General features: G+C 45.2%; 1 protein-coding gene across 3 annotated transcripts; it reads left to right on the top strand.

The window, feature by feature from the left end:
- Window positions 1-18,366: 18,366 nt before the first annotated feature.
- On the top strand, window positions 18,367-118,051 carry LOC147440809 (F-box family protein). Of its 3 annotated transcripts, XM_086482641.1 has the most exons (7): window positions 18,373-18,523; window positions 33,981-34,192; window positions 34,546-34,704; window positions 79,454-79,873; window positions 80,482-80,663; window positions 80,844-80,962; window positions 117,386-118,051. In XM_086482641.1, exons 3-7 carry the CDS (start codon window positions 34,575-34,577, stop codon window positions 117,669-117,671), a joined length of 1,137 nt encoding a protein of 378 aa, XP_086338767.1. In that variant the 5' UTR covers window positions 18,373-18,523; window positions 33,981-34,192; window positions 34,546-34,574; the 3' UTR covers window positions 117,672-118,051. The 3 variants fall into 3 exon arrangements, with proteins under 3 accessions (XP_086338765.1, XP_086338768.1, XP_086338767.1); XM_086482639.1 differs by lacking the exon at window positions 33,981-34,192 and having other exon boundaries at window positions 18,367-18,523; XM_086482642.1 differs by lacking the exon at window positions 33,981-34,192 and having other exon boundaries at window positions 18,367-18,523; window positions 80,482-80,624.
- Window positions 118,052-144,179: the final 26,128 nt, after the last annotated feature.

Raw genomic sequence — 144,179 nt, forward strand, 5'->3', positions numbered from 1 at the left:
TACTATGGCTATGCAAAAAGCATCCCAACTTTCTGGCAACGTAACTAGCAAGAACATTGCTTTAACCGAATTGTCAAAATTGACTTCCTGTGCAGAAAGCTGACTAAAAATGGTGTTGAACTCATTGAGATCGTTGCACATGGGTGTGCCCTCATCCATCTTCAAATCAACTAACTTTTTCGGCCAATAAACTTGTGATGTTGCAGTTTGCTTCTCATACATGTCACATAACTTCTTCCACAGCTCGTAGCTAGGCTTTTCCATGTTCACATTGAAATACACATTCTTTGACAAAGTCAGCATGATGGTGGACTTGGCAAGCTCATCCAACTCCTACCAATCATACTCATCCATATCCTCAGGCTTTATTCCCTTCATCTTTATCGGCCGGATCTGCTTCTTCTATAAGAAGACATTGTAAATTTGTTCCTTCCAAAATGGAAAGTTAGTGCCATCTAACTTCTCAATGTTGAACAAAGAGTTCTCCAATGATGAAGCCATCACTCGACAAGGAACAAAAAAGTTGATAGATCCATTGCACTAAAGAAGATGATAGAAAACTTGAAATTTTTTGGTAGAGTCTCCCCTACAAGCCTGAATTTTGAACCCAAAACAAATGTGCACAATGATTGAAATGGTGATCAAAGTGGCTAAATTGGCAAGATAGAATCTCGAAGAACTATCACTGTCAGTGTCTCCAACTCTAGAAGAGTGTCTCTAACCAGCTAAACACTGTCAAACACATACGCATAAAGATGTCAGCAATGCCAACAATGGCTGGTCAACAGACGCACACCAATACTGCACTAACCGCATAAACATACATCCTATGTCAATGCCAAAACTATGGGGATGTCGGGGGCTTGCTCCAAAACCTATATCATCCAAAGTATCTCCACATTTGAGAATCCCCCAGCTGAATAAAACCTTACCACGACCCTGAACAATAGGCTTTGCATATTTCCATCACAATACATAAACCGCATAAGATCTTACATCAACCACAGAAACTCTTTTCTATAACCGCTACAACGGTTTGTCTGATTTAAGAGACCCTCAAGATCTTGCATCAAATATGCATGTGACAGAGATTGCACAAAGAACTGCAACGAACACCTGTACGAAGAAGAACCGACTCGAAGGTAGACCACCCCGGTGTCTAAACTAAATATCTCTCAAACTGTAAAAATTTTGTAGAAACTCCCTTCTGCAAAGTTGTAGACCACACAAAAATGGTTGAATTGTGCGGGAATGGACATGAAATGAGCTGTTTTTACAGGCCAAAACAGATCTGTAAAAATCTGCAGCTTGTACTTTACGACCTGCACGAAGTCTGAGTGACGTACCTCAAAGTTGGTGAAGATTTTGAGAAAACTTTCTTCTGCAAAGTTGAAGAGGACAAAACACTGGTCAGAATTGTGGGAATTGGCTTTAATGATGAAGATGTTTTGATAGGCCAAAATAGATTTGCAAAAACGTGTTGCAATTTTTGCTGCTTCTCCGCCTGCTTCCCCGCTGAGCTCCAATGGTGCTACCAATCCGTGAGCTCTAATACTAGTTGAAGTGCGCATGCGGGAGCGTGTGTGTGTGCGCACGTGCAACAATGGAGAAGAGAGAAGAAGAGAGGAGACACAGGTTTGGGTGGACTCCAAACACAATAGTGTTAGGGCTATGAGTCCTTATTGTTTTATGTAGAATGAATGGTCAATGTTAGCTGCCGCCCAACACTTAGGCGCGGCACATTGGGCTTTACCACCCCAACAGCTTGTCACCTGACCTGGCAAGAAAGTTACGTCATTAGCGATGCTTCACCTCACCAGAGAAACCAACCTTAAGAGTGTTCTTGGAGAAGTTTACGTTGCTGACTAGCATTCATCAAAGGTATATATATTTCTCTGTCTCTCTCTCTCTCTCTCTCTCTCTCTCACACACACACACACACACACACACACACACACACACACACACACACACACACACACATTTGGGCTAACTAATCTTTCTTTGTAGCTATAGGTGTTCGACCAGTGTTACTCAAGAGAAGCGCGTTGCACCTGCGTTGTGTAAAGGTGCTGCTAGCTTTTCCAAGTTTCTCTCTCTCTCTCTCTCTCTCTCTCTCTCTCTCTCTCTCTCTCTCTCTCTCTCTCTCTCTCTCACACACACACACACACACACACACACACACACACACACACACACACACACAATGTGGGCGATTTGCATCCAGCCGATTAAAAGCTTCTTGCAACTCTATGTTTTTTGGCTTCTCTCTCTCTCTCTCTCTCTCTCTCTCTCTCTCTCTCTCTCTCTCTCTCTCTCTCTCTCTCTCTCTCTCTCTCTCTCTCTCTCTCTCTCTCTCTCTCTCTCTCTCTCTCTCTCTCGCGTGCGCGCGCGCACATACACACGCACATACACAACCGTTGGCTCTACCAGCTTATCCATGGGTGCTTCATGCCCTGGCCACTTCATGTCCTTGCTTCGGGTGTTGCTAACCATGTGTGTTGTTGTATTTCTTGACCTTTGTGCGAGCACCATCAAGTGAAGCTACCCCTGCCAGGCATAGGGTGTGCATGCCATGCTGCTCATGATGGTTTGCTTTCTAATAAAAAAATTTGTGCATGTGTGGTGCTCGCCATGATATAAGAGGCTATTCGTCATTTATTACACCTATGGTGACTCTCTCTCTCTCTCTCTCTCTCTCTCTCTCTTTCTCTCTCTCTCTCTCTCTCTCTCTCTCTCTCACACACACACACACACACACACACACACACTGCGCTTATGTTTCCGGCTTGGCTATTGATAGAGCTACCTCTGTGCTTCAACTATGGTGACTCTCTCTCTCTCTCTCTCTCTCACACACACACACACACACACACACACACACACATTCTATCCACTAGCTTGGCTGTGAAATTGTGTTGCCTCTACCAACTTTTGAGTGACGACCATCAAGTGAAGCTCGGTGTGCATGCGGGGGAGGAAAGGATGGCGAGGCACCGTGCTTACGGCTGCACATGGCTGTTAGAATGCTGGTTTTTACTAATAACACACGTAGTAGTATAGAGAGAGAGAGAGAGAGAGAGAGAGAGAGAGAGAGAGAGAGAGAGAGAGAGAGAGAGAGAGAGAGAGAGAGAGAGAGAGAGAGAGAGAGAGAGATGCTCGCGATAGTTTGCATATTATTGACAAATATATGCATGCGTAGAGGTTATTCTTCGCTATTTTATTAGCAAAATTTAGTGTGCACCAATGAGTACATCACATTTATTTTTGTATGAATAGCCCCTTTTAGGGGTAATCATGAGGATCCCACAGGTAAGAAAAGAGCGTTGTAAGCGGAAAAAATTTAGAACTCCTACGTTTGACAAGGCACACTTCCTAGACAAATCGACCAAACAAAAGTGCAGAAAATTGCAGAGAATGAGTGTAAAGGCGAGCTTGCTTGGTTAAGAAACTTGATCCAAGGAGGATTCAGAAGGCCCACGTGCTTCTTTTCCAAGATAGAGAACATGTAGGACCTTGTAGATGAGGTGTGACTTCATGCTCTACTTGCAGCTGCCTGCCCAATAGCACTAGACATAGTCGCTCAAAGTCAATACCCCTGCCATGAGTTCTGTCCCATAGCCCCTATGGTCAAATTGAACATAGAAGACGAGGAGAGGGGATGATCCGAGATGAGGAGGAGGTTGCATGAAATTGAGGGCATCTTGCAATGTGAGAGGGAAAACAACAATGCCACTTTTGAAGTGGACGATGCTAGAGAGAGGGGTTGCATAGAGATTCATTGAGTAGCATTGGGTATTTTAGGAGATTGTGTGAATATCATGCATTTAAGAAACTACACTGAAGGTCAACAAAAGTGGTTCTGCATATTGAAGATTGTATTACAAATGCTCAAAGCACTAGACATTTAGAAGTACCTTCCATTATTGGAAGTGCCAATAATTGTGAGGATCAACGACATCCTTGCATTGTTTTTGAAGAAGGAGGATCCTCTAAAATTGAGCATTATTTTCTATCTATTAGTTTCATTTATCCAAATGGAACAATCTTGAAGCATGACTCTATGCTTGCCCTCTACCATAGAAAATGCTTGACCCACAACTTGGGTGGATTAAATTTCATGTGCTCCTTTGTGGCGCATGTGCTTGGAAGGTTGATTGTTTCCTAACGGAGAGGATGGGTGGCATACATATATACCACATACTAAGAATGAGCAAGAGTTTGTTACACAAAAACAATACTACACTTTTAGTTTGCAGGTTAGGAGTGACACCAAAAAGTGCCTTTTTTGTGGAGGACGATTGTTGCAGCAGTACATTGTTGATGCTTACAGTACTATGGAGGAGTCAAGGCTATTATGGTTTGGAAACAATCAGAGATCAATTCGTGCTGAAGTGTATCAAGGCCTTGCGGACATGGTTGCTTCTAGTGACGGTGCACATGGAGTCATGGCTGTTAATGTCGGAAGAAGAATCGTATTGCCTTCATCTTTTATGGGGGGATTTTGGTACATGCATCAACTCTATCAAGATTCCATGGCAATTGTATGCAAGAGAGGAAAGCTTCATCTGTTCATAACTTTCACATGCAACCCATGGTGGAAGGAAATAGAAGATGTGTTATTGCCATAACAGACTGCTTTTGATCGTCCTGATTTGATTACGCGTGTCTTTTATCATAAATTCAAAGATTTGATGGACTTGCTTCTTAAAAGGTCTATCTTTGGGAAGGTTGTTGGATATGTTTGTGTGATAGAATTTCAGAAGAGAGGTCTTCCCCATGCTCATATCTTACTGATTCTTGCATCTGACATTATGATAGAATGGTTTGTGTTGAACATCTAGATAAAAATCTATTTCGTGATTTGTATGATGTTGTGATTCGTTGCAATGTTCATGGTCCTTATGGTGCATTGGATCCAAATGCTCCATGCATGGTAGATCAAAGATGTAGATTCAAATACCCACGCGAGTTTTGTGCAGCTACTTCTGTTGATGGTGATGAATATCCAAGGTATATGCGGCAAGATGATGGTCAATATGTGGTCCAAAAGCAAGAGAAGCTTGATAAATAGATGGATTGTTCCCTATAATCCATTTTTGTCTCTAAGGTATAAAGCTCCCATCCATGTAGAGATATGCTCCACCATATCGGCTATGAAGTATCTCTATAAGTATGGGTACAAAGGACATGATCGGGCCACGATTGTGCTCCAAGATGGAGAAGATGTTCTTGATGAAATCAGGAGTTATTTAAATGCACACTATGTATCTGCATAATTAGAGGCAATTTGGAGATTTTTTAGATTCGCATTGCATGAGGAAAAGCCTGATATATTACGATTGCAAGTGCATCTCCCTCAACAAAATACGATTGCTTTTGAAGACTCTACTGACATATCCAATCTGGTGGATAATGATGATAACAAGACGACAACACTTACAAAGTGGTTTGTGGCAAATCAACAATACTCGGAAGTAAATGATTTATTATATGACGACCAGCAATACTTGAGTGCAGATTCTCTTTGTACACATATTGTAATGGTGGGTTATATCCAGTTGAGTGTGGTGGCTTCCCACCACATTGCTTGCACTTAAAAGAGAATGCTTTGATTATGCTCCTTCACAACGTGGATCCAAGGCGTGGTTTATGCAATGGGACAAGATTGATATGTAAGAAATTTTATCATAGGGTCATTGAGGGATCGACTTTATCATAGGAGGCTCTCAAGGATTACCATTTGAAATGAAGCGCAGACGGTTTCCAATGAGGCTTGTGTCATGGACGCTTGAGAGTCAGTCGTTGCCTGCATCATCACCTATGTCATCGCCTACATCATCGTTAGAAGGCTCTAGAAGAATCTAGAACGTTCTAGAAGAACTAGAAGGATCAAGAAGTTTCTAGAAGCTTGGAGAAGATTCCGGAAGAATCTAGAAGTTTTCGAAAAGCTCTAGAAAGTTGAAGAAGGATCCAGAAGGTTCTAGAAGAACTAGAAGGATCAAGAAGGTTCTAGAAGATTCTAACCTCCTCAAGAAGAAACCTAGAAAGTCCTAACCTCCTCAAGCACTAGTATAAATAGGGGTCTTGGGCCACAAGCCCCTCAGTCTTGCCAACACCAGTTGTGAGGCTCCTATGAGAAAATCCCTCTTCTAGTTCTTATGTTCAAGTCTTGTCCTTGCAATCAAGCCTTGTCTTGTACTCAAGTCATGTAATCCAAGTCTTGTATCTAGCTCTCTTAATACAGTATTAAGTCTTATAATCAATATTAAGCTTATCATCAAGTCCAAGTTCTTGTACATTGTGAGCGCCTCCTCTTGCTCTCTTCTACCTCTATACACGCTCATAACAGTTTGGCAAGACTACCATCTCTTAATCTTTTCAAGCCATCATGGAGCCGACGATGGAAGGTGTCGTCAACGCATTGCAAAGCATCCAAGCTCAGTTACAAAAACTTCGCGAGAGTAACGCTCAACTTCAAGCAGAGAAACCCCTAATCTTGGGATTGGCGTTGCAAAATCTTCAACGTCAAATTCAAGAGCTTCAAGAGACAAGCACAAGCTGCAAGATCTAGCTATTCTCAACAACATAAGAACGAGCCGATGGTCAGCATGCCTGAAAAATTTGATGGCACTAGATCAAAGTTTATAGGTTTTCTCCAACAAGTGCGTCTCTTCATTCGAATGCAAGGAGAGCGTTATCCAGATGATGCCTCTCAAGTAGGCTTTATTGGGACCCTCCTCTCGGGTACGGCTCTCTCCTGGTTTTCTCCCTTACTTGAAAAATAATCTCCTCTTCTTCATGACTTTGAAGCTTTTGTGCGGGATTTCTCTGCAACCTTTGGGGATACTGATAGAGCAAGGGTTGCTGAAACCAAACTTAGAAATCTCCGCCAAGGATCAAGACCTGCATCCGTCTATGCATCCGAATTTCAACAGCTCACTTGTGATCTGACTTGGCATGAGGAATATTTCATTAGCCAATTCCGGTGGGGATTAAAGGATGACGTAAAAGATCTTTTATTGACTATGCCAAAGGTTCACACACTAAGCAAGTTCATCTCTCAAGCAATATAATGTGATAATCGACTATTTGAGAGGAGACAAGAGAGGCGTCTTGGGGCACCAATGCGACCCCAAACAGAAGTGACACATAATGGCTACACACCTCAACAGGGCCATGAATCAAGCATTGAGCCCATGCAAATTGATTCAGCACGATTTCAACCTCTCTCAGCCAAGGAGAAGCAAAGGCGACGCATTAATGGCTTATGTATGTATTGTGGAGAGCAGGGGCACATAGTTCAACAGTGTCCAAGGAAGAAGGTTCATGGTGCAATGGCCTCAACGTGTTCGGAAAACATGGACGTCCAACCCCAATAGAGACCGATCGGTTGGACAAAAGACAAGCAAAAAAGGGTCTCTTTCTTCCCGCTGATTCCACTTCAATTTTTATGCTACCAGCCAAGATCCATATGCCAGGTAGGCACATGGATTGTGAAGCATTACTAGATTTAGGCGCAACAGCGTGCTTCATGGACAAAGAATTTGCAAAAGAACAAGGCATACCACTTGTGGAGAAGTCTAATCCAGCAACTGTAGAAGTCATTGATGGTCGTCCCCTAGCTTCAGGGGATGTTAGGTATGAAATTCGCCCCATAGAAGTAAAATTGCAGGAGCATGTTTTAAGAATAGCGTTTAATATTATACAAAGCCTAAGCAGTCCAATTGTTATTGGGCTACCTTGGCTTGAATTACATAATCCTGACATCGATTGGAGGGCTCAAAGAATTGAACCACAAAAAGTCCAAAAGAAGAAGGGAAGGCATAATAGGCCTATATATCTTGGAGCCAAGGTCTTCATGCATGCAACCAAAAAGTATCCCAACTTTCTTGATATTTGCAACACCAACCGACACGTCGACAACAAAAATCATGGAGGCATTGCCACGTCAATATCAACATTACAATGATGTTTGTGAGAAGAAGAATGCAGACCTCTTACCGGAGCATCGACCCTATTATTGTGCTATAGAGCTTCAGAAGTGAACCCAACCCCCTTTTGGCCCAATATACAAGCTATCTCAAGATGAATTGGTAGAATTACGGAAAAATATTGATGAGAATCTTGCTAAGGGGTTCATACAGCATTCAAAGTCCCCAGCAGGAGCTCCAATACTCTTTGTAAAAAAGAAAGACTAAAATCTCCGAATGTGCGTGGATTATAGGGGCCTAAACAAGATCACCGTCAAGAATCGCTATCCCCTTCCCTTGATCCCAGAGCTTCTTGAGCACCTTGGCAAGGCAAGAATATTTACAAAAATAGATCTTCGTGGTGCTTACAACCTAGTCAGAATCAAGGAAGGTGATGAATGGAAGACAGCCTTTCAGATAAGGTATGGTCACTTTGAATATACCGTCATGCCATTTGGTCTCACAAATGCCCCAACTGTTTTTCAACATTTAATGAACGATATCTTTCGGGAGTATTTGGATTATTTTGTGGTAATATATTTGGATGATATCTTGATATTTTCCAAGGATCAAGAAGAGCATGAGCACCATGTACGATTAGTGCTTGAAAAGCTTCGTGCATCATGGTTATATGCAAAGTTGGAGAAGTGCTCTTTTCATCAATCTAAGGTGGAATTTCTTGGTTATGTAATTTCTGAAAAGGGCATCTCCATGGATCCAAAGAAGGTTCAAACCATCCTTGATTGGGAGACACCTACCTCGGTAAGAGATGTTCAATGTTTCCTCGGATTTGCAAATTTTTATCGTATCTTTATAAAGGGATACTCAAAGGTGGTTACAACACTCACAAGGTTGACAGGCCATAATAAGTTTGTCTGGGACTCAGAGGCCGCGAAAGCATTTCAGACTCTCAAGCAAGCTTTCACAACCGCACCCATTCTAACACTACAACTAAAAAGGGGGTTATCGACTTATATAGCGACGCTTAACATCGCTATACGCATCGATATATGTGTCCCTGTGAAACTGTCGCAAAGAGCATCGATATACGCGTGGAAAGGCTTTTTTAGCAATGCGTATATCGATGCTCGTATAGACGGGTATAGCGACGCGTATATCGACGACCATAACAGTAAAAATTTTTTCTTGGGCAGAGGGCAGGTAGCCTGGCTTGTGCCCAATGAAAAGATGGACACAGGCACCACAGCCAGACTTCCTACCCTCTGCCCAAGAAAGTGAGCAGCACCAAAATCAACCGTGCTCCCGCAAAAATTTCGGCAGAGTTCCCTTCGTTTTTACATAAACTTTTCAAAACAAATATATCATGTATACACCTCCTACATGCTATCCATGTAGGATCTCACATGAGATTTAAAGCCAATGACCATAACGAACTATAACCATAACGAACCATAACCATAACTTAAAAGCATAACCATAACTTAAAACCATAACCGACCAATATAACCACTTTGATCATAACCAGAAACAAAATTAACAATAACCATAAGCATAATCAGAAAGTTAAACATAACCATAAACAAAACCTGGACCATAACTATGTCTATACAAGAATAGGAGAAATAACCATGTCTATACAATGACAATGACAATCACCATAACCATAAGAAAAACAATAACTGTCTGAACAATAATCATAACCATATATATATGTCTATACAAAAGGAGACACGGAAGTGTGTCTGTGTCTCACAAAGCATATATATGAAATTCGGGCCACTGATGACTAGACGTCACAACCTGCACATAGGACAACTCACAAAATTAGTATTCACATATACTTACTTAATTAAATCAACTCACACATATTAACGTCTCACCTCAAGCGATCAGCGAGACTGTAAGGCCGCCCAGTCTACAGGCTCTCCTGAAGCATCAAGATCATTCAATACTTCATAGATACCTTTGCGATATCCATCTGAGTCCTCCTGACGTGTCGAGTCTCGATGCATCGCAAGATTTTGCATTTATACAAAAATCAGAGTAATAAGAATACATGATTCATCGCGTTTTAAAAAACGTCATAGTTAAGATTGGATTAGAAACTCACAAACTCATAGCGGAAGGTGTCGAAGCCTCCGCTGCCAAGATGAGATGTCCCCCTGGTCATCTGTCGTATCTGCGCAGCCTCACGCTGCTGTCTGAACCGCGTGGCCGTTGTTCGCTCATCCTCCCTGATCTGAAGCCACGTCTCGTGTGGGATGCCCGAAGGCTTCGGCGAGCCGATCCTGAAAGCCTTCCGAGCTGCATCTCGTCGATGTTTCACGATGTCCCGTGCAATACCCTTGATCCAGCTCCTCGGAACAACGTCAGAACCCAGAGATGGCTGGTACTCTCTCAGGATGGTCTCCACTATGTAATTGACTTTATCCTTTTCCTACTGATCACAAGACATCAGAAGGCTGGTCGAAAATTGTAGCTCCGCGAGCTGGCGAATCCGCTCTCTCATCTCAGTCCCGACTCTATCCATGTCAACAGAACCATCTGGCCGTACAGTATAGAGCTTGGAGGCACTAGGATCGTGTGCCCCCCAAGGTGTCCGAGATGTGCCAAGAGGTGTGTCGAGAGGTGTGACTGGGTAGGACGGGGGTCGTGAGCGAGGAGGGGTCGAAGCATCTGTGGACCCTCCTCCACAGCAACCACCACCTCCACCTGACGATCGCCGAGATCGGCGAGTGCGCTTGTGCTACGGAGATGAGGACGTACCCGCCTCTGCCCCACCCCTAGGTGTCGAAGCGGCCGTGATGGGAGAAGCACGCGTCGTACCCATAGGCGTTCCCCCCCCCATAGGCGTCCCCCCCCATAGGTGTCCCCCCCTTAGGCGTCGGACCCTCGGGTGTGAAGCCCGGAGGCATAGTACCCGTGCCTCTGGCTACCCAGTACTGAGAAGCCTCTGCCATCTGAGGAGGCGTCATCCGTGTAACAAAGCCCATGAATGCATCTGCACTCATAGAAGCGGGATCTGGAAACTGGTCTGCCATACTAAAGTCCTGCACAAAGAAAGTAAAATAAAGCGTCAGAACACAGTTGTTTAAATTAACTTTAAGCTTAATTTTAAATCAACGTCTTCACACAAACACTTACAGGCCTAGGCCTCGACGAGTGAGGCATCATCGATAAGATCTTGCACTGTTTCATCGTCTATCTCTAATTGCAAACATAACTTTGCTCCAACTCGTTCTGGCAGATTGTCTTCATCCATTGCATCTTCATCTACAAATGTCAATTCTGGCTCGTCTGCGTCATCCCTGGCATAGAAGCCATTTTCCTCTGCCATACCTTCGTCCATCTCATCTAATGTCACAGTAGTATGGACGTCGTCTGACTAAACACACCTTGATCGCAATTGGAAGAATGAATTGCAAGAACTTATGCCAGTCGTGCGATTTCAGTCCTGACAGTTGATCGTCACGGGTGAATGCTGTCTTGGGACATCGCATATATCCTGTTGGCATCTTGAACTTTGAAATCACCCTTTTAACTTGTCGCTCTTCGTTTTTTAGCAATACCCATGGCGCTCTTGGAAGTTTTATTTGGCCTGCTGCATTCGTGACCTACGGGTTGCCATACGCGCTCTTGACATTACCTAAAGACTACCTAATCGTCTACGGATGGATTCAGAAGGCATAGAAGCCATTTCCGAAGTCCGTTTGTGTTTTCCCATAGAAAAACGCAACCGGATTTGACCTACGACTTGTGTATTTGGCGTTTCTTCTTTCCGTTTGACTTACGGCTTGCCATACGCGCTCTTGACATTGTCAAAAGACTACCTAATCGTCTACGGATGGTTTTAGTAGGCATAGAAGCCATTTCCGAAGTCCGTTTGCGTTTTTCCGTAGAAAAACGCAACCGGATTTGACCTACGGCTTGTGTATTTGGCGTTTCTTCTATCCGTTTGACCTACGGCTTGTCATACGCGCTCTTGACATTGCCTAAATACTACCTAATCGTCTACAAATGGTTTCAGAAGGCATAGAAGCCATTTCCGAAGTCCGTTTGCGTTTTTCCGTAGAAAAACGCAACCGGATTTGACCTACGACTTGTGTATTTGGCGTTTCTTCTATCCGTTTGACCAACGGGTTGCCATACGCGCTCTTGACATTGCCTAAAGACTACCTAATCGTCTCGGATGGTTTCAGAAGGCATAGAAGCCATTGTCAAAGTCCATTTGCGTTTTTCCGTAGAAAAACGCAACCGGATTTGACCTACGGCTTGTATATTTGGCGTTTTTTCTATCCGTTTGACATACGGGTTGCCATACACGCTCTTGACATTGCCTAAAGACTACCTAATCGTCTACGCATGGTTTCAGTAGGCATAGAAGCCATTTTCGAAGTCCGTTTGCGTTTTTCCATAGAAAAACGTAATCGTATTTGACCTACGGCTTGTGTATTTGGCGTTTCTTCTATCCGTTTGACCTACGGGTTGCCATACGCGCTCTTGACATTGCCTAAATACTACCGAATCGTCTACGGATGGTTTCAGAAGGCATAGAAGCCATTCCCGAAATCCGTTTGCGTTTATCCATAGAAAAACGCAACTGAATTTGACCTACGGCTTGTGTATTTGGCGTTTCTTCTATCCGTTTGACCTACGGGTTGCCATACGCACTCTTGACATTGCCTAAAGACTACCTAATCGTCTACGGATGGTTTCAGAAGACATAGAAGCCATTTCCGAAGTCCGTTTGCGTTTTTCCGTAGAAAAACGCAACCGGATTTGACCTACGGCTTGTGTATTTGGCGTTTCTTCTATCCGTTTGACCTACGGCTTGCCATACGCGCTCTTGACATTGCCTAAAGACTACTTAATCGTCTACGTATGGTTTCAGAAGGCATAGAAGCCATTTTCGAAGTTCGTTTGTGTTTTTCCATAGAAAAACGTAACCGGATTTGACCTACGTCTTGTGTATTTGGCGTTTCTTCTATCCGTTTGACCTACGGGTTGCCATACGCGCTCTTAACATTGCCTAAAGACTACCTAATCGTCTACGGATGGTTTCAGAAGGCATAGAAGCCATTTCCGAAGTCCGTTTGCATTTTTTTCTTAGAAAAATGCAACCGGATTTTACCTATGGCTTGTGTATTTGGCGTTTCTTCTATCCGTTTAACCTACGGCTTGCCATACGCACTCTTGACATTGCCTAAAGACTACCTAATTGTCTACGGATGGTTTCAGAAGGCATAGAAGCCATTTTCAAAGTCCGTTTGCGTTTTTTCCTAGAAAAACGCAACCGGATTTGACCTACGGCTTGTGTATTTGGCGTTTCTTCTATCCGTTTGACCTACGGCTTGCCATACGCGCTCTTGACATTTCCTAAAGACTACCTAATCGTCTACGGATGGTTTCAGAAGTTATAGAAGCCATTTCCGAAGTCCGTTTGTGTTTTTCTGTAGAAAAATGCAACCGGATTTGACCTACGGCTGGTGTATTTGGCATTTTTTCTATCCGTTTAACCTACGGGTTGCCATACATGCTCTTGACATTTCCTAAAGACTACCTAATCCTCTACGGATGGTTTAAGAAGGCATAGAAGCCATTTCCGAAGTCCGTTTGCATTTTTCCGTAGAAAAACGCAACCGGATTTGACCTACTGCTTGTGTATTTGGCGTTTCTTCTATCCGTTTGACCTACGGGTTGTCATACGTGCTCTTGACATTGCCTAAAGACTACCTAATCGTCTACGAATGGTTTCAGAAGGCATAGAAGCCATTTCCGAAGTCCGTTTGCGTTTTTCCGTAGAAAAACGCAACCGGATTTGACCTACGGCTTGTGTATTTGGCGTTTTTTCTATCCGTTTGACCTACGGGTTGCCATACGTGCTCTTGAAATTGCCTAAACACTACCTAATCCTCTACGGATGGTTTCAGAAGGCATAGAAGCCATTTCCGAAGTTCGTTTGCGTTTTTGAGTAGAAAAACGCAACCGGATTTGACCTACGGCTTGTGTATTTGGCGTTTCTTCTATCCGTTTGACCTACGGGTTGCCATACGCGCTCTTGACATTGCTTAAAGACTACCTAATCGTCTACGGATGGTTTCAGAAGGCATAGAAGCTATTTCCGAAGCTGGTTTGCGTTTTTTCGTAGAAAAACGTAACCGGATTTGACCTACGGCTTGTGTATTTGGCGTTTCTTCTATCCGTGTGACCTACGGGTTGCCATACGCGCTCTTGACATTGCCTAAAGACTACTTAATCGTCTACGTATGATTTCAGAAGGCATAGAAGCCATTTCCGAAGTCCATTTGCGTTTTTCCGTAGAAAAATGCAACCGGATTTGACCTACGTCTTGTGTATTTGGCGTTTCTTCTATCCATTTGACCTACGGGTTGCCATACGCGCTCTTGACATTGCCTAAAGACTACCTAATCGTCTACGGATGGTTTCAGAAGGCATAGAAGCCATTTTCGAAGTTCGTTTGCGTTTTCCCGTAGAAAAACGCAACCGGATTTGACCTACGGCTTGTGTATTTGACGTTAATTCAAACCCATTGACCTACGGCTTGCCATACGCGCTATTGACATTGCTTTAAGACTACCTAATGAACTACGGATGGTTTCATCTAGCTGTTTTAGCTGCTTAGTCCACACCCAACAGTTTAGGATTCCATAATATGTTATTTTGTGATTTTGTTATTCTAACCTAGTATCAGTCTACCACATTGTAACTTTCTGGTTTCATAGGTCACTTTGGCCTTTTGAAGAGTTAACATAACATTTCATTTCTTTTCTTTCTTTAATTTTAATTTTTTACGCAAACCATAACTCTCTCTCTCTCTCTCTCTAGTTTTAATTTCCTACACACATTTTTCTCTCTCTTTAATTTCCTACACGCACACACACTTCTCTCTCTCTCTCTCTCTCTCTCTCTCTCTTTAATTTCCTACCAACACGCTTGGAGGTACTTCAACAACGGCATGATCTTCCATCAGCAGGGCATTTTGGGGTTAATAAGACAATTGAGCTTCTCACCTGTGACTTTTGGTGGCCTCAAATGTGGAAGCTTGTTAAGGAGTATGTAGGCACTTGTGAGACTTGCAATAGATCAAAGGCCCCTCGTCATCTTCCTCATGGGTTACTCCATCCTTTGCCCATTCCAACCAAACCATGGTCATCCATCTCCATGGATTTCATTGTAGAGCTACCCTTGTCACAAGGATTTGACTCCATTTTAGTAGTCGTGGATCGGTTTACAAAAATGGCACACTTCATTCCAACCACTAAAACCATCACCAGCGAAGGTACGGCCAAACTCTTTCTACAACATATCTATCGCTATCACGCATTACCAGATGACATAGTCTCTGATCGAGGCCCACAATTCATCTCTAGCTTTTGGAAAAGCTTATTCAAGCTACTCAGAGTACAAATCAACCTCTCCTCAGCCAATCACGTGATGGACAAACAGAGAGAGTAAATCAAGTTTTGGAACAGTATCTCCACTGTACTATCAACTATCACCAGGATAATTGGGTCGAGCTCCTACCGCTAGCAGAATTCTCCTATAATAACAGTTTTCATGCCTCCACCCGTCACACTCCATTCTTTGCTAATTATGGTCAACATCCCAAACGGGATATCCACAGTGTCACGTCAAGAATCCAGCTGCTATGCATCTTCCACAACAATTATCTGCAATTCACAAAGAACTTACAATTCATATCAAAGAAGCTCAATCCAAGTATAAGGAAAGTGCAGATCTCCATTGCATGTAGCATCCAAAATACAAAGAAGGGGATAAAGTGTGGCTCCTACGACGTGATCTGTGTTCATCTCGTCCCTGTCAAAATCTTGATTATCGAAGGCTTGGCCCGTTTAAAATTATCCATCAAGTCAATCCAGTCACCTATCGACTCCAATTGCCCTCATCCATGAAAATCCATCCGGTCTTTCATGTCTCAATCCTAGAACCTTGTCACACATCTAAAATCCCAGGAAGAGCCCTACAACCACCTCCTCCGGTTGAGATTCAAGGACATGACGAATATGGGGTCAAGAAAGTCCTAGATTCTCGAGTTTCGCGTGGCAGGTTACAGTACTTGGTGCATTGGAAAGGCTTTGATGTTAGTGAACGAACCTGGGAACCAGTACACAATCTACAACATGCATCTCTCAAAGTCCAAGAGTTCCATCAACAACATCCATGGAAGCCCAACTCAAGGAACACCACTGCTTCTCGTGGAACTCGTCGCTATAGGAGGGGGTAATGTCATGGATGCTTGAGAGTCAGTCGTTGCCTGCATCATCGCCTATGTCATCGCCTACATCATCGCTAGAAGGCTCTAGAAGAATCTAGAAGGATCTAGAAGATTCTAGAAGTTCTAAAAGTATCAAGGAGATTCTAGAAGCATGGAGAAGATTCCGGAAGAATCTAGAAGTTTCTGGAAAGCTCTAGAAAGTTGAAGAAGGTTCTAGAAGAACTAGAAGGATCAATAAGTTTCTAGAAACTTGGAGAAGATTCCAGAAGAATCTAGAAGTTTCTGGAAAGCTCTAGAAAGTTGAAGAAGGATCCAGAAGGTTCTAAAAGAACTAGAAGGATCAAGAAGGTTCTAAAAGATTCTAACCTCCTCAAGGAGAACCTAGAAAGTCCTAACCTCCTCAAATAACCTCCTCAAGCACTAGTATAAATAGGGGTCTTGGGCCACAAGCCCCTAAGTCTTGCCAACATCAGTTGTGAGGCTCCTATGAGGAAATCCCTCTTCTAGTTCTTATGTTCAAGTCTTGTCCTTGCAATCAAGCCTTGTCTTGTACTCAAGTCATGTAATCCAAGTCTTGTATCTAGCTCTCTTAATAAAATATTAAGTCTTGTAATCAATATTAAGCTTATCATCAAGTCCAAGTTCTTGTACATTGTGAGCGCCTCCTCTTGCTCTCTTCTACCTCTATACATGCTCATAACAGCTTGCATTCGGAACGACCATCAACAAGGCACAAGGCCAAACACTTGGAGTCTTAGATTTATACTTGGCTACGCCTGTTTTTACTCATGGCTATGTAGTAATGTCACGCGTGCGTTCTTCTAGTGCCATAAAGATTTTGTTAGATGGGAGCCAAATATCGGCAACCAATCCAAACACAGATCTAATGCTTGCACCCCAAACATTGTATACAAAGAAGTGCTTATAGGACACATGTTCAAGGTTTGATAGTATCTTTCATCCATGTATTACTCTTTGTCATTGAATTTTTGTTAATTGAAGTTTTAAATTAATCTATTTTGTGTTATTGTTTATAGATGGCCAGTAGATCTACAGTCGAATACAGAATGGATAGGGTATCTGGATATATAAGAGGTAATTTGTTGAAACTTTACAAAAAAATGAGTCTCACATGCCTTCAATGTTTGAAAGAGTAGAACATAATAATTGTGATGTATGAAGCATAGATCCACCCTTTTGGAGGGAACCTATACCAACATATGATTTTTTCCATATCTTAGAAGACTTTGATGTCATAAGAAACGACTTTTTAATCAATATTTATTATGTCTTGCAATAGCTGTGGATCTTGACAAACATACTGATTCTTGTTTACAAAAAACACTTTTATCTAGCCCATCTCTTGGTACGTCTTTATGAGCCTTTATGACTCATAGGGTACTATCATGTTGCCCTAGAGTTGGATGAGGCAACATGACGGGGTCATGTCTTTGGTAGAGAGATAGGGTACTAACAACCCATAAATGCACTACCTTCCATTGGATTTGAATCAAAGAATTGGAAAGTGAGAATGTTTGTTCTTGATGATACTCCTAGCGGCTTGGACGAATTGTGCGATACATTGGGCCATGGGTGTTATGGGTGCGAACCCGTGTCTATGGCAAGCTTCATTTAAAACCTAAATGATGACTTCTACAATAGATTTGGCTTTTAGAACTATAGCTAGATTAGATGGGGTTTGGTTTGATAATGATCTCTTTTTGGGCTTGGGATTCCTTATATATTTGACAGTTACTCTCTTATGAAGAAGGCTCTTTTTTGTAACATAATTATTGGCTTCTATCTAGAATTAAAAAGCATGTTGCTATCCACTCTTCCCCCCCTTCTCTCTCTCTCTCTCTCTCTCTCTCTCTCTACGCGCGTGCGCGTGTGTGTCGTCCGTCATCTATGTTAACTATGAAAACAACTAATTAAGATAATCTAGGCACATATATTAACTCCAACAGCTCTGCATAAAGGACTGAACTTTCGGTAGTAATAATCATCTGCTCTCAAGGCTCGGCATGAGCATGAGGCGAATTTGTAAAATTTTTGATGGCATATCACTCACAATTGTGAGTTTTGCACAAAAAACCAAAAGATCATTCAAGCGCAATTTAATAATCACTTTCGTAATTGGGAATAGGATTGGGCGGCGACAACTGCCATAAGACTTATACAATTGTTGTCTTGACTTTATTCATCGAGATTCCAAAGCGTTTCCGAGCGAGTACAAGTAAGACACTTCCTCTGGACTTGTAATAGTGAAAGCAAAAGTGGCATTAGTGCGCCTGCGCAGAAGTAACGAGGGAGCTCAAATCAATAGCCGAAGGTAGCCGCTGAGTGAGAGAGAGAGAGAGAGAGAGAGAGAGAGAGAGAGAGAACTTATTTCTATGCTGAAAGAAAGAGCGTGTGCGTGTTTGGCTATGTGCGTATGTTTGCCGGCTCATTGCCTGATGGAGCATGCGTGTGTTACGATTTGTTTCATTTCATTTAGAGAGAGAGAGAGGGAGAGAGGGAGAGAGATTTGTTAACGTGTAAGGAACAATCTCAAGAGACTGACCTTGATTTATTCAGTAGAGAATTGTAGATCATGACTCAAGACTCAAGAGAGAAATTAGCTAATCTGAGAGAGTGAGAGAGAGAGATTTGCGCTGACTGCTTTTGGTAGTTTTTGGGATCAATTGCTTTTGGAACAAATTGCTTTTGGGATTCATTGCTTTAGAAACCAATGGTTTTTGAGTTTAATTGCTTTTGGGGCTCTACTTTTGGCATTCCTTGTAAGAATAAAAGGACCCTTAGGGGCCTCACTTCTCAGAGGATTTGGACGCAGAGTCTGAGAGTCGAGGACCTGCGAGAGTTGTACTTTGATCAAATATTAATATAAAAGAAGTACCGAAAGGGGCGCCAGTCTCTGGGGCCAATCTCTCTGGGCACGGAACTACGTTGGGCTGTCGACCAAATTGAAATGTGATTCTAGACTAGGGGTGTCCAAGTTTGTTACAGTGGTATCGGAGTACGGCTGATTTCTCTTCTACCGAGAAATCCGATCCTTCTTCTCGCGGCACATATGGATTCCGAAAAGAATCAGACCACTCTATCTACTACCTCCGAAGAGGGAGGCTGCTACCTCCGAAGAGGGAGGTTGCTACCTCCGAAGAGGGAGGCGCTACGGATAATTCAAGTGGATTAGCAGAGAATGAGTACGGGCCACCTCGGCCTTCGCAGTATCAACTCATGGAGATGCAGCGTCAACAGCAGGTTGACGAGTGCGCAAAGCAGATGCTTCAGCTTACCAAGGATTCACAGCATGCAAAATTTTTGACCTGGCACTCGATGGATGAAGTGCATACTCTTTGGTAGAAAGCCATTGAGTCACCAATTAAATTGGCAATCATTTACTGAAGATGAACTCGAGGACGTTGTCGAAAAACGACTCAACCAACTATTTGGGTCAAAGGAGAAGCAATTAAAGAAACGTAACAAGGGAATTGACTTCCGTGGTTACTTGGGCCGTTTGAGAAAGCAAGAAAACAGAAGGAGCGTGTACGTTGCAAAGCATTGTCCAGTTCGTCCTCATCTTCTTCTGACAGTTCGGATAACTCATCCTTTTCTGACTCGAGTGATGAGGACAAAAAGGGCAAGAAATGACGAGGAGATTGTATGTTTTATTAAAAAAGGAAGCACTTTTATAGAGCCAATTGCTATGATTTTCTCGATGACAAGGGCAAGAAGGCGAAGAAATTCAAAGAGGGGAGACAAGCATTAAAATTTGAAACCTTGGTGTCGAGATGCTCCTAAGACTTTAGCCTTTATCCAATAGTTTGACATAGCATTTTCTGGAGGCCGCTATACAGAGCACTCCAAGATTAGATGGACAACATCCTTTCTGAAAGGCAATGCACGGACATGGTGGTCCACTCTTTTGTTATGGAAAGAAGCACCGACAGAAGGACCGAAATTCAAGAAACTCTTTATTTCTTCATGGCTCACTCAAGAGTATGACTGAGATGTGAGAACCGATTGGAACCACCTTCGGATGATCAGAGGTGACACTTTGGATGATTACTCTGAAAGATTTTGGGGTACTTTCCTGCCGACCTCTTCTTTCAAGAAGCTCAGTTTTAAGGAGCAGATTGAGAGGTTTTGTTGTGGACTCCCCAACGAAATTCAACACTACTGCCTTGAGAAGAAGTCAGAGTCCATTCAACAATTGATGGGACATGCTAAGCTGGGATCCGCTATGCATTCGGGTAACTTGATTCACCCACTCGACGAACCTTCAACAAGTCAGCACAGAAACAAACGACAGACAGATACATGAACTCGACTGACAGAAAAACAGAAAGATACACGATCTCGAATGACAGAAGACCTGAAAGATGAATATTTCAAAGCAGGAAAGTGTTTTGAATGTGGAGAACAAGGACATATTGCTGCACGGTGCCCAATAAGGCATAAGAATAAGGATGACTGACATAATGGAAATACAGCTGGACGAGGAGATACTCGTTCCAAAATAAATTTTTAATAGAACATTATGGATAAATTAGCATTATTTTGCTGTATGAATTAATGAAATAAGACTTCTTTGAAGAAGATTTTGAATTTTTGGATGAAACCAATGTTGTATGGAAGAACCTGTTATTTGTGAGCATATAAAACGATTATGAATGAGATGATAATGATGGCTTTGGAGCGGTGATAGCTCCCGGATAAACCTGAATTGAAAAAGAGCGAGAAGATATTTGTTCAAGAACAGATGTTGGCTTTTCAAGACAGGAAAGAGAAAGGTAAGGTGAATGGTGGTTCTTAGTTAAGAACCATCCGGCATTAAATGCGAATTGGATGGAGAAGGAGGACCTAGTAGATACTCCTCAGATTTGGAACTTTACGTTGACGCTTTTTGTTTAGCTGTGGCTATTCCAAGAGTTTCCACAAATCAGCGGGTTAAATCTGGTGCAGGCGGGACTGCACAAGAGGGGAGTTACTCTACTCCTTTGTCACAGATTACCTCGATGGAATAAAGTCACTGATTTACCTTTGGGTTTTAGGGATATCGATGTGCTAGCAGTATTTTGCTCAATGAATTTATAAGAGAAGTACTTTGACATAGGATCCCCAAAAATGATTACTCGCACACGGTAGTGCTTGACTGGAATGATTGATCAAATGATTGCAGCATTTCGGTGTTAAAATCTATGGACGCGATCGTGATATGGGACTAGTTAAATCGACATCAGTGAGGTCCGATGCGGATCTAGATGCGATTGCTAGATACGGTGCCAGGAATCACGGTCCTAGATTCTATGTGATGTGATCTGACTGTGATTTGAATGTGATCTGATGTGATGTGACTGTCGTCTTTGTACAAGTGCTGGATTGGTGTCGTCTAGTGCGTCGATACATAGAGTCGGTGTCTACTGAACTGGTTTATGGCCTCTGTCTGATTTTGCAAGTGTAATCGAGGGCGATTACAATTCTTTCAAGAGGGGGATATGTCACAAAGTGCTGAGGTGGCATGACCACCCGGGCTGGACAAATGACACGTCAGATTTTGCACTGACATGATGACATGAAGGCAATACGGAACCCTCAGATTTTGCACTGACATGCTGACGTGGCAGACTGTACGAACAGTCCCGTAAATCGCACTGACAGCTGTACTGAAGTTCTGTAATTTGTGCTGATTGCTTTTAGGATCAGTTGCTTTTTGGGTGCATTGCTTTAGAAACCAATGGCTTTTGAGTTAACTGCTTTTGGGGCTCTACTTTTGGAATCCCTTGTAAGAATAAAAGGACCCTTAGGGGCCTCACTTCTCAGAGCATCTGGATGCAGAGTCCAAGAGCCGAGGACCAGCGGGAGTTGTACTTTGATCAAACATTAATATAAAAGAAGTACCGAAAGGGGTAGCAATCTTTGGGGCCAATCTCTCTGGGCACGGAACTATGCCGGGCCGTGTCGACCAAATCGAACTGTGATTTAAAAGTTGTGAAGTATTTTTAAGTAAATCTCTCTCTTGTGAAGTGGCAGATTCTAGACTTGGGGTGTCCAAGTCTATTACATGGAAAGTGTCTGATCGCAATGGCCTTCCACTAGAAAGGGTGCGAGCAGTGAGGGCGAAGAGGTGCAATCGACGAAAAGGTGCAAGTAATTTTCCGAGTATACCGTACACACACATTGTTGTCGTCGTTTATATGGAAAGTATTAAGCATAACAAATTCAAGTTACCTCATGCTCGTGTGTGTGTGTATACTACCTTTCTTCTGCTTCCATACAACTCCGAGAGAGGGTAGCGGTGAGGGTGAGAGGCTCAAAACCTTCGGGTCTCGGGAAAAATATTGCTCTAATACCACTGTGAAGAACACTCTTACTATGTGTGTTTATTTATAATTGAACTTAGATAAAAACTGAACTAAGAACGAAACTAGAAGATAGGAGATTGAATGTGTGTTGATTGATTGAAATGTGTTACAAGAGTGTTCTTATATAGAAACGGCAGACACGATGAAATGACATGACCATAATACCCTCAAGAGAATGACTCTAGGCCAATAGTCGTATCCTTCTGCTGTAGAGTCGTGACCCTTTGGCATAAAGGTCCAACCATTCACTGAAGAGGCATGGCTATTCACCGAACAGGTGTGACTCTTGGGTGAAGAGACACATCCTTTCGAGAACAGAGGTCTCTGATACTAGAGGTAAATAGTAGGGATAGGCATATGGGTTCCAACTGTAAAACAAGGGAGGCTGTGAGGGAGGTGGTGGCAAAGGAGGCGGTAAAGGTGGTGCAAAAGCAGGTGTTGCAACTATCTATCAGGTGTGATACCATCTGCCGGAAAACTCCCCCAAGAGGAATAGAAGCTCTTGTGGACTGTCAAGAAGAAGCTCTTGCATTGTTTAGTGCAGGAGGATGGAAACATTGAGGCATCAATAGCAAAGAGGCAAAATGGTCGGATCGGTGATCTGAGTGAGTATCATGCTAATTTTTTGCAACGGAAAGAGGCGTATCACTAGTTTTGGTTTTCACCCTCTTAAGGCCGATTCGGAGCTATTGTGGGTTGATTTAAAGGTTCTTCTTTGTCCCAACATGTCCTAGCTTTCTCACATGCCCAAGTTGACATCGCTCATGTCAAGGGGTGTTGATTTTGACTTGAACTCGGTCCAAGATGAAGAAGTATGAGAAGAGGAAGTTTGTGATGGAGCAACAAGTCACGAGGAATGAGAAGATCGGTGATCTGTAGAAGCATGGAGGCTTAACTTTTGAAGCCAAAGGACCAAGCAAGAGCGAAGCTATTGGAGTAAGTCAATGCTCTGATTTGATCATTTATCAGTCACATCTGATTGATGAAGGACGCGAAGCAGATTTGGGATCGACCCATAGCAAATCAGCCCATAGCCTCGTCGAGCTTGTAGATACCATTCAACATCCCTAGCATTTTGCATTTCCAGCCCTTAGCCTCTCAGATCCAAGCATCTACTTCAAGATCCCATCAGCATCTTCGTATCTAGGACCCTTGTATCAACATTTGTGCAATCTAAATCAAATACCTCTCTATCGATAGAGATGATCGGGACCCGATACGGTGTTACTCTTCTTTTCTCTCTATCACTCACAGAACCTTCACTCAAAATATGATTTTCTTATCTTTAGTCTTTGCACATCTCTCATGAAGTAAAAGGAATATCGAGTACCCACTGAGCACTCATCCTCAGCATTCACCCTCAATCACTTCGTTGCACATTACATTGGTATCAGAGCCTTTGGCAGTGTTCGGTATCATCACTTGAGAAAAGAACCTGAAGAACCTCTTATTTTCTCAAAGAATCTTTGTGTCCCAGGCCCGGACTTAGGTTCTTCACATTTATTTTCTCAAAAAATCGTAGCACCCTGTCACAATTGTGACGTATTCTTTGTCTTTGTATTACCTCCATTCTTTTGCAGCAATCGGAAGAAAGCATCATAGTTCCTTCAACAGTTCGACAATATTTATTCATTGGGGATTCACATAGAAGAATCCAAAATTTCTTGAGCAACCACTTTCCTTACATACAATACTGTGTAGTTGTCAATTCCATTTTTGTTTATTTTCTCTTTCTTTGGGGAATTTCGTTTGTTTTGCCTTTTGGAAACACCCCTCTGGAAATCTAACTACCCTGCATTGCATAGCCAGTGTGGAACTATTCAGAGAGTCCAGGCCTGAGGGCTAAAGAGCACTAAGGGTGGACAAGGACTATGGTTAGCCAAAGTGGGGTCATTGGCCAGCCAAAGCGGAATCCTTTGCTACATAGGCTACATTTCAGTTCTGGGTGTGGCTGCAGTGTACAAAGAGGGTCAGATGACCTAGAAGAATGTAATGGCAGAAACTCCTAAATTTTAGGGACTACTATTTTTGGACGGCAAAATGTCTTCGCGTCATTACGTGCAGTTTGACATGGGGATCATTTTGTTACTCTGTGGCCAAGTCAACAGAGATTGCAGGTGAGATATTTTTAGACTAGAGTCTAAAGCGGGAAAATGCACAAATGAGTGACACTTGGCACTCTGAGGCCAGTTTACTACTTAAAGAGAAGGCAAAAACGTGATTTTCAGCTGTGAGCTCGTTTTTGAGTGCTGTCACAGGTGGGAGAGCTTCAATGGAGTGCTTGCTTACCCTTTATGTACAGTGAGGTGCAGGATGTCATGACCTGCACACCTCTCATTGCTCTCTCTCCCCCCTATTCTTTATGGTTACGCCCCTCTAGTGGGCTCATCAGATTGACCATGTACAGTCTTGTGGTTTGATGCTCTATTGCTGAGGCAAGAGCCTCCCTGAACAGGAACAGGAGTAGCTAACTGCTACTCCAAAGCAGGGAAACGAGAGGGTGATAACCTCTCAAGTAAACACACAAAAATCAGCACTGTTTTATTGCTGATTTTGGGCTGTTTTGGGACTGTTTTGTGCTCGGAATCATGCCAGAATCAAGGGGCACGTAGTCCAAGGCATTGGGAACAGTGCAGGGACAGTTGACAGTTGAAAATAGGTCGAAAACAGGTCCTAACCAGAAAATACAGCGGTCTGAAATTTACTGTCTTGCAGCCGTATGGATGCCAGATGCATTGGGAACAGTGCCCAATTGTCAGAGAACACTTTTGGGAAGTGTTGGGGCTCAAAACAAGTGAAAAAACAGAAATTCCAGCGAGCTGTAATTGCTCTTTTTGAGTTGGAATCAGAGGGTTTTTGTCAGTTGAATCAAGTTCCAGTGTTGGGAATTGTTTGGGGTCAATTTTGGAGCCGTTGTGCTGCCAAAATTTATCCAAAACAAGTGTTGTATTGCTGGATACTGATTAGGATTCTCGGAACTCTGATTTTTGCAGGTTTGGAGTTGTTTCGATGCCCTAAATCCTTTCAGATTCAAGGGGCAACTAGCCCAAGGTGCAGGGAACAGTGCAGGGGCTACACGGAGCTGAAAACAGAGAAAAACCAATCAATAACCAGAAATTACAGAGGCTGGTTATGCTTTGTTTTGGTCAATTAAAGGTGGAATCGGGAGACAGTGGTCTCCTTAGGATTCTCTACTTGTAGACTATTTTGGGCAGGGTTCTGCGTTGTTATGTTGCCCAAATTCCTCGAAACAGGATAGGAACTGCGGGATACAGGTTAAGAACTGCGGGATACAGCACTCTTTGTACTTCCTCTTAACTGTAAAAGAATAAAGAAATACCAAAAGGGGTGCCTATTTAGGGGCCAATCTAGTGTCTGACTCGCATACAGATGCATTCTAGCATCTGTATCCCAATTCCCTCTCTTGTGTCATTATAGCACAGGTAGAATAGACGACTAATAATGGGTGAAAGCTAAATCAAGGTTTGAAGTAAAGTCTACCGCCCTTTTTGAAGTTAACAGGCCGGTTACATGGTTCCATCGACGGGATTAAATCACTTTTTCCTCAAAAAAGTGAGCCTTGGTCAGTTTGGGTTAAAGACACAGAGAGAGTTTGGGATGACCTTGAAAACATAGAGAGTTTGAAAGTAGATCGAGTGGATTTACAGGTGAGAAAGGCTACGAGAGTCTTTCTTTGGATACAGGTGAGAAAGGCTACGAGTCTTTCTTTGGATTTACAGGTGAGAAAGGCTACGACAGTTTTTCTTTGGATACAAGTGAGAAAGGCTACGAGTCTTTCTTTGGATACAGGATGGATGGCAACAAGGAAGAGGGTTCCTCTTTAGAGGATAGACAGCCTATTCCAACTGCACATGAAATTGGCGAGAGTTCAGGCTAAGCAGAGAAAGCTTTGCAGGTTGTTACTGCTGTGACCATGTTCAAGCAATTGATGGAGAATCCAAGATTTATGGAGTTCATACAATCTTCATCAATAGCACATCAAGTTCAAGGCAGTTTTGGCATGCCAGGAACAGTGTTTAGGGGTATACAAGGCATGGTGCCCAACCCCATGTATGCAAACATTGGTTTGCACCCAGGATTTCAGGGCACACAAGGTCAGTTTGGGGTGTCACAAGGCAACTTGGGTATGGCTGGTTTTTCAATCCCATCAGTGAATATGACACCTGGACATCAACATGTTATTGGCCAGGGAGTACCTTATGGCTCCCACAGGTGTACTGTCACCAGCCAGTGGCAATTCCATTTTTGTTTATTTTCTCTTTCTTTGGGGAATTTCGTTTGTTTTACCTTTTGGAAACACCCCTCTGGAAATCTAATTGCCCTGCATTGCATAGCCAGTGTGGAACTGTTCAAAGAGAGTCCAGGCTTGAGGGCTAAAGAGCACTAAGGTTGGACAAGGACTATGGTTAGCCAAAGTGGGGTCATTGGCCAGCCAAAGCGGAATCCTTTGCTACATAGGCTACATTTCAGTTCTGGGTGTGGCTGCAGTGTACAAAGAGGGTCAGATGACCTAGAAGAATGTAATGGCAGAAACTCCTAAATTTTAGGGACTTCTATTTTTGGACGGCAAAATGTCTTCGCGTCATTACGTGCAGTTTGACATGGTGATCATTTTGTTACTCTGTGGCCAAGTCAACAGAGACTGCAGGTGAGATATTTTTAGACCCGAGGGTGTAAAGCTGGAAAATGCACAAATGAGTGACACTTGGCACTCTGAGGTCAGTTTACTACTTAAAGAGAAGGCAAAAACGTGATTTTTCAGCTGTGAGCTCGTTTTCGAGTGCTCTCACAGGTGGGAGAGCTTCAATGGAGTGCTGGCTTACCCTCTATGTACAGTGAAGTGCAGGATGTCATGACCTGCACACCTCTCACTGCCCTCTCTCTCCCCTATGGCAGTATGTTATGCCCCTCTAGTGGGCTCATCAGATTGACCAATGTACAGTTGTGTGGGTTCATGCATGATTGTCGAGGCAAGAGCCTCTTGCACAGGTACTGGATTAGCTAGCTGCTAATCCCCCGCAGGTACAGGTGAATTCGGAGAGGTTTCACGCCCGAAATCTTGTCCGATCCAAAGGGCAAGTAGCCCTACAGGTGCGGGAGCTCGAGGTCTTGCTACAGATGCGACCGGCACGCGAAACGGAGCCCAAAACAGGGAATTACAGCCAGCTGTGTATTTTTGCAGGTTTAGGGTTTTGGCCCTAAACGGACCCTAATACCCCCAGGAGGTTCGGGGACGCAAGGGGACCGCTGTACAAGTGATCTAACACATTTTCGGGGCAGAAAACAGAGAATTCAGCGTGCTGCAGATTCTCGCCAGGTTTTGCAAAGTGTCCGTATGCGTCGGGAAAGTCATCTAATGCGTGGGGATACTGACTGTGAAGGGTCCTAGTACAGTTACGTTGCCGAAATCGGCCAGAACAGAAGAAATTCAGCCCAGATTGTGCGGGGCAGCTTGTAGGGAACCAGAGCTTTTATTCCCTCTTTTAAATAATAAAGAAATACCGAAAGGGGCGCCTATTTAGGGGCCAATCTGGTCTCTGACTCGCATACAGATGCATTCTAGCATAAAGCATCTGTATCCCATTCCCCTCTCTTGTGTCATTATAGCACATGTAGAATAGACGACTAATAATGGGTGAAAGCTAAATCAAGGTTTGAAGTAAAGTCTACTGTCCTTTTTGAAGTTAACAGGCCGGTTACATGGTTCCATCACCGAGATTAAATCAGTTTTTCCTCAAAAAGTGAGCCTTGGTCAGTTTGGGTTAAACACACAGAGAGAGTTTGGGATGACCTTGAAAACACAGAGAGTTTGAAAGTAGATCGAGTGGACTTACAGGTGAGAAAGGCTACGAGTCTTTCTTTGGATTTACAGGTGAGAAAGGCTACGACAGTTTTTCTTTGGATACAAGTGAGAAAGGCTACGAGTCTTTCTTTGGATACAGGATGGATGGCAACAAGGAAGAGGGTTCCTCTTTAGAGGATAGACAGCCTATTCCAACTGCACATGAAATTGGCGAGAGTTCAGGCTAAGCAGAGAAAGCTTTGCAGGTTGTTACTGCTGTGACCATGTTCAAGCAATTGATGGAGAATCCAAGATTTATGGAGTTCATACAATCTTCATCAATAGCACATCAAGTTCAAGGCAGTTTTGGCATGCCAGGAACAGTGTTTAGGGGTATACAAGGCATGGTGCCCAACCCCATGTATGCAAACATTGGTTTGCACCCAGGATTTCAGGGCACACAAGGTCAGTTTGGGGTGTCACAAGGCAACTTGGGTATGGCTGGTTTTTCAATCCCATCAGTGAATATGACACCTGGACATCAACATGTTATTGGCCAGGGAGTACCTTATGGCTCCCACAGGTGTACCCATTATGCAAACTGTCTCTTTTGACAATTTGGAGTCAATGGATAAGCTAAAGCCATACAAAGAAGATGATCAATGAGTCCATTGACACATTCAATGGCTTTGATGAGAGGACAAAGGTTTTCTCTTTCCTCGAACAGTTTGACAAAACATTTGTTGGAAGGAGTATTTAAAGTCAGGAAAGCTGCCACTTTTCTGAAAAAAAAAGATGCAAGTAAGCGGTGGAATACATTGTTGTTACAAGGACAAACTCCTTCCCACTTGGAATGATTTCATACAGGTACCGAATTAGCTAAAGGCTAATTCAAAACAGGTACAGGATGATTTAACAAGATTTCTTGCGAGAAATCTTGTGTAAATCAAAGGGCAAGTAGTCCTACTGATGCAGAAGATCAAAGGCTACGAATTGGTGCGATTGGCACGCAAAACAGAGCCCGAAAGAAGAAAATACAGCTTGTTGTATTTTTCTGCAGATTTAGGGTTTTGACCCTATTTGATGCCTTTTTGTCCCAAGAGCTTCGGGGAAGCCAGAGGACATTAATACAAGTGATTTGGAGCATTTTAGGAGCTAAAAACAGAGAATTCAGCGTGCTGAATTTCCATGACAGGTTTGCAAAAGTGCTCTATTATGCGTGGATAATCACTTGGATATGTGTATTTTTGGTTGTGAAGGTTTCTATTACAGTTATGCTGCCAAAATTGGGTCAAGAAGAGAATTCTCAGCCCAATAAAAGTGACAGCATAAGGGTAGATCACAGGTTAATCTCCAAAGATCAAGATGAAGAGCAGAGAAAGATTGTTTTCGATGCCCAGTATGTAAATCAGTGATATTGCATAAAGGCTGAAATTGCTTGAGAGTTGGAAGATTCACAATGCGTTTCACGTGAGTCTTCTCAGACCCTATGTGGGTGATGTGCCAGAAGATATGCCAGTTTAAGATCAGCCGGAAGTCGAGGAACTTGACGAGATCTTGGTCCCGGAACAGATTTTGGCACATAAAGAAAGAAAAGAAAAGGCAAGGTTGCAAGGTGCTGTTTGGTAAAGTTCAAAAGCTATTCACCTTTGGATGTCAAGTAGATAGAAAAAAGTGAACTTGCAGAGTCACTAAAAGTATGGGAACTTATAACCTTGGTTTGCAACCTACCTTGACCCCTTGAGATTCAAAGCTACATGGATTGTCAGTGTGACAATGGCTTCTGAAAGAAATGATGTACATGTTACTTATAGTGAGCTCAAATGAAGTGCATGTTACATGAATGTTAGAGTTGTACAGATTGTCAGTTTGGCAATTGCTCTTACGGAATGTCCAAAAGTTTGGTTAGTGCTATAGAAGTGAGTATTTCTTGTCAGTTTGTCAAGGATACAGTAATTGCTTCTATTAAAGGGTACATGTGTAATTGCATTCTTAAACTGTCGGTTTGGGTATGCTCGAAAGTGTTACTGGATCCAACGTGTACTAAAAGACAGTGACAATATGACGCTTCCATTTTGTCATTGGAAAGTTATGGACTCAAAGCAATGGCAGAGTGTGACGCTTCCACTATGTCATTGGGATAGGGTTCACATGCAGGCAATACATGTGTCGACAAGTTGTTGAATACACCAGGGTTGACAATGAGCATGTATGTGTCGTACATGTGTCGACGAGGTGTTGAATACACCAGGGTTGACTGTGACCATGTACGACATAGGTGCAAACGAGGAAGTTTGAGATTTCAAGAGGGGTGTATGTCACCAGCCAGTGGCAATTCCATTTTTGTTTATTTTCTCTTTCTTTGGGGAATTTCGTTTGTTTTACCTTTTGGAAACACCCCTCTGGAAATCTAATTGCCCTGCATTGCATAGCCAGTGTGGAACTATTTAGAGAGAGTTCAGGCTTGAGGGCTAAAGAGCACTAAGGTTGGACAAGGACTATGGTTAGCCAAAGTGGGGTCATTGGCCAACCAAAGCGGAATCCTTTGCTACATAGGCTACATTTCAGTTCTGGGTGTGGTTGCAATGTACAAAGAGGGTCAGATGACCTAGAAGAATGTAATGGCAGAAACTCCTAAATTTTAGGGACTGCTATTTTTGGACGGCAAAATGTCTTCGTGTCATTATGTGCAGTTTGACATGGGGATCATTTTGTTACTCTGTGGCCAAGTCAACAGAGGCTGCAGGTGAGATATTTTTAGACTCGAGGGTCTAAAGCGGGAAACTGCACAAATGAGTGACACTTGGCACTCTGAGGCCAGTTTACTACTTAAAGAGAAGGCAAAAACGTGATTTTTCAGCTGTGAGCTCGTTTTTGAGTGCTGTCACAGGTGGGAGAGCTTCAATGGAGTGCTGGCTTACCCTCTATGTACAGTGAGGTGCAGGATGTCATGACCTGCACACCTCTCACTGCTCTCTCTCCCCCCTATTCTCTCTCTCCCCCCCCTATTCTTTATGGTTATGCCCCTCTAGTGGGCTCATCAGATTGACCATGTACAGTCTTGTGGTTTGATGCTCTATTGCTGAGGCAAGAGCCTCCCTGAACAGGAACAGGAGTAGCTAACTGCTACTCCAAAGCAGGGAAACGAGAGGGTGATAACCTCTCAAGTAAACACACAAAAATCAGCACTGTTTTATTGCTGATTTTGGGCTGTTTTGGGACTGTTTTGTGCTCGGAATCATGCCAGAATCAAGGGGCACGTAGTCCAAGGCATTGGGAACAGTGCAGGGACAGTTGACAGTCGAAAACAGGTCCCAACCAGAAAATACAGCGGTCTGAAATTTACTGTCTTGCAGTCGTATGGATGCCAGATGCATTGGGAACAGTGCCCAATTGTCAGAGAACACTTTTGGGAAGTGTTGGGGCTCAAAACAAGTGAAAAAACAGAAATTCCAGCGAGCTGTAATTGCTCTTTTTGAGTTGGAATCAGAGGGTTTTTGTCAGTTGAATCAAGTTCCAGTGTTGGGAATTGTTTGGGGTCAATTTTGGAGCCGTTGTGTTGCCAAAATTTATCCAAAACAAGTGTTGTATTGCTGGATACAGATTAGGATTCTCGGAACTCTGATTTTTGCAGGTTTGGAGTTGTTTCGATGCCCTAAATCCTTCCAGATTCAAGGGGCAACTAGCCCAAGGTGCAGGGAATAGTGCAGGGGCTACACGGAGCTGAAAACAGAGAAAAACCAATCAATAACCAGAAATTACAGAGGCTGGTTATGCTTTGTTTTGGTCAATTAAAGGTGGAATCGGGAGACAGTGGTCTCCTTAGGATTCCCTAGTTTTGGGCAGGGTTCTGCGTCGTTATGTTGCCCAAATTCCTCCAAACAGGATAGGAACTGCGGGATACAGGTTAAGAACTGCGGGATACAGGTTTAGTGCTATAAGCACTCTTTGTACTTCCTCTTAACTGTAAAAGAATAAAGAAATACCGAAAGGGGCGCCTATTTAGGGGCCAATCTAGTGACTGACTCGCATACAGATGCATTCTAGCATCTGTATCCCAATTCCCTCTCTTGTGTCATTATAGCACAGATAGAATAGACGACTAATAATGGGTGAAAGCTAAATCAAGGTTTGAAGTAAAGTCTACCGCCCTTTTTGAAGTTAACAGGCCGGTTACAGTAGTGGTGGAATTCTTTAGTCACAAAGCCTCACGTTGGAAGGACTTGGCAAGCTTACAAGAATATTTTGTCTTGAAGTTATGTGACCTCCTTATTTGAAGAACAACTTCTAGAAAAATGGGGGAACTGGAAAATGCTGACCACTGAAACCATGCAATATTATAAATTCTTGGATATCTATCTTCTTGTCTCTTTCTTCAAAATGTTAACCTTGAAGCACCAACACGAGCGCTATACTATCGGACTACGTTACCACTTCAAGAATACTGTTTGTCCAAGGAAGTCTCCTAAAAGAATTATTGACGAAGTGATGATGTAGCTGGCTGGTCCGCAAAATGTGCCGCAAATCAGTGGAGCTGACGTGGTAGGCTGGGCCGCAAATCACGGAAGTGCTTTTGGGCGCAAGTTTTGTACATAATGCTTTTTGGGCTTGGGGCCTTAAAATATGAGCCTTGGGGAGGCCTTTGGCAGACATGCAATTGTAGATTTGCAAAGAGTCTCTGCCAGCCAATGGTACCTTCTCAAGAGCAATATAAAAAAAATACCAAAAGGGGTTTTAGTGTGTTGGGGCTAGAGCATCTCTCTCTCTCTCTCTCTCTCTCTCTCTCTCTCTCTCTCTCTCTCTCTCTCTCTCTCTCTCTTTGAGTTTTGAGTTGTGTCGAAGTTTTGAAGTCTGTTCCTGTTTGATTCTTTTCAGCTGGCATGCGGTGCCCATGCATTACACTATGTAGAACAGGTAGGAATTTTGGGGTTGAGAAGAATTCTATTGATTGAGGTAAAGTGGATCCCAAAATTTCACAAAGATTTTGAAAATCCTTGACTTCCATATAAGGTTTAAACAACTGAAAAGTGATAGTCAAATGCAATTCTCGAACGAGACCCACTATATATTCTCGATCAAATTGGATCGTCGTGGGAGTCTTGGAAGTATGAGGGTTGTGAAGCTCCATTGGTTTTGTTAAAGTCGGATTAGGGTTAGGGTTAGCCTCCATCGTGAGTGATTGTTCCTCTTGTAAGAACAAGAAGAAAGCTAGGCTCTGATACCATTGTAATTGGATGGATGATTCACTTGAACACACATTCTTCATCTGAATAACTTGAATTGAATAGAACGAATAGCATTTGCAGATTCCAGACGACAAGGGGGAGCAGCGTAGTTTGCCTTTGGAGAAGATTTGCCCTCAAGTTGAGTGCGCCTGGTGGGATTTCTTTACTGTTTGTCTCAAGAGTTTTACTATTGAGTGTGCTGAGCTTTTGATAGAGTCGTTTCTTGCCTTTCCTCTTCCTGAGTCTAGTCTCAAAGCGAAACAAAACCCACTCGCCAAGCTTGACGTTAACTTTCCATCGATATCTATTTGCAACCTACTTTTACTTTTCTTGTGATCTTTGTAAGCTTGCTTGACCTTGGTGTAGGTAGTTTTTAAATCTTATTTATGTATGTAGGCCTAGGAAGCTCAATTGGAGATGATGAAGCACTTGGGTGGTGGTAATATCTCCCTCTTAATGCCTTTTCTAGGGATTGATGTCCCTGAGCTGCCCCAATCTCCTCTAGATGCCGCATCAGGATCTCCTGAATGTGCCTTTGTGAAGGTAGACCCGGGTGTCTGGCAGGTCTAGCCCTCAAGTCGCTTGTAGAAAGCTGTAGAGAGTAACGGGTAATTTTCCTGCGTCTCGAGTCTCAACTTGTGTCTAGTGTTCTTGTGTGATCATCATACATTAATGTGTTTGCCTCATAACTCAAAATGCAATGGTGTTACCATATTCTGTTTTCACCAGGAGTTCAAGGTGTTTTTTATTCCAACTGTAGTAGTGGTATGGCTTTTGATAGAGTTTTTATCATTTGAGATGAGTGCTTGCTTAGCGAATATTATCAGATTAGTATGCAAGAGAATCTGCTTGCTGGAACAATTGTCTTCAAGGAAAAAAACTTCTTGAGGCTGATTTTATAAAACCTTACTGTCACTCTGATTACTTTTTGGGACTTGAACTTTTATATATGACTGTGCAGGAAAGCAAGCAGGCTGCTTCTTTTCTTCTATGGGTTCTCTAATTGATGGAGCTCTAAACAAGTTAGACAAGGAGATACTTATATCTATGTTGAATCTGCTGGAAACACCAAGGGATGTAGCTCATGCTGCTTGTGTTTGTCGCTCATGGCGTAAATATGGTACAAGTTTTTTAAATTACCCTTTAGCAAGCTTGTTCCATTACATGTTATATGAAGATTTTTGAAGGGGAAGGGGGTCACAAGTTTTCATGACGTCATATTTCAGTTGTTGGTTTGGTAGATGTGTGTGTGAGAGAGAGAGAGAGAGAGAGAGAGAGAGAGAGAGAGAGAGGTGAATGTGAGCTCTGCACCTGCTCAAGCTGTACTCTTGTGCGAGCTCTGCACCTGCGCGCTAGTCTGCCCGTGTGCCAGCGGCTGGGAGTTGCATGCGCTGGCAGATTTCCTCGCAGCCCCTGCAGTTGTCTGCCTCTGTGTCTTCGCCCTCGGGCAGCTTGCAGCCTCTTGCTGTTCTGCGCGTGAGTGGTGTGTGTGTGTGTGTGTGTGGTAAGATGTGTGTGATCTCAGGCGTTCTGTTTCCTCTACCTTGTACAGTCCTTCCTTGCTTCAGTTGTCTGGTGTGTGTGTGTGTGTGAGAGAGAGAGAGTGTTTGTGAGGAGTGGTGTGTATACCTATAGGTTGGAAAGAGTGCTTTTCGTAGGGCTCTTGTGGTTTCATGACGGAGAACCCCTACATCTACAAGCGAAGCAATGGACTCGTCATGGTCTCTCATCAAGGAATGCTTACACGATGATTTTGAAGATGCATGTAGGGCCTGGGAGGGCTCGGAACCTGAGAAAGAAGTCCTCATTCCAGTTCAACAACTGATGGATCCTGTCACCCAATATGCGTTAAATGCAGTTATACTTTTCTTTCTTGACAAAATGCCTACGGCACAGGATGTGGGACAATGGGCGGATTTCATGCTTAAGTGTCAAGTGGTTTAGGAGTTTATTTTGGGGCTCGAGGATTTTATGAGGTTTTGTTGGTAGACAATGAGGCTAGAGACGCCCTGCTTGAAATGTTACTGTTGTTTTTTAACACGCAAATGTCACATGTATTGCCCTAAGGATTATCAGACTTTTATATGGGTGGAGGTGGTGGATTTCCCCGTACGTGGTGTCACTTTCTTCCGTTGTTGGCTAACCAGTTGGGAAAGGTGGTTTTTCCTCCCAGGTTGATGCGATTGATATATGGGGAAAAGTTTCTAACTCATGTTTTCTTTGTGGTAAATTTGATCACATGCAACCGGAATGTCTGGATCTGCACCTACACTTTCCTCCTTCAACATTACCGTCTCCACAACCTTCCCCTCCCCCAAAGTCACTCTTGGAACTTAGACATAATGGTGCTTCGACTTCAGACGCTCTCCTGCGTGGATAAGGGGAAAGGGAAACAGGTATTGATGTCTACAACACCTCATTTCATAGTTTCAAAAGAAAAAGAAAAGGAAACAGGAAAGGGCAAAGACCAGGACACTGAGAGGGATGCTTGGATCATTCCCAAAAAGAATGTCAAGGTTTGAACTCCAGCCTCTTCCCGTAATTATGTGACCCCGCTGAAGATTGCATCTCAAAGGAAGCTTTCCTATGCTTGTTTGGCATGAGTTACAACCTACTATTGAGCTCGCCTTGATAGCTGCAATCTCTTTCATAGGCATCAATATGATGCCTTTGTGTGTGATATGAGGATTCACTATACTTTATGCCTTTCAGATCATGCTCCCATACGTTTGACCTTACATTTTGGCCCGTCTTTAGATGTTGTCTCTTTGCCTAGGAAACGGCTTTTGCATGTCAACCAATGCATATTTGACAGATGAAGTTTTCCATAACATGATTATGGATATAATCCCCCCTTTGATCTCCCAAATGCATATAGATATGGATGTTGTGTGATTATGGCAAGCACTATATGTCTCGGCTGTGAAGCAATGTTCAGTAGGGAAGGGATACTTGTCAACGATTGATGCATAGGGCTAATTCCTTCTCACTTTCGGAGGTTGAATTTAATGCATTGATTTCAGCTTACATTACTATACGGTATAATGATGAGAGGAAATTGGCTAATTGGTAGATTCGTGCAAGGCAACTCGCTTTTGTTGATAAAGGTTGTTCCTCCAAACAGTTCTTCAAGCATTTGCATCATTCTCGTCAATCTCAGGACATGAAAAGAGTTAAACTTCCCTCCCGAGAATGGACGTCTTCCTCACAGTAGTTGGCAGAGGCTTTAGTTCCTCACTTTGGGAAGACCTTCGAATCCCCGCCTGCTCTTACCCAAGAAGCCAAACATGCAGGCAATCTTTTTCTATCGCATGTCGCTCCCATCATTTCCGTTCAGCAAGCACAAAATTTGGAAGTTGAGTTCACCAAGGCAGAGGGACTTTGGTAGATGGAAATCTCGTGGTTGGGATGGGCTTATTATTGAATTCTTCCTCTCCTTTTGGGGCCTTTTTAAGCAAACATTACTGCTAATGATGAATATGACTTGGGAGAAGCAGGATGTCCCCATTTCTTGGAAGGAAGGGGTGCTCAAGCTATTGCCAAAGCATGGTTTTTGTGACTAGTTTTCTCACTGGCAGCCCATCACTCTTATGCTGGTGGTTTACAATTTGATGGCCAAAATGATATTACCTGCATTAAGGACTTCATCAATCCCAGTATGGTTTCATACCTTGTTGGCACATTACTGACAGGATGTGATCATTGGTATGGAATATGCAAAATACACTCAACAAGATGTATTGATCATGCAAGTTGACATTGAAAAGGCTTTTGATACTGTGTTTTGGGATTATAATGTGGAAACAATGCAGAGACTAGGTTTTGGGCTGAAAATCTCACAGGTTGTTTTTCTCCTATATGCTCAGAGCACGTCTGCAGGTTTGCTAGGTGGTTCTCTCACAAGGGCTTGGGCTCTAGGGCATTCAATCAGACAAGGATGTCCTCTTAGTGCTTTGCTTTATGCAATTCCTTGGCACCCCTTGCCGTTGCATCTTGAGGCCATCGCTTCCTCTGGCCGTTTGCATGGCCCCGGCTCTACCTTCAAGGAAACAATTTATAGGACAGACCTCTACTGATGACTCTCTTTTTATGCCCAGGAACGATAAGGAGGATGTACTAGAGATTATGTATGCTCTACATCTATTTGGTTTGGCAGCTGGATTGCATGTCAATTTTCGTAAATTGAAGTTGCTACCTCTGAATGAATTTGATTGGCACAAGCTTCTATGGCCAGGGGAGATTGTTCTTCTTGAGGCCATAGTACGTCACTTGGGATATCTGATCGGATGGAATGTATTCGCGGCGCAAAAACTCGACTAGGTACTCCAAAGATTGCACTTAAAGCTCAACTATTAGAAATTATCAACTTGGATTCAAAGGCTGTTTTAGATGCCAAACTTTGGCATGCACGTTTTGGGCATCTGAATTTTGCCAGTTTGCTGCATTTGCATAAATTTGATATGGTTGCTCTTTTGCCACCTCTTGAAGCACCTTCTAAGCATGTTTTTGAAGGTGTATTTTGAGTAAGTTGCAGCATTCAAGGTTTTCATTGCGTGTGCATCTCAGAATTGTCTAATGTATTATGATGGCTTGTGTCCTGTTCTATTTACCGCTTTTATCCTGGCCTCAGCGGTGCCTTGGGTCTCTTATGTCTAGTATGCTGGAGCATTTCTGGCGCACATCCTCCCACAAGAAGGGGTTGCGGTTTTTATCCATGGATAAGTTATTCACACCTAAGTGATTGGGACGGATTAACATTTTAGATTTACGTAAGCATGTTTTGGCGCGGAAAGCTATGCTCTTGCCTGCTTTGGTGGATTAGCAACAACCATTGGATCATCATGGTTTCACATTTATGCGATAGTATTGTTAGGCCTTCTTTTGGTCATTGGCACCCCTCGTATTGGGATCTCATCTTTGGGCAGCTTGATGGCCATATTCCGAGATGTCCCTTCGCTTCATCTCTTGTTGTCGATTGGAAGGTGGTTACCTCATATGTGTCCTGGCATGGACGCTAGTTGTCACAAATTGCTGACGTGTCAAGCCACAGAAGAACGGAGCCAACTTGCAGATCCCGGCCGAGGGGCCTAAACCCTAGAAGCAGCAGAAGCAACAGAAGAAGTTTCACCAACACATAGAATTGCGTAACGGCTCATGACATGGCACAACTATACGGAATCCCGCATTTTACGTTGACATGATGACATGGCAACTGTACGGACGCCTGGATTTCACGCTGAGAGGTGTTGACGTGGCAGTGTACGGGTTTCCGCGTTTTGCGTTGACGTGTTGACCTGACACTGTATAGATTTCCGTAATTTACCTTGGGCAGCTTTTTGAGCACTTGCTTTTGGGTTGGAGAGCATCCACTGGAGTGAAGCATTCTCTCTTACTCTGGTTCAACGCTCTCCTCGACAAGCATACTTTCTTGCGCGAAAAGGGGTTTGCTAGGTTGATCAAGTGGTGGATGACTCGGGACACATCCTTTCCTTTTGTGTTGGCACTCTTCGTTATGAGCTAGAACCTCATTATCGGGACTTGTGGTAGCACATTCATCAATTACTTGCCGATGTTTCTCCAATGCCTCCATTCCTTGGGGATTCCACGCTTTCCGATTGGCATCTTGCCCATACCAGGTTGGATAGCATATCGGTTGGGGCAGTTTATGCTTTGCTGCAATCTGATGCATGGATTGCGCCTCATGGAAATTAGTTGTGGTCACTCTAAAAGTCTTAGTTGTGGTGGCAAAGAACGCGGTTTCGCATTCAGAAGAGTCACCTACCTCTCAAAGAGCGCATGTTTTTATGGCAATGCATGGTGCGAGCGCTACCGGTTGGTCCTTTGTTGCATGCGCGATGCATTGCCTCCTCTCGTCGTGTCCGATGTCATGGAGCTGACGAGAGTGTTAAGCATCACAAATTGCTGACGTGTCAAGCCACTGAAGAACGGAGCCAACTTACAGATCCTCGCCGAGTGGGTCTATTTTTAAAGAAGAGTTCCCACCAACTTATGGGACCCTGTTTGATGGGGCCCAAGAACGTAAAGAGATTAAAACAATGCAGGATTCGCTTACACACACGGATAGAGGTGTGTAAAAGATGATGATGTGGCAACTGTACAGACGCCCGCGATTTGTGCTGACAGTGCCACGTGGCAGTCTATACGGAATTCCCCGACTTTACATTGGCTTGCTGACGTGGCACTTGTACGGATTTTCGTGATTTACGTGATTTACGCTGGGCAGTTTTCAGCGCGAGCTTTTGAGCCAGTTGCTTTTGAGTTTCAAGCTTTTCATGTAAACTGCTTTTCAAGGCCAAGGGCCTTTAAATACAAGGGCCTTTAAATAAGTGCAGAGGGCTCAGTCTCTGACACTCTTCTGGGTGAAGGTGCAGAGTGCGAGTACCAACATTGTACTGAGTTCACGTACTATAAAGAAATACCGAAAGGGGCGCCAACGTTTGGGGCCAATACTCTCTGGGTTGCAATTCCGCCACTCTGTGTCGCGTATGCTCTCTCTCTTTTAGTTTTAGTTGTTGTTGAAGTGCTAAAAGTCTATTCAGTATGTTCTTTTTTATTGGCACGTGTCTTGTGACAGTGGTATGAGAGCATCAGGCGTGTGCTTTTCTGAAAGCTACCGGACCTAGATAAGAGTAGACAGAGCAAACCGGCGCTTTCAAAGTCTATTGGAATCTTATCCCTGATCCAATGCAACCGCCTTTGCCACCGCCGTTACCCCCACCTCCCCTACCACCACCACCACCAGGCTACAATGGTTGGAGCCCATATGGATACCCTTATTATCTGTACCCGGGATACGTACCTAACCAACCCAAAGATTTCAAGGATGGCGGCACGACAGTCAAATTTTTCACTTTTTCCGGGATGAAAGATCAAAAGAAAGCAATGTAGTTACTGCAGCAATTCGACAATATCTATGCTTTGGGAAACTATATTGAGGAGTCCAAGATTTCTCAAGGAGCGGAATTTCTTAAAGATAATGCTATGCAGTGGTGGAGTTCAATCGCGACACAATTGAAGGACTTGGCAAGCTTTCAAGACAGTCTTTGCACGCAGTTATATGACTTCTCTCTTCGAAGTCCAAACTAGGTCAGAATGGGGCAACTTGAAAATGCTTGCCACAGAGACGATGGAGGACTATAACCAAAGGTTTCTCGACGTCTACCTTCCGGTGTCCATCTCTAAGTTCATTCCCTTGGAGGACCAATGCGAGTGCTACACCATTGGACTACCATCACCATTGCAGGAATATTGTTTGTCCAAGCAAGTTGCAACCATGCAAGAACTTATGGGCCATGCCGCGGTCGGCTACAAAATGATGAAAGGAAAGTTGGAGTTTACCACAAAGCAACTCCGGTCACTAGCCAGAACTCCTGGCAACAACGAAGAAGTTCTCAGGGATCCCGTGAAAACCAGCCTCAATAGCCTCGTCTGACACACCGTCAACGAGACACCTTGTTACAAGAAGGCCGATGCTTCGAATGTTTCCAAATAGGGCATACATTGAGTACATGTCCCGAGCGAGCCTCAACGTCCTCAGAGCAACCTTCTGCTCCCACGTAAGACAAATTCCCAGGGCCACCTCTGGCTAACAGTTCTAAGCCTGCTATTGGACTACTACCCAATATTTATGGTATACACCTCGAGAGTTCAAATGAATTGTGCAGAGCTTATGGAAAATTCAACGGCTTGAAAGCCTTGATCTTCTTTGACCCTGGAGCTATGGAGAACTTCATCCATTCAAAATTCTTGAAGCAAATACACTTCGATTATGATGCAGAAGATGCAATTTGATTATGATGCAGAGGGTGGAGAAATTGAAGCTGAACTAGCCGCGGGGCAAACTCAGAAAGTGATACTGCTCATTGGTGCTCTTCCAGTGACTGTCCACCAAGATCATGGAAAAGCCGATTTCCACATGAAGTTGGGCAACTGCGACGTTCTCTTGGGCATGCCCTGGCACGACAAGAATGATGCGACTTTCCAGGTTCAAAACCGAAAGAACCATTACCGTGATATAGAAGGGCAAGCCAGTTATCCTCAAATTTCGGTTGTCCGAACCAAACCCTGAACGAACTCTCTAGTTGTTTAATAGCTAGATACTTTTGAACAGTGTTTGAGAAAGTATTGTTTGAAATTTGTTTGAAATGGATGCTATCTGTTTTAAACTTGTCTTGGTGCCGATTTGAACTGTTTGACTCTAGTTTTAATACTGGTTTCATAATTGGTGATTGTACTCCCGGGTGGAGTAGTGAGAAATATATTTTGGTATTGTTTGAACCTCGGAACGATGTAGACCGATGTCTGGGGAGCGTTTTGTTGTATGTTTGAAAACCTCGGAACGACGCAAGCCGATGTCTGGGGAGCGTTCCATTGTATGCTAGAAAACCTCGGAACAACGTAGACCGATGTGTGGGGAGCGTTTTGTTGTATGCTTGAACCTCCAAGCGACTCAGACTGCGGTCTGGGGAGCGTTTGGTTGTACACTCCTCTGAGTTCATAGCCCGGACCTTTTTAGGTTATTTGCGAGGGGAGTGACAAGGTAGTCATTGAGTAGCTTCATACCGCAGACCGTTCGTCTCGGGGGAGTGCTTAGCGGCACTGTTCGTTGTGTCTTGTAACATGCATATGTGAGCATTTGTGTTGCATTGTGATGTGTCAACCACTGAATATTCCTAATTGGATGAGATTGCCTGGGTATGTAAATTTAGTGCATCAAGACACCCGTGGAAGACCAGTGCGGTCTGGGTGTGATGGCTCATTTTACTACGCCGGAATATCAAGAGTTCCGATCTAGACGAAAGGAGAAGCCAACTCCTTAACAGAAAAAAGAGCAAATTGATTGTCCCTCGGAAATTTTTTCTTAGCTAACTTGAGTTGTTTTGCAGATACGCTGTAATCGCGGACGATTACTTTCTTTCAAGAAGGGGGGATGTCACAAGCTGATCTGTCAAGCCACTGTAGAACAGAGCCAACTTACAGATCCTCGTCGAGTGGGTCTATTTTTAAAGAAGAGTTCCCACCAACTTATGGGACCCCGTCTGATGGGGCCCAGGAACTTAAAGAGATCAAAACAAAGCAAGATCCGCTTACACACACAGATAGAGGTGCGTAAAAGATGATGGCATGGCAACTCTACGGACACCTGCGATTTGCGTTGACAGTGCCACGTGGCAGTCAGTACGGAATTCCTCGATTTTACGTTGGCCTGCTGACGTGGCAGCGTGTACGGATTTCCGTGATTTACGTTGGGTAGTTTTTAGCGCCAACTTTTGAGCCAGTTGCTTTTGAGTTTCAAGCTTTTCATATAAACTGCTTTTCAAGGCCAAGGGCCTTCAAATAAGTGCAGAGGGCTTAGTCTCTAGCACTCTTCTGGGCGAAGGTGCAGAGCGCGAGTACCGGCATTGTATAGAGTTCAAGTAATATAAAGAAATACGGAAAGGGGGGCCAAGGTTTGGGGCCAATACTCTCTCGGGTGGAATTCCGCCACTCTGTGTCGCGTGTGCTCTCTTTCTTTCAGTTTCAGTTGTTGTTGAAGTGCTAAAAGTCTGTTCAGTCTGTTCTTTTCTTTTGGCACGTGGTGCCCGTTTTGTGACACTTGCATTAGGCAAGTGTCCTTTGCTCTATGCCTTCGTTTCTCCTCCGGAATCTTTCACAGACGGTTTCGGGTTTTTGGAGTTCTCCACCCATCACAGTCTCGGTTTGAGGTCTTCTTTAGTTGGGTGTTATGTGGACCATATGGCACCAACGTAACTCTCGGATGTTCCATGCCTTGGAGATCGACCCTTTCCCTTCAAATTCTCACTTGGACAAGCACTACAATTGCTTATGATGTGGGCGACATCAGTTGAAGCTTATAGGATTTTCTTGGATTGTTTCTAGTTCTCCCACTTGTCAATTAAATCAAGATTTACAAAAAAAAGTGTGTGTGTGTGCGCGCGCGGGGGCGCGCGTGGCGCGTGCATGCATGTATGTATGCATTTGTGTAAATATGTATGTGTCTGGATGGATGTATGTGTGTATGGATGCTGTGTAATGTATGTGTGTATCTTGCAAGCATGTGCTACTATGCACTTCTGTATGCAACATGTGCATGTGTACGTATGTATGTATGTGCTTGCATGCAAGCCCTGTATGTATATAAGAGGCCTCACTCTGCCTCAAGCAACGATGTTCTGTATTCTTATGTGCATGAGATGCCTATGTGTGGATCCTCATGTTCTTTAGAGTCTGGAGTAGGTAAGTTCCTAAGGTGTGACTTTTAGTGCCTCTCAAAAGTATCCCAGTGACGCTGGTGAAGAAAATTGTGCAGAGGTGCCCTTAATGTGGATGCCTTGCTGATTGGGAGTGTGTGCCAACTTGTGTTTCAGTTAGCAAAAAGTTCTCCGTGTCACGATTGTGACTATGTTACAGTATTACATCTACTGTTAGTTGCAGATACGCAAAGTGCCATGCCAAGGAGGATTCCTACGCTTGGATGGTCGTGACCCTTCGCTCAAGAGACATGCCTCTTCGCCAAAAGCCACACTCCTTCGACGACTGGTCACACCCCTTCGATCTACGGTTGCGAATCCTCGTCCAATGGTTGCAGCTCTTCGCCGAAAGGATGTGCCTTTACGTCTAAAGTCATGTCTCTTCCCCATGAGACGTGTCTTTTCATTTGTGCCTCTTTGTCTCCTATATAAGGAGCCTATTGTACTCGGTTTTCAAGCATTCATTCAATCAATCAAACACACATTCAGTCTCTTAAGTCTCAGTTTGATCTTTAGTATGAAGTTTTAAGTCTTAATTATAGAATTAGCACCACTAATCCTCACACCCCGGGCATCAAAGATCATTATAGCCTTTAATTTGCAAGAGCGGTCCAAAGCCCTTTCTAAGGAGGAAATGGACAATGTCCTTTGTTCTCATTATTGGCATGGAGGCAACATATGTAATGCTCTTATGTCTCTCGCTTAATTTGGCAATCTAGTGAATGCGTGCAGTATTGCTCTGATGTCTCTTTTATGCATTTGCTATTCAGCTGGTGTAATGAAGTGCAGATCTGGCCTGAGCACAATTGAGCCCATATATCTCGTGAAATAATATATTGATCATCCATATCGTGAAGAAGATTCTCTCAATAGCAAGCCATCTTGAACCCCAAGTCGTTTACTGTTATCAATCAAGTCCTTTGGACAACTATCCACTTGAGATAATGTCAAATTATATCGTTGTACTCCTTAAACTCCTTCATTACCCTTGGTAAAGGATGATCCCGAAGACTATGTAAGGTGCAGCGGAAGTGAATGTTGAACTTTGCTCAAGATGAGTGCTCCGAACTGTGCTCAAGGTTCCTTTTACTTGCGGAAGGGAGAGCTTTCCGTTCCTTTAGTGAGAGAGTGCCAATGATCACAAACAAAGTGGATAAACACTGTGAATGAAGGTGCTGAGACTGAGAGATAGAGAGAGAAGAATATGACACTAGAATGTTGTCAAACCCTCCTCCGAAGGCCCCACTCTCTATGGTGAGAGCGATTGCACAAATCTCTACAATGCTTGGACTTGCCGACGATGTCGACGACGATGAGAACGACGACGAGACGGGCTGAAATCTGAAAATGCTAAGGGCTGAAATCTGCAAATCTTTATCTGCTGAATTCTGACTCTATGTTGGTGACGATGTCAATGGCGACGATGAACGACGACGCGCTGAAAACACAGATGCTGAAATCTGCGTTTTCCGGGCTGAAATGCAAACTACGCTAGATCCGACCGTGCGGCAACGATCTGTTGCGGGAAGATGAGATCTGCGAGGTTCGGGACTTCTTCTGTGGAGTCTTGATGCTAAAAACTGAAAACGCTGGTCTAGATGTGGGTTCCATCGCGGTAGGTCTGCAAAACGCTGGATGGTTATGCTGATGCAAAAACTCTAGGGCTGAAAACTGTCCTGCTATGGAGAACTGCTAACGCTAGGGCTGTTCTGCTATCTTGCTGTTGCCGGGGTTGATCTGCAATGCAAAACGCCGGGGCTGAGTTCCTGATGGAAAAACGTTAGGTTGCTGATGCAGAAAACGCTAGGTGTCCTGTGGGGGTCTTGCTGAGAAGGTGCCTGTTGAACACGCGGTTCCTGCTGTCTCTTCTACCCATAAGTGCTAGCGCTAGATTTCCTTATATACATGCTTGGCTAATTTGCCCTACCCAGTTCCCAACAAAAGTCACTTAAAAATAATAAGTGAAAAATGTCAAAAATAGGGAAAATAGATCTATGCACTGTAAAAATGCTCTTGATGGGTTTTGATGGAAATCTGATGATCATGCTATGTGCAACCAGAGGATATGCATTTACTCGAAGTGTTTGGACATGCACGGTCTGCGAATAGACTCACATAAGTGCCAGATCACTTCCTAATCTAAGCTGACTGAACTGAACTAAATCCTTGCCATGAAGTAGCTTGTCCACGTACATATAGGGTTAGATGTGCACGTGACGTCCCCTCCTTTTCAAAGTGAGGTACTGATACTGAACTGTATGGCGTGGAGGGAGATCGCCAACAAAGTCCGGAATTCTAGAAAGGACTCTTCGCCGGCCTACTCTGATGTGTGTGGGTCGTGCGATACTTGAACTTCGTAAAGGTCTGCAACGCTTGCTTCTTTGGGCCGTGCCGAAAGCAACAAAGCCATCTGTGGCTCCTTCAATGCTTCAACTTCGTCGATAGTCATGCGTCTACCTTCTTCAAGAATCTCCGAGGATGAAAATTCCTGAAACCACTTCCAACACAAAAACATGAACATACCCATTCCATGTAAAGTGATTGGAAAAATTCTAGTCTTTCTAAAAGATTGTGCATGCAATGTAGATGAACATAGAGACACTAGAAAAAGTATCAACTAAACCATCGTACTTGTGAACAATCACAATTTCTTCTTGCAAATCATATTGCTCGTGAATAATCACATCTTGATCATGCAAATCATCATGCTTATCATTATCATGCAAATCATGTGTGTCATGCTTTGGAAAGGAAGAGACTGAGAGTCTTCTTCTCCGGATTCTTTTCAATCTTCGCTTGCACATTAGAAATGGGAGATGAAGAATGAACAACTTGCTCTCCACGAATGACAATGGGAGAGTCACTTTTGGCATTGAAAGTGAACATATTTTCCGTCCAATCAGTGAGAGGGTTATGCTCACGAAACCATCGAATGCCCAAAAGCATATCACATCATGAAAGAGGAGAGACTACAAATTTTCTGCGGAAGGACACTTGTTGAACAGTGAACAAAACATCAAAGGCACTCTTGCGTGATGAGAGAGTCCATACCGGGAGAGAAGCGTGACACCTCGAAAAGAGATGTCTTGCGAACCTCCAAGCGGGCTCTTTCGACAAGAGAGTCACTAATCAAATCATGCATACTGCCTGGGTTAAACAATATGACAATACGCTGACCCTTCACATGACCATAACACTTAATGAGAGAGTCGTCAATGGGAGGATCCTGAGAGACTTGGGTCACACTCGTGTTCTCATTTATTGCATTAACAGAGGAAGTGGGTTCAGTGGGTTCTTTAGATTCATTAGATGCAAGCTTAGGTTGTGTTCTTTTTATGTGACCCTTGATGTGACAATGAAAACAACGACCTTCCTTAGAATAAATGCTTTGTTCTTCCGACGTGATGTATCCTTCTAAAATTCCTTGTTCTGCCTTTTCATCTGGAGTGAGCCTAGGTTTAGCAATTGTGTTAGCTTTATCCTTGGGTTCATTTGGAGAGTTCTTTTTTGAGAGACTATTGGAAGATTGGTTAGAAGAGTTACCGTTCTTACCATTCTTACCGTTCTTACCATTTTGAGGGTTTTGAGAAGTCTGGGAGGTACTTGTGGAAGTCTTGTTTTCCTTAGGCTTTCCCTTGTTGTGCTTCATCTCCTGTGCGAGAGCAATCGCTACCGCCTTGATGAGATCGATTGGGTCAAGGACTTCGACATCAAACCTGATATAGTCGTCCAACCCGAAAATGAAAGCCTCCTTGCGCTCATCATCCGATTTGCGTAATTGGGTGCCGAGCTGCAAAACACGATTAGAGAAAAACATAACTGGCATACCATTTTGCTTGAGACTGCGCCAATCGTCTTTCAACCATGCTAGGTACTGTGGTGGCATAAACCGCGCCTTGAGCTTTTTTTTTTTCCGAGAAAAAGATCCTTCTATTAGTTAATGAAACTGCCCATGGGGCTACAACCTCCTCTACAAGAGAGGACTACAACAATCACGCTGGGGAGACTCTCCCAATGAAAAAACAACATATGTACAATGAGGCTAGATCAAGGGATGGGAGAAGGGAAGAGCCACACAGGTGGATGGTAGTGCCATCTGAGCACACCCTGGACCATGGTGAAAAATGGCCCAGGACGCCAAAGTCGAAGGAAAGCCTCTCTGTGCTCCCTCATGCGGTCGGAACTGCCCTGGAGTCTCTCGAACTGTCCTCTAAGAGTATGGACCAGCTCAAGCAAAAGGTCCCGGACAGTCATTGCTGATGGTACAGGGCGAGCCTTGAAGATGCGGAAGCAACGGGCACCACTGATGAGCTCCCAACACACCTCTCTCTCACTACACCACTCCTGTGGAGTAAGCTCTGTGGGCAGGCTGGAGTGTAGGTTGCCCCCCCTGCATCACTATCATCCTGCTGGTGGATGATAGCTCAAACTGAAGTGCCAGGCCCGTGAGAGTGGACCAAGCAGTTCCCTAAGTGTACTGCCAAGCCATGGAAAGAGCGGGCATCAGCCGAAGAACATGCAGCCACACCTGCTGTGCCAAGGGACAGTCCCAAAGATAGTGAGGCTGACTCTCCACAAGATGGTCACAAGCTGTGCATGCGGATGTGAGACCACTATGCACAAGCCAACTCCCAACTACTGTAGCTCTGTGTGCGACCAGCCCCCACTGAAACAAAGTGACTCGCCTCGGCAGTCTGGAGTCCCACAACCTCTCCCGAAAAGCTGCCAAGAACTCAGCTGTGAGACCCTCCTCCTGCCAATGAGGTGTTGCAGATCAGGGCGAGCCTCTCTCTGGGCTGTCAGTATGTGACGTCCCAGTCGAACAGTGTACTGAAAGAAAGGGACACCTGGGTGGTCTGCAGAAGAGACGGGTCCCTCCAAAGCCACTCTCCAGGATCCCACTGTACTTGTGCCAGTGGACAGCACTCCCAAACCCACAGTCTCCAATGTCCAGTCTCAAGAGCAGATGGGGTCAGGATCGATGACACAAGTCCTCCCACAGATGCCCACCACTCGGATCCTCTGAAAACAGCTCTGCCACCTGCGGGGCCTCTACTGCAACTCGCTGTAAGCGTCCCTCACCCTGTAGCTCGAAAAGCGGGAAGGAACAGTTTCTGAGCAAGCCCGAACAGAGATGAGAACCTCCAGTCGTGTGAAGGCTCCCATCCATCTGGGCGTTGCTGACTCGAGAGGCGTGAGCCACTTAGCTGGTACTGCCTCTGAGATGTCTTGGCACATGCTTTGCACCCCTCTCATGCCCTGTAGCTGAAAGCCCTGTAGCTCCTCTGACAGGCCTGAAAATTGTAACTAGTCACCTAAAGAGCATGCTGAACCTGCTGCCATGGAACCCCAGGAAACATGAGGCAGACTACCAACCAAGTGACCTCTCTGAGTGCAAACCATGGGGTTCCAAACAAGGGGCTGTCGCATGCGCTCCTCCGTGCAAGTAGGTTGACGCTGCTCCAGGCCTCGCCGTAGGTGCTCCCAAGATCGAAGCAACCGCACAGCGAAGCGATCCTCCAGTCTCTTGCTCAAACCAACTCTGCGCATCTCTGTGAAGATCCATCTGGTCGAAGGTTGCCAGGGGCCTCCTGCCTGAGGCACCCTAGCACGAAGCCGCTGTAGCAAGAACTCCTTCCAGGGCTCCTCACCTGGAAGAAGACCTCGGACGATGAACTTCCCCAGAAGGGCTCTACTCTGCTGTGGTGGGTCTATGATCCCTAGCCCTCCCTGTGAACAAGGAAGAGTGATGACTTGCCAAGCCACTTTGGCTCGGGCTGTCAGTGTGTCTCGTCCTGACCAAAGGAAATTCCTGATCAGCCACTCTACCTGGACGATACAAGAACTCGGGAAGATCCAGCAAGAAGTGATGTACCACATAGTAGCCAACAGCACTTGGTTGGCCACTACAACTCTGCCAGCCAAAGAAAGTCGTGCGGAGCTCCAATGTAACAACTTCCTCTTGATAGACAGGAGGAGGGGAGCAATCTGCTGCTCGGGAGACAAGTCCAAACCAACCTGACAGCCCAAGTACCGAATTGCAGTCCCTGGGGGAATCCACCTGAAACCCTCACCTGGCATCCAATCGGGCACAGGAGCACTACCAACCGAGAAAGCCACTGTCTTTCTGAAGTTGATCAATGCGCCAGATGCACAACAGAAGGTCTCAAGAGCCTGCTAACACCTGTGAAGGTTGGCCTCCTAGCCATCCAAGTACAAGGCTGAGTCATCAGCAAACTCAGCGTCCAGTAGCTCATCCCCCCGAATAGGGAGTGCTAAGCCCCGTAAACCAACCTGCTGCGACACCAAAAACCTGCTCATTGCCTCAGCATAGAACAGAAAGAGGAAGGGGGCAAGAGGGCAGCCGTGTCTGACCGAACGTGTGAGCATGAAATGATCACCTCTACCTCCTGACAAAAGTACCTGACTGTGTGCCCGTCTGTATAAAGCTGACACCCCTCTGATCCAAGCATCTGAGAAGCCCATCTTGCGTAGAGTGCCTTCCAGAAAGTCCCAGTCAACTCTGTCGTAGGCCTTCTCAAAATCGAGAAGAAGAATCACCAGATCCTCACCATGGAGCCGCGCTAAGGCAGAAGCCTCCCAAAAAGTAAAGATGTTGTCAAGGATACTGTGCTCCTTGACAAAACCTGTCTGAGTCCCATGTATAAGGCTCTCTAGAAGTGGCTGGATCCTCAAACTCAGAGCCTTGGCAAGAATTTTGTAGGCTGAGTTGAGGATGGTAATGGGGCGCCACTGTTGAATCTCATCCAAGGAGCCACCCTCCTTGGGAATGAGGTAAATCAGACCCTTACTCAAGCTGTCAAGCATCTCTCGTGTGTGCAAGATGGCACGTTCCATGAGACGATCCTCATGGGGAGCGAGAGAGAACAGATACTGCCGCAACAGCTAAACGTGCTATCTTCAAGGCTGGCTTGGATGGGGAGTAATCCGAATCCGAGCGTCCTATATAGGCATGATTGCAACGAGTGCCTGGCCCAAGCCCAAGTAGATCGAGCCGTACGTAAGCAACCTCCTCTGTCTAGGAGTCCTCATGAATGTGTACATAGCATGGCAAGCACTGCGTATCAGCAAAGAAGTGAACCACAATGTGTCTACATCCTGCTGTATCTGGAGGGGTCACCGCAAACTTGGCCAATGGCCACAAAGTCTGAAGCATGTCTGTGACTCCCAGGTCTCCCATGTGGTGAGAGAACTCTAGGACCTGTGTATGCAACCACTCCAACACTGAGTCGAGAGTCCACTCAGTCTGGTCCCTGCCGCAAAGGGGAAAAGAGAAGCCAACCGCTGAGTCCAGGGCCTCTATCCTCCTAGCTGCAAGGAACAGAACATGAACCCTGAAGCAGGCTGCCTCATGGTCTGCTGAGGGGTCGTCGAGAAAACGAGTAAAGTTGTAGTCAAAGAAGTCCCATCGGCGCCTGATGTCGAAGCTCGTCAGACCACGAGGGACTGCTGCAAAGGGAGACGTTTGTACCTGTAGAGGGGGTCGCAAGAAAGGCTGTCCCTCTCTCGCCAAGCGACTCGTGGCAAATGTGCTGCCAAGAGATCTCCTAGCAGCCGAGGATGGCCCTGCCCCTTGGGTCGACTGTGGAACTGGAGCGGGAGGGGGGGGTAGGAGCAGGGGGAGAAGAGGGGCGGGGGGGAGCGGCAGAGGTAAGAGGGGCGAGGGGGAGAGGCGGCGGGAGCAGGAGGCCGGGGGGGGGGGATGATGAGGAGGAGGGGAACTCTGGGGGAGGAGGGGCTGTCGAGGGTGAAGCTGGGGTGGGGGCTGGAGCAGGGACCTCATCCTGCTCAAGAGGACCGAAACGGTTCCCCATGGGAACTCACTGCTGCTGGGCAGGCGCTTGACACTCTGAGTGCAAGGCTGTCGCTGTGGCCTCTGTCGTCGTCGACCACGAACCTGTTGCCATCCCTCCTCCACTGGAGCCCCAGGCTGTGTGTCTGTGTCTGTGGCTGCTGGCTAGCCCTTGCAGGTTGGGGCTGAGTCTGTGGTGTAGGTCGAGGCCTCCTCCCTGGACAGGCCTTCGCAAGATGGCCCATCTGTCGACAAATGAAGCACTGGTTCGGGAGGCCCGAATACTCCATACTCTGTCGAAAACAACCTCCACTCACCCGAGGCAGAAGAATGACCTTCGGGAGAGTGTGAGCCTATCCTCGACAAAAGTGGTAGGTACTCCCTCCGTAAACCAGGAAAGAAGACGGAGATGGGGATGTCTGCCTCCTCCACCAAAACATCCGAAGCAGGGTCAAAACCATGTCTCCATTGTCGAAAGTGGGCTCAAGCTGCTCGGATGGTCAATGGACTCATGGTGATGACCTTGGACGCCATCTCGGGGGTCTCGAACTCCATCTGGTAGTAGCCTCGTCCGAGGATCTGAACGTCCAATATCTTGCCCACCTCTGTGGGCCTGGAGAAGATCACGCAGCTCTCCTCTGCTCGGTCTGGTACCGAGGATCTTGCAAATGACAGAAGTCGCCTGCAGGCGCTCTACCTCTGCGGCTAGGCTCGCTTGCTTTGTCGGTGATAGAGCAAGTCGAATGGTAGGCTCAGTGGGGTCGGGCGAAGGGGCTTCAGTGGAGTCCTTTTGTTGCGGAGCTTGAGCCTCCATCTGTGTCTACTGTTGTGGCGGAGAAAGAGTGGGTAAAGCAAATCTTCTGCAGGACCCCGGCAAGCATTGTCAAAGAGCTAGCACTGCCAGAGCCAATCGACAGGAGAAATCCCGGCGTGCGAAAAAGAAAAACGAAATGAGCCGCGGGCGGGGCGGGGTGGGGTGAGGTTGGGGGGGGGGGGGGGGGGGGGGAGGGGTTTCAGTGAATGCAGAGAGGTGGGGAAGGCAGCGCAGCGAGCGGGGGTGAGGGCAGCGGGTAGCGGAGGCTGAGGGCGGGCGGGCGGGCGGGCAGGGAGGCAGCAAGCGGCAGGTGTAGCGCGGAGGGGAGAGGGAGCAGCGCAGGGCGGGGCTAGAGCGAGGGATGGAGTGCCGGGGGGGGGGGGCGGCGCGAGGCCACGCAGGGGGTGGGGGACGGGACAACAGCAACGAGTGAGCCCTCACTTTTACCGCGTCTTGAGCTTGTCTTGGAAGTCGACCCAATTGAAAGAAAGGGTGTTCCTTTCTCGGCTTCCTCTAGATGCGCGGTCAATTGTGCTTCTTGCCATACGTGGTACCAATTAATGGCATCACCGGCAAGGTAAATAGCTGCCGTCAAAACCTTGCTATTTCCTGTCTTCTTAGCTGTCGCAAAATAAGAGTTAAATTGGTGCAACCAAGAACAAATAATCGTAGCATCCATCTTACCATCATACTTATTGAACGTGATTTTTTTTGTGACGGGGTTGTTGGAGTCCGAATCTTTGCTTGCGCCACTTGATGAACTACCAACTTCTTTGGCCGGCTCGGGTTTCGAGGTGAGAGCCTGTCGGACCAACTCTTGCATGCGTAGGTCTCTCTGCACCTCACGCTCTGCCTCCAAGGCCGCTCGTCTGTCTTCGGCCGCCAAGTGCGCTTGTTCACGCTCACGTTCAATAGCTACCTTTCTTTCTGCTTTTCTTTCTTTTCGTTCATTGCGCTCGCGTTCCAAGGCAACACGAGTCGCTTCTTGTCGTGCCATCATGTCCATCATTGACTTGATCAAAGCCTCCATAAGATTTGGTGCAAACCGTGGCGTAGATGGGAAAGGGGGAGGGTCAGAAAAACCTCCTGGTGGGGAAAATTCTTCTTCACCTTCTCATGCTCATCACCTTCATGCAAAGTATCCATTCCGCTTCGGGTGATGACCATACATTGACATCTTTGGTTCTTAAGTTCACTAGGAACTTGGGTTCTTGTGGGTCTTGGGTTCTTGGGTTCTTGAGGTTCTTGAGGTTCTTGAGTTCTTGAGGGTCTTGGGGTTCTTGAGGTTCTCGCGGTTCTTGAGGGTCTTGAGGTTCTTTTTTAGCTTGCAATCTGTGTTAGAGAAGGATCTTCTCTTACCCGGGCTATTCTCTTCCCTGCGGGCGCACCCCTTGGCGGCCTTGCGCTCACACCAAGGTTGCTTTTCCCACCGCACGTCGATTGGTCGGCCGCTAAGTGCACGGTCCGCTCGCAATAAGTGAGAAGAGAGCAAGGGGAGGCTGGACAAGCCCTTCTTTCTTGGGTTTCCTGTCACTCTTCAAAAGCACGATTAGGAATCGACACGCCCAAGAGGTCTTGGGTTACGTGCGACCTCAACAAGCAAAACAAAAATTCTGTGGTTCTTGTGGTTCTTTCCTCCAGTGATATAGAACAATGCCAAAGCTTTGATACCAATGTAAGGTGCCGCGGAAGTGAATGTTGAACTTTGCTCAAGATGAGTGCTCCGAACCGTGCTCAAGGTTCCTTTTACTTACGAAAGGGAGAGCCTTTTCCTTTAGTGAGAGAGTGCAAGTGATCACAAACAAAGTGGATAAGCACTGTGAATGAAGATGCTGAGACTGGGAGATAGAGAGAGAAGAATACGACACCAGAATGTTGTTAAACCCTCGTCCGAAGGCCCCACTCTCTATGGCGAGAGCGGTCTACTATTGATTGCACAAATCTCTACAATGCTTGGACTCGCCGAGATGTCGACAACGATGAGGACGACGACGAGACGGGCTGAAATCTGAAAATGCTAACGGCTGAAATCTGCAAATCTTTATCTGCTGAATTTTGACTCTATGTCGGTGACGATGTCGATGGCGACGATGCAACGACGACGCGCTGAAAACGCAGATGCTGAAATCTGCGTTTTCCGGGCTGAAACTGCAAACTACGCTGGATCCGATCGTGCGGCAAGGATCTGCTGCCGGAAGGTGAGATCTGCGAGGTTTGGGACTTCTTCTACGGAGTCTTGATGCTGAAAACTGAAAACGCTGGTCTAGATCTGGGTTCCGTCGCGGTAGATCTGCAAAATGTTGGATGGTTATGCTGATGCAAAAACGCTAGGGCTGAAAACTGTCCTGCTGTGGAGAACTGCTAACGCTAGGGCTGATCTACTATCTTGCTGTTGCTGGGGCTGATCTGCAATGAAAAACGCCGGGGCTGAGTTCTTGATGGAAAAACGCTAGGTTGTTGATGCAGAAAACGCTAGGTGTCCTGTGGGGGTCCTGCTGAGAAGGTGCCTGTTGAACACGCGGTTCCTGCTGCCTCTTCTGCCCATAAGTGCTGGCGCTAGGTTTCCTTATATACATGCTTGGCTAATTTGCCCTACCCAGTTCCCAACAAAAGTCACTTAAAAATAATAAGTGAAAAATGTCAAAAAAAGGGAAACTAGGTCAATGAACTGTAAAAATGCTCCTGATGGGTTTTGATGGAAATCTGATGATCATGCTGTGTGCAACCAGAGGATATGCATCTACTCTTAAGTGTTTGGACATGCACGGTCTGCGAACAGACTCACAAAAGTGCCAGATCACTTCCTAATCTAAGCTGACTGAACTGAATTGAACCCTTGCCATGAAGTAGCTTGTCCACGTACACATAGGGTTAGATGTGCACGTGACAGACTATTTGTGTTTCTTGCATGGTTTACAGATACCATTAGAATTTGATTTTCTTCTTTAGGGAATCGGATATGCTTTGTCGAGAAAACTAGTTACTCTCCAAAATGCTCCCAATTCCTCATCCTTACACTCTTCTTTACCTTTTGTCTTAAATGGCTTCAATTTATTGTTGAATACTTTGTATATCGTGTGGCCTCGTCGGCTCATTATTAGGCCCTTATGGTAGCTATCGCTTCCTCTTTATGATGTCTATGATCTCATCATGAAATTCCTGCTTAGCAATGTCCAATATCTGTAACAAACTGCTGACGTGTCGACCTACTGAAGAACGGAGCTACTGGTCGAGGGGCCTAAACCCTAAGAAGAACAAGCAACAGAAGAAGTGTCACAGAGTGAGGACGTGGTTGCCTGAGAGCAGAAACCCTAACTGCTGAAACCCTAATTCTGGAAACCCTAACCCTAAAACCTGCAAACCCTAATTTCTGCCAGAAACCCTAACTGTTGAAACCCTAACCCTAAAACCTGCAAACCCTAATTTTTGCCAGAAACCCTAACTGCTGAAACCCTAATTCTGGAAACTCTAACCCTAAAACCTGCAAACCCTAATTTCTGCTGCCAGAAACCCTAAAACTGCAGAAACCCTAATCCTAACCCTAAGGACAGATTTCTGCGTTTTGCGACGTGGCAGGCTGTACGGATTTCCATGATTTCCATGATTTACGCTGGCAGCTTTTTGGCTTTGCTTTTGAACCAGAAGCTTTTGAGTTTTAAAGGCTTTTTACTATAACTGCTTTTCAGGCCAAGGGCCTTTAAATATGAGGCTAGGGCTCATTCTCTGGCATGCTTCAGTACGAAGGTGCAGAGTCTGGAGTAGCGGCTTGTACTGTGTTGATGCAATATAAAGAAATACCGAAAGGGGCGCCAAGGTTTGGGGCCAATACTCTCTGGGGTGGAATTCCGCCACTCCGTGTCGCGTGTCGTCTCTCTCTCCATTTCAGTTCAGTTGTTATTTGAAGTGCTTAAAGTTGTTCAGTCTGTTCTTTTCTATTGGCACGTGGTGCCCGCCTTGTGACAGTGGTATCAGAGCATCAGGCGTGTGCTTTTCTGAAAGCATACCGGTCCCACAAAAGAGCAGACAAGCTTTATTCAAGGATATCTTCGCCCTCGAACCTGGACTTATTAGCCACTCCCACCCTTACCTCATCGCGCATCGGGCACGCTCCCGTCTTCACCGCAGTGTCTTACAGGGCATAAGCCAATTAAGATCACTTGCAAGAGAATGATCCAGATTTGTTTCAAGTCATTGTTTTTCTCAGAAGCAGTGTCATGCAGATGTTGATGTCTACAGAAACCAAGCAACATACTCCAAGTACTTGGCAAGCTTTCAAGAAAAAAAAAAACTTGCCCGAAGTTATATGGTTTCTAACATCTTCCTTCGGAGTGCAACTTCTGGCAGAGTGGGGTATCCTTAAATGCTTGCCATAGAAACCCTAGCAGATTATAACTTGGAATTTCTCGATATCTCCCAGTAGATGTCTCTTCACAAGCAGGAGATCCAGTGTGATTGCTATCTTGGGACTACCATCGCCGCCAAAGAAACACTGTTTGTCCAAGAGCTAATGGACCATGCCGTGCTCGGCTACAATCTTATGGAAGAAACCTAATCCTGATTTTTTGTGTAGGTTTCAGGATGGAAAGTCAGTCGACTTTTCGAGCTCGATTGATGTCGAGATTGCTTTTTAAGTTTGAGTTCTGTTTGAGCTTGTTTGGTGATCGTGTTTGGAATTTGTTTGAAATGGATGGTATCTGTTTTGAACCTGTCTTGGTGCCGATTTGAATTGTTTGACTCTGGTTTTAATACTGGTTTCAATGATTGGTGATTTTACTCCCGGGTGGAGTAGTGAGAAATTATGTTTGAGAATGCTTGTTCATACTCATGGCCCGGACCCTTGTGGTTATTTGCGGGGGGAGTATTGAATGATTGAAAAAGTGTTGTTGTTACTCATGGCCCGGACCCTTGTGGTTATTTACGGGGGGAGTATTGTTGTTGTTACTCATGGCCCGGACCTGGATGGTTGTGTGGGAGGAGTATTAAGAAGTCTGAGCAGTGGTTACTCTCAGCACCTCCAAACGACGTAGGCTGCGGTCTGGGGGGCGTTTGGTTGTAAAAGGCCTCTATATCTCATGGCCCGGACCTTTTTAGGTTATTTGCGGGAGGAGTGATGAGGGAGTCGTTGAACAGCTCATGGCCCGGACCTGGATGGTTATTTGCGGGGGGAGTGCTCATTGGCGGCTTTATGTTTCTATGTCTTGTAACATGCATATGTGAGCATTTGTGTTGCATTGTGATGTGCAAACCACTGAATATTTCTAATTGGATGAGATTGCCTGGGTATGTAATTTTAGTGCATCAAGACACCCGAGGAAGATCAGTACGGTTTGGGTGTGATGGCTAATTTTACTACGCCGGAATATCAAGAGTTCCGATCTGGACGAAAGGAGAAGCTAACTCCTTGATCAAAACAGCCGATAGGAGCAGCTAATTCCTTGATCAAAAGAGCAGAAAGGAGAAGCTAACTCCTTAATAAAAAGAGCAAACTGATTGTCCCTTGGAATGTCCCTTGGAATGACCCTCGGAATTTTTTGAACTAACTTGAGTTGTTTTGCAGATATGCTGTAATCGCGGACGATTACTCTCTTTCAAGAAGGGGAGATGTAACAAACTGCTGACGTGTCGACCTACTGAAGAACGGAGCTATCGGTCGAGGGCCTAAACCCTAAGAAGAACAAGCAACAGAAGAAGTGTCACAGAGTGATGACGTGGTTGCCTGAGAGCAGAAACCCTAACTGCTGAAACCCTAATTCTGGAAACCCTAACCCTAAAACCTGCAAACCCTAATTTTTGCCAGAAACCCTAACTTCTGAAACCCTAATTCTGGAAACCCTAACCCTAAAACCTGCAAACCCTAATTTCTGCTGCCAGAAACCCTAAAACTGCAGAAATCCTAATCCTAACCCTAAGTACAGATTTCTGTGTTTTGCGACGTGGCAGGCTGTACGGATTTCCATGATTTACGCTGGCAGCTTTTTGGCTTGCTTTTGAACCAGAAGCTTTTGAGTTTTAAAGGCTTTTTACTATAACTGCTTTTCAGGCCAAGGGCCTTTAAATATGAGGCTAGGGCTCATTCTCTGGCATGCTTCAGTACGAAGGTGCAGAGTCTGGAGTAGCGGCTTGTACTGTGTTGATGCAATATAAAGAAATACCGAAAGGGGCGCCAAGGTTTGGGGCCAATACTCTCTGGGGTGGAATTCCGCCACTCCGTGTCGCGTGTCGTCTCTCTCTCCATTTCAGTTCAGTTGTTATTTGAAGTGCTTAAAGTTGTTCAATCTGTTCTTTTCTATTGGCACGTGGTGCCCGCCTTGTGACAATATCTCCCCCAAAGTAAACTCCACCTTGTTGTTAAGAATTTTCTTCTCCAACAAGTTCTAGCTTGAGCTTTCAATTTGTAAGATGGACCTTGTGTTATACCGGGTTTCTTTTCTCTTTGGGCCTTCTCCATTGGAATCTCCGGTGAGTCTTGAGGCACACTTGAATTCGTCTCCCCTTCTTTTTGATTGCTAAACTCAGGTGCTCTTTGGTTAAGCATCATCATAGAATTCAACTGAAAGTTATTTTCCACTTGTACTTCATAAGTTAGTGCTTCAACAATATTAGCGTTCATATCTTCCAATACCTTGAGTTGGTCTTGAGAGGTAAACCGGTTTACTTTAAATTAATCATCCTATCCTTTCAAAAAATCAAATTCTGGCTTATAGCATCATTTAAGTTGTTGCAATCTTTTCGTATGCTATCACACCACGTGCAACGGAAAGTACTACTTTCTTGGTGTGGCGGCCGTTGGATTGGCCCTGTTGTAGAGCCCTTTTCATTTAACCAAACAGACAAGTTCAATCCTTGAATGCCCTTATTAAATTCGTCCAAAATCGGTTCATTCGCCTTCTATCCTTTGTCTTTAGGTTGCACAGGTAAGTCCTCATCAATAGTTTCAACATTGGTACCCGCAACAATCAATTGATTTCCTTGCTTTTACCTTTTTACAATCATGTTAAATTCCTCTGTAGTCTCCTTCCAATCTGTTTTCAATCGCAATTCATTTGTAGGATCCTCTAAAACATAGTCACATGAAGCAGGGTTTCGGGGGGCCGAAACGGAAATGTCGTTTCCTCATTGTTTCGGATCGGAAGAAACTCCGTTTCAGACCTTTTTTAAAGATCGATTTGGGGAAAGACACGATCTTTTCTAGGTTACTATTTTTACGAGCAATTTTGTGGGCAAAGCTTTAAGCGTGAAGAGCAAGTGTGTGCACACATGAAAAGGTAAACTCTTGTAGCTTATGGGCAATCATACATATTGACCTATGACATGTATAATGTATCTTGTAAGTTGTACCTTGGTTTGACCTGTGACATGTATAATGTATCTTGTAAGTTGTATCTTGGTTTGACACTATGTAGTATGAAGATATAGTTTTTGGTTTGAAAACACTCTATGAAGTAACTTGTAGGCTCGTAGACTGTAGATTTACGGTTTACGATTTCTTTTTCTGAAGCATTAAGTTTGAAACTTTTCAATAATGACTTGTGTGTTTCAATTATAAATGCTCCTATAACCCCTTCATAGGCTACTTGTTTTATGAAAGACATTGTTTATAAATTAAAAAAAGAAAATGCCGTTTCTTGATCGTTCTTGCCTTGGACAAAACTCCGAAACATTGTTTTTTGTTTCTGTTTCGGGTGGTGACTACGTTCGAAAAGATCTATCAAACTCTTCTAGAGCCTTTAATCTATAATCTGCCTCAAAAGTTTTACCTTATCCAGAACGAAAGACTCTCTCTCTCATTAGTAAATAGTTGATCGAACCTCTTTTCAAATACTAGTAAAAATTCTGAAGCAAATAGACCTTTGTTGTCTTGTTAAATCCACTTTATGAAGCTCTGCTTTGTAACCCTCTCCTTGTCTTCAATGAGATATTCCTCTCTCCAAGTTTTCTTAAACTCTGTCAAAGCCGTTCCATGTGTGGTTCGAATTTCTTCAACACGTCCTTGAAATTTCAGAACGACAATCAAAGCAAAATTTTCCACTGCTTTCAATCCCTCTTATCTCTTTTATCTGCCATAGTCAGTTCATAAATTTTGAAAAATTTGTAAATATTTCGTCTCTCAAGCTGACCTAATTTATCAATTACCACCTGTCTTGTTTTCTAAATCCAACTTACCATATCCCTTACAAAACTATGATTAATCACCAGCTGATGATGAAAATGCTGTTGGGGTAAGATTGCCGTATGTTGCAAACCATTTTCTTGTCTGTTGGCCGACATGGCTTACCTTCTCACCCTGGTTGTTTCGTGTTGGGTTCATCAAAAAGATGTTAGGAAATGACTGTGGCCATGAGAGGAGTTAAGCTAGATTAATTATGAGTGCAAGACGACTATTTAGAATTATAATAGACTATTTACAGATGCTCAAAGAGAAAGAGAAGATTAGGAAAGATTAAGAGCCAACATGTCACGTGACACATCCGACCCTATGTCTCCGTGGACAAGCTACAGCATGACCAGGGTTTAGTTCAGTCAAGTCTAGAATAGGAAGTGATTTGGCACTTTTGTGAGTCTGTTCTTGCAGACCGTGCATGTCCAGACACTTAGATTAGATGCATATCCTCCGGTTGCTCACAACATGATCATCAACATTCCCATCAGAATCCATCAGGGGAATTTTCCAGTGCACTTAACCTATTTTCCCTATTTTTGACATTTTTTACTCATTTATTAAGTGACTTTTGTTGGGAACTAGGTAGGGCAATTTTGCTAAGATCATATATAAGCAAACCAAGGCTAGCACTATCTGGCAAAAGAAGAAAGAGCATCAGGCACTCAAGTGCAGCAGGCCCTCTAGAGACCCTTCTCAGCAAGACGGCCCTCACCATAGCCAAAAGTGACTCTCCCCTTGTCATTCGTGGAGAGCAAGTTGTTCATTCTCCATCTCTCATTTCTAATGTGCAGGCAAAGATTGCCAAGATTGAGGAGAAGGAGACTCTCTCAGTGTCTTCTTCTCCAAAGCATGACACACAGGATTTGCATGATGATTTTGAATGATAATGATGAGCATGATGATTTGGATGCCAATGACAAGCATGATGATTTGCACGATCAAGATGTGATTTCTCACAAGCATGATGATTTGTATGATCAAAACGTGATTGTTCACAAGGATGATGGTTTAGTTGATGCTTTTTCTAGCGAAGCTAACCTCGTTGCAGATTCGATCGATCACGAAGAATCGATCTTGGCTCTCGAGTCGAGGTCCAAAGAACCCCCACAGGAAGATTCGATCGCTCAGGAAGAACCGATCTTGGCTCTCAAGTCGAGCTTCAAAGAACCCTCTCAGGAAGTACTATGTATTCACATGATTAGTCAGCATGCAGTGTTCGAGTGTTTCTTTCGTGATTGTTTCCTGTATTTTCTTCTGCGTCTTTATGTGATCCCTTTTCCTAGGCATGACATATTGTACGTTGAGCACTTTTCTTTCAGGAATGAGCACGGATGTATGCGGATTATTCATGAAAATCTGAAAAGTATGCATTCAAGGAAGTCACATTCCATGTCTCTTCCTTGGCACGACACAGTCGTAGAAAGAGCACAAGAAAGTTTAAGCATCAAGCATGGGCATTTCCGTTGTGAATTGCCACAGTTGATTGATTTAGATCAGAAAGACACTATTCGATCTCATTGTTTGCGTGTGTGTGGTGAACGGTTTGGCACTCCGTCTATTTGTTCATTTACATTGCATGCATAGTCTTTGAGGAAGACGAGATTTTTTCGAGTCACTTTACATGGAATGAGTATGTTCATGTTTTTGAGTTGGAAGTGGTTTCAAAAATTTTCAGCCTCAGAGATTCTTGAAGAAGGTAGCCGCATGACTATAGACCAGCGTGACATAAAAACGAGTTTCATGCAAATGAAACCCCGAAACCCCGAAACCTATGAAACGTTTTGCCGAAACGCATGAAACGGACATGCATTTTTTATGAAACGTTTAAAATTGGGGCTTTTTTTTCAGAAACTTTGTTAAATAGAAGTACTTTGCTAAATGAATCAATGATGCATCAGTTATGATTCATGAAACTAGTGGTTGTGTTTTAACTTTCATTAATATTGAACATCTCTTTGATCGTGCTTGCTTGAAGTCGCTTCTAAGCAGTGAGCACCTCTCTCTCTCTCTCTCTCTCTCTCTCTCTCTCTCTCTCTCTCTCTCTCTCTCTTGTGGACATTAAAATCTAGAGTCATGTGTGCTACATTGTATACATATTTATCATATTTTATTAATATATAATTTAATGTCGTTTATGAAACCTGTGTCATGTTTTTGACACTATGAAATGAAACGTTTCAAAACCTCGAAACCCCGAAACCACGAAGCGTTTCATGTCACACTGCTATAGACGAAGTTGAGACATTGAAGGAGCCACAGAAGACTTTGTGTCGCTTTCGGCGCGGCCCAAAGAAGAAAGTGTTGCAGACCTTTATGAAGTTCAAGTACCGCATGACCCACACATCAGAGTGGGACGGCAAAGAGTCCTTTCCAAGATTCCGGATGCTATTGGCGATCTCCCTCGACGCCATACAGCTCGGTACCAGTATCTCACTTTGAAAAGGAGGGGATGTCATGTGACACATTCAACCCTATGTGTCCGTGGACAAGCTACAGCATGACCAGGGTTCTGTTGAGTCAAGTCAGTCTAGAATAGGAAGTGATCTGGCACTTTTGTGAGTCTGTTCGCAGACCGTGTATGTCCAGACACTTAGATTAGATGCATATCCTCCGGCTGCACACATCATGATCATCAGCATCCCCACCAGAATCCATCAGGGGAATTTTCCAGTGCATTTAATCTATTTTCCCTATTTTTGACAGTTTTTACTTATTTATTAAGTGACTTTTGTTGGGAACAAGGTAGGGCAATTTTGCTAACATAATATATAAGCAAACCAGGGCTAGCACTATCTGGAAGAAGAAGGAGAGCATCAGGCACTCAAGTGCAGCAGGCCCTTTGGAGACCCTTCTCAGTAAGACGACCCTCACCATAGCCTGGCGTTTTTCAGTCCTAGAAAGCCAGCATTTTCAGCCCTTACAAGCCAGCGTTTTTGGATCCTTGAACCAGCACTTCAGCCCCAGAAGATAGCGTTTTTGAAGAAGTAGATTTCAGCCAGCTCCATAGCGATTTCAGCACCAACATACTAGCGTTTTTCAGCCAGCCATAACCAGCGTTTTTATGCATGCTGTCCAGCGTTTTCACACAGAAAACAACGTTTCTGCACAGCCCAGATCAGCGCTTTTGGTAGCAGCAAACAGCCGGCTACTTTAGCGTTTTGTACTGTCAAATCAATGTTTTTCAACAAGGCAAATTCAGCAGACAGAAGAGCAGTCGATTCAGCAAGTCCCAAGCACGATAGACAGCATTGTTGCACATCAAGTTACAGTAGTAGATAGCCTCATCCTCGTCGTCCACACCGTCAACATCGACCTAGCCATTAAATTTGCATCAACCATTGTACCTGATTGTGCAATCAATAATAGACCATTCTTGCCATCAAGAGTGGGGCCCTTGGAGGAGGGTTTTACGTCTCTGGTGTCGTATTCTCTTCTCTCACTATCTCTCAGTCTCAGCACCTTCATGCAGTGTCCATTCACTTTGTTTGTGTCCATTGCACTCTCTCATTAAAGAACGGAAGGCTCTCCCTTCCGTACGTAAAAGGAACCCTTGAGCACAGTTCGGAGCACTCATCTTGAGCAAAGTTCAACATTCACTTCCGCTGCACCTTACACAACAATTTAGTTTAGTTGAAATTGAAGAATTTTGTAATCCAATTAGAGCACAATAACCATATCTACGAAATCTTGCCGGAATACACCTATATGGACTCTTCTAAGGCAAGATCCATGAAACAACTAACTGTATAGCTCCAATCTGCCCCAAAACATGCCAATCAAATATAAATTTTCCTTTGTAAGCTTCTACAATGAAACCACAATGAAATCAATCTGCCGAACAAGAAAGCCGCCTTGGCGAGTGATATGAGCGAGAACTTCCCACTCTCCTTCCTCCTCCTCCTCCTCCTCAAGCTCCAAAAATCAATAATAATCACTAAAAAAATCACCCCTTTTCTCCTCCTCTTGCTCATTGTCACAAGGTTGTGAGAACCACTAACCTTAAATGTTAGTTTCCTTCCCTTGATTTTCATTAAATTTTTGGGACCCTCTTTTTGAAGTCACAAATGGCCGGACATTGTATGGGCAATGTGAAACGGCCAATGGCCAAGAGTTTTACCTGTAGTAGTGAAGGCCAGGTCGCCATGAGTTGATCAGGCCAATCGACACTGAAATCTGAGTAGTAAAAGGCTGGCTGGGCTCTGTTCATAGTCATTTAGGTCCCACGCAATACTTTATAAGCTAGTGGGTACTAGGAAATTAATTGAAATGGGCAGAAGGGACACTTGGCGGTTCTTGCATAATCTACAAGATAACTCATCTGATGAGGGTACCCAATTTTGAAAGAGGAGGCTGATTTTTTCCTCATTATGAAGCCTACAATGTGTGTGTGAGTAGTGGGTGCATGTTTACAGCTTTAATGGGAAGCTTGCCTTCTCTATTCTATGTAGCACGATGATTCCGCTCTCATGCACCTCTCCCCTTTTGAATACAGAAACGTGATGCCCAGCTCAAGGGCTACTCATTTGTATGTACAGTTGTGTGGGTTTATGCGTGATTGTTGAGGCAAGAGCCTCTTGCACAAATACAGGATTAGCTAATTCTAGTCCCCCGCAGGTGCTGTTTGATTCAGAGAGATTTCATGCAAGAAATCTCGTCCAAATCAAAGGGCAAATAACCCTATAGGGCAGGAGCTCGAGGGCTTGCTACGGATGCGACAACACGCTAAACGGAGCCCAAAACAGTGATTTACAGCCTGCTGTGTTTTTGTAGGTTTAGGGTTTTGACCCTTTTTGATCCCTAATAGTCCTAGGAGCTTCGCGGAAGCTAGGGAACTGCGAAATAGGTGATCTGGTGCATTTTAGAGGCGAAAAATAGAGATTTCAGCGTGCTGTATTTTCTTGCCAGGTTTGTCAAAATGCTCTAATGCGTGCGGGAAGTCACCTACTTCTACTGTAGTTATGTTGCCAAAATTGGGCTAGAGTAGGCCATTTGCAGCCCAATAAAAGAGGACCAGCTCATAGAAATTTACAGGTTTTCTCCAAATTTTAATTGAATAAGGAAACATTGGAAGGGGCGCTGACCTTTGCTGCTAGTGGAGTGTCAATGTCTACTTGAGAGCAGTCTAGGTTCCAAGTCATGGTTTGTTTGAAGTGTTGAATTCCAGTCTCAAGTTTACTCGTGAAGTTCCTTTGTGTCGTAAAGTTAATCAAGTAAAGATCGGGTGAAAGCCCTCTATAACATGCGAACCCTTCGTATTTTTCCACAAGGAACAATCACGATTCCGTAATTGTCCCCTCTTTTAAGCATGAAGAATCCCTTGCGGGAAGTAGCCAATGAAAGGGCCAGCCGCTTGGGTGTGAACATCCCCAATGCAAGGTTCCAACAACCACCACCAACGGCAATGCGCTGTTGACGGCCAGCGTAGAGACCGCCACCGACAACACACGTGCGTGCCCCCCCCCCCCTCCGGGGCAGAGGGGACAACTTGATGCATAGATCCGCCATAGCTAAGAAAGGAAGCTCTGTCAAGGGGTATCTCCCTCTTGTGATGCCATTAAGTAGCTCCTCAACCTTTATATATAGCTTGGAAAGTTAAGTTTGAAATTCCATGTGGGATATCTTGACACTCCCTATTAAGTAGCTCCTCAACCTTTATATATAGGTTGGAAAGTTAATTTTGAAATTCCCATGTGGGATATTGTGGCATTGGGCCCCGAAGCCCAAAACTTCGGCCTTGGCCTTGCCAATATCGACCGTAGCGTTTGAATTGACCTGCATCTGATCGATTTTCGTGTACATAACAATTGATACATCATTTCTCCACAAAATGTGATTTCAAAAATTAATGCAATTAACCCTCATAAATGAAATTGTTTTCATTGTGAATCCGATCAAAATCCCTTTCCAAGTAGGATCTTTGCCATACATTCGAAGCAAATGCCGTCGTCTTTAATCACCAATATCGAACCATAGTCTGAGCAAGAAGCAAAATGGAATCTTTATCTCGACTTTTAACCCGTGTGGCATGCCAACGGTGGTCCAAAGACACTTCCGGATGTCTCTTTTGAGGAGTGGGTCACTATGTGTCAACATGTTTTTCCTGTAGATGTCACGAGGACGTCAAATATTCTTTGGTCCACATAGAGTACCCATGATCAGATTCAGAGTGCGGGTTAGAGGGTTTCTTTTTGGAGGAGGGAGGTTGTCTATGATACCATATGGGAGCAGATGTGGGTTGAGGCCAGCTACTTCATGGATATTAGGCAATGTGCAGATTTGTCTGAGAGTTAGTTAAGTGTGGCCTTGGGGAAGTTGGTTTGATCAGAGAGATGTGCATCTTGGTACCTTGCGTTGGCTTTTGTGGTGGATGACGATTGGGTGCCTTCCGGCTCTTTACAGTATGGCTGTGCCGTAGATCTTCATCCTTTCTTTAAGGTGTAACATTAGGACATGCTAGAGTGGATGCGGATGATTTTGAAGGCACAGCCCCAAGGGTTTCATAGTCCCTTGTGCTGCCACAGGAGGCTTTTTACAACAGATACTATATATTAGCCAGATTGCTAGCATTGGACATTGTGGTTTTCGCTACATCAGTGAGGAGGTCAAAGATTTGGACAGATTTGTGTAGGCTTATCCACAACAAGAGAGCTTCATTATCACTTTTTGATTATCTTGTGGGTGACTACCATGGGTCTATACCTTGCACTTTACGTCAAGGGTGAATCTGGGCTTATCCTGGATTCATCTAGGTATATATATATATATCTTTATCCATTGATGCATTATGTGGTTTGTTTGGGATTTTTTCGTTTTATCTTATTATATATTTCCCATATTTCTTGTATATGGACCTATGATCATGTTTATGTAATGCAAAGAGTCATAAGTCCCATTTTGTGCTTATATATATATATATATATATATATATATATATATATATATATATATATAGATATATATATAGATATATATATATATATATATATATATATATATATATATATATATATATATATATATATATATATATATATATATATATATATATATAGAGAGAGAGAGAGAGAGAGAGAGAGAGAGAGAGAGAGAGAGAGAAATGAAATGTTATATTAACGTCTTCAAAAGGCCAAAATGACCTATGAGACCAAAAAGTTACAATTGGTGAATCTGATACCATGTCTGAGTACGGAAATTACCAGGTTACAAAGTTACCAAGTTACAAAGAACTCTGGTTGGGCGTCTTACATGTCGAGCTAGAGTGATCTGTATCTTCTGTTGCAACCTTCGTCGGTAGTGGGAGACCCCCCGAGGTCGTGGACGTCTGGATCTGCCAAGTTCAGTGGCTCTGTCAAGCAGTGTACCTCTAGTATGAGTAGGTTGTAATGACTGCTCCGTTTGCTCTCCTCTGTCTGGTGTAAAGAACTCTGTGATTCGTCTCTGAGACTGTCTTTCCCCTGATGTCCTCAGCAAGCTCTCCCTAAGTCTGCGCAGCTCTAGCAGGAACAATCCGAGACACTTCTGATCCTTGTATCTCATGACTCTAGAAAAAGGTCCTAACCCTTCTCTAAACAAGCAGTGGAAGCGTCCGCGTATCTCATAGTATGCCGGGCAGTGGCATGTGTAGTGCAGTTCTGTCTCTGGCTCTAAGTTACATAGGTGACATATCCTGGCTCCTGCCAGCACCCCTCGGAATCGGCCAGTCTCGATCTGGAGCTGATGTGAGGATGTGCGTATCTGTCCAATAGCGCATCTTATTCCATGAGATAAGTGTGTATCCATGTATGGTGGCCTAGTCACAAATCCGTCCTCCGTGAGTTGGAGAAGATGCTCTCTGTAGAAGGCCATCTTCGTGCCCAACTCCTGTGTCGGTTGTATCCATGTGCTCCTGGTATCTCAATTAATATCTCAATTACGTTATCTCAATTAATATACAGTCGTGGGTTCTGCAACACATAGTAGTGAGCTTCATGCACACACACCGTCGCGCACACTAATCACATTGCAGATATGAGAGTAGGAGCGTGTTAGCATCGAGGAGCTCTCCGCGTCGTCGCAAGCAATGCAAGCCGAGGACCACATCGCGAGCCCGCCTGCTACGAGGCTTATTTGGTCGTAAGTACCTCAAACGACATCCGTTCTGAATGATCAAGTAGTCGTTAGAATCAGGGCGAGAAGCTCTTCGTGTTGATGTCTTTGTAGATCAGTTCCGGACACTTTGGAAATTGCTGTTTTGAGTCTGAGAGAGAGAGAGAGAGAGAGAGAGAGAGAGAGAGAGAGAGAGAGAGAGAGAGAGAGAGAGAGAGAGAGAGAGAGAGAGAAATGAAATGAATGAAATGTTATATTAACGTCTTCAAAAGGCCAAAGTGACCTATGAGACCAGAAAGTTACAATGTGGTGGATCTGATACAAAGTAAGAGTAACAAGATGACAAAATGACAAAATAAAACACTATGGAATCCTAAACTGCTAGGTGTGGACTAAGCATCTAAACAACTAGCTGGGATGGGTAAATCACAGGAGATCCAGCATCGGTTGCTGGCGGATCTCATCAATCTCCTCCATCGTCAGTAGTCTAACCGGGCGTCGTGCATGTCGAGCCAAAGTGATCTGAATCCTCTGATGCAGCCTCCGTCGATGCTGTGTAGTCCTCCGCAGTCGTGGGCGTCTGGATCTCCCTAGCTCAGTCGCTCGGTCGATTAGTATGCCTCTGGTGTAAAGCGACGGGCTCTGCTGTGGTAGTAACTCCTCTGGGTGTCTAGTGGCAGCTCTAAAGAAGTCTGTGATCTGTCTCTAAGACTGGCTAGCCTCTCCTCTCATCAGGCTCTCTCTGTGTCTGCGCTGCTCGAGCAAAAACAAACCCAGGCATCTCTGATCCTCGTACCGCATGACTCTAGCGAAAGGTCCAAAGCCCTCTCTGAACAAGCAATGGAAGCGGCCTCGTATCTCGTAGTAGACGGGGCAGTGGCATGTGTAGTGCAACTCTGTCTCAGGCTCGATGTCACATAGGGGGCATGTCCTGGCCTCTGCTAGTATTCCGTTGTATCTCCCGGTCTCGATCCGCAGCTGGTGTGAAGATGTGCGAATCTGGCCAATAGCACATCGTATTCCATGAGACAAGCGGGTGTTCATGTAGCTGGGCCTCGTCACAAAACCATCCTCCGTAAGCTGGAGGAGATGCTCTCTGTAGAAAGCCATCTTCGTGCCTAGCTCTTGTGCTGGTTGTATCCATGTCCTCTTGGTGTCTAGCTGAGTCAAATCTTGGCGAATGAGCCTGGTTACCTCGGACTGTGTAAGAGTCAGAGAGGGCGCATCCAGTGAGTACTGGAAGGGGGGCAATCTGTCTATGCTGAACCCATGCATCTGAAACCATGATGTCATCTCCCCGTACCAGCATGCTGTATCTCCTTGCATGGCTAACTGTCGAGAGGACTCAAGTGCAAGGCGTGCATATCTGTCTTTGGGAAGTTCCCATATGCGGTGCATGAAGGAGACAGATCTGGTGAGCGCCTCAACCACCAGTGGGGGGGCAGCTAGCTCTGCTCGTACAATAGCACGTGGTACTGAAGCCTTGGCTCTAATGAGCCGTGAGATCATAGAGACCAGAGGCTTCTCCATGTCCCCCCATCCATCCCTGCGGCCCGTCCTCCCATGATGATCCAGTGAAGGTCCCCAAATCTCAGCTCCATAAAGCAATGCAGAAGCCACCAGAGTGTCAAAGAGCCAGAGCTTCGTCCGAGGCTCCTGAAACTGAACCTGTGAACACATCCTTTCCAATCTACCCAATGCTGCATGGGCTCTGGTCAATCTAGTCTTTGCTGCCCTCCTTAATGAAAATGCTGCCCACTAAAAACCACTCCAAGGTAAGTGTAAGCATCTGTATACTCCACCTTCTCCTGGCCGTATGTGAAGGCAGGTGCTGATCTCCTAATCCACTGTGGGGTGGTATTAAATACCATGACCTTGGTTTTACCAAGGTTTACAGACAGACCACTTTCTTGGGCAAACCTATGGAAAGCATCCAAGTGACGTTGCATCCCCTCCGGAGAGTCGGAGATCAACACAATATCATCAGCATATAACAATAGTGGAATCCATGTCCCTGCCAGCTGTGCACCTCTATCACCATCTCTCTCAATGTAGTCAGAAGCCTCATCTACATACATACCAAATAGAGTAGGAGAGAGCGGGCAGCCCTGCTTCACCCCAATAGTGGAGTAAACCGGTGTGGATAGACCCTCTGGGGTGTGTACATGCCCCACTACTGACCTGTATAATGCCATGACCCCCCAAATGAGCTCTTTGGGTACTCCCATCTGCTGTAATCTGCGCATCAATCTAGCTATGGGCACTGTGTCAAATGCTTTGCGGAAATCCACAAAGCTACAATAGATCCGTCTCCCATGCGCTCTGCCCTCCTCAATGATGGCTCTGAGTGTCAAGATATGGTTCAGAGTAGAAAAACCCCTCCTGAAACCTGCCTGCCCGGCTGCGCGTATCCCCTCCCTCTCTGCCCATCTACTCAGCTGCTGCTCAAAAATAGATGCGTACAACCATGCCAATGTGTGTCCATTCATGATAGTGCGATAGTTCCCACGCTCCATGGGGTCTCCCGACTTGAAGATGGGTACAATAGTAGATAGGCTCCAAGTATCAGGCAAGCCCTCACACATGGCACGGTTAAACATAACCGCTAGAAGCTCTGCTAGTAAATCTCTGGCATGCGTGAAATGCTCAGCCACTAGGCCATCATGATCATATGCTCTCCCAGTCCTCATCCTGTCAATGGCCTTCCTCACCATCTTAGCGGTGAAAAAAGCACATGTGTGTGGGCATGGATCGGGGGGGGGGGGTCGGGAAGGGGGGGTTGCTGAGGAACTGTGTACAAAGATGATGCATACTGGCCCCACGCCTCTGTAGAAGTGATGGCAGGGGGGGTGGAGTGCTCATGAAAGAGCCTCCATGCCTCACATGAGTCCGGACTCAAGAATAGCTGGTATAGATCCTGCTCTAGCCGAGCCCAAAAAGTCCTCTTCTTCCGCCGCACTAGGCGTCGGAAGTCAATCTGTGACTGCCTATGAGTGATGTCCCCCAAAAGCACCTCCTTCTGAAGTCTAGCTCTAGTGTCCCGGCATTCCTCATCATACCAGCTGTTCTGGGGCATGCTTCCCGAACGGCTTTCTGCTCAGGCTGGGTATGTGGGTATGCCTCTGCTGCTGCATCATGTAGTGTCTGTGTCAGTATAGTAGTAAGCTCCTCCAGAGGTCGCCATGGATCCTCTGTGCACAGGCGTCTGTAGATCCCATCTATGTATACAGAGTCCGTCTCCCGTGTAAAGGTGTAGCGAGTAGGGGCTGCTGCCCGTCGCCTGTGTGCTACACTAAACTGAAAAGAAATGGTCAGCGACACAAGAGCATGATCCACTGCCACACCAACAGGTCTGGGTCCAACCGTAAGGTCCTGGATACTAGAGATGAGGCTCGGCTGTGCCATGACATAATCCATTGTGCTGGCTCCATGTCTGTGTGGAAAGCACGTAAAACCCCCAGCAGTGGGAAATCTCTGTAGGCCATTCAAGATGACCAATCCATGTGCAGTCCCCATGTCTATCAAGTGTCGTCCATACTCAGTGTGTTCTCCATCCTGTGATAGTCTGGATAGGCCCGTCTGTGCAACATCCAACTCTCTCAGCATCTCCTCTGAAGTATCATAAAATAATGTCTGATGATGGGCAGTCCTAGCATTGAAATCCCCTAGCAGTGTGTGGAAAGCACGTAAAACCCCCAGCAGTGGGAAATCTCTGTAGGCCATTCAAGATGACCAATCCATGTGCAGTCCCCATGTCTATCAAGTGTCGTCCATACTCAGTGTGTTCTCCATCTTGTGATAGTCTGGATAGGCCCGTCTGTGCAACATCCAACTCTCTCAGCATCTCCTCTGAAGTATCATAAAATAATGTCTGATGATGGGCAGTCCTAGCATTGAAATCCCCTAGAATGATGATGTCACCATCTCTAGAGAACTCCCATATGTCATCATCCAGAATAGAGAAGGGGGATTGTCCTCTGGGTGGTGCATACACTGACGTACTCGGGGGAAAGTAGCAAATAGCTAAAGGCCTGTCTCCACTCTCAATCTCACCCACATGTACCTAGCTTGCTCATCCCTGCGGGCTATATGTATCAATGGCTGCAACTCCTCCCTGAATAACACTGCCACTCCTCCTGAGCCCCGCCCTCTGTGCTCTGATCGTGTCTCCTGTCTACAGGCTGTCTCCCATCTATATCCACTAATATGAGGCATAGATTGCCCCGGTGCCTGATGTGTCTCAGAGTAGAAGACGATGTCTCTTCCCGTAAAACTATCCTCAAAGGCACCCACATCAAGGCGCATAGATCCATTGCAATTCTAGGTGGCAACTTTGAGTGTGGTCCCATAGGTCTCGCACCGTCATGTGGAGCGCCGCACTATAATCACCACTCGGCCATCTCTGTAGAAGGCCGTCTTTCCCTTCTCCCTTGCCGCTTGAATCTCTGACATTACCTCTCTCATATGCGTCAGCTGTGTGAGAGTGAGGTTATCTCCAAGGAATATGCCCGTTTTCTTTAGTGTAGGGCGCTTCTTCAAGAAGTCCTTCTTTGCCTCCATGGTTGGAAAACGGATGATTAAAGCTCTCCCCTTTGACGTCTCCCCATTGCCTTGTGTCTTCTTCCCTACCCTCCACGCCTTTGTATGAGTAGCGTCACTACCCATCATGCGGAGAAGTTCTTCAACTTCCCCTTCCACATCATCTCGGTCTATTAGACCGGTTACTCTTATATGCAATGCTCTAGTTTTCCTTCGCTGTTCTTCCTCTAGAGTCATGTTGATGATTGTAGGAGTGGGGACGGATGTGGTTTCTTTCCCTTTCCCTTTCTTAGCGACTTCTATCCATTTCTCGGCCTCATCCGCCTTCTTCTATGTCTTCGTGATCACATCCATCCACGAAGATGTCTTTACCACCTTCTGTTTCTCCTCCTCTGTGATCATCCGTACCTGCTCCTTGATGACCTTGATCTCGTCTATCACCGAGGGCTGAAATTCCCCTTCTTTCAGTCCACTGCTTACCCTATCCGCAAGTTCTTGCTTGAGGGTTGTGACCTCTTCTCTAAGTGCCTGTGAATCCGCCTTAAATGCTTGTAGCTTTGCGTGCAAGTCCTCTTTCTCCTTCTTCCACTGCGCGCTTTCATTAAGAAACATTTGAAGAAGGTTGGCCTTCTCTTTCCACCATCCCTCCGTCTCTGCTTTCCATTCTTTCATCTCCCTTTCCATTTGTGTTATCCGCTTGTTTGTAAGCGCAAAGGTTGCCTTCGTATGGGGCTTACATATCGGCGAAATGATCATGGCCTCCATTGGCGAAGTGCTCATGGCCGCCACTGGCAAAGCGCTCATGGCCTCCATTGGCGATGCGGATATAGCTCGATGCTCTGGCTCGGCTGAGTCCATGCGGGCAGGGCACACTAGAAACCTATCCAAAAACAAGGATAGGCGAGCGAGGGTGTATCCTCCTCAGCTCGGCAAACCCCCCGATGCGGGTGTATACATCAATTCAGTCCACTACGGGCGTAAGCCACCGAGGCAACTCAAATGAAGACCTTGCACTCGCTGTCCTGCGCAGTGGCAGAAAAAAGAAAATTGCACGTGGCCCCCCCCCCCCCCCCCCCCCCAGCAGCAGTCAACTCATGGCTCAGACAGCCCCTGTTGGGCGCTGGCTCAATCCACGCGCAGCCCCCTCTGTGGGAGAAGCTCGCCTGCTGCAGCCTCTACGTGTCCTACACCTGCGCCCTCTTCAGCCTCCGCGTTGAACCTGCTGCAGTCTCTCCGCGCCTTGTACTTGCTGCGTCACCTCTTGCTGCCTTGCACTGTTGCGTCATCTGCAGAGAGAGAGAATCTCCCTGCGCGCTGCCTCCTGATGCCCGAAACACTAACACACAGGAAGAAATGAATTGTCCTGCGTGCTACCTCTTGCTGCCCTGCACCTTGCACCTGCTGCGAGACAGAACCTTAAGCGAGAGAGAGAAAATTCCACTCACCTGTTGCGTCACCTACAGAGATATATATATATATATATATATATATATATATAGAGAGAGAGAGAGAGAGAGAGAGAGAGAGAGAGAGAGAGAGAGAGAGAGAGAGAGAGAGAGAAATGAAATGAAATGAAATGAAATGTTATATTAACGTCTTCAAAAGGCCAAAATGACCTATGAGACCAATCAGTTACATCTAATACCATGTCTGGGTACAAAAGAACTAGAAAAGAACTAGAAGTGGAACAAAATACTACTACTACTACTACAATCTAAAACTACGTGGGTGTAGCAGCTGATACAATAGGTACCCGGTAAACTGGATGTAACAGTGTGTGAAACAAAGATGGAAGAAATGGTGAGGATCCATCCTCATCTGCACTCTGAATGTCGAGAGAGTATGGCTCGAATCTTCTGTTGTAGTCTCCGTCGATGATGTGTAGCTCCTCTCCTCAGTCGCGGTCGTCTGTATCTCTGTAGCTCCAATGCTCGGTCGATGAGAGTGCCAGTAGTGGTCGAATGAGTGTGGGACGAGCTCTGCAGTGGTGGCTGCTCCTCTGGCTGTCCCATATCTAGTGAAAAGAAATCTGTAATGTGTCTCTGGGACTGCCTCTCTCTAGCTCTCCCCAGTAAAGTGTCTCTATACCTGTGTAACTCAAGTAGAGAGAGAGAGAGAGAGAGAGAGAGAGAGAGAGAGAGAGAGAGAGAGAGAGAAATGAAATGTTATATTAACGTCTTCAAAAGGCCAAAATGACCTATGAGACCAATCAGTTACAAAATAGTGAATCTAATACCATGTCTGGGTACAAAAGAACTAGAAAAGAACTAGAAGTGGAACAAAATACTACTACTACTACTACAATCTAAAACTACGTGGGTGTAGCAGCTGATACAATAGGTACCCGGTAAACTGGATGTAACAGTGTGTGAAACAAAGATGGAAGAAATGGTGAGGATCCATCCTCATCTGCACTCTGGATGTCGAGAGAGTATGGCTCGAATCTTCTGTTGTAGTCTCCGTCGATGCTGTGTAGCTCCTCTCCTCAGTCGCGGTCGTCTGTATCTCTGTAGCTCCAATGCTCGGTCGATGAGAGTGCCAGTAGTGGTCGAATGAGTGTGGGACGAGCTCTGCAGTGGTGGCTGCTCCTCTGGCTGTCCCATATCTAGTGAAAAGAAATCTGTAATGTGTCTCTGGGACTGCCTCTCTCTAGCTCTCCCCAGTAAAGTGTCTCTATACCTGTGTAACTCAAGTAGATATAGTCCAAGACATCTCTGATCCTCATAACTCATGACCCTAGATAGAGGACCAAAACCCTCTCTGAATAAGCAGTGGAAACGCCCCCGTATCTCATAGAACACTGTGCAATGACATATGTAGTGCAACTCTGTCTCTGGCTCTCTCTGGCATAATCGGCATATCCTGCTGTCTGCTGGTATCCCTCTGAATCTACCGGTCTCAATCTCGAGCTGATGTGAGGATGTGCGTATCTGACCAATGGCACAACGCAAACCATGAGACATATGTGTGTCCATGTAGCTGGGTCGAATCACAAACCCATCTCCTGTGAGGTGGAGAAGATGCTCTCTATAGAAAGCCATCTTTGTGCTCAACTCCTGAGGCGGCTCTATCCATGTCCTCCTGGTGTCGAGCTGGATCAGGTCCTGACGAATGAGTCTAGTGATCTCCACCCGTGTAAGAGACAGCGAGGGTGCCTGAAGAGAATACTGGAAAGGGGGCAACCTGTCCATGGTGAAGCCATGCGTCTGAAACCATGAAGTCATCTGTGCATACCAGCATGAAGTGTCCCCCTGTAGAGCTAACTGTCTGGAAGACTCAAGGGCCAATCTAGCATATCTGTCTCTAGTAGTATCCCATAGGCTGTGCACAAAGGACACTGATCTGGTAAGCGCCTCAATCTCCATGGGGGGGGCAGCTAGCTCTGCTCGAATGATCGCGTGAGGTACGGAGGCCTTGGCTCTAATCAATCGGGAGATCATAGATACCAAGGGCCTCTCCATACCTCTCCAACCATCCTGGCCTACAGAAGGTCCCCATACCTGTACCCCATACATCATAGCTGAGGCTACTAAAGTATCAAAGAGCCATAACTTTGTCCGAGGTTCCTGGAACTGAACCTGCGAACACATCCTCTCCAAGCCTCCCAAGGCCGCATAAGCTCTGGTCAGTCTAGTCTTTGCTGCTCTCCCCAAAGAAAACCTCGGCCCAGTGAAGACTATCCCAAGGTAAGTGTATGCATCTGTATACTCCACAATCTCTTGACCATACGTGAAGGTCGGTGCCGATCTCCTGATCCACTGCGGTGTGGTGTTAAACACCATGACCTTGGTTTTACCAAGGTTTACAGACAATCCACTATCCTCTGCAAAACTGTGTAATGCATCCAACTGTCGCTGCATACCCTCTGGTGAGTCAGAGATCAAGACAATATCATCAGCATATAACAACAATGGGATCCACGTCCCTGCCAGCTGGGCACCTCTATCACCCTCTCTGTCAATGTAATCAGACACCTCATCAACATACATACCAAATAGAGTAGGAGACAATGGGCAACCCTGTTTCACCCCGATAGTGGAGTGAACTAAGTCAGATATCCCCTCTGGGGTGCGTACATGTCCCATCACTGATCTGTATAAAGCCATAATCCCCCAAATCAACACTGTGGGCACCCCCATCTCCTGCAGTCTGCGCATCAGTCGAGCTCTCGGTACCATGTCAAATGCTTTGCGGAAATCCACAAAGCTACAATAAATCCGTCTCCCATGTGACCTGCCCTCCTCAATGATAGCTCTGAGTGTCAGAATATGGTCAAGAGTGGAGAAACCCCTCCTGAAACCTGCCTGTCCCTTTGCCCGTACACCCTCACCCTCTGCCCAGTTACTCAACTGCTGCTCAATAATGGATGCATACAATCGTGCCAGTGTGTGTCCAACCATAATAGTGCGGTAATTTCCAGGCTCTGTAGGATCACCTGCCTTGAATATAGGCACAATAGTAGACAACCTCCAAGTCTCAGGTAATCCCTCACACATGGCACGATTGAACAACACTGCAAGAACCTCCATCAGCATATCCCTAGCATGTATAAAGTGCTCCGCTACTAGACCGTCATGATCGTAAGCCCTCCTGGTCCTCATCCTGTCAATGGCTCTCTTTACCATCTCAGTGGTAAAGAAGGTGCTCGTAGGTGGACATGGCTCTGTAGGATCTGGAAGGGGATCCTGCCCAGGAACCGTATATAACGATGTCGCATACTGGCCCCACACATCAGGAGAAGTAATCACTGGGGGAGGGGAGTGCTCATGGAAGAGTCGCCATGCCTCGCCTGAGTCTCTACTCAAGAACAACTGATACAAGTCTCGCTCCATCTGGGCCAGGTAGGCTCGTTTCTTCTTTCGCACAAGGCGCCGGAAAGCAATCCGCGACTGTCTGTAGGTGATGACTCCTAAATGAAGATCCCTCTGAAGCTGGGCTCTCATCTCTCTGCACTCCTCATCATACCAACTATTCTGGGGCATGCTCCCAGAATGTCGCCTCCGATCCGGTTGAGTGTGTGGGTATGCCTCTGATGCTGCATCATGTAGTGTCTCAGTCAATAAAGTAGTGCACTCCTCTACTGAGAGGCCTGGAGCAACTGTGCATAGACGATCCCAGATCGCCTCTGTATAAACCGAGTCAGTCTCTGGTGTAAATGTATAACGGGTGTGTGACCTGCCTCCTGATTTCTGGGCTGTACTAAACTGAAAAGATACGGACAGTGTCAAGAGAGCATGATCCACTGCTACGCCCACTGGTCTGGCTCCCACCGTGAAATCCTGAATACAAGGAATAAAGCTCGGCTGTGTCATAACATAGTCCACTGTACTGGCCCCATGTCTGTGTGGAAAGCATGTGAAGCCTGCTGCTCCAGGAAACCGCTGTAAGCCATTAAGTATGGCTAGCCCATGTGTAGTCGTCATCTCCGTGAGGTATCTCCCATACTCAGTCTGCTCTCTGTCATGTGAGCATCTGTCAAACCCCAGCTCACCCACATCCAACTCTCTAAGCATCTCATCTGAGGTGTCGTAGAAGACTGTCTGACAGTTGCCCGTTCGAGCATTGAAGTCTCCTAGGAGGATGATATCACCATCCCTAGAAAACTCCCATATATCATCATCTAGAATTGAGAAAGGCGACTGCCCTCTGGATACAGCATATACTGACGTACTGGGGGGGAAGTAACATATAGCAATATATAGAAATCGACCTGTGTCAGCTCTCAGCCTCACCCACATGTATCTAGCCTGATCATCTCTCCGTACAATATGTAGTAGTGGCTGTAGCTCCTCCCTAAACAACACCGCTACTCCTCCTGAACCTCTACTCCCATGCTCAGATCTCGTAACTGTTCTGTGGGCTGTCTCCCATTTGTATCCCACCACATGTGGCAACAGTTGGCCAGGGGCCTGGTGAGTCTCTGAAAAGAAAACAATGTCCTTGTCTCTGAAACTGTCCTCAAAGGCACCAACATCCAACCTCATAGACCCATGAGAGAGAGAGAGATTTTGAGATTTTTCTTATAATTTGTGTGTTGAATTTCAGTTGTGGAAGGGGAACTTTGGAAAAAGATGTGCATGAAGGCATTTCCTGAAGAGAGAGAGAGAGAGAGAGAGAGAGAGAGAGAGAGAGAGAGAGAGAGAGAGATTTTGAGATTTTTCTTATAATTTGTGTGTTGAATTTCAGTTGTGGAAGGGGAACTTTGGAAAAAGATGTGCATGAAGGCATTTCCTGAATTTGGCACTAAGCTCAAATGCTTCATTGATGGCGGAATTGTGGAGGATTTGGCTCACAGGGAAGAGGAGGGGTCTAGTCAGTATCATCTAGAGCTTCTAAGTTCTACTTATTGCCTCTTGTTACAAAGGCTATTGAGCCCTCCTCTGCAAAGGACGTGCATTGCTGAACCACTGCATGCGTCTAGCACAGACAATCTTCCACGCGAGAGTATTGCACAGACCCTGTATCCAGAACCTGAATACTCTGAGGAGGCGCATTCTTACTGGTCAAGTAAGGGTGAAGCAAGCACCGGCATGCCAGAGACGCTTACGTATAGACTTGTTTCTGATTTGTGTGTTGTCCATGACGTGAAGATTCAGCCATTTCTAGGTCTCTCTCTCTCTCTCTCTCTCTCTCTCTCTCTCTCTCTCTCTCTCAGTATTTTTGTACCCAGACATGGTATCAGATTCGTTATTTCAGATTGTTCTCATAGGTCATTTTGGGCTTTTGAAGACGTTAATATAACATTTAATTTCATTTCTCATTATATCAACTCTTACTCATACCCTGCACACTTCCAGTTAGCTGCTTACCTCACTACCAGCAGTTTCAGATATTACAACAGTTTGAGTACCTTTTAGTACTCCTTAGTCCGTTTTGGTACTCAGACATTGTATCAGATTCACCACTTTGTAACTTTTTGGTCTCACAGGTCAGTTTGGCGTTTTGCAGACATTAATATATCATTTCATTTGATTTCATTTCTTTTCTCTCACACACACGCATGGTTGTATAAGCATGTCGCACTACAGCCTTGCATGTGCTTGTGCACTCAAACACACTGACAACATATGCATGCATGCACGTCCCTACGCACACTCACAACCCAAGGGCATGTATTTGTCAGACGCTTAAGAGCAGCGAAGTTTCTTGTTTTTCCCGTCTTAACATGGAAGAAGAAGTTGGCTTCTTATACTTGTTCTTACTGATTTGACCAGCTTCCTTTCAGCCTGGGAATCCAATTTATTCATCACAGATGATTCGATTTCGGTTTGGCTATTCACGGCTCTCAAAACCACGTTGGAGTGGGCTATTTCAATGCATAAAGGAGAGACCCAGAAAGGCAACGACAGATGATTATGTATGGACATATGTATCACCTACATTTCCTATGGCACAGGTCATTTTGATGATCTTTGGTCGTCTATTATATATTAAGTTTTAGTGTTTGCTATTTTAATTTTCTAGAATAAATTTGCATTTGAATAACGCAGGACATGTGTTTATAATAGTGAGCTGATTGTTTAGCTTAGTACTGGAAAAGAAGAAAGTTGAGGTGGTGTTACTCTTTCGTGTGCAGGAAAATACCCTTCAAACCTTTCGGCTTCCAAAACCAACGTTGTGCATTGGTGGCATCTTGCAAGTAGAATTAATTGGAAGAGTGCAAACTCAAGCAACTGATGGTCTTTATTACATCTGGTGGGCACTTTTAATTAGTTTGATTAAAGAATATGTAGGTGCTTTTTAGCGAAAATTCTGTATCTAGTGTCATAAAAACATCATACAAGCATGTAAAAAGCCATAGCTAGCATCTGTTCTACTATCAAAAGATGCTGTCTGGTGTCTGCAGTTCATGACAATCTATGATTCGCTCAGGTTTATGCGGTAGACTAGGAGGTTCTATGAAGTGGGCTAAGAAACCTTGATGAACACCATCTTGTTGTAAGAGAGAGACATGGATTCACATCCATATGTACAAATTTACAAAAAAACGGATTGTCCAAAATGCATGCAACAACGTCTAGGCAGATTTTCGTAAAACGTGCTGACTGATGACGTGGCAGGTTGTATGAGAATCCCACTTTTTGTGCTGACCTACTGATGTGGCGCAGCTGTACAGATTTCCACTTTTTGCATTGTTGGGTTTTGGCAGTTCTATGATGGTTTTTGTGAGTAGAAGCTTTTGGGGGTGCAATGCTTTGGATCAAGTGCTTTTGGGGATTTGCTTTTGGGCATCCCTTGTACGTTTACGAGTGCCCTTGGGGCCACTCCTTCAAAGCATTTGGACATAGAGTCTCGGAGAGAGTTGGACTCTCGAGAGTTGTACCTTCAAGCATAATAATAAAGAAACACCAGAAGGGGTGCCAGTCTTTGGGGCCAGTGCGTCTTTGCTCGGGACTCCGCCGTGTTGCGTCGACTCTTTCTCTCTCTCTAGGTGCAGTGGTTTTGCAGTTTCTATTGGTGTGTTGCTATTGATTTCTCGCTTGGAGTGACCAAGCTTTTTTTTTGGAATGAAAACTGCCCATAGGGCTACAACCACCTCTGCAAGAGAGGGCTACAACAAGCATGATGGGGAGACTCTCCCAATGAAAAAACAGCATATATACAATGAGGCTAAATCAAGAGATGGGAGGAGGGAAGAGCCACACAGGTGGACAGTAGTGCCATCTGAGCACCCCCTGGACTATGGTGTAGAAAGGCCCAGGGCGCCAAAGTCGAAGGAAAGCCTCGCGGCGCGCCCGCATGCGGTCGGAGCTGCCTTGTAGTCCCTCAAGCTGTCCTCTGAGAGTATGGATCAGCTCTAGCCAAAAGTCACGAATAGTCTCTGCTGGTGGCATAGGGCGAGCCTCAAAGATGCGGAAACAGCGGGCCCGCCAGATGAACCAAAGTGTCAGGCCACTGATGAGCTCCCAACACTCCTCTCTCTCACTGCACCACTCCTGTGGAGTAAGCTCTGTAGCAGGCTGGAGTGTAGGTCGCCCCCCCTGCATCACTATCATCCTGCTGGTGGAAGATAGCTCAAACTGAAGTGCCGGGCCCGTGAGGGTGGACCAAGCCGCTGCCCCCCAAGTGTACTGTCGAGCCGCGGAGAGGGCAGGCATCAGCCGAAGAACTCGTAGCCACACCTGCTGGGCCGAAGGGCAGTCCCAAAGACAGTGACGCTGACTCTCCACCAACTGGTCACAGGCTGCACATGCGGCAGAGAGACCACTATGCACAAGCCAGCTCCCTACTGCTGTGGCTTTGTGTGCAACCAGCCACTGGAACAAAGTGACGCGCCTCGGCTGTCTAGAGTCCCACAGCCTCTGCCAAAAAGCTGCCAAGAACTCGACTGTGAGGCCCTCCTCCTGCCAATGACGTGCTGCAGCGGGGCGGGCCTCTCTCTGTGCTGCAAGTATATGACGTCCAAGCCGAACAGTGTACTGAAAAAAGGGGACTCCTGGGCGGTCTGCAGAAGAGAAGGGGCCCCTCCATAGCCACTCACCAAGATCCCACTGTACTCGTGCCAGTGGACAGCACTCCCAAGCCCATAGCCTCCAGTGTCCTGTCTCAAGAGCTGCTGGGTCAGGGTCGATGACGCAAGTCCTCCCACAGATGCCCACAACTCGGATCCTCTGGAAACAGCACTCTGCTACCTGCGGGGCCTCTACTGCAACTCGCTGTAAACGTCCCCCACCCTGAAGCTCAAAGAACAGGTCTGGGACCGTCTCTGAGCAAGCCCTGACTGAAATGAGAACCTCCAGTCGTGTGAAGGCTCCCATCCACCGGGGTGCTACTGGCTCGAGAGGCGTGAGCCACTCAGCTAGAACTGACTCTGAGATGTCTTGACACATGCTCTGCACCCCTCTCATGCCCTGTAGCTGGACAGCCTGCACCTCCTCTGACAAACCTGTGAATGCTAGCCAGTCACCTAGAGAGCGCGCTGGACTTGCTGCCATGGGAGCCCAAGAAACATGAGGCCGACTCCCAACCAAGTGGCCTCTCTGAGTGCTAACCATGGGGTTCCAGACGAGGGGCTGCAGTAGGCGCTCCTTCGTGCACGTCGGGTGTCTCTGCTCTAGGCCACGCCGTAAGAGCTCCCAAGATCGAAGCAAACTCACAACGAATCGGTCCTCCAGTCTCCTGCTCAAACAAACTCGGCGGAACTCTGTAAAGATCCATCTGGTCGAAGGTTGCCAAGGGCCTCTTGACTGAGGCACCCTGGCACGAAGCCTCTGCAGCAAGAACTCCTTCCAGGGCTCCTCGCCTGGAAGAAGTCCTCTAATGACGAACTTCCCAACAAGGGCTCTGCTCTGCTGTGCTAGATCAATGATCCCAAGCCCTCCCTGAGAACAAGGAAGTGTGATGACCGACCAAGCCACCTTGGCTCGGGCAATCTGAGTGTCGCGACCTGACCAAAGGAAGTTCCTGATCAGCCTCTCAACCTGGCTGATACAAGAACTCGAGAAGATCCAGCAAGAAGTGATGTACCACATAGTCGCCAACAACACCTGGTTGGCAACTACTACTCTACCAGCCAGCGAAAGTCGTGCTGAGCTCCAATGTAACAGCTTTCTCCTGATGGACAGGAGAAGAGGAGCAATCTGCTACTCGGGGGAAAAGTCCAAACCAACCTGACAACCCAAGTACCGAACTGCAGTCCCTGGAGGAATCCACCTGAAACCCTCTCCTGACATCCAATCTGGCACAGGAGCACTGCCAACCGAGAAAGCCACTGTCTTTCTCCAGTTGATCAGTGCGCCCGATGCACAGCAGAAGGTCTCCAAAGCCTGCTCACATCTGTGTAGATTGGCCTCCTGGCCCTCTAAGTACAAGGCTGAGTCGTCGGCAAGAGGACAACCCTGTCTGACCGATCGTGTAAGCATGAAGCGCTCACCTCTACCTCCTGCCAAAAGCACCTGACTGTGAGCCTGTCTGTACAAAGCTGACACCCCTTTGATCCAAGCATCTGAGAAGCCTATCTTGCGTAGCGTGCCCTCTAAAAAGTCCCAGTCAACTCTGTCGTATGCCTTCTCAAAATCGAGAAGAAGAATCACAAGGTCCTCTCCACGGAGTCGTGCCAGGGCAGAAGCCTCCCAGAAAGTGAAGATGTTGTCAAGGATACTGCGTTCCTTGACAAAACCTGTCTGAGTCCCATGTATAAGGCTCTCCAAAAGTGGCTGAATCCTCAAACTCAGAGCCTTGGCAAGAATTTTGTAGGCTGAGTTTAGGATGGTGATGGGGCGCCACTGTCGAATCTCATCCAAGGAACCACCCTCCTTTGGAATGAGGTAAATCAGGCCCTCACTCATGCTATCCGGCATGACTCCTGTGTGCAGAATGTACTGAAAGGCACTACATAGATCTGGGCCAAGCAGGTCCCAGTACTCCAAGAAAAAGCTGGGAGTCAGCCCATCCTCACCTGGACAGCTACCACGAGGGAGGGCCCTAAGAGCCGTGTGCAGAATGTACTGAAAGGCACTACATAGATCTGGGCCAAGCAGGTCCCAGTACTCCAAGAAAAAGCTGGGAGTCAGCCCATCCTCACCTGGACAGCTACCACGAGGGAGGGCCCTAAGAGCCGTGAGCAGCTCCTCAAGCTGAAGAGGTATCTCTAGCCTCTGGCGCATCTCCTCAGTCACAAGACAAGGCATCTGTGCCCAAACCTGCTCCCTGCATGCATCCTGTCTCTCTGACTGGGGCTCAGCCGACAGTAACTCACGGTAAAAGTCAGTAGCAACTGCACGCATATCCTCGGGCTCACAAACAACTGATCCATCGGGTCTCCTCAACTGATTGACCTGCATGCGAGTGCCGAGGTCCCAGTGTCTCAAAAAAAGCACCTGTCACTCTGTCACCCACCTGAGTCCATTGAGATGCCTGTCGGTGAAAGGGAAACTCATGGCGCCTCTCCTCTGTGCAAGCAAGCTCCTGTCGAGCCTGCTGTAACTGCTCCTCCAACCATGGACTGTCTGGATGCTGCTCCTGCAGCCTCTGTAGTGAAGCAATGCCTCGTCCGATACGCTGCTCCTCCTCTCTCGCTGCAGCCCGTCGAGCCAGAGACTCCTGGAGAAAAAAATGGCTAAGCTGAGCTAGGCCTAAGGCCACTTTGTCTGCAGGTGGAGCCTGGCTGTCCATGCCCTCTGTCCAGAGAGCCTCTACCCTCTCTCTGAGTGCTGAGTCCAACAAGACCCGCTCTGGGATGCGAAGCATCGTGCTCCCACTCCCCTGCCTGTCTGCCACTGTGAGGATCACTGGTGCATGGTCCGAGAAGGATGTCCCTGCCAGGATGCCCATTGATCCCCCCAAGTCACTGAAGTGGTCACTAGTGTAGAAGCGATCTATGCGCGATAGATTCACTCCTCCCACTCTGCGGTCTGATCTAGAGAAGGCAAGACTCTCTGGAGGCCTCACAAAGCTAGACTGCTGCCATGTATCCGAGACCCTCAAAGTCATACACAACCTCTCCCAAGCTGCTAACTCGACTCCATGCATAGTAGCATGGCTGCCTCCGATGCTGTCAGAAGGGTCCTCCAACATGTTGAAGTCCCCCCCTACACACCAATGGTCAACCTGTGGCAAAGACTCAACAATCTGTGACCAAAACTCTGCACGAGCACTCGCCACATTGGACGCATAGATGTTCAGGAAGCCCACGAGGCTACCCTGAACCTACATAGTAATCCACTGAGCCCTGCCTGGCACAATAATCCCTCTGCCCACAATGGCCTGCTGCAATGAGTCCGCAATAGTCATACATACCCCACCCTGGATGCCTCCAGGTCCAAAAGCAGCTGACCAAAAGGTATCATAGCGTCCACGCAAAATCTGACCACATTGCCGAATGCGGCTCTCAGACAAATGGTGCTCCTGGAGCATAAGGAGGTCAATCTCTCCTCCCACAAGGCAACGCGGAAGCTCCTGACGCAATCAGCCCCGTTGTAGAGAGAACAGATGCTGCCGCAGCAGCAAGACGGGCTATCTTCGAGGCTGGCTTGGATGGGGAGTAATCCGCATCCGAGCGTCCTCTAGATAGGTGAGACTGCAGTGAGTGCCTGGTCCAAGCCCAAGCAAAGCGAGCCGTGCGGAAAGCAACCTCCTCTGTCCAGGAGTCCTCATGAATGTATACATAGCAAGGCAAACACTGCGTATCAGCAAAAAAATACACCACAGTGTGCCTACATCCTGCTGAGTCTGGGGGTGTCACCGCAAACTTGGCCAGTGGCCACAAAGTCTGCAGCAAATCTGTAACGCCAAGTTCTCCCATGTGGTGAGAGAACTCGAGAACCTGTGTATGCAACCATCCCACCACTGAGTCGAGGGACCACTCTGTCTCGGTCCTACCACACAGGGGGAAGGAGAAACCAACTGTGGAGTCCAAAGCCTCTGTCCCCCTAGCGGCGAGAAACAGAGCGTGGACCCTGAAGCAGGCTGCCTCATGGTCTGCTACGGAATCGTCGAGAAAGCGAGTGAACCCATAATCGAAGAAATCCCAGCGGCGCCGGAGATCAATGCTCGTCAGACCACGAGGGATAGCTGCAAGGGAAGATGTTTGAATCTGTAGAGGGGGCCGCAAGAATGGCTGACCCTCTCTTGCTAGGCGACTCGTGGCAAAGGCGCTGCCAAGAGATCTCCTAGCCGCCGGCGAGGGACCAGTCTCCTGAGTCGATTGAGGTATTGAAGCAGGAGGAGGGGGAGAAGGAGCTGGGGGGGGGGGGGGGGGGGGGGGGGGGGGGCGGAGGAGAAGAGAAGCGGGGTGGGGCGACAGAGACAGGGGAGCGAGGTGGGGAGCGGGTGGGAGCAGAGCGCGGGGGAGGGGAGGAGGAGGAGGAGGGGAAATCGGAGGGTGGGGCGGCGGACGAGGGTGAAGCGGAAGTGGAGGCTGGCGTAGGGGGCTCCTCCTGCTCAAGAGGACCAAAGCAGTTCCCCGTGGGAACCCATTGCTGCTGAGTAGGCACCTGAGGGCCACTATGAGTGCCAGGCTGTCGCTGTGGCCCTTGGCGTCGACGGCCACGGGCATGTTGCCACCCCTCCTCCGCTGGAGCCCCAGGCTCGGAGGGTGGCTCTGAATCTGTGCGCTGTGTCGCAGGCTGGGGCTTTGGTTGCGGCCCAGCCTTCATAGGCTGGGGTTGAGGCTGAGGTGCGGGTCGTGGTCTCCTCCGTGGACAGGCCTTCGCTAGGTGGCCCATCTGTCTGCAAATGAAGCACTGGTTCGGGAGACCCGAGTACTCCACACTGTCTAAACCAACTCCCACTCACCCGAGGCAGAAGGATGACCTTCGGAAGCGTTTGGGTATCTCTGACCAAAACTCGAACTGAAGGGATGCCAGCCGCCTTGGCAGCTACTGATGCTGCCGTACGAGGTGTCTCCAGGGCAGTCCCGATGGCGGAGCCAATCCTGGAGAGAAGTGGAAGGTACTCCCTCCATAAACCCGGAAAGCAGACTGAGATCGGGATGTCTGCCTCCTCTACTAGCACATCCGAAGTCGGGTCAAAACCATGTCGCCACTGTCGAAAGTGGGCGCGTGATGCTCGGATGGCCAGTGGACTCATAGCTATGACCTTGGAGGCCATCTTGGAAGTCTCGAACTCAATCTGGTAGTATCCCCGTCCGAGAATTTGGACATCCAAGATCTTTCCCACCTCTGCGAGAAGGCGGGCCTGGAGAAGGTCGCGCAGCTTTCCTCTGCTAGGACGGGTGCCGAGAACCTTGCAGATGACAGAAGTCGCCTGCAAGCGTTCTACCTCTGCGGCAAGGCTCGCTTGCTCTGTCGGCGAAAGAGCAAGTCGAATGGTGGGCTCAGCGGGGTCGGGCGAGGGGGCTTCAGGCGAGTCCCTCTATGGCGGAGCTGGAGCCTTCATCTGTGTCTACTGCTGAGTCGAAGAAGCGGGCGGTGAAGAAAATCTGCAAACGAGAACGCCAAGCACTCGTCCGAAGAAGAAGTGCTGCAGAGCCAGGTGCAGTAGACCTTCGGAAGTGAGGAGGATAGGGGGGGGGGGGGATGCGGGGACGGGTAAAGCTGTAAGCGAAAGATAAAAGGCTGCGCGGCGGGGGGGGAGGGGGCGCGGGGGAGGAAAAAAGGCCAGGGAATGGGGGGCAGCGGGCGTAATTGGGGGCAGCTAGGGGGGCGAGGGCAGCGGGCAGCAGAGGGGAAAGGTGGCGGGCAGAGGTGGCGGGCAGGGCTGGGCTAGGGAGGCAGCGCGAGGGCAATGGGGGCAGCGTGAGGGTGCGGGGGCTGGAGGCAGCGCGAGGGCGAGGGGGCAGCGTGGGAGTTGGGGGCAGTGCGGGAGCAAGAGGCAGCGCGAGGGCAAGAGGGAGGGGGGGTGAGGGGCAGAGATGGCGCAACAGCAGGGGGGGGAGCGTGCAGCAGCAGTGAGCGAGCGCAAGCTCAAAACCGCGGCCACAGAACAATGAGTTACCTACAGATACCTAGTTTACCCCTATCGTACCTGGCGATCCGGCGATGGAGATCAAACCTACACCGCGCCACCTAAATTGGGCCCTAGATCCCTCTTGAGGATAGGCCGCCTCGAATTCTTCCTGTTTTTTGACAAGGAAGGGCCCTCAACCTGGAGTGACCAAGCTTGTAAATGTGGTCATAGAACTATTCTTCTTCTACAGAGAATCCGATCCTTTCTGTAGCACACGAGTTCTCGCGAAGAATTTGATAGAGATGACACCCCTTTGCGGGGAGATGAAGAAAGGTCAATACCCAGCATGTGAATCAACGGAGATTTAGGCGTATTTTTGGCGGGGAAATTTGCTAGAGCGGAGTACAAACGTCAACTATAGGTTGACATGTGTCTAAAAAGATCGATCAAGTACTTTGAGAAACCCGAAATATGTGAAGCATTTGAAGAATTACCCGATCGATAAGATTCTCTCGAGATGGTGAGAGGTTGTTGATTCTCTTTTCAAGATGCTAAGAAAGTTGAAAGAAAAGCCAGAGTGTAGAAAAGCAGAAACTGTACTCGTAGAAAGAGTTTGACAAAGCTCTTGAAAAGAAGATGAACCAGTTAAGAAAAGGCTTTAAGCACTCTTGGAAGAAGAGGAATTTGGTGGATTTCCTCGGCTATTTGGGCCGAAAGTCGACTTTCAAGGTGGTAAGCACATCCCAGAAGCGTGTTCATTTTGAGGATGACCTTAATTTTTCATCATCTTCAGAGAGTTCCGCGACCTTTCGTCATCCTCTAGAAGCAGAGAAAAAGGTAGAAAAGCAGATTTTTGAAAAAGTCTAGAGGGCGTGGGAGCCCATATAGCAATTCAGAGGAGGAGAGCTCTTCCTCTTCAGTAAGTGAGAAAAAGAACAAGAATACCAAGGAGTTCAAGGATTGGAATCAAGCAGTCAGGTTTGACACGTTTTGAAGCTATCAAAACACCCATCAAGCCCTTGAGTTTATACAAGAGTTTGATGTTGCCTTCTCGGGAGGTCGGTTCTCGGAACGCACTAGGGTGCGAAGGGCAGCATCTTACTTGAAAGGAAATGCACAGACATGGTGGTATACTCTCTTGTTACGCAAAGTAGCACCTATGAAGTGATAAAATTCAAGAGAATTTTCACTTCAACTTGGATATCAAAAGAATATGAAGAAGATGTCATGAGGGCTTGCATCATTTGAGAATGACTAAGAAAGACAAGTTGGATGACTACTGCAAGAGGTCTTGGGATACCTTTGTGCCAGTGTTCTCCTTTCGGAGGGTCACTTTGAGGGATCATATTAAACTATTTTGTTGTGGTTTGCCAAAAGAGATTCGATAGTATTGTCTGCAACAACAGAAGTCTGACTCTATTCAAAGACTTATGGGACATAGCAAGCAAGGTTTTGGAATGCATTCTCGCTCATTGACTTATCGTAAGGACAAGTTAGCGTCCACTTCAGTAGGGAAAGAGTCTTCTAGTGAATAGAATGAATTAGGGGAAATGGATGAAAGTTTATCAGAGGATGCCGGAGAAGTAAGGGAATTAAATGATAGTTGTCACAAACCGGTGACGTGGCATAGCCCTAGACACACAAATGGGTAGCAGACCGGACACACCAGGCTGGCAGGTAGGGGCGGAAAATCCGCTGACAGGGTTGACGTGGCTGGCTGTACGGATTGCTCTTTTCACGCTGCATCAGTACGGAAAATTGCTTTTGCGTAGGAGAATTTCTACGCAAGCTTTTTGGGAGAGCTTTTGGGCTTTGCTTTATTTTAAGCCTATTTTAAAAGAGTTTTTGATTTTAGCAGCTTTTGGGGCTCTGCTTTTGGCATTCCTTGTAATCAATAAATAGATGGGTAGGGCTCCCACTCTTCAGAGCATATGGACGCAGAGTTTGAGAGTGAGAACCCTCCCACTCTCTTGTACTTTGAACAGAGATTAATACAAAAAGAAATACAGAAAGGGGCGCCAGTCTTTTGGGCCAATATCTCTAGGCATGGAACTCCGCCGGGCCGTGTCGAATCAATTGTGAACTGTGAACTGTTTTGAAGTGAATCTCTGCTGTGTCGCGGTAGAATCTTGACTTGGAGTATCCAAGTCTGTTACAATGGTATCAGAGCGCGGCCAATTTCCCTTCTACCGGGAAATCCGATCCTTTTCTCGCGACACTTATGGATTCAAACAGAGACCAATCGACTTCCTCTGCATCTGGGGATGCCGAAAGAGATCACGAAGAAGATCCTCATGAGGAGTATGGCCCGCCTCGGCCTACTCAGGCGGAGATTGAAGAGATGGAGCGTGGATGATTGGTTGACGATGCGACAAAGATGATGATAAATCTGCCACAAAGTGATGACGTGGCTACGGGTAGCTGAAACCCTAATTTGAGGTTGAAACCCTAAAATCCCTGCAAACCCTAAAAACTGCCAGAAACCTTAATTTCTGCTAAAACCCTAATTTCTGACAGAAAACCCTAATTCTGTCGGGGTGCCACGTGGCAGCAGGAGCAACTGTACGGATTACCGGATTTTGCACCGCAAAACGCGCTGATAGCTTTTGGCTTGCTTTTTGGGCTCCACGCCAAGAGAGGAGAGAGAACTTGCTTTTTTTTTTAATAAAAAAGATACTCTCTTAGAAAGAGAGAGAGACTGATGCTTTTCAATTTTAAAAGCTTTTGGGGCTCTGCTTTTGGGCATCCCTTGTACCTTTAAATATGTGGAGAGGGCTTCACTTCTCAAAGCATCTGGACACAGAGTCTGAGAGTGAAACCCTAGCCACACTCTTGTACTTTGATCTGATTAATATAAAAGGAAATACTGAAAGGGGCGCCAGTCTTTGGGGCCAATATCTCTAGGCACGGAACTCCGTCGGGCTAGTGCAAATCTATCGTGATCTGTGAATTGTTTTGAAGTGGTTATTTGGTGCTGTCGCGGTTGATTCTTGGCTTGGAGTGTCCAAGTCTGTTACAGTGGTATCAGAGCACGGCTGATTTCTCTTCTACGGGAAATCCGATCCCCGATTTTTTTTTCCGCTGTACCTATGGCTTCAGGCAATAATCAGTCGACTCCCTCTGCATCTGGAGATGTGGGTAGGGATCACAACGAAGATTCCTGCACGGAGTATGGCCCGCCTAGGCCTACTCGAGTGGAGCAGCAAGAGATGGAGCGTCGGAAATTGATTGATGATGCAACAAAGATGATGCTCAATTTTGCCAAGGACACGAAGATGGCAAAATATATGAACCAGACCTCTTTGGAAGAGGTACAGATGGAGTGGCAAAGAACCACAACACCACTCCCGAAACCTGCTCTCAAGAAACCTTCTGCCTCCAAGAAATATACGGAGAAGGAACTGGAGAACGTGGTTGATGCACGGATTGCTCAGCTTTTCGACGTGCAAAAGAAAGGCAAAAAGCACGGCAAAAAGCAGAAGAAAGGTACTGACTTCCCGGGATATTTGGGTCGTCGGTCGACATTCGACAAAGCAAAGAAACTGAAGAAGCGCGTCAAGTTTGAAGGCCTACCCAGTTCTTCTTCTTCTTCTTCTGATAGTTCTTCTAGCTCTTCAGACTCGAGCGAAGTAGACAGGAAAAGCAAAAAGCGAAGCAAGAAACAACGCTTCGAAAAGGGCAAGAAAAAGGCAAGGAAGGCAAGGAAGTCTAAGTCTCGCCCAGTGATTGACACTTCTACAGAGGACTCGTCTACGGACAGTTTAGACTCTGCCAACGGAAACTTTTATGCGAACAAGAAGAATTTTTACAAAGCCAACCAGTATGACTTTTTCGAAGATAAAAGCAAGAAAGTTCGAGAGTTTAAGGAAGGTGGCCAAGCACTTAAGTTTGATACTTTTTCGGGATACTCCGATGCTTCGAAGGCTTTGTCTTTTATACAGCAGTTTGACATGGCTTTCGCGGGAGGACGCTACTCAGAGCACTCCAAGATTCGGAGAGCTGCCTCTTATTTTACGGGGAATGCTCGTACTTGGTGGTCCACGCTTCTCTTAAGCAAGACTGTGCTGGTTACATGGCTAAAATTCAAGCGGCTTTTCATTTCTTCTTGGTTGACTCAAGAGTTGAGCGAGATATACGAGCTGCATGGAACCATCTCCGGATGACCAAGAGCGATACAGTGAATTCTTACTGTGAAAGATTCTGGAGCTCTTTTCTACCCGCCTCTTCATTCAAGAAGATCTCATTCAGAGAACAGATTGAGCGGTTTACCTTGGGTCTACCTACAGAGATCTGAGACCATTGCTTGGAACAGAAGTCAACTTCTATTCAGGAGTTGATGAGTCATGCGAAGCGGGGCTTTGCAATTCACTTTGGCAGTCTGACCTACCCTACAGATGAGGTCACGACACAACAAACCGGACAGACTTCTGGGAATGAAAGTAGAAAAAGAAAGAGCAACCCAGAGAAAAAGGATGCACGACCCAAGCTTACTCCTTAGGAGCGGACTCGCTTCATCAGGGAGGGGAAGTGCTTTGGATGCGGGGAAACTGGACATATCTCCGCGAAGTGCCCTAAAAAGGCACAGAAGGAACAGAATGACAAGGGCGTGGGGCCTGATCCCGACACCATGGATGAGAGTACAGAACTTTGCTGAGCTTGCTTGGGACAAAGTGAAAGATCAAGAGGCCCTGATTTTCTTTGATGGAGGAGCCAAGGCCAACTTCATTTCACCGGAATTGGCGACGCGGCTCGAGATTACTCCCGATCAGATGGGACCACTTGCAGAGGCAGTTCTAGCGGCACCCGGTATGGACGTAGCCATTACACCTGTCATTGGCAAACTTCGGTTGCATTGTCAGGGGTATTTAGGGCATGAGGACTTCTTCATAATGCCTTTGGAGGGTTGTGATGTTCTCTTAGGAATTCCCTTGTACCACAAGAACAACGTTGTGGTCGATTATCGGGCGAGAAAAGCGACTTTGACTACAGAATAGGGCAAAACAATTGTACTTGATATTAAATTGAAGGACGAGTCTATCCCTATTGTATCGGCTTCGGCCATTTCAAAATTAATGAAATCCAGTCTGTTTGTTAACTCAATCTTTATGAAAGAGTTAGAGTGATGATGTTAGGACAAATATTTCTAAACTTGATAAAGAACGCCAAGATTTTCTACACTCTCATGCCGATTGCTTCTCAGAAGGCCTGCCAGGAGAGTTACCACCTGCTCGTCTCGAAGATCATACCATTGATCTGATACCTGGTAGTACACCACCGAACCGGCCACCCTACCGTGTGAGCCGAGCACAGAATGAAGAGATTATGAACCAAGTGAAAGACCTCTTGTCTTGTCCAGCCTAGTACTTCACCGTATTGCTCTCCAGTGTTGTTGGTTTTGAAGAAAGACGGATCTTGGAGAATGTGCATTGATTATAGAGCTCTCAACAAAATCACCATCAAGAACAGATTTCCGATCCCTAGGATCGATGATATACTCGACAGGTTACAGGGATCCTCGTGCTTTAGCAGGATTGACTTGAAGAGTGGATATCATCAGATCAGGATCGCGCCGAGAGACGTCTACAAGACAGCTTTTCGGACGACTTTTGGTGATGCCTTTAGGCTTAACCAATGCTCCTACGACATTTAATCGGATGATGGATAGGATTTTTCGAGAGTACAGGCTATTTGTTGGCACTTTCTTTGACGACATCATTGTTTTCTCCAAGAATGAGGCAGAACACAGAGATCATCGGCTTCAGGTCTTTCAGGCATTACGAGATCACAAGTTAGTGATTAATGCAAAGAAAAGTGAATTTTTCCTACCAGAGATACACTTTTTGGGACACATTGTGTCAGCAGCAGGAGTGCAAATGGACCCGGCCAAGATAGAGACTATGTTGCTAATTGGACTGTTTTCTTATTTTTAATGATTAATCTCTTTTTTTAGGATATTTTATTATGTGCACTAAGAACTGTTAAAAGATTGTAGCTATAGGAACTCCCATCAAGACCGGGTAACTCTGATGTGTCATTTGATGGGTGATGGTAAACATCGCAAAGGAGTTTCCGTAAGTTCGGTGGATAGGGCCGGGTTACGAGTGCCCCTGATGCGTCACATGATGGGTGACGGGTGCATCAGTAAGGGGGCATCCTGTAGGCTAAGGAGGAAATCCGAAATGAGTAAGAAAATACGCGTAAGAACGCAAGCATAAGAATAAAGATGGGTTCAATGAAGCTTTTTACGAAAAGCAGGAACATTCGCGGGAGGGCAGATGCTTTCCTGCGAGGAGTCTGTGTCTGCATTGCATCTGTGCCGTGTCCTGCACCCGGGGACGCCTGGAATGTGTTCGTGTAGCATTGTTTTCACTAACTAAGTGAGTTTTTAAAGTTTGAACAGGTTCACACTTTATTTTATAAAGTGGCACATCGGTTACATCCGGATCAGCATTCGAGGGGTTGACAACCAATGCAACTCCCGTGCAAGGACAGCTCAATCTTCGGATTGGCGAGTACAAGGACCGCGAATCATTTTTGATGGCACCCATCGAGGGATGTGATATCATCTTGGGTATGCCATGGCACTTCCACATGACACCTATTCCCGATTATGTGGAAAAGCGATTATGTGGAAAAGACCCTCACTTTTGATCATGGGGGTAAGAAAATAAAGATTCATGCTGATGCAGGAGATTGGCAGTTCCCAATTGTAAGCCATATCTCCATTAAGAAAGAAATGAAGAAGTGTGTTTCTGCTTACTTGATTTTTGCATGTGAGAAGGATAAAACTAGTAGGGACTCTCTCTCTAGTCTGGAAATTAAGCGTCTTCAATTTATTGAAAAGTACAAAGATTGTTTCACGGAAACACTTTCTGATGAACTCCCTCCGGTACGCCCAGAAGATCACCGCATAGATCTCATACCGGGTAGCTCGCCTCCCAATCAACCCCCTTATCGGGTGAGTCTTGCTCAGCAAGAGGAAATTCTGAAGCAAGTCAACGAGCTTCTAGAGAAAGGGTTAGTACGGCCAAGTGCTTCACCCTACTGCTCTCCAGTTCTACTGGTGCAGAAGAAAGATGGCACGTTTCGAATGTGCATAGACTATAGGTCTTTAAACAAGATCACGATCAAGAATCGCTTTCCGATCCCCCGGATTGATGATATACTTGATAAGTTGCAGGGTGCAAGTGTCTTTAGTCGCATAGACTCAAAGAGTGGGTATCATCAGATACGGATCGCCCCTGAGGATGTCCACAAGAGTGCTTTCCGCACAACCTTTGGACTAGATGAATTTTTGGTAATGCCTTTCGACTTGACCAATGCTCCTGCGACCTTCAATCGCATGATGGACCGCATTTTCAGCCCGTATCGAGCTTTTACGGGAGTATTCTTTGACGACATACTCATCTTCTCTAAGTCAAAAGAGGAACATCGGAAGCACTTGGACTTAGTGTCTCAAGAATTGCGAAAGCATGAGTTGCATGTGAATGCAAAGAAGAGCGAGTTCTTTCTCTCAGAGATACACTATCTCGGCCATATAGTCTCTCACAATCAAGTGAGTATGGATCCTGCCAAGATCCGAGTGGTAGAAGATTGGCCTATTCCCACTACGGTACATGATGTACGTAGCTTCTTGGGACTATGTTCGTATTATCGAAGGTTTGTCCGAGGATTTGCTCATGTAGTAGGACCACTTCATGATTTGACAAAGAAGAAGATTCCGTTCAGATGGGGATCGAGACATCAAGGAGCTTTTGATCGGCTCAAGTACTTGCTAAGCCATGGACCTATTTTGATAGTGTGTGACTTAAGGAAACCATTTGAGGTTCACTGCGATGCTTCAGGCGATTGCATCGGAGCAATGTTAAATCAAGAAGGCCATGCAGTGGCCTACGAAAGCAGACGGCTTAAGGATGCAGAGTTGCATGCATCAATCTACGAAAAGGAACTCACGGCTGTGATTCACGCCTTATCCAACTGGAAGCACTATCTTCTAGGAGCGGATTTTGTGATCAAGACTGATCACCAGAGTTTGCGGAATTTTCTTACGCAAAAGAAACTATCTGAGAAGCAGATGAGATGGGCAAACTTTTTGTCTATGTTTCACTTCTAGATCCTTCACACGGCTGGGAGTAAGAATGTGGTCGCGGACGCATTGTCTAGGCGGCCAAGGGTGAACGCTATCACTTCGGTGTATCATCAAGAATTAGAAGCACTACCGGATTTGTATCCGAATGATCCAGACTTCTCCACCGTTTGGGGAAAGCTACATCGTGGAGAGAATGAGCTTCCCTATTCCATTCGGGACGGTTATCTCTACCACCATCAGGCCATATGTGTGGCGGAACCATTAAGAAAGAGATCATGGATGAAGCACACGCTTCGCCTTATGCGGGTCATCGGGGTATTCTTTCTATGACCTTAGCAATGGAAAGATATTTCTTTTGGCCTAGCCTTAAAGCAGACATTGATAAGTATGTCAGGGAATGCTTCGTTTGCCAGAAAGTGAAGTATGATCGGCATAAGACGCTTGGGTTGCTACAACCTTTGCCTGTGCCTAATGAACCTTGGGAAAGTATTGCCATGGACTTCATCATGGACCTCCCTAGAACTCAGACTGGAAATGACGCGATCTGGACCATTGTGGACAGGTTTAGCAAGCAAGCACACTTTATACCAGTCAAGAAAACGATCAAAGCAGATCATATGGCTAAGGTCTTTCTAGCACAGATCTTTAAGCATCATGGAATGCCTAAGTCTATTGTGAGTGATCGAGATCCTCGCATGACAGGAAATTTTTGGCGTGCCTTGATGGATAATCTTGGTACGAAGCTGAATTTTTCATCTGTCTACCATCCTCAAACGGACGGGCAAAGTGAGATAGCCAATTCCACAGTATTGGATATGTTAAAAGCTTATGTGCCAGACTGACAATCTGATTGGGAGAAATATTTGCCTCTTGTCGAGTATGCGTATAACAATACCATACACTCATCGACAGGGAAAGCACCTTTTGAGATTCTCTATGGTAAGCCTTTGCTTCCACCCATCCTTTTAACTAAGGATAAGATCTTTGCAGCAGATGAATTTGTCTGGGATTTGGACACAGCCTACGGGCAAGTTAGGAGAGCTATTCTACGCTCTCAGGAAAAGCATAAGAAAGCTGCAGACAAGCACAGAAGGAATCTAGACTTAACAGTCGGAGAGTTAGTCTTACTCAAGTTTGAGAAGGCAAGACTTAAGAAACAAGCGTCTCATAAGGGGAAAGTGGTAAAACTTTCTACCCGTTATTATGGGCCGTTTAAGATCACTGAGCGAGTGAATGATGTCACTTTCCGATTAGAGCTACCGCCTAATTGGAAGATCCATAATGCTTTCCATGTCAGTTTACTCCGGCCGTATGTGGGACCGCCTCCGAGCCAGCCTAGTGCTGAGGAACCTCGTGAGGTTGAGGAAACAGAAGAAATACTCCAACCGGAGCAAATAGTAAGTCATCAGGAGCGGCCTCTCAAATCCGGAAAGATAACACGGAAGTATTTGGTTAAGTTTAAGAACTATTCGAATCTAGATGCTCAGTGGATGACGCAGGAGGAATTAGCAGCTTATCCCGAGATACTGGAGGTATATGTCCAAGCACTACGGTTGAGGTCAACTGTTTAGAAGGCAGAGGGATGTTGCTAATTGGACTATTTTCTTATTTTTAATGATTAATCTCTTTTTTTAGGATATTTTATTATGTGCACTAAGAACTGTTAAAAGATTGTAGCTACATGAACTGCCATCAAGAACGGGTAACTCTGATGTGTCATTTGATGGGTGACGGTAAACATCGCAAAGGAGTTTCTGTAAGTTCGGTGGAAAGGGCCGGGTTACGAGTGCCCCTGATGCGTCACATGATGGGTGACGGGTGCATCAGTAAGGGGGCATCCCGTAGGCTAAGGAGGAAATCCGAAATGAGTAAGAAAATACGCGTAAGAACGCAAGCACAAGAATAAAAAATGGGTTCAATGAAGCTTTTACGAAAAGCAGGAACATTCGCGGGAGGGCAGATGCTTTCCCGCTAGGAGTCTGTGTCTGCATTGCATCTGTGCCGTGTCCTGCACCCTGGGAAGCCTGGAATGTGTTCGTGTAGCATTGTTTTCACTAACTAAGTGAGTTTTTAAAGTTTGAACAGGTTCACACTTTATTTTATAAAGTGGCTGGTCACTTAAAGTGGCCGGTCACTTTTAAGTGACCAGCCCTTTTATTAATAAAATAAAGCAAGGCTCTCTAAAACTAGCGCTAAAAACCTACGCATGGGCTGAATCTGCGATCTCTCTCTCTCCTCTCTCTAGGGCGCCAAAGTTCTGCTTTTTCGGTTCTATTCCCGCCGGGTGCTAGGCCCTATAAAAGGGAAGCAAGCGTTCCAGTTTGAAGAGACGTCGGAAGCAGCAGAGAGTGCTAACGCTGGGATTCTGGAGCACGTGTTGGCGACGGAAATTGCAAGTGTTCGTGTGACGACGGAGTATGGAGGTCGTTTCTCCGAGCAAGGAGCGACAGGTATAAGGTGTTGATACGCATTGAGAATTGTTGCTTTGTGTGGTTTGTTTTGCAAGAATCTCCCGTCTTACGGGAAAGTATGGCTTCGCGCCTAAGTCCCTTACGGGAAGGAACGGCTTTGTGCCCAAGCCCTTTACGGGAAAGCACGACCTGCGGGTCTAAGATTACAAAACAGAGGGGTTTCCTTGGGTTCTTGTGCTTGTATAAGAATTCTCCCTGAATAAAGAACTCCTAACGGGGGGGGGGACCAGCCCATCTTCTGGTCCCCAATACTGTGTCGATCTTATCCCTTCTCTCCCTTTTGCAAAGTATTTTATTTTTCAGATTTCTAAGTGCTTGTGTATGCTCCCGTTTTGCGACAGACTATCTGTGATTGGCCCGATTTGAGGAATGTCCATGAAGTTAGAAGCTTCTTGGGACTGTGTTCGTACTACAGGCGGTTCATACGAAAGTTTGCAGAGGTTGCTTCCCCTTTGCATATCTTGACACAGAAAGGAGTACCTTTCTCGTGGGGACCCACAGAGGTGACTGCCTTTCAGACATTGAAAGAGAAATTGACTACGGGACCTATTTTGACTTTGTCGGACTTGCAGAAGTCATTTGAAGTATATTGTGATGCTTGTGGTAGTAGTCTGGGTGCGGTCTTGATGCAAGAAGACCATGTCATAGCTTACGAGAGCCGTTTGTTCTCTAGGCCTGAGATGACAACACAGATTTATGAGAAAGAGCTTTTGGCGGTTATCCATGCTCTTACTCAGTGGCTGCATTACCTACTCGGAGCGGATTTTACTGTCTTCACAGACCATCAGAGTTTGCGCTACTTCTTGTCACAGAAGCAACTTTCGGAAAAGCAGATACGGTGGGCGAACATCTTGTCACAGTTCCACTTCCAGATTGTCCATGTTCAGGGACAAAGAATGTGGTGGCAGATGCTTTGTCGATACCGTTGGTTTTGGATATTTCCGCGATACATCATAGGAGCTTTAAGGATATGGTCGATCAGTATGCCACAGATACAGATTTTGCAGATATTTTCACACGGATACGGGATGGGGAGACGGTAGTTGGATATTCCCTTCGGGAAGGTTACTTGATGAAAAAGACTATGTTGTGCGTTACACAGCCGTTGAGGGAAAAGGTTATGACTGAATGCCATTGTCCACCTTTTACTGGTCACCGCGTCATTACTACCACCATAAAAGGGGTAGCGAGATACTTCTTTTGGCCGAGACTCAAGAAGGATGTGGAGGAGTTTGTGCGCAGTTGCTTGGTATGCCAGAAGGTCAAGTTTGACAGGCATAAGGCATAGGGATTGTTACAGCCTTTACCCATACCCACCCGCCCCTGGGAAAGTATAGCGATGGATTTCATTTTTGATCTCCCGAGAACACAGAGTGGTCACGATGGTATCTGGACTGTTATTGACAGGTTTAGCAAACAGGCCCATTTCATTCCAGTGAAGAAAACAGTCAAGCCGGATCACTTAGCTAGACTGTTTGTGGCCCAGATTTTCAGATTACATGGCATGCCTGAGACGATTGTCTCCGACAGAGACCCTAGATTTACGAGTTTTTTTTGGAAGGCAATTTGGGAGAACATTGGCACGCGGTTGCAGTTCTCGTCATCGTTCCACCCGCAGACTGACGGGCAATCTGAGATTGCCAATTCAGTGGTTCTAGATTTATTGAAGTCTTATATCTCATATCAGAAGACTCATTGGGAAAGATATTTACCTTTGGTGGAATTTGCCTACAATAACACGATACACTTGTCGACGGGGAAGGCGCCATTTGAGATTGTTGAAGGTGCTGTGAAGGTTCCACCCTTCCTAAGCACGAAAGATAAGATCTTTGAAGCGGATGAATATACGCGAGATCTGGATACGGCTTTCGCCAAGGTTCGCGAGACTTTGCAGAAGTCTCAAGAACGACAGAAGAAGGCAGCGGATCGCCATCGGCGCGACTTGAAATTGAAGGAGGATGATTGGGTGCTCTTACGTTTTGAGAAGGCACGCCTACGAAAGAAAAAGGGAAAGGAGAGGCTTTTTCCAAAGCTTAGTATGCGATACTATGGCCCTTGCCAGATTACTGAAAAGATAAATGATGTCTCCTTCCGATTGAAACTGCCAGATACTTGGAGAATTCACAATGCTTTCCATGTGAGTCTCTTGAAACCTTTTAAAGGTGATGTGCCTGATGATAGGGAGCCTGATGAGCAACCCTAAGTGGACGAAAACGAGGAGATCCTTGTTCCTGAACAAATTTTGGCACATAAGGATACGAAGAATAAGGGTAAAGTCCGAAGGCTGTTCTTGGTTAAGTTCAAGAATTATCCTGCACTTGATGCGAAGTGGATGGAGGAGGAGCACCTAGCAGATACTAGTCAGATTGTGAAACGTTACCTCAATGCTTTTGGTTTAGCATAGTCTACTCCAAATGGAACCCAGAATTCAGCTTGGCCGGAGATCTGGTGCAGTGGGATGCACAAGAGGGGAGTCACTCCACTCCTTTGTCAACAGATGCCTTGATTTAGATACTAGAGTCACTGATGTCTCTTTGAGCTTCAGGGATACTGAGAGCTGACAGTATTCTGCTGTATGACTTTATGAAATGGAATTCCTGATAATGATACCGATTTGTTCTTGACTTCTTGTGAGTGCAGGAACTGATAGACGAAATGACTGCAACATTTTAGTCTGATTGATCTCGAATAGACATGGTTGCAATAGGGGTTAGTCAATCGGACATCGATAAGGTCCCGATTGGACCTAGATGTGATTGCTAGCTACATTGCCGATAAATCATGGTCTAAGATCCGAACGAATGTTGAATGTCATGTGATGTCCTGTGATGTCGTGTGATGTGACTGTCGTTTTGGTACATGTGCTAGATGTGTGTTCCTAGTACGTAGGTACTAACAGTTAGTGTCTGCTAAGACGGTTTATGGCTTTTGTCGGTTTTGCAGGTGTAATCGCGGTCGATTACAATGCTTTCAAGAGGGGGTATGTCACAAAGTGATGACGTGGCTACGGGTAGCTCAAACCCTAATTTGAGGCTGAAACCCTAAAATCCCTGCAAATCCTAATTTCTGCAGAAACCCTAATTTCTGACAGCAAACCCTAATTCTGCCGGGGTGCCACGTGGCAGCAAGAGCAGCTGTACGGATTTCCGGATTTTGCGCCGCAAAACGTGCTGACAGCTTTTGTCTTACTTTTTGGGCTCCACGCCAAGAGAAGAGAGAGAACTTACTTTTTTTTTGTTAAAAAAAAGATACTCTCTCAGAAAGAGAGAGAGAGAGAACTGATTATTTTCAATTTTAAAAGGTTTTGGGGCTCTGCTTTTGGGCATCCCTTATACCTTTAAATATGTGAAGAGGGCTTCACTTCTTAGAGCATCTGGACGCAGAGTCTGAGAGTGAAACCTTAGCCACACTCTTGTACTTTGATCTGATTAATATAAAAAGAAATACCGAAAGGGGCGCCAGTCTTTGGGGCCAATATCTCTTATCACGGAACTCCACCGGGCCAATGCAAATCTATTGTGATCTGTGAATTGTTTTGAAGTGGTTATTTGGTGCTGTCGTGGTTGATTCTTGACTTGGAGTGTCCAAGTCTGTTACAAAATCTTATGAAGGATCCTAAATTTGCAAAATTTTTGACGCAGACATCCTTGGACGAAGTGTACTCTCAATGGCGGAAGGCCACAGAACCACCCCTCAAACCGGCACTCAAGAAACCTCCTACTTCGAAGATGTTTATAGAGCAAGAATTAGAAGAGGTGGTTGATACATGGATTACCCAGATTTTTGACGCAACCAACAAAGCCAAAGAGCATGACAAAAAGCAGAAGAAAGGAACCGACTTCCCGGGTTATTTTGGGTCGTCAATTTGCTTTGGCCTCGGCAAGAAAAGAGAAGAAGCGTGTCAGATTTGAAGGAGTATCCATTTCTTCTTCTTCTTCTTCTTCGTCAGTCAGTTCTTCTAGCTCTTTTGACTCAAGCAAAGAAGACAGGAAAGGGAAAAAGCGAAGCAAAAAGCAAAGCTTCGGAAAGGGCAAGAAAAAGGCAAACAAGCCTAAGTTTCGCCCAATTTCTGACAGTTCTACAGAGGACTTGTCTTGAGATAGTTCGGACTCCGATGATCACAGAGTTTATGCAAAGAAGAAGATTTTCTATAAAGCCAACCAGTATAACTTTTTGGAGGATAAAAGCAAGAAAGTTCGAGAATGTCACATACGAATGTCACATACGAACTGCTTGAAACCATCTCCGGATGTCCAAGAAAGATACCTTGGACGCATATTGCGAGAGATTTTGGAGCTATTTTCTATCCGCTTCTTCATTTAAGAAGATCTCGTTTAAAGAACAGATTGAGTGGTTTACCTTGGGACTTCCTACGGAGATCCGAGATCATTACTTAAAGCAAAAGTCAGATTCTATTCAAGAACTGACGAGTCATGCGAAACGGGATTTGCCACACACTCAGGCAGTTTGACTTACCCCACAGAGGAGATCATGACACAGAAAACAGAACATTCTAAAAATGAAGAAGAAGAGCCCTCAAGATCAGAAAGAGAAGGATGCACGACCCGGCTCACTCCGTGGGAAAGAGCCAACTTCATTAAAGAAGGGAAGTGTTTTGGATGCGGGGAACAAGGACATATCCCCGTGAAGTGCCCTAAAAAGGCACATAAAGAACAAGATGAAGAAAGGCCAGAGAGTTCAAAAGCAGGTGAGGAACATGGACAGAAAGGCAAGATGAAAGCAGGACTGGTTCCCGATTGCATGGGTACTGACCCAAGCACGATTGATGAGAGCACTGAACTTTGCCGAGCTTGGGGCAAAGTGAAAGATCAAGCAACCCTGATTTTCTTTGATGGAGGAGCCAAGGCCAACTTCATTTCATCTGAATTGGCGGTGCGGCTCGAGATTACACCCGATCGGATGGGACCACAGGCAGAGGCAGTTCTAGCACCACCTAGCAGGGACATGGCCATTACACCTGTCATTGGCAAACTTCGGTTGCATTGTCAGGGGTATTTGGTGCACGAGGACTTCTACATAATGCCCTTGGAAGGTTGTGATGTTCTCCTGGGAGTCCCTTCGTACCATAAGAACAATGCCGTGGTGGATTATTGGACGAAGAAAGCGACATTGACTACTGAAAAGGGCCGAAACATTGTACTTGATGTGGAACTGAAGGGCGAGTTTGTCCCTATTGTATCAGCTTAAGCCGTTTTGAAATTAATGGAATCCAATCTGTTTGTTTACTCGATCTTTTTGAAAGAGTTGAATGATGATCATAGGACAAGTATGTCTGATCTAGAAAAAGAAGGCCAAGATTTTCTCCACACTCATGCCGATTGCTTTTCTGAGGGCCTGCCAGGCGAGTTGCCACCAGCTCGTCCTGAGGATCATACAATTGATCTGATACCTGGAAGCACACCACCGAACCGGCCACCTTACCGAGTGAGCCGAGCCCAGAATGAAGAGATTATGAACCAAGTGAAAGACCTCTTGGAAAAGGGTCTTATCCAGTCGAGTACTTCACCTTACTGCTCTTTGGTGTTGTTGGTTTTGAAGAAAGACAGATCTTGGAGAATGTGCATTGACTATAGAGCTCTCAACAAAATCACCATCAAGAACAGATTTCCTATTCCTAGGATCGATGATATTCTAGAACGACTACAGGGATCCTCTTGTTTCAGCAGGATCGATTTGGAGAGGAGATATCATCAGATCCGAATCACGCCCGGAGATGTCCACAAGACAGCTTTTCGGACGGGACCTTCGGTTTATTTGAGTTTTTGGTGATGCCTTTTGGGCATACCAATGCTCCAACTACTTTTAACCGAATGATCGACAGGATTTTCAGAGAGTACAGATCTTTTGTGGGCACTTTCTTTGATGACATTATTGTCTTCTCCAAGGATGATGCAGAACATAGATAACATCTGCTACAGGTTTTTCAGGCATTACGAGATAACAAGTTGGTGATTAATGCAAAGAAAAGTGAATTTTTCCTACCCGAGATACACTTTTTGGGACACATTGTCTCAACAGCAGGAGTACAAATGGACCCAGCCAAGATAGAGACTATCCTGATTGGCCTGATTTGAAGAATGTCCATAAAGTTAGAAGCTTCTTGGGCTTATGTTCTTACTATCGGCGGCTCATTAGAAAATTTGTAGAGGTTGCTTCCCCTTTGCATACCTTGACACAGAAAGGAGTCCCTTTCTCGTGGGGACCCACAGAGGTGATTGCCTTTCAAACATTGAAAGAGAAATTGACTGCCGGATTTCATTTGAAGTATATTGTGATGCTTGTGGTCGTAGTCTGGGTGCGGTCTTAATGCAAGAAGGCCATGTCATTGCCTACGAGAGCCGATTGTTCTCAAGGCCGGAATTGACAGCACATATATATGAGAAAGAGCTTTTGGCGGTTATCCATGCTCTTACTCAGTGGCGACATTACCTAGTCGGAGCCGATTTTACGGTCTTCACAGATCACCAGAGTTTATGCTACTAGTTTAATGCAAGCAGCTGCCCAAAAGTGATGTTAGCCTTTTGATTTTAAACATCTCTTACCAAATCATACTCCGGATTACCCCGTCCCAACTGAAAATTCTTTTGGGTAATTCTTCGTCTTCGCCTTCTTCTGCTTGGCTCTGGCTGCTCTCTACCTTCATTTACCTTCTCTTTCCCCTTCTTTGCTCTAGTTTCACGCTCCGTCTCAGTCTCCTTGTCACCTCGTGCTCTTTTGTTGGCCAGAATGTCAACCTCCTGCTTATCAACACCAATAATGTCAACCCTTGGTATTTCATCATTACTTGATGGAGCCGCCTGTGCTTGGTTTTCAACCTCTTGCTGCCCTCTTTGGCCATTAAACTGTGCTTGACCACGGCCTCGATCAAATAGAGGATACATGCCGCCCCTTTCCCTTGGTGGGTGAGGGCAATCTGGAGCATAGTGGCCTTCCTCTCCACAATTGTATCTCTTGCCAGGCAATTGCCTAGCTCTGCCTCTTCCCGTCCTTGCTTGACCTCTATCCATAACACTTAAACGTAACTCTTACATTTGCTCAGACAAATCTTGAACTGTACGTACCCATTGTTGAGGAACGGTTGCTACCCCTCGATTGGGCTGATTCTCCGTTTGAACTTCTTCTCTCGGATTCGAGTCGGATTGGCTACCATTGCCTCATATCCCAATGCACCTCGCTCAATTTTCTTCTTTATTTTACGGCTTTTAGACCGCGCAATAGCAACCGCCCCGTTGTAATTCTCCAGGCCCTCGAAATCCATCTTTTCACGAACTTTGGGATGTAAACAAGACATAAACTTTTCCAATTTAAAGTACTCACCACCATTGACCAACTGCATGGCCACTGCAAAGTCCCTCCAACACTCTTCGAAGCGGGCGAGGAAGACGCTAAATTCCTCATTCACGTCCTGCTTCAAATTTTTCAATCTTGCATCCAAGTCGACAGGAGACACCTCTTTTCGAAAATTTTGCAGAAAACGGGCCCGCAATGCCGGCCACATAATTCTTGGCTCTCCCTCCAACGCATAGAACCATGTCTTTCGCATCAGCAACGGGATCGTTTGCATCTTGCTATCTTCATTCGGCATATGCAGTGACAACATATACAACTCAAAATCGGCCATCCACTCTTCCGGATCTCCTTCCCCGGCAAAAACTGGTCCATAACTATGTGTTGCCATCTCTCCTTGATGGAAATAACTGTCTTTGATCAACACCGACGAGCAATCAGCAGCTCCTCAGTGGGGGCACCAGAAGATGGAGAGGGGGAATAGGGAACACACCCAGCACACAAAATATCTGCCTCTCTATAGCCCAGGGATTCCACAGCACCTCGAACCTCTCAAATAACACCTTCAAATTGGCTAATTTGCACTAACAACTCCACTTTAGTACACAGAACAACTACCTCACACCTTGTAAAAAAACACCTCGCAGCACAAATGCACCCACACTGCTCAACTCACCCTTTCCGACTCACAAAACAGTCCTATTTTGCCCTCTTGGTAGCACCTTTCAAGTTGCAGGCAAACCCTCTGCAAGCAATGGCCAATACACGAAGAGCGAGAGAAAAGGAGGGGAACGGGGAGAAGGAACACAAGAGATAGGGGCAAATAAGTGGTATTATTGCATAGGGGAGTAGTACAATCAAGTATGCAGCTTCAATGGCAAGCTTGGCACCACACAAGCTTCAAACTTCCAATCACACACTTAGGCAATAAAGCCCTCAAATTTTCGCATTTACATCCTTTTATAGGGGTGCCTCTAGGAGGTCCAAAAAAGAAAAAATGGATGAGTTTTTCCTCCCGTGGCCTTCACTTAGAGCTTCTTTTAGAATTTGTTTGCATTGCCACCACTTGGCATATTTGATTTTTGGAAACATTTGCATGGTGTACACCTTGGTTCTTTGTCCCTTCCATTTGGCCGCCCGGATTTCCCCTTGGGCCTGTGAATTCTCCTTTCTTGCCTTGGCTTGATCCCCCTTGCTTTATCTTCGGACGTCCTTGGCCTCGCCCTTTAACTGTCCCTGTCGGCTCACCTCTCTGCAGCGAGACCCTCCCCTCCTTGAGCAATAGCGATGTCGCTATTGGGGGGGGGCTATACCCCTTTCCTCAAAAATTTGGACCCTTAGCGGGCGTGGGCACCTGTCCTTACGGGCTGCCACGTCATCATACCGCTTCGCCACCCGCAGGCCACCGCCACCCGGCTCTACTCCCCTGCGCCGCCTCTGCATGCCAAAACCACCGACAGACGCCCCCGTGCGCCCTGCGCAACGCCCATTACGAACAGCCATCGCCAGCGCTCAAGGAGCTCTTCTCACGTCTCTTGCATACTAATGAGGGAGCCACGGCCCAGCTCTTATACCGTGCCAACTCCGCCGTCCACTGCGCATGTGGGACTATGCCATTCGACACGTGGCAGTTCGTGATGCCCAAGCCTCAAGGCTTTGGAAATAAAACAAAACCACCTTTAAAAAAAAAAAAAAAAAACTGTCTTTCCTTATCTTGTCCTGCATGCCCATTGCCCCTGATGGTCCATCTTTTGAGCCGTAGAACCCGGCTGCAAGCTCACCGTGCCGACTTGAAGATACCCGGCTCCAACCGCATTTCGGGATTTCCCAATACCCCATATTGAGGGCGCAAAAATCGATAAAAGCATCTGCAACCAACTTTGGACAAAGGCTTCCAATTTTCTGACTGCTGTAACTTTTTGCTCTGGACTCCGTTTGACATGCAGTCACTTCCTGCTAGCTCTGTATGATGCACACCCTGCTCTAGAACTTCGTCGGTGGTCAAAAGATGCCAGATAGCACATTCTCCAATGCGGCCAAGTGGGCTCAGACCCGGCCCTCGAAAAAACTTCAATTGATCATATCTTGCAAACCAAGGCTTCGATTCGCAATCTGAAAAGACGGGTAGGCTCCATGAATTGAGCTCTACACATATATACCTCGATTTCCTCTTGGATCACTTGTCTTCTGCTGCCCTGTCCGGCAAGAATCTACAAACCACTAAAACTTCAACCTTCAATAACTTGGGCTCCGTAGCTCGGTTTGATGAGCCGTCTGGACCTGCTCCTTCAGCACTTAAAGCTCTTCATTCCTGGACCCAGAAGCTGCACTTTGCATCTCTTTCACCTGCTACCCAAATTAACCCCTTATGGAGCTTTCCTTGGCCTATAAGCCGCATCATGCATACAATTCCGCTTCTACCTGCCAAACCATGATTTTCCTAGCTGCTCCAGTCCTTTGCCATGCCTTTGCTTGCCTACATACATTTGCCGATGCCACCTTCTAGAGTCGACACACTTTGGCTGCACAAGCGGGTAGGGCAGGTGGGTGGGCAACGGGCAAGGCAGGCGAGTGAGCAGCAGGCAGGACAGGGCAGCGGCGAGCAGGTAGGGAGGGAGGGCGAAGGCGAGCAAGGGACCCGAGGGGGGGGGGGACAACAACATCAAGCTCGTGTTGAGACGATTGACCTTTACCTTGAGATTTTCGGTTTAACTTTGACTACTCCGAGAGATCCCATGGATCAACACGGTTGAATCTGGTGCAGACGAGACTGCACAAGAGGAGAGTCACTCTGCTCCTTTGTCACAGATTTACTTGGATGGAATAAATTCACTGATTTTTCTTTGGATTTCAGGGATATTGGTGGGTTGACAGTATTCTATTAGATGACTTTATGAAAGCACTTCAAAATGGGACTTCTCAAAAATGAATCTGAATTTTGTGCTCACTCATGTGATTGTGTTTGAGTGCATGTTTGAAAGACAAAGTGACTGCAGCATTTCGATCTTGAGAATCTATAGACATGATCGCAATAAGGATTAGCAAATCTGACATCTGTGAGGTCCGGGATGCATCTAGATGCGATTGTTGCTAGGAATCATGGTCTTAGATTTGGAATCAATTTCTATGTGATTGATATGATGTGAATGTGCACTGATTGAGTCGCCTTTGTGCAAGTGCTAGATTCGTGTTTGTCTAGTGCATCGGTAGTTAGAGTCAATGTCTATTGAACTAGTTTATGGCCTCTGTCTATTTTGCCAATGTAATCGAGGGCGATTACAACTCTTTCAAGAGGGGGGTTATGTCACAAAATGATGATGTGGCAGTATTGCCCGGGATAGAGGAAAGCTGACACGCACCCCTTTCGGTATTTCTTTTTATACTAATATGTGTTCAAAGTACAAGAGAGTCTGTGGGTGCTCACTCTCAGACTCTGCGTCCAGATGCTCTGAGAAGTGAGGCCCAACCAACTTATTTATTGGTACAAGGGATGCCCAAAAGCAGAGCCCCGAAATCTTCTAAAATTAAAAGCTTCTCAACTCCAAAAGCTTCTCATAATTAAAGCATAATGCCCAAAAGCTTGGCCAGCATAATTTCTGAAATTCCGTACAACGTATGGATTGCCACATCATCAAGGTAATTTTCGGCGCAGTTTTCACGGCAAAATCCGGGCTGCCACGTCAGCATTCAGTCAGCCCTCCGTACTGGCTGCCACGTGAGCATGTGTGTGTGTGTGGGCACTGCCACCTCATTAGTTTGTGACATACCCCCCTCTTGAAAGAATTGTAATCGTCCTTGATTATGCCTGCAAAAACAAACAGAGGCCATAAACTGTCTTAGTAGACACCGTCTGTTAGTACCGACGCACTAGACACAACACATCTAGCACATGTACCAATCGACAATCACATCACCGGACATCACTTGACATCAGAGGACGTCACATGACAAATCACATTCAAATTCATTCCAAATCTCAGACCATGATTAATCCGCTACGTATTTAGTAATCGGATCTAGATCAAGTCAGGACCTCACAGATGCCCTATTAACTAATCCTTATTGCAATCATGTCTATAGAGATTTATGAGACCGAAATGCTGCAGTCATTTCGTCTTTCAGTTCTTGCACTCAAACAAGTCAAGTACAAATCAATTAGTTTCATTTTCATTTTCGGGAATTCCAGTTCATAAAGTCATACAACAGAATATGGTCAGCCCAACAGTATCCTTGAAACCCAAAGAGACATCAGTGACTCTATATCAAAATCGAGGTAATCTGTTGACAAAGGAGCGGAATGACTCTCCTCTTGTGCAAGCCCCCTGCACTAGATTCACCCATGCTGAAATCGGGGTTCTATCGGAGTAGACTATGCTAAACCGAATGCTTCAAGGTAAAGTTCCAAAATCTGAGGAGTATCTGCTAGGTCGTCCTCCATCCACTTCGCATCCAATGCAGGATAGTTCTTGAATTTAACCAAGAACCGCCTAGTCACTTTACCTTTAATCTTTCTATCTTTATGTGCCAATATCTGTTCTAGAACGAGTATCTCCTCGCTTTCCTCCACTTCGGGTTGCTCATCTGGCTCCCCCATCATCGGGCACATCGTCTTTAAAAGGCTTCAAGAGACTCACATGAAAAGCATTGTGAATCCTCCAAGTATCGGGCAGCTTCAGTCTAAAGGAGACATCATTTATCTTTTCTTTTATTTGGAAAGGTCCATAGTATCTCATGCTAAGCTTTGGAGAAAAACGCTCCTTTCCCTTTTTCTTTCTTAGGAGTGCTTTCTCAAAACGTAAGAGCACCCAGTTGTCTTCCTTTTGGATTTGTTGCCTTTTTATGTCGTTCTTGAGATTTCGCTAAAGCCTTCTGGACCTTAGCAAATGCAATGTCTAAGTCCCTTGTGTACTGGTCGGCTTCAAAAATCGTATCTTTAGTGCTAAGGAAGGGTGGAACCTTCGGAGCACCTTCAATGATCTCAAATGGCGCCTTCCTCGTCAAAGAGTGGATTGTGTTATTGTAGGCAAATTCCACCAAGGGCAAATTTTTTTCCCATTGAGTCTTCTGATCAGAAATGTAAGACTTCAATAAATCCAGTACGACTGAATTTGCAATCTCAGATTGCCCATCTGTCTGAGTAGACTATGCTAAACCTAATGCTTCAAGGTAAAGTTCCAAAATCTGAGTAGTATCTGCTAGGTCGTCCTCCTCCATCCACTTCGCATCCAATGCAGGATAGTTCTTGAATTTAACCAAGAACCGCCTAGTCACTTTACCTTTAATCTTTCTATCTTTATGTGCCAATATCTATTCTAGAACGAGTATCTCCTCGCTTTCCTCCACTTCGGGTTGCTCATCTGGCTCCCCATCATCGGGCACATTGCCTTTAAAAGGCTTCAAGAGACTCACATGAAAAGCATTGTGAATCCTCCAAGTATCGGGCAGCTTCAGTCTAAAGGAGACATCATTTATCTTTTCTTTTATTTGGAAAGGTCCATAGTATCTCATGCTAAGCTTTGGAGAAAAACGCTCCTTTCCCTTTTTCGTTCTTAGGAGTGCCTTCTCAAAACGTAAGAGCACCCAGTTGTCTTCCTTTTGGATTTGCTGCCTTTTTATGTCGTTCTTGAGATTTCGCTAAAGCCTCCCGGACGTTGGCAAATGCAATGTCCAAGTCCCTCGTGTACTGGTCGGCTTCAAAAATCTTATCTTTAGTGCTAAGGAAGGGTGGAACCTTCGGAGCACCTTCAATGATCTCAAATGGCGCCTTCCTCGTCGAAGAGTAGATTGTGTTATTGTAGGCAAATTCCACCAAGGGCAATTTTTTTTCCCATTGAGTCTTCTGATCAGAAATGTAAGACTTCAATAAATCCAGTACGACTGAATTTGCAATCTCAGATTGCCCATCTGTCTGTGGGTGGAATAATGATGAGAACTGCAACCGTGTGCTTATGTTCTCCCAGATAGCCCTCCAAAACAAACTCATGAATCGTATCTCTGTCGGAGACTATTGTCTCAGATATGCCATGTAATCTGATAATCTGTGTAATGAATAGTCTCGCTAAATGATCCGGCTTGACTATTTTCTTCTATGGAACGAAGTGAGCTTGCTTGCTAAATCTGTCGACGACAGTCCAAATGCCATCATGCCCACTCTGTGTTTTCGGGAGATCAAAACTGAAATCCATAGCAATACTTTCCTAGGGGCGGGTGGGAATGGGTAAAGGCTGTAACAATCCTCGTGCTTTATGCTTGTCAAACTTGACCTTCTGGCATACTAACCAGCTGCGTAGAAAGTCGTCCACATCCTTCTTGAGTCTCGACCAAAAGAAGTAACGCTCCACACCTTTCAAGGTGGTGTCAATGCCGCAGTGACCCGTAAAAGGTGGATAATGGCATTTAGTTAGAACCTTTTCAGAGAAGGCGACGTGAAACTGTTGTACAAACTCAAGGGCTCGATGGGTTCCCTGGTAGCCTGAAAATGTCTCAAACTTGACAGCTTGACCCCCTTCCTTGAACTCCTTGGTCTTCTTGCTCATTTGCTCACTTTTAAAAGAGGACGAGCTCTCCTCCTCCGAACTGCTAGATGGCCGTCCATGCCTTCTAGACTTTTTGAAAAATCTGCTTTTCTTACTTTTTCTTCGCTTCTTCCAACTTTTACCATCCTCTCTGGAACTAGAGGACGACGAACTGTCGGAACTATCTGAGTCATCCTTATAACAAGCATGCTTCTTGGATCTACTTGCCACCCCGAAACTCGACTTCCGGCCTAGATAACCAGGGAAATCCACCAATTTTCTCTACTTTAGAGAGTGCTTCAAGCCTTTCATTATCCGGTTCATCTTATGTTTAAGAGCTCTGTCGAGCTCTTTCTACGAGTATAGCGCTTTTTTGCACTCATCTATCATTTTAGCTTTCCTCTCGACCTAGAATCAATGGCCTCATGCCATCTCGAGTGAATCTCATCAATCTGGTAATTCTTCAGGTGTTTCACAAATCTCGGGTCTGTGGAGTACTTGATCAGTCTTTTCACACACGTGTCAACTTGCGGTTGACGTTTGTACTCCGCTCTGCAAACTCTCGCCGAAAATTTGCAAAATTCTTCATTCTTTTCTTCAATTCCCACACCCGGTTTCTTTTCTTTGCCTTCTCACTGAGAGGTGTTAACTCTGTTAGATTCTCCACGAGAACCCATGTGTATTCTTGGGTTCTTTATGGCTTATGCCCTTAAGACAAAGCCATGAAGACGGGAGCGTGCTCGATGCGCGATGGACTAAGGGTGGAACTGGTCTTTTTGAATACAATCTCTCTTGCCTTATCTCCCTTTTCTTGCTCATTCTATGTTTAATACTCTTTTTATCCTTTGGAAAGACTCGCTCGTTTGATGTTATTTATTCACAAACTGAATCTTGTCTGCTCTGTCAGATTCTCCTCGAGAACCTACGTTTGTTGCAGAAGGGATCAGATCCTCTATAGAAAAAGGATCTTTCTGAGCTCTGATACCACTGCTACAGGCTTGGACACTCCCAAGCGAGAAATCAATAGCAACACTTCGCTTCAAAATCATCGAACTTTTATATATATATATATATATATATATATATATATATATATATATATATATATAGAGAGAGAGAGAGAGAGAGAGAGAGAGAGAGAGAGAGAGAGAGAGAGAGAGAGAGAGAGAGAGAGAGAGAGAGAGAGAGAGTTTCGCACCGAGAAGCACTGGCCCCAAAGACTGGCGCCCTTTTCGGTATTTCTTTATTATTGATCACATCAAGGTACAACTCCAGAGAGTTCTCTGCTCTTAGACTCTACGTCAAGTGCTCTGAGTGAGGCCCCAAGGACTCTTATAAATATTACAAAGGATGCCCAAAAGCAGAGCCCCAAAAGCATCAAGTTCAAAATCACTAAACCCCAAAAGCATCTGCTCCCAAAAGCTAGTGCAAATCGCGGAATTCCGTACAGCTTGCCATGTGGCACAACCAACACAAAACGTGAAAAATCCGTACAGCCTTGCCATGTCAGCATCCATACGATCTACCACATCAGCATGTCAACGTGATTTACGGAAATCTCTTTCAAAGTGCAAGCTTCTATCTCTTAGGATTCCCGACCCCACGACCGGTGCTTGTAAGTTCTTCAAGTTGGTCGGTTCAATTTCTCTTGTCCACTCAGCTATTTCTCTTCCAGTTGGGCATGCCACGTCATCACTTTGTGACATCCTCCCCACATCCCCCTGCTCTGCCCTCGCCTTTCTTTTCCCTGTGCGTCGAATTCGGCAGCCTACCTCCACCTACTTGCTTCATAGCTGCTGCCCTGTTCTCGTCCTGCTCTGCTCGGCTGTGGTTGTCCACCTCGCTTTGCTGTCGCTTCTCTACTTGCCTGCATCTGCTCTGTTACCCCCGTCTTACCTAATGCTCCCGTATGACCCTGCCCAAGCTAGCCTGCACCCCCCTCCCAAATTCGCGTGCCCCTACCAAATCTACCCATCCCCCTCTCCGGCACACACACATTTCAGCCTCGTCTTCTTCTGGGTTTGAGGGATACACTCTCCCGTACACAGACATTTGAGCCTTTTCTGGGTTTTAGGGGTGAGGAAGTAAACATCAAGGTATTTTTCATCGGCTCTCTCTCAAGTATTATGGCACCTTCTATTGTTAATTTAGAAGATCTACAACGCAAGATTGGTGATCATATTGAGGTTCTCTCTCAAAGAGGGGTGGTTGGTCGCTTGGTGGGATGTTCCTATACTTATGTCAGCATCCGGGAGTGGCTATCGTGCATTCTAATTGGTTCAGATGAAGGAAAATCAGAGGAAATCATCTTGCTCGGCAGTGGTACTTTCATCGCTATTTTGTCATCAAAGGAACTTGCCTCTAGGGTAATCAACCTCTTAGCTTGGAGGACGGATTGGTCTTTCTACACCTGTGGTACGAGGATTTTTCGTTGACTGCTTTTGAGGATAGATGTCAGGTTTTGAAGTATCTAATAAAAATAGATTTTCTAAAACTGCCAGCATAGTTCTGGTTGCGAGACATGTTTAGGCAGATGGGTTCTATCTTTGGCATACCATTTCATGTGCTCTTCCTTCCATTGTCTTTCTAGATACCATCACTTTTGACTGAAAAGGGGTGTTGGACTCGCAGAGGATTGTGGTTACGAGCAAACCAAACTAGTGCCTTGAATGTCATGAGATGGGCAATTGGTGAGGGATTGCCCTAGAAGGCGACAACAGAGACAGACTTGTCGGAGAAGGAGACAACCCTCACAGCCATAGCAAAGTTTTACACAACAACAGGACCCCGCACAGAGTGAGTAGTAGGAGAGGACTTAGCAATAACACAATGTAGAGCAGACACAAAGACAGAGAAAGAGACGGAGACAGGCAGGTAGACTGGTACATGCACAACCTATTCTTGTTGATAGAAGGGTAGTGAGACACAGGTTGGTTGCGGCAAAGCAACCCAAAGATAGACCTCTCGAGGAGAGATGACCGGACCAGAATCGTACGAAGACAGTCGGACAAAGGGATAGAGGAGGATCAACTGTCGATGGCAGTTTAGGAGTAGCCTGAGTTGCCCCAGGATAGACCAGTCGAGCAGGCTTTGGATGTCTTGGAGATGCAGTCATAGGTGCTTCTCACAGTAGGTTCTGTTCAAGGAGAGCAAAAGAGTGAGTCTTCTCAATTTGCAGAAGATTTTGACTATTCAAGAGGCTTCTCGACTAGCAAATGTCCTGCTCAATTCTTCACGGTTGGTCCATGGTCCATGGAGATCTCGAGATGTTTCTTTGAGGAGTGGACACTACCACTATGTGTTGACATGGTTTTCCTGCAGTTATCAAGAACACGTCACATTTCCTTTGGCCCTAAGAGAGCGCCCATAATCAAATTAACACTAGTTTGGTAACCTGACAAAACTTTAAAAGTGTCCTTCCAGGGTTTTGAAAAAATTTCCAAACCATAGTAGATCCTCTCATTTTGGAAAATCCTTTCATAAACTTATAGTTCAAGGACTACTACATATGTAAAAAATGAGAAACTTGTAAAATTCCTCATTTACTTCAATGTTGGTGATCAAAACATATGGTTGCTTTTGCCTCACTTTTTTTTTTTGGCAAAAAAAAGGGTGCATTTTTGCCATTCTGCAGTCCTATCATCAAAGTTTCTATAGTCACGCTCGATACAGATACTATATACATGTTTTCTTATTTCCCTTTGGGCCTTTGAATTCGAAAGGAGCCATGGAGCATGTCAAAAGAATAATGGATCTCTTACCAAGTGTAACCTTGGGGACAATGATGAAGCATAAATACAACAAACATGAAAAAATTGGGTTTAGTATCATGACCTTTAAGTCCCATAAAAACTACTCAATATCTAAACAAATTTGAAGTTTATGATTGGATATGTTTACTACCTACAAAATACACACAATTTCCCTAAGAAACTAGCAATATTAAGAAAGTTATACTTGCTACATTGGAATGTCTCGTATTCTTTTGCGATTGGAAAACGATTGGAAAACTCGACCATCATCATATACTATGTTATATAGCGTATTAGGTTCCCCAAAACTCAAGGAAGATTAGCCTGAGGTTTGCTATGGGTTTTTTCCCATGATCTCTTTGTACATCCATCAAGGTTTTTCCCATTATTTCTTGTATATGGATTAATGGTCGATTTTTATGTAATGCAAAGGGTCAAGGCCCACTTTTTAGCCCAAAAAGAAGAGAGAAGGGGGGGGGGGGGGGGAGGCTAGGATGGAGCCAAAAATAATGCTCAACCTAGGATTTCTCGGTCAAAACGCTGATGCTGCTGAATTTTTTAACGTCCAAGTTTTGTTTTTTTGTATGTGGTACTGTTCTTGCAATGTCGATGCTCGACTTGATGTGGTTTTGCAGTGTCTCTCATGTGTTTGTGACTGGGCGACCCGTCTTGAATTTCAATCTTGAATTAATAGATCCAAAAGGGCAAGTTGTCCTGAGGCGACTAGATGAGAAAGTTATGCCCGACCATTCAAATCGAATATGCCGTCCATTAGCCTCTGCCATAGAGGACAATGATGGGCGATCTATAATTGAGCATCTAAAGTCAATGAGGGTTGAATTGAGAAACGGGTCAGTAGTGGACATGCTTTTGCTCTACTTGATAGATGCCAAACTCCTCGATGATGTGGAAGAAGAGTAGGTACCTAAGATCAAAGCAGGACAATTTATGGAAACAATTGCAGGATTAATGTCTATCGACGTGTTTGTATGATTTGTGATGGTGATGTTGCATACTGACAGGGACTTCATATTCATCGTCTCTTGGTTGAAGCCGGGGTACGTTGTTTTTCTTGGCCCTATTTTTGGTGGACAGGCTGATGTGCAATAATTCTAGACAACTTAATTTTGACTTTGCAATAATACCAGGCTTTCAATCTTGTCTTGATCTTCATTCACATTATGTACATGGGACAGCTCTTCACAACACTGAATCTGATATAAAGCTGGGTAAATTAGTTCAGATGTCAATTTTGAAGTAGTTACTTTGTGAATTTCAATGTTATTAAGGTTGAAAGTCTCTCTCTCTCTCTCTCTCTCTCTCTCTCTCTCTCTAACTGGACACATTTTTCTTCATGTCATGTTGACATTGGATTTTTGCCTTGTTAATATTGGTTTTTGTGGTGGTTAAGAAGAAAATAGGATTGATTTATTACTTTAGTTCATCAGGCTTAAGCCAGCAGATGCCTCGTCTTGTCGGAAAGAATGGGTGATGCAAGTACTTGGTGTGCCCTAACAAGAAGGAATTAAGGATCTAGTAAAAAGAAAAGATCACCGCCCTTTTCCCCGTTTCAAGGGCTATTGCTTTGAGTTCTATAGCTGGCAAATTCTACCATTTCCTTGCCTGCATCTGCTTTGCCATACTCAACTTGCCTGTCTTCTGTTTTGCTGAGCATGCTTAAAAGCTACTGGTATGGTAAAGCAGTTTGCTGGCAAAGAAAGACGTACTCTTTGAACAGAGTGCAACATTAAAATTTCTCTTTTTAGCAGTGAAGATGCAAAGGCAGGCTGTGAATCGTTCAATTATGCAGCGTGTCAGGTCAAGGGCTCTTTCTTCCCTGTTCATGACATTTCCTTTTCTTGGGTGGCGATGTTCAGGCACATTCTGGAATGCAAAGTTGGAAGATGACTCAAACATGAAAGTGAATAGTTTGCATTCCAAAGTGGGGAAAGCAGCACCTTACGGTGTTCACGACTAATCGGACTTTGACACACGCGTGGGTACCAAGGGGGATTGTACAATTGCCAAAGTTTTGGCAGTGGGGATGTTTTTTAATAGAAAGATTATCTATGAAGCAGGATTTCGATTAGATAATGTGTGTTGTTGGTCTTGTATACATGTTCTCATCTAGGTCACAGGGTAATGAGGACAATTTTTTCACACACTAAAAGCTGGAAAGCTTTGCGAAGTGTGATGTTAGTTTTCATATTACATGAGTAGATGTGTAAAAGTTTGAGTTAGAATTGTTAGTCATTCATCTTCTAGTATTTATGGTATTTTGTTTTTGTAAACTCCACCAAATCAACAACCAAGTGAAGAGAGTAGCTACACATTTCCATAATAAGATAACAAATCCCTCTGACATGTGATCGGGAAGTGCCTATACCTAGGGACTTTGATCAATCCTTAAAAGGTTTACGTGAACCCTACTATTAGTAAACAAAAACTACTCTGCAGAGTCTCTTGTAGGCATACTAAGAATGCATCTCAATGTGCTTGGTGCGAGCATGAAAGACCGAGCCAATGCGCTTTGATTAGAAGATAGTTGTGGCCACATGGCATCTTATGCCCAAACCAACAAACAATGTTTGAGCCAAACCCACTACACCGTAGCAACAAAGGCTAAAGGCTGCCTTGTACTCGAGCTTCAATTGAAAGTCGCCAAACTATTTGCATCTCAACCAAAGTATAACAAACAATAGTTATATATATATATATACGAGTTGTAGCAATGATTTACATCGATGCCAATGGTCAGTCCGTGGGTGATGCATATGTAGCAGGAGGTGCTTGACTAGCTTGGATGTATAGTTTCCGGGCTATACATAATTCAACAACCTCACAATGCGAACATAATCAAGAGACTATTCATAGCGAGAAACATCAAAGTGATCTCTGATATTATTTAGGATGAGCTCGAATCTTGTCATCATAGGGAAAGTAGCACCTTATGGTGTTCACGACCTTACGGCGTTCACGACTAATCGGATTCTGACACACGCATGGGTACCAAGGGGGATTGTAATAGCAAGATTATCTATGAAGCAGGATTTGATTAGATAATGTGTTGCTGTTGGTCTTGTATATATGTTCTCATCCAGGTCACAAGGTAATGAGGAAATTTTTTCACACACTATAAGCTGAAAAGCTTTGGCAAGTGTGACTTTAGCTTTCATATTACATGAGTAAATGTGTAAAAGTTTTTGAGTTAAAATTGTTAATGTAATTCATCTTGTAATATTTATGTTATTTTGTTTCTATGAACTCCACAAAATCAACAATCAAGAGAATAGATTAATAAGATAACAAATCCCTCTAGGGACTTCGATCGATCCTTAAAAGGTTTACGTGAACCCTACTAGTAGACAAAAACTACTCTCCAGAGTCTTGTAGGCATACTTAGAATGCATCTCAATGTGCTTGGTACAGGCATGAAAGACCGAGCTAATGCACTTTGATTAAAAGATAGTTGTGGCCACACGTTTGAATCATTTGTACAAGGATGCACTTTTATCTATTAGCCGCAGAGCTAAAACGCCAATGGAGCATGTATAGGAGAAGTGGACTAGCTCCATTGGCGTTTTAGCTGAAGACCCACTTTTAGCTCATTGTTCTGCCCTTGCTAACCAATCTACTCAACGCTTGGAAGATAAGTCTGATAGGCATGCATTAACATTGTAGCATTAGCATGGTTATACTCAGTTATTGGGAGACAAATCTATCACAAGTGTCCTTTTGTATGCGGACACTTCGAAAAGATTTAAAAATTAGAAAGAAGATATCAAACAAAGAGTATTTTCTTTAGTGCATTTAGCATAATTGGTATCGTTGATGAAATTTTACGCAAGACATTGTAAGTATTACACACTTTTATTCTTATGACTCTCTCTCTCTCTCTCTCTCTCTCTCTCTCTCTCTCTCATAACAAGTCTTGAGTTCGACTCTCCTCGTCGGCTAGATATTTAAGGTCTCCTAGGATAGTTTCCTACGACGTTTTCTTCTCTCTCCCTCTCTCCCCCCCCCCCCCCCCGAACCCCCCACCTCCCAAACCACCACCACACAGCTGCAACTAGAGTGCTTCGTTAGCCGCATTTGTATTGAATTGAGATCGAACAAAATATTGGAACCTGAGAGAGAGAGAGAGAGAGAGAGAGAGAGAGAGAGAGAGAGAGAGATTTCATGAAAGCGTGTTAGATTTTTCTACCTGAGAGTGTTTGGGATACTGATCGTCGTGGTTCATAGGTGTACCTCCACATAAATTGGATATCGATCGTAGTGCTTCAGAGGAGTACCTCGCCAAAAACCACAAGGAGTGTTTGGAGTTTTGTCAAGCCCAATGTTCATGTGAATTTTTACGCCCATATCAACATCCTGCATGGAGCCGCATGCCTTTAAGATGCCTGTGTAGGTGATTGTGATTGCATCTGCTGCCGACCCAAAAGCCTTCAAGATGGTTCTAGAGAGGGAGCTCCGTTGTGCTTTCTCAAGCGCATCGGATAGGAAGCTAAAAATAGCGTGGAGCTTTCTGGCCTTGTTCTTGTGTTCTTGTTGTGCATATCCCATGACTAGTGCATTTTGATGCTTTGCATCCACTAAAAACAGCCTAAACTTTCTAGCACTGGTCTTGTTACACACATCCCGCGCTTAGTGCATTCCAAGAGGCGACATTTCTGTCAGGACCACCTTGTGATATGCGCACCACATTTGGCATACATATCGACCAAGGCTTTGCCAAGCACGAAATCGTTTTTCATCGATAGCCCCTGACTAATAATATCAGACTGAATTTTTGTGCCCATACAGCATCTTGTGTTGCGGCTAACATGATGCATACTTCCCTTGCAGTTCCTTGTCATCACATTGGCAAATTCCTTGATTCTCATGCATGCGTCCTTTAGGAAAACTTGCTGCTCCTACTATTTCGGCCCATGCTAGGCAATTAGAGAGAGTCCTTTCCTTTGCATATGGTAAAAAAAGCCCATAGCTTTCTTGCCACAGCCAGGTTACCCTCATTTGGCATACATATCGACCAAGGCAATGCCAAGCACAACATTTGTTTTCAACAACCTTTGACTAACAATATAATTGTGCCTATATCAGCATCTTGCGTAGAGCCACATGCCGTCAAGATACATGTGTGGGTGATTGCATCTGGAGAGAGGTCCTTGCTTTGCATACATATCGACAAAGACACGATATCTTTTTTATAGCTAGTACCTCCGAAAAAATCTACTTGTCAATCCGAGGAGTGTCAAACCATCTCCCATCTCATACCTGCATACGTAGGTGATTGCATCTAGAGAGAGGCCCTCACTGTGCATCTTCTGAAAACGGGCTAGAGCTTTCTAGCCATATTGAGTGGGGCAAATATTGCAATCAATGCATTCCAAGAGTCCACCCTCTGGATAGGAAGCTCTGTCCACACTCTGGACAGGAAGCTCCTCGAGCACTTGTGTAGAGCCACATGCCTTCAAGATGTAAGCATAGCCTTCAAGATGAAAGTATAGGTGACTGAAATTGGAGAGATACACTTGCTTTGCATCCGATGGAAATGCTGTAGATTCTTTTGGTGCTACTCTTGTTGTGCACATCCCGCAATCTGTGCATTCCAAGAGATGACATTCCGGATAGGAAGCACCTCAAGCACTTTTTGTGCTTTCTCAAGCGCTCCATATTTGGCATACATATCGCCCAAGGAAATGCCAAGCACGACATATGTTTTCAAAAACCTTTGACTAACAATATAATTGTGCCTATATCGGCATCTTGCGTAGAGCCACATGCCTTCAAGATACATTCGTGGGTAATTGCATATGGAGAGAGGCCCTTGCTTTGCATCCGTTGAAAACAGCCGAGAGCTTTTTGGCCATATATCAGCATCTTGCGTAGAGATACATGCCGTCAAGATACATGTGTGGGTGATTGCATCTGGAGAGAGACCCTTGCTTTGCATACATATTGACAAAGACAATGCCAAGCATGATATCTTTTTTATAGCTAGTACCTCCAACAAAATCTACTTGTCAATCCGAGGAGTGTCAAACCATCTCCCATCTCATACCTGCATATGTAGGTGATTGCATCTAGAGAGAGACCCTCACTTTGCATCTTCTGAAAACGGGTTAGAGCTTTCTAGCCATATTGAGTGGGGAAAATATTGCAATCAATGCATTCCAAGAGTCCACACTCTGGACAGGAAGCTCTTCGAGCACTTGTGTAGAGCCACATGCCTTCAAGATGTAAGCATAGCCTTCAGGATGAAAGTATAGGTGACTTAATTTGGAGAGATACACTTGCTTTGCATCCAATGGAAATGCTGTAGATTTTTTTGGTGCTGCTCTTGTTGCGTACATCCCGCAATCTGTGCATTCCAAGAGATGACATTCCGGATAGGAAGCACCTCAAGCACCTTTTGTGCTTTCTCAAGTGCTCCATATTTGGCATACATATCGCCCAAGGAAATGCCAAGCACGACATATGTTTTCAACAGCCTTTGACTAACAATATAATTGTGCCCATATCAGCATCTTGCGTAGAGCCACATGCCTTCAAGATACATTCGTGGGTAATCGCATCTGAAGAGAGGCCCTTGCTTTGCATACGTATCGACGAAGACAATGCCAAGCACAGTATCTTTTTTCAACAGTCTCTGAATAAGAATATAATTGTGGATTTTTGTGCACATGTCAGCATCTTGCGTAGAACCACATGCCTTCAAGATGCATGCATCTCGAGAGAGCCCTCGCTTCGTATCCACCGAAAACAAAATAGAGATTTCTAGCCCAGCTGTGTGGGGAAAATCTTGCAATTAGTACGTTCAAAGAGTCCACACTGCCGACCGGAAGCTTGTCGAGCACTTGCACAAAGCCACATGCCTTCAAGACCTTCAAGACGGAAGTATAGGTGACTGAATTTGGGAACTTACACTTGCTTTGCACCCACTCAAAACACCCTAGAGCTTTGTGGCCCTGCTCTTGTTGCGCACATCCCACAATTAGTGCATTCGAAGAGGCGACATTCTGGATAGGAAGCACCTCAAGCACTTTTTGTGCTTTCTCAAGTGCACCACATTTGGAATACATATCGACCAAGACAATGCCAAGCACACAATCTCACCTACTGAAAACAGCCCATGTCAACATCTTACATAGAGCCACATGTCTTCAAGATGCATACGTAGGTGATTGCATCTGTCTTTCATGCAATGCGAATTCTTGGGCCCTTGCTTTGCATCTGCTGAAAACGAACAGAATACCGGACGACTGCGATTGATAGACAACTGTGACAGTCATTGGCGCAACTTCAAGATGCATGAGTAGGTGATTGCATCTGTCTTTCATGCAATGCGAATTCTTGGGCCCTTGCTTCGCATCTGTTGAAAACGAACTGAATACCGGACGACTACAATTGATAGACAACTATGACAGTCATTGGCGCAACGACGATTGGTATAGAGCTGTCGTTGATACGATGTTAAAAATAACGAAGACTTTTTTACTTTCCGGTTTTGAAGTAATGAATCCATGCCATGCATAAGAGGCCTGCAGCCCCCTGTACATAGATCGTGGCTTAGCACGAGCATCCAATTCCTCATGCCAATTAGGGGACTGGATCGATAGCTGCTCGCTACTCATCATCATCATGATCGTCTTCATCCAACCCTCCTATAAAACTCCCCCCCTCTTCTTTTTTCTCGCCTGCCCCTCGGCCTCCTGCTGATGGCCTTCATTGAGGTCTCCTCGCTCCTTGCCCTCCCTCCATCCTGAGGCATTATCCCATGCTCTCGCGTGGCACCTGCCATCTCCCACCAATTATTTGTCTGCTTCCGTTTCCCGCCAACTTGATCTCTGGGCCTATTAAATCCCTTATGTAGCATTTGTCAAACTTACTCGCACGATCTAAACAAACAAGGCCGTTACGCACTGCCTTGACAGCGGAGGGAGAGAGAGAGAGAGAGAGAGAGAGAGAGAGAGAGAGAGAGAGAGTGTTGTGACGCCCTCGTTCGGGGCGTCGCTGAAACGGGGCCGCGCCGGCTCACCTGCGATGCAAACGGGACCTGCAGGTAAGCAAACGCACATACAAGAACGCAGCTTGAAAACTGAACGCAAGAGGGACACGAGAATGAGGGACGCGAACGAATGATCAATATCATGAAAGAGTGCCGAATACAAGGGACGCGAGTAATCACTGGAAAACGGGGCTGGAAAGTTGGGGGAAGTGGCACATACTTCCCTTATATACTCCCCCGGGTTGAGAGAGCTTGACGCCCACGTCAAGCCGGGGTTTTGAGGCGTGCCGATACAAAATTTGTTTCCGAGGTTGAGGGGTGGGTATTTACAAAGATGAGAGTTTGTTGTTGTTCCAAAATGTCTAGCTACCTAGGGTGGTGCTATTTACAAGGGGGGTGAGGACTATTCTATGTGGTGTCATGTTGATCGATGTCCTTCTCTTCAGTGGGCATGTTGTAGAATCGGAGCACAAGGGGTCGTCCGAGACGGAGTATGATTTCTTCAGGTACCCAAGTGCATTTCGTCATGGGTCGGTTGCGCCACTTGACATAGAATAGTTGTCCCCGGTGCCCAAAGCGCGACTTTAGGATGGCCTCCGGCTCATTGGGCGGGCCATCCTTTACATATTCGGGGACATTCCGACCATAGGTGCTATCCGGTGCAAACCTCTTGAGGAGACTTACATGGAAAGCGTTGTGGATGTTGATTTGTGGGGGTAGCTCCAGCTTGTAGGTGATGTTGTTGTAGCTCTTGATCACCTTGTATGGCCCGTAGAATCGGTGGTTGAACTTCGGGGAGAGGCCTTGAGGGAGGTTGATATTTTGGGAGCTTACCAATACCAAGTCACCTTCTTGGAATAGCTCGGCCGGTCTTCTCTTTTGGTTGGCGTATTTGGCTATGTGTACCTTGCTTTGCTCGAGACTCTTCTTTGCGCTTTGCATGCGTGTTTGCCATTGCTGCAAAAACTCTTCACATTCCAGATCCTGGGCATGCACGTCGCCGGTTGCCAGTGGAAGAGGGGTGATGACTTCTTTACCTGTGGATAGTTCGAAGGGGGTGTAGCCAGTGCTGCTATGGACGGAATTGTTGTAGTGGAATTCCATGATGTCCATGTATTCGGACCAGTCCTTTTGATCTGCTTTGACGTAGTTGCGGATGTAGTCTTCAATGCCTTGGTTGACTCTTTCTGTTTGGCCATCGGTTTCTGGGTGGTAGGCGGAGGAGAAGCGGAGCTGGGTTCCTAGCAGCTTGAAGAGCTCACGCCAGAGGTCGCTGAGGAAGCGGGTGTCGCGATCAAAAACTATGGCTAAGGGGAGGCCGTGGTATCTGAATACTTTGGCGAAGAAGTGTTTGGCGACTTGGTAGGCTGTGACGGGAGGTTTTGCCGGTATGAAGTGAGCTTGCTTGGTGAAGTAGTCGACGACCACGATGATGGTGGTGTGGCCGTGGGAGGGGGGGAGGTCGACGATGAAGTCCATACTTACCATGTCCCAAGGCCGGGAGGGTGTTGGCATTGGGTGGAGGAGGCCAGCAGGCTTGACTCTTTGAGCTTTGACCAGTTGGCAGGTTGGGCAGGTACGCACGTAGTCGATTACGTCGTCCTTCATTTTTGGCCACATGTAGTGTTGATGGAGTTTGTCATAAGACCTCTTCTGGCCCCCATGTCCAGCTAGCTTGCAGTCATGAGCCTCCCACATGAGGTCTTTCTTTAACTCTGGGTCATTGGGGATGTAGATTTTTCCATGTGCGTAGAAGAGGTTATCTTTGACTTCGAAAAGACCCACTGCCGCTCTCCCAGAGATGTGGTCGTTGAGCATGCGGAGGACAGCAGGATCAGCTTTTTGGGCGTCGAGGATGCGTTGGCGTAAAGTGCTGGTTGCTGTGGAGATAGCCGTGAGGGTGGGCATGCGGCTGAGAGCATCTGGCATGACATTTGTAGTACTTGGTTTGTGTATGATGTCGATGTCGTATTCTGCGAGAGTATCTTGCCATCTAGCTTGCTTGGGGGTGAGTTTGGGTTGTGTCTGGAAGTACTTGAGGGAGATGTTGTCAGTGTATACCTTGGTGTGTTTGTCTTGGACATAGTGTCGCCACTTTCGGAGGCAGTGGACGACAGCGAGCATTTCCTTCTCATGGGTGGTCCATCTGGTCTCCACATCTGTGAACTTGTGGGACTCGTAGGCGATGGGTTGATGTTCTTGCATGAGGACACCGCCAATGGCACCATCGGAGGCATCGGTGTGGACTTCAAAGGGTTTGGTGAAGTCGGGTAGTCGAAGGACAGGGGTACTGCACATGGCTATCTTCAGGTTCTCAAAGGCTTCTTCTTCTTTAGAGGTCCACTGAAAGGGTTTGTGGCCTTTGGTTATCTCTGTCAGTGGTGCCGCAATCTTGCTGAAGTCGCGGATGAAGCGGCGGGTGTACTGACAAAAACCCACGAACTCTCGGACTTCTTTGATGGATGTCGGTGGGTCCCACTTGATGACAGCGTCGACTTTCTTGGGGTCCACCATAATCCCTTCAGACGTGACAATGAAGCCAAGGAACTCGATCTTCTGGACAGCGAACTCACACTTCTCCAGCTTGGCATAAAGTTGTTGTTCCCTGAGGCGCTGGAGTACTGCCGCGACATGCTTCTGATGCTCTTCTAAGGTTTTGCTGTAAATGAGCAGATCATCGATGTAAGTGATGAGGTAGTCATCAATCATGTCGCGGAAACTGTCATGGATGATTCTGCAGAAAGTACCCGGACCGCCGGTGAGACCGAACCCCAGGACCATCCATTCCCAGGAGCCGTAGCGGGTGCGGAAGGCAGTCTTCGGGATGTCTTTAGAGGCGATGCGGACTTGGTGGTAGCCTGATCGGAGGTCGATGCGAGTAAAGTATTGGGCACCCTGTAGTCTGTCCAGCAGATCTTCCATGAGGGGGACTGGGTACCTGTTCTTGATAGTGATCTTGTTCAAGGCCCGGTAATCCACGCAGAGTCGCATCGAACCGTCTTTCTTCTTGACGAACAAGACTGGGGCGCCAAAAGGGGAGCTGCTTGGACGGATGAACCCTTGGTCTTCTAACTCTTGGAGTTGCTTCTTGAGCTCTTTGAGCTCGGTGTCGTTCATGCGGTAGGGGGCCTTTGCCGGGGGTGTGCTTCCTGGGATGAGGTCAATCTCATGTTGAATTTGCCGAGGGGGAGGTAGACCAAGGGGGAGTTCTGGGGGCATGACATCCTTGTACTTCTGGAGGATGGGGGTAAGGGAGGGGTCGCCCACTTTGGCTTGCTCGATGGTGATGGAGTTGAGCCTTGCTGTGGGTTGCTCCTTTGCTTGCATGATGCAGAGATGAACCTGAGCTCCTTTCTTGAGAGCCCTCTCTGCTTGCTTGGCACTCATGAGGTTGAGTTTAGGGGACGAGTATTCTGGGAGTTTCTGTTTTCCTTTCATCGCTGCTAACTGTGCAGGGTCTTGGCGGTTGGTGGTAGGGACTTTGGATTGCGTATGCGCCTGACGGGTGAATGCTTGCTTCGTTGTGAGTCTGGCGCCTTGCACTGTCATTGCTTTGCCTTGATTATTCAGCAGTAACTGATCCACCTTCATGCCGAGAAGTGCAATGAGATACTTGTCGTTGAAGGACAGACCAATGATGGCCTCAAAGTCGTCCATTGGGACCACTATGAAGTCAAGGCGGCATGTGAATTCACCCATCTCGACCCTGACTTGACGTGCTGCCTTTACGTTGTTATCCTTTCCTTGGGCAAATTTGACGGTCGTTTCATTGACATTGGTGAGGCGTAGGCCCAGGCGATCAGCGCACTGAGGGGATAGGAAATTGTGTGTAGCGCCTGAGTCTACCATGATCCATTGTTGCTGGGTCCCAATCGTTGTCTAGACATACAAGTTCTGAATGTCCGTGATTGATGCTGCCATGCATTGAGGGTGGAGGGCTACAGCTCCAATCAGAAGTTGTTGGTCAGCACTAGCGTCAGCCGTTTCTTCGATTCTTCGTTGGGGGGGGGAGGGTGGTTCTTCGATTTGTATGGTGTTGGCTCTACCATATGATGTTGAGGCGTAATCGCGCTTGCGTACACAAGCGTAGTAGGGCCCATGATCCTTCTTGCAGTCGTTGCACCACACGCGGTCAGGGAACAGGTTGTTATTATTGCCGTTGTAGTTATGGGCGGCAAAACTGTTGGGTGTGTGATTGTAGGAGTTGCTTGCAAAAACTCTGCGTGGGACTAGGGCGCCACTTCCGCGGCCGAGTCCCGGGTTGAGATTGGGCGGTGGGGGGCGAGTAACATTGCTTCTGTTATGCTGTACAAATCCGCGACCTTGCCCGACGGGTGGGTAAGGCCAGTGGTTGGGTGCAAAATTGTTGGGACGGTTGTTTGGAGGCAAACCTGGTGTGGTGTTTGTGTCACGGAGCTTTTCTGCCATGTTGGCGGCCACTTCCCAGGTGTTGGGACTCTGTTTCTCTACCTCTCGGCGGGCCCAGTGCTTAAGGCCGTACAGGAACCCATGCAGCTTGTCTGCTGTGTGCATCAATGGGAGTTGGAGCATGAGTCGCCGGTACTTGACAATGTAGTCTGATATGTGGCCGTCTTGGTGTAGATCGCGCCACGAATCCCTGACTTTGTTGCCCTCATTTTCTGGGACAAAGTAGCTTAGCATGTTTTTTTGTAGCTCCTCCCAGTCCTCCCAGTGCTTTGATTGCTGTTCAGTGAGGAACCACACATAGGCGTCGTCGGCCAGAAAGGTTTTGGCCACTTGCACATATCTGCGTCTGCCTATGCTGTTCCACTGCATGTAGTCTTCTACCTCGCTGAACCACTTGTTGAGTGCCAGTGAGGAGCGGTTACCTTTGTATTTCTCTGGGGGACTGGGTTTGAATTTTCCCAGTCTGTTTTCGTCCTCTAGATGTCGGTCCGGGCTGTAGTAGCGTCTTTCACTTCGATCATCCTGATCATCTTCATCTTCGGGTCGTGTTCGTCTTTGGGTGTTACGCCGCGTGTTGACATTGCTGGGCCCTGGTTGGTCTTCGTATCGTTGGCCTAGCTGTGTTTGAATCAAATCACCCAGGTTAGCCGACATCAGATTGATTTGTTGTTCCATGGAGGCCATGATGCGGGCCTCGAGTCTTCTTTCTATTGTGTCTTGTGTATCTTGTCGTGTCTTCGTTTCTTTCTTCTTCTTCTTATTTAGATCAGGCTCAGTTCTGTAGCCGTCATCATATTCTTGATCTCCAGCCATTCCTGTATTTTTGTGGCCGAACCCGAAAAGAAAAACTCAAAAATGTCGAAAATTGACAAACTGTGCGAAAACGGCTTGAAAACGTTGAAAAACTATGAAACAGTGCGAAACTGGGTCCAAAACGGCGAAAACTGCGAAAAACTGCACAAAAACGGTGAAAATCGGTCCCAAACGGTGTAAGACGGGGCAAAACGAGGTAAAACGCTGAAAAACGGGGCAAAACGGGGCAAAAATGCGAAGAACGCGGTGAAAACGGGGCGAAACGCGGGTCAAACGAGGCAAAACGATGAAAAACTGTGAAGAACGTGGAGAAAACGCGCGGAACGGGGCCGCGCCGGCTCACCTGCGATGCAAACGGGACCTGCAGGTAAGCAAACGCACATACAAGAACGCAACTTGAAAACTGAACGCAAGAGGGACACGAGAATGAGGGACGCGAACGAATGATCAATATCATGAAAGAGTGCCGAATACAAGGGACGCGAGTAATCACTGGAAAACGGGGCTGGAAAGTTGGGGGAAGTGGCACATACTTCCCTTATAGAGTGAGTGAGTGAGTTGTGGCAGCATACCTTGCCGTCTCTCCTTGAGGCTCTTTGCGCTGTTGCTGTTGTCGACAAATTAATTAACTGGTATTTTTATTACAAGCGTGGCTCCAAAGGGATGCTGAAAAGCAACGTCTTATAATAGCTTCAAAAAGCATAAAAGTTGTGTAACATTTCATAGGCACCACACCTATATCACTCCCTGCAAGCAGGCAGAGCCAACAAAGGGGAATGGCCATGATTTCTCTCTGTCGTTCCAAGCACGGGTAGCCCTTGCCCGACCATGTAACATGGCTAATATTTGGAAGGGATAAGCACCTCCCCCCGTGAGCCCTATGGTGTGTCGAAAAAACAAACAAAGGGAAATGACCGTGATTAGTTCATGCCAACTCGTTTACATGCCACTAACTCCCGTCTCAGCAGTGAAAAGAAGGTCTCACAAACTAGTCGTGAATGGAATCCTCCTCAACAGTCCTTCCTAAATAGGCCTAGGAATATCTATGTACAGTGTTAGCGTTCACAAAAGATCATTGTGGAGGCAATATCAGAGCAATTGATTATTGACTTATGTCAAGGAGAGTCAATTTTTTTTAAAACTTACCTCCTCATTTTCGTATGTGCCTTTTGTAGAGTATTGAGGCAATAGAGAATTTGTCTTCACATTGCCAGCCAAGTGCCATTCTCATTGTGGTCTCTCAATGTACGCCATGTTCTAAATGGAGTGAAGATTTGAACCAAGGACTTGTGTGACCATGTCTGGACTCTTTGACACATCTATTGAGATTTGAACCAAGGACTTGCGTGACCATGTTTGGACTTTTTGACATATCTATCGAGATTTGCGGCATGGAGATTCACTAAACTTCTACATAGAGTTTATCAAGTTATGATTTTTTTTGAGATCACCCTTCTAAATTCTTGTAGGCAGGTTCTAGTAAAAAGGCACCCTCTACTGTAACAAGATAGAGTGTGTGAGTGCTAAGAATCTTGTAGCCGGTGACTCAATGCTGTTCATCAAGCCTATGAACCAAGGATTTGTAAGGGAGAATGTTACTTGGTTTTAGCCAAGGGAAGTCAAAACTATGTCCAACTTGTGAGTATTATTTTCCCAAAACTCTCAAAAAACTAGTTCTAGACACCCCTGACTGCGTCGAATTTTTTGACCCCTTAAACGTTGTTTTTTTTAAAAAAATTGTTCATAAAACTTGTTGTGTAAAAATAAGTTTTTTGAACAGGGTTTGTTCACAAAAGTTTAGAGCCGCTCTCAAGCTACAGGCTCATAAAAAAAGTTTTGCAATCCGACTCCGTATGTGAAAGTTATGCCGATTTTTGTGAAAAGTTTTTTTTTCCACTTCATTTAATCATCATGAAAACCATTAGTTTTGGTCCACACATGTGAGTTTGCTAATTTAACCTTGGTAGGATTGGTGGGAAAAGCTATTAAAGACTTTTTAATGCTTTTGAAACCTTCTATATTATAATAGGTTTGGATTTTTCTACAAACGGTGACAAATTCGAGGACGGCGCGACAGGTGAGATTCTTTACTCCCACATCTCCTTGCCCTCTTCGCATTTGCTCAAGGCCCCACAAGGCTCTTTTTCACACCTCTACATTAATTCTCTCTCTCTCTCTCTCTCTTCTACATTAAAATAGGGTTTGGGTTTTTTTGGAGACTGTGAAAAAACCGACGACGATGTGACAGGTACGGTTCTTTACTTTTCCATCTCCCTCTCCTCTGTGTATCTATTTGCAGTCCCAAAACGCTCTACATTAATTTTGTGTGTGTGTGTGTATGTCTTTCTCTTTTTGATTACATGTGAAGATCTGATATAGCAATGGAGTTCAAATTTGAAATTTGTCAAATTCGAAAGGCTTATCCAGGTGCACCTCTTTGTCTCTCTCTCTCTCTCTCTCTCTCTCTCTCTCTCTCTCTCTCTCGTGTGTGTGTGTGTGTGTGTGTGTGATATCTTCTTCTAATCTTTCTGTGTAATTATCCCCAGCTCCTCTTAATCACTCCCTAATCTCTTCTAATCTCTCTGTGTTATCTCCCTTGCCTCCTCTTAATCACTCCCTAATCTCTTCTAATCTCTCTGTGTAATCTCCCTTGCCTCCTCTTAATCACTCCCTCCCTTCCTCTTAATCTCTCCTAAACCTGCATCAATCAAAATTTCATTCTACTAACCATTGTAACTTGTCTTCTGAAATTACATTCACAAGTCCTAAACTTCTACTCTCCTCTCAGATATTAATCTTTTTCTCTCGTCTAATCTATTGTCCTTTTTCAATTCCGAATGCATCTCAAAATTCAGTTTTCAATCTCATTCTATTAGTTTTTAATCTCTATTTAATCTACTTCTAATGACTACATACACTCATTATTGTTTGCTACCGCCTCCTTGATACACCTTTTAAACTCTATCATTAAGTTAATCAAACTACAACTACGTCTAAAATCACGCTCTTTAAATTGAAAGTAAGTGGCTATTCTCTAATTATATTACTTAATCAATAAGTACTTAATTAACTTTAAAAAAAACTATAATTAAGTAATTAATCTACTTAAAGAAAAAGATAGATAACAACACTTACTTGGTTGGGTACTGAGTGTGATATTTCCACTTGACGTAGATTCTTTGCTTTTGATATTTAGCTCGTTTTTGGTGCCTTGTTTCCTTGTTGATAAACTAAAACAATGAACTGATGTAGCTTAAACCTCACCTTCTAATGCTCTCAAAGCACTAGCATATTCCACTCTAGTGTGGACTCATGAGCTTATTGTGGATATTTTAGCATGATAGCGTTGCCTCATGCAAGTGCTTGAGACTTCAGAGCATAATAGCTCTAGGGAAAGCTGCTCAAATTTAAGTTCGAACCTCGCCTACATATGCTATTGTAGCAAGTCTAGCTTAATGACATCCTTGTGGCTACTTAGGGAAAGAGGCTCGAGATTAAGTTCGAACCTTTCCTACATATGCTAATATAGCAAGTGTGCCTTGAACTTAAGTTTGAGCCTCAACTGTATATGTTACTTTAGCACTAGGGTGTAAGGTTAGCCTCATGACATCTGTGTGGCTACCAATGCCAGTAGGCTCAAACTTAAGTTCGATCCTCACTTGCATATACTAGAGTAGCACCAGCATGTAGGGATTGTTGCTACAAGGGCATAGAAGAACACCTTTAGGCTCGATCTTAAGTTCAAGCCTCAAGTGCATATTCTTTAGCACTAGGATGCAAGGCTTGCCTCATGAAATCCTTGTGGCTAGCCTTATTTGCATATGCTATTGTAGCACTAGGGTGTAAGGCTTAGACGAGGGACATCCTTGTGGCTAGCAGAGGCAAGAGGCTTGAGCTTAAGTTCGAGCCTCACCTAGATATGTTAGTATAGCACTATCATGAAAATTAGATTCACTAAGTCCTTTTAGGATTCCTGCAAGAATAGAAAAACACTTAGGATTGAACTTAAGTCTTAAGTCTAGTCTCATGGCATCCTTCTGGTTACCAATGACAAGAGGCTCAAACTTAAGTTTGATCCCCACTTGCATATTCGATTGTAGCACTAGCATAGAAGGCTAGCTTGATGACATATTTGTGGCTATCAAGGGCATAGAATAGCACCTTTAGGCTCGATCTTAAGTTCGAGCCTCAAGTGCATCAGGGAATAAAAATTCACTTTTAGGCTCAAACTTAAGTTTGAGCTTCCTCTCCATATGTTAATGTAGCACTAGGGTGCATGCCTAGCCTCATGACATCCTTCTGGCTAGAAAAATTCACTTTTAGGCTCAAACTTAAGTTTGAGCTTCCTCTCCATATGCTAATGTAGCACTAGGGTGCATGCCTAGCCTCATGACATACTTCTGGCTAGAAAAAATCATAGAGCTTCACTTTTAGGCTCAAATTTAATGTAGCACTAACTTGCAAGACTACCCTCATGACATTCTTGTGGCTAGCAAGGGTACAAAACAACATCTTTTGGCTCAAACTTAAGTTCGAGCCTCGCATACACATGCTAGTGTTTTTTTTTAAATGTACTATTTAACTTAAAAATATGCTCCTTGTTTAGGTTCTAATATTGTACTTTTTGGTTGTTTCAGGAATGAAGGCTTCCAATGTACCAAGTATACCAGAGCAGGGTGCACAAGTCTTCACACTCGATGTTCTTGGAATGTCCTCACGCCAAAACTACTGCTCCAAGAATAAAGGTTGACAAGACCTTTGAATTAACAAAACAAGAAGGAGTGAAGTGGTTTGTGGATACCTACGATACAGATGCAAACTACAAAGGTGACATCCATCTATATTTATCACAAGGTGATATGAAATATGGAGACATGGGGATTGTTGTGGGTGTCAAAGATGATGTGGATGCAACAACAATGCCATGCTTTGCATGTAATGTGCTACCTATTGGAGAGACCACAAAGGCAAAAAAGTTTTGCTTATCATTGGGCACTTTTCATGTAGCAGACATGAATGGTAGAAAACTAGGAAAAGAAAATTCTATTGTAAAATTAGGATTGAAGATCTCCAACTTCATTAATCAAGAAGACTCAGGTGTGGACTATGTGGAAGACCTAGTGAAGGCAGTGAAACATGCAAAGCGAGTCTTGAGCTTACCAAAGAAGATTGGAGCTGCAAAGAAACCAACAGGGGCACTATCTAAGAAAGTTGTGGAGAAGATAGGGAAAGCCATAGCTAGGAGTGCACTTGTAGCATCAAGAGGTGCCCGTGAAAGCGCTCCAACACATGTAGAGAAGATCACTGCCACCATTAATTTAGAGGAGCAAGAAGGTTCACAAGAGCAAGATGCACAAGGACTCAGAAGAAAAAGAAAGGCAAAGGATGATTCTACTCTTGAGGAAGATCGACAAAAACTAGCAAAGAGGAAGATGAAAAAGAGTGCACAAGAAAAATAGGTTTTTAAAGAGGAGTTGATGGACATGGAAACTCCATCTGAAGATAACAAGGCACTGATCTCTTTAGAAATCAAGAAGGGATTCTATCCTTTTGGGATTAATGAAGTCTTTAGCATTGATGTGACAAGGCGTTTTCTTGCTCCATCAAACTATGTGTACAGAAGATTAAATCTAGATTGGGTCAGGATTTTGACTTTAGACTTCATTCAAGAACCAAAGCAAGAGGAGATATTAGCAATTTTGATGCCTTGTGATCCTTCCAAAAAAAATCCTCTTGACAAACTTGCCAAAGAGGATGTTCGCAATGTTGATTACTGGATCATCTCTGGACAACACTCCATTAGTGCTGCAACACCAAAGATTATTCTCCATTGCCCACCAAAGATCTCTCGTGAAATATCCAAAGATGCGAATCTATCTGTTGCAATGCCAATGCAAAAGGAGCCATTTCTTGACCAACTTATGCAAGAATGATCACAATGGCATGCAAATGGTTGTCCTTCTAAGCCACCACCTGGTGTCAACCAAACCAAGAAGGACTTTGAGGCTTGGAAGGTACTTGTTTGATTCTTTGAAAACATGGATGTGAGTCTCTTTAATCAATATCTATTTGTAAACTAGAGTCTATCATAGGCTCAAGCAAGACCTCCATGTGCTCATTTAGAACTTAAAGTGAGGCTTTAACTTAAGATTTAATGTCACTTGCATATGAGGCTATAGCACAAACAAGCGAGGTTCGAACTTAAGTTTGAGCCTCACTTACATATACCCATGTATTTTGGACTTTGCATAGATGTATGTGAGCATATAAAGAAACAATTCAATCTAGCTAGGATTGAACTTATTAAGTATGTGTCTCAATCCCACAAGTTAGAGCCTTGTCAATATTGATGTTGGAATTTTCAATTTTGCAGACCTTCGTTGAGACAACAGAGCACACACTTCAAAAGGGATATGTCAAGACCGACTTGCATTTGCTTCTATGTGATGAGAAGATATGGAAGAATTGGGTCATGATCATGAGACAATATGGTCAAGGCTTGCTACCAAATACAAAGGGAGAAACAATTGATGAAGGTTTCGACAAAAATCCTAAATTTCTAACTATGAAGGGTGGTCAGATTCGACAAGCACCTGGCACAGCAACACTGGCACCTACGTTGTTTAGGTGCATTTTAGGCCTCGAGAATAAAGAAGTTCTTGAACTACAAAATACAATCCTGGACAAAACCATCTTGCTAAAGAAGGGCAAGCATACCCCTCATAGAATGGACATGGATAAGATGGCTTGGAAGCTAAAAACAGATCGAGTGTTGAAAGAAGCAATACTATCATTCTTCTTTGATTTGACAAGGGAAAATTTATCTTGGGAGCAAGTTTGTGAGAAGTACACGCTAGGAGAGCATGAGTACAATCAAATGACGAGCTATAGCCAGTACTATGTCAAGGACTCCCTCAAGAGAGCAAAGAAGACTCCACCCTCACTTCCAAAAAGTGTAGTAACTCTCATCAATCATCTTTATAGAGATAATATGGGCATAATATCTCAAGATGAGATATTATCACAATCATTGATATGGTTTGCCACATACTTTTGGCACCCCCTCAATTCTAGAGCCACATCTATATCACTTACTTCACATCCTTCGATTGGCACATCATCAAAGAAAGGCATTGTAGTTTGCGGTATGAAGTCACGGAGGACTTTGTTCATACCATTCATCATATGTGAAACTGAATTAGTTTCTCCCTGAGGTAAGGTGCACATCCTTACTAGACCAAAGGGTGTCCTCATGGTAGTCAAGTCCCTGTTTTTCGTTGCTAGTTGGAACTAATCATACCTTGAGTATAGATCCCCCATAGAATATATTTAGTACAACATGGCATGCAGAAATTGGTGCAAATACTGACGAAATAAAGTTATTTTTAATACCAAAAAGCATTGAAATAGGCCTCGAAAGAGACGTTGGTATCGTAACATTAGTATAAGTACTGGTATTATAAGCGTTAAAATAAACCATGAAATGAGCGTCAAAATAGCAATGAAATAACCGTTGGTAATACTATTGCATATTCCAACACTGCTACGGAGGTCTATACTAACGCCTGTATCGTACTCTGTACCGATGACCAAAGCTTCAAATTTTTTTTGGGGTAGAGAGGGTTGGGAGCTGATGTTGCATGTACTGCAGCAAAAGAAAACAACCCTCTCTATCCAAAGGAAGAGTGCACAAGCAACCACACTCCACCTACAAGCTGACGCTAAAGAGAGAGTGTATGGCAATTTGCAAAATTGTAAGAAAAACATAACCACAAAATCAAAAGCTTGATCATGGCATAACGGAATAAAGATTTTATAACCATAATTAAAACATGAGTTGAAAACTGCAAAACCATAAACATAACCTGTTTGCCATACCATAACCATTACCATAACTTGCTTGTCATACGATAACCATAATAGCCATACCATCATTGCACAACCATAACCGTAACCATAACCATAACCATAACCATAACCATAACCATAACCATAACCATAAACACCACCATCACATGATTGCCATACCATCATAGTAAAACCATAACCTTAACTTGACTGCCAAATCTTAACCATAACATTTGTGCCATACCATAAACATAACCATAAACCATAAACATAACCATAAACCATAAACATAATCACTACAAAATTGTACATATGCAAACAATCATTGAGTGAGAAGACCCTCATGGTAATGCCTCCCAGTCGACGTCCTCTCCTTCCTACTGTAGTTGGGTCAAAAGGGCCACAAGTCCATGCTTGTACCCATACTTCTCCTCTTGGCGTGTTGGAAGACGCTTCACAACAACTTCCTGAAAAATTATGGTTTATAAATCTTGAAATAACATATATATTCTCCATAATTTGAAGCATACATATAATACTTACAAACTCATGTCGAAGTGTACCATAGCCTCCACTCCCAAGATGTGACGCTCCAGTAGAGTCCAAATGGGCTCTGGTTGCATCTCTCTACTGCTAAAATCTCTGAGGATTGTCTTGTGTCTCTCGTGCAATCTGTGCCCACTCCTCTGCGTCCAACCATGACATCTTGGGACTGTTGTCATTGTACCTATCTCTTGTCTCTAACCGACAGTGTGACATTGTGGACTTTGCCACACTCAAAATGATCGTACCCCTCTGCAACCCTATACTCTCTGTGAATGGCCTCGACGATGAATTTTTTTATTTCAACATTGAGGTTATCCCAAACCTCCATCATAAAGTGACCAAACTGAATTGTACAGAGCTGTCGAATCCTCTGTTGCATGGTCTTTTCGACCCTTTCCACCAAAACAATCCAATCCTTGCTCTTGTACACCTTGCTAGGATCATGCTCGTGTGATCCCCAAGGTGTACGTGGTGTGCCAATCGGTGAACTATCTATTGAAGAGAGTGGTGGATGCTTTCTCGGTGGTGTGGATGCATCGATAGAACTGCTACCATAGCAACCATTGCCTCCAGAATGACGCCTACCTCGTCTCGAGGATGAACCACATGTCAATGTAGGGGGCACACGAGTCCTAGGCATAGGGATCACACTAGGTTGAGGTGTGGAGCTGCTCGGTGTAGGGACCACACTAGTCCCGGGCGTAGGGTTGACCGTAGTAGGTCTAGAGGGACCTGCTGCCCAAAGGTATTGTGCCATCACTATCTGTTGTGGTGTGAACTGAGACAAAAACGAGTCCATCTGCTTGGGTGACATGCTGGCCAAAGTGACAGGAAAACTAAAACTAGAGAGTATGGCTCATCGTCATTGGCCATGGCTAATCATACACAAACAACACCCACAAAATACGTTAGTTTACAGAAGAAATGCTTAATCAATACAAATAACAAATCAACGAAGCTGCTACACAAATAAATGAATCTAAAGTGTATTGTAGACTAATCAAAAGAGTTTTACAAAAGAGTTCCTAGAAAAAATCATTAGTTAATCTCTCATCCTCTATCAGATCTGATGCACCAAAGATGTCTATCTCAATCTGTACTTTGGTATCTTTGTCATCGAACTCTACTTCTTCGTCGCTCTCCGTATCAGCTTCAGTATTTGACACCTCATCTCTAGGTTCAGACAATCGCTCACTGCTAACATCCACCTCAAAATCTAAACATAAAGTTTCCATCGGTCCTATGCTTTGTTCATGAATCACGTCTTTGACCTCAACGTCCAATCCTTCACACACTTGCTTGCTACGTGGAGCAACTTGAACGACATAGAGCCAGCAGGGTATAGATAGATCATTCTCATCATTTTCTATCCATAGTGAATCGTGTATGAACACAACTTATTGACAATGCTACGGAAGTACAAATGTATCCCGTGCATCTGTCCACACCCGCCTAGAGTTCACTTGAATCACTCCACTCTTGTCTTTACGCACAATTGCATCAGGGTCGGTAGTAATAGCTTTGAACCACTTGACATGAAAGATAAACATATCAAACTCTCTAAAGCTAATCTTCAAGATGTCTTGGATGTAGCCAAATTCAAGCTGGTTAGTTTCTGTATTCTCATCCCTCGCACTACTTCTACTTTCTTGGATGAAGCTTGCCCTAACACCACTGTCGAAAGTGCCCCTTTTTTTGTCGATCCGTTGCACTTTGAAGTGTTTCCCATGCGACCACAAAGCTCCATAATTATGATATTGCAGCCACAAAATTGAAACAGACTAAAATTTATTAAAGAAATGTGATCATGTGGAGCTTGAAAAGGAAGTTGTGAAATATACATGCCAATCACAACCCCTTGAAATCTCCTCTTCCTCTTCAGTAATCAACACTCCATTCTTCTTTGCCTCTGAGATTGTCGCATCTAACCACCACCCAGTTGGAAAGTCAGGAAATTTTTGAAGATGATCTGGAAAAGGAAGGTTTCTAGTGGCACTGTTACACTTGAATTGAAGGAGATCTATCAAGCGTTGTTACTTTTCCCCTTCGTACCTCTCTAGACACTTTTGCATGATGTCTGATTTGAGAAGGCAAAATCTCATAACCTTTTCTCACATTGTGATGTCCATCTTCCTAACGATGTATTGTTCCTGTTGGGCTGGTCCCTCGTCACTTTGACGTTGATCTCAATAGTCCACATTCGGGGCATCTCTGGATCAATTGAGACAAAAAATTCACCGATGAGGACAAGAGACTCTTGTACAAGCCATCCTTTGGCCATGCTACCCTTGGGGCGAGTCCTTTGATGAAAAAACCCCTTTAAAATCTTCATAAATCTCTCAAAGAAGAACATCCACCTGCTATGGACCACCCCAACAACTGCAACTTCATCGATCACATACACAAGTACATGCATTTGGATGGTAAGAATGTTTGTTTAAAAGTACTTATCCACTATGCACATTGCTTCAATAGCATTTAAGCGTGCTCCATCAATGTTGTCTTCTCTTATCACTTTTGGACTGATCTAGCGTACAACTCACTGATTTTGTAGATTATTCTTCTAATGTCATTTGTCAAACAACCCTTTATGAAAATTGGTAAGATGAACTGTAAAAAATTGTGCCAATCATGGGACTTAAGACCACTGAGATTGTCATCTCTCGTAAAAGCAGTTTTCAAACTTTGCATGCACCCTATGGGAGTCTTGAATGAAGATATAGTCTTCTTCACTTGTTTCTCTTCTGCACGACTCAGAAGCCATGGACCTTTTGGTATAGCAAACTTTCCATTTTGGTTTGAGGCCACATATCTGGCATTTGACCCATAGCATGCAGGTCATCTCTTTGGGACTTGCTCTTCCTTTTTCCAATGATGGTTTTCCACATGATCTCCTCCACATTCCTGAAGATGTGCATTGGGTCGAGCAAATGATTAATCAGCAAGTCACTCCAGTACAGGAAATAGGAAGTCTTTTCATCCCAGGTGGCATCCAGTCTCCCCTCTCCAGCCACATGTTTTTCCAATCACTCACTTTCAGTGGATGCATGTCATGTTTGTATATGTTTGGGCCACGTAGCTCATGTCCTTCATGAAAAAACCTACCATGCTCCTCATTAACTATATTGCTCAAATGCTTAGAGCGACGGAAGCCAAGTTGAGGACCACATTTCGAACATGCATGATTGCCCGAGTAAGTACTCAAGCCTGAAACATCACAAGATTAAAATATAAAAGCGGTAGCATAGCCAGGAATCACATGTGTGTGAGGGTTTTAAAGACGCTTACCTTAGCACTCACCAAAGCCTGTCCAATTGTGCATGGTCCACATGAGAATTCCTTGCACATGCATCCAATTGGTTGGGACATATCAACCACATTGATTCCTGTCCACAAGATTTAGGCTCTTGTATAAGTGGTGCCAGATAGATGTCCATGTTCTTTGCTTGGTACTTTCCTAGGACAATCAATGACAACAATAGATGGCCCTTCTTGATAGCGATCCATGGTGGAAGATTATAATTAACCAGAAAAATAGGCCACGTGCTCCATGACAAACTCCGTAATCCGAATGGGTTTACTCCGTCCATTGCCAGACCAAAGCGGATACATGGAGGCTAGTTCTTAAATGTAGGCCAGCTTTCCTCTATGTGCTTCCATACACGAGAGTCAGCATGTACGCGCATCACATCATCTGTCAATCTAGTATTTGAGTGCCATGTCATCAAAGTGGCTATGGACTTGCACCTGAACATGCTCTTTATTTTTGGAATGATAGGAAAGTGTTGAAGGACCTTTGTAGGGATACGCTCTTCTTATGTGTCCTCCTTGTACCTATTTGATCCACAATTAGGACACTGTTCCAATTTTGTATACTCATTGAAAAAAAGTATACAATCATTAGGACATGCATGTATTTTGTGATAATCCAAGCCCAAATTAGTAAGAAGATTTTTAGCGGCCGGACGGATAGGGGGCATGTGATTCCCTTCTGGCAAGATTTGCTCATTGAGCAACCTGTCGTTACATGAACATGTTAGCCCTTACAAAACCTCATTGAAATTGAGAAGTCTAAGCTTCATGAGAAGCTATTTCCAATCTTGACAGAAATGAATTATAGCATTGCGACACAAATGATAAGCTCCGGTCATGAACCACACACTTACATCAAACATAGACATACCATCCATGAAAAAGTGATGAATAACCAGATTCGACAAATAAAAATTAAAACCATATATCATGACTACATATTGCCACCATAACAATATAGTACAATAATACATCTTGAGATGATACATTTTCCCAATCCATATCAACCACAATAACCTCCTAGCCACCATCATCCATTGTCAAAGCAAGGCCTAAAAAAAGTAGATGGGATTTCCATAAGAAACAATGACCACAAAACCAAACCTAAGCCATAAGTGAGTTATACCATAGATAAAGACGGACAACTACTATCTTCGATATAACAAACTCGTGAAAAGCTATCAGCCCATAGTCGGCCACAAATGATGCCACATAGCTCCATCAGTTTCCATAAATCTGATTAGTCTCATAAAATACACTGCCAAGAAGAGCTACTCCCATTGTATGGAGCTACCAAGACAAAAGGTAAGTAAGTTGCTACTATCATACATGACCATCACATGACTGTACTATAAATAGAGACCTATCATAAGCACCAAGAACTAAAACCACACAATTCCCATACACTTGGAAAAATACACTTTCCATACACCTTGCAAGATAATACAATACACTTGCCATACATCTGGAAACCATGATTATACCTTGCCATAATCTTGCCATACACTTGGCAACCATGATTATACCTTGCCATAATTGTGGAACTATAGACTTTGGCAAAATACATCTGCCAAGCATGTGTCATACACTAGGAAACCATGATTACACCAAAGACATCCATATGGGAACCACACACTTGCCATACACTTGGAAAAATACAGTTGCCACACATGTGTCATATACTAGGCAGCCATAAACCTTGCCATATATTTGGCACGAGCATGCTTGCCATACACGTGGCAAAATATACTTGCCATACACCTGGCAAAATGAACTACACTTGCCATACCCCTGGAAACCATACAATTGCCATACACTTGGAAACCACAAACCTTGCATAAATCATGTATGCCAAGACAAATGTCTCACAAAAAACACCATTGATCCCTATGAGAAAACAACCTGGCAAGAAAGGATTTGGCTATATAACTAGCAACCATAAACAAAAATCTTGGTCACAAATGAGATAGCTAACAACAATCACTAATGGCATCATGATCGAGTAATCGTCAACAAAATGAATGAAGACATAAATCCGTGAACTGACATAAATCCATGAACTGTTATAAGATTGGCCATAAACAATGAGGCAACAAGCCTGCCACACAAAAGATACGACCACAAGTCTATTACAAAAGCATGGCCCCGCCACAAAAGGACTTGGCGTCCATTGTCATGTCCCTACCATAAAAAGACCAGCAGAACCACCAAAACGAGAACAAAACCAATAGAAGCCATCACGAAACCTGGAATAATGACCTGACTATTGTCATAATGACTGGCGAGAAAACATCAAGAACAAAATAACATAGGTGTCACCAAAAATCTGCTAGAAGACCTGGCAAGAAACTTGTCAACTACATCAAATGCCCTGCCATATTTTCATGTCATCACCATCAAAAGACCAGCAAAATGAGAACAAAAGCAGCAGGAGCCAGCACAAAACCTGACATAGTGACCTAGCTATTGTCATA

Source organism: Adiantum capillus-veneris, chromosome 15, assembly GCF_014529385.1.
Source record: "Adiantum capillus-veneris isolate H3 chromosome 15, ASM1452938v2, whole genome shotgun sequence".
NCBI lineage: Eukaryota > Viridiplantae > Streptophyta > Polypodiopsida > Polypodiales > Pteridaceae > Adiantum > Adiantum capillus-veneris.

Coding starts and splice junctions, on each gene's coding strand:
- LOC147440809 (XM_086482639.1), top strand. CDS start 34,575: ATGGGTTCTCTAATTGATGGAGCTCTAAACAAGTTAGACAAGGAGATA. Junction 34,705..79,453: donor TCGCTCATGGCGTAAATATG/GTACAAGTTTTT, acceptor GTTGAATTTCAG/TTGTGGAAGGGGAACTTTGG. Junction 80,664..80,843: donor CTACATTTCCTATGGCACAG/GTCATTTTGATG, acceptor TTTCGTGTGCAG/GAAAATACCCTTCAAACCTT.